The 144179-nt window shown below is 38.9% G+C and overlaps 1 protein-coding gene and 1 long non-coding RNA gene across 5 annotated transcripts; one reads left to right on the top strand and one right to left on the bottom strand.

Moving 5' to 3' along the window:
* The first annotated feature begins 53248 nt into the window (after positions 1-53248).
* TANK (TRAF family member associated NFKB activator) lies at positions 53249-143425 on the top strand. Of its 4 annotated transcripts, none has more exons than XM_070070763.2 (8): positions 53249-53402; positions 90276-90423; positions 104506-104614; positions 105763-105881; positions 129352-129428; positions 130350-130465; positions 138578-139158; positions 142565-143425. In XM_070070763.2, exons 2-8 carry the CDS (start codon positions 90325-90327, stop codon positions 142739-142741), a joined length of 1278 nt encoding a protein of 425 aa, XP_069926864.1. In that variant the 5' UTR covers positions 53249-53402; positions 90276-90324; the 3' UTR covers positions 142742-143425. The 4 variants fall into 4 exon arrangements, with proteins under 4 accessions (XP_069926864.1, XP_008256883.1, XP_008256884.1 ...); XM_008258661.5 differs by having other exon boundaries at positions 53263-53402; positions 104503-104614; XM_008258662.5 differs by lacking the exon at positions 53249-53402 and adding an exon at positions 64962-65149.
* LOC149127402 (uncharacterized) lies at positions 76412-82118 on the bottom strand. Its single transcript, XR_016231538.1, has 2 exons — positions 79942-82118; positions 76412-79576 (listed from the first exon to the last, which is right to left on the bottom strand). It is a non-coding gene; the product is annotated as an uncharacterized LOC149127402 (long non-coding RNA).
* Positions 143426-144179: the final 754 nt, after the last annotated feature.

Below are 144179 nucleotides of genomic sequence, written 5' to 3'. Positions count from 1 at the left end.
TTGTTCTCAGATTACAGCCAAGTTTTAACGGCAAGGAGGCAACTGCTTCAAATGTAGAAAGACTATCCCCTCTTGTCACTGAAACAGACACTGAGGCGTTGCAGGGGTCTTACATTATGTTAAGTCAAGATGCACAGTGATATCCAATCTCAAATATCTTTATTTATTCAATGTACTAAAAATCAAGTCCTCTCTATTTTCTAACAAAATAATTAGAGATAAAACAACTAAAATTTCTTTTTTTTCCCAAAATTTCTTAATAATGAGGGAGTTTTTTATGATCCTTGTGCAAGTATTCCATGATCTCTTCTCTTGCTTCACACACATAATTTATCTTTTGGGAACAAATTCACAGATCATCCCTAATACTTCACAATTGTGATCATACTTTAAGTCCAAAATATGTCCAAGGAGCATTTAAAATGCACATGTACTATGAACTAGTAATTCTACTTCTAGAATTTTATCCAAAATACAAAATTAGGAAATGAACTAGATAAAGAAAATGTGGTATATATATACACTATGGAATACTACTCAGCCATAAAAAGAATGAAATTCTGTCTTTTGTAACAAAATGGATGCAACTGGAAACCATTACACTTAATGAACTAGGTCAGTCCCAAAAAGACAAATATAATATGTTTTCCATATAGTAATTAATTAGGATATAGGAACAAAACAGACATCTTGTGATTTGATTGTTTTTTTTAGCCTTTGTTTATACTCCTGTGGAACTGTGATCTTTATTTGTTAAATATTATGGCTTGTGGCACATTAAGCCTGTAATTACAGTAGAATAAAATTATGTTTCTGTAATAATTAAAGAAAAAAAGGAAGAAGGGGATTAAAAGAGGAAATGAGGGAGGCAGAGAATTATGGTTATTTTCTTAGAATTATACCTATGAAATACATGACAGGGCCAGCACTGTGGCTTAGTGAGTAAAGTTGCAGCCTGTAGTGCTGACACCTCATATGGACACTGGTTCAAGACCCAGTTGCCCTGCTTCCGATCCAGCTCTCTGCTATGGCCTGGGAAAGCAGTGGAAGATGGCCCAAGTCCTTTGTCCCTTGCACTCACATGAGAGACCCGGAAGAAGCTCCTGGCTCCTGGCTTCGGATCAGCGCAGCTCCAGCCATTGCCGCCATCTAGGAAGTAAACTAGCAGATGGAAGACCTCTCTCTCACTGCTTCTGCCCCTCTGTAACTCTTCCTTTCAAAAAAATTAAATACATCTTTAAAACAAAAAAAGAAATACATGAAATCTCTTCTCTTTATATTAATTAAAACTTTTAAAATTTCTAGAAATGTATATATATCAAGAAATCCTTATAATAAAAATTGAAAACAAAATATCCAATAATGATTTATCTGAATAATTATATATCATGTTTTCAAAGAATAGTGAATAATAAAAAGATATGTCATAACTAATGGAGTGTATTTATAAAAATGATTAAAGTATTTATAAATTTATAGTATTCATAATTAATATATAAATTCAAATTTTCCCGACATCCCATCAACTTGTTTGTTTTAAAGATTTATTTATTTTTTTGAAAGGCAGAGTTACAGAGGGGCAGAGGCAGTGAGAGGTCTTCCATCTGCTAGTTTACTCCCTAGATGGCTGCAATGCCCATCAACTTGTTTGTAAGGAAGGCCACTAAGTCCAAGAGATGGTTCTTTTGTTAAAAAAATTTATTCATTTATTTGAGAGGCAGAGAGAACAAGAGGTTCTACCTACTAGTTCACTCTCCAAATGCTTATAATGGCTGGGGCTTGGTCAGGCCAAAGCTCACAGCCAGAAACTTATTTGAGGTTTCCCATGTGGGTGGCAGAGACCCAATTACTTGAGCCACCACCCACTGCCTCTCACGGAGCACATTAGTAGAGAACTGAAATGGAGGACACAGCACTTGAACCCAAGCATCCTAACCAATGTTTTGGCTGGGCCAAATGCCTGCCCTGGTGGTTAACACCAAAGTTACCAATGCTTAGGCTTCCTTTTGTTAAGTATCCATATGTAAACCCCCAAAGGCATATGAGTTCTCCAAGTTGAAAAATGGAAGTGGAACCTGGACTGGAGTTGATGTAGGTGCTATTTCCTGATCACCCTGGAACTCTTAAAACCTCTTAACAAATGGGCTCTTTTAGTGGGAAGGAAACAGAGGAACAGGTTCATGATAATCATAATCACTGTACAGAAAATAAACATAAATTACACACACGACTTCTGCTAATGTCTGGTGAAAACTTTGTGACACAGCCACCTTTAGCTTCAAAGGGATCTGGGAAATATAGTTTTTAGTTGGATCACCATGTGTCCAAGAAGAAAATCAGAATGAATTTCAGGGACAACCAGTGTCTAGTACATCACATTTATACTGATCTCATGAATAATTTAAAATTTTTCCATTTTATTGTATTGGCTTTTTTTGAATGAAGGAAGAAAATATACTCAAAAGTTCACAATGGCTATCTCTAGTTATCACTATGAAGCAGATTTTGGGAATTTTTTTCTCTTAATACTTTATGAATTACATGAACTTTCTGCAATAGCTATTTACTTCATGAGAAGATCATTGAAATATTATTAATTTAAAAGAAAGATTTCAAATGAATATTCTAAAATATTATTAGCACTTGTCTTTGGAAGATTATATCTAACACTTTTTATTTTCCTATGTTGTCTGTGGTTTTTTTTTTTTTAGAATTTATTTGAAATTTTTGAAAGTAGTACGCCAAATGTCTCAGGTCCTGCTGGGGCAGGTAGAAATACTGTTATTGCCTATATTTGAGTTTCTCACAAATGATCAGAATTATAGCATACTTCCATTAGAACCCTTTGTTTTGTTTTAAAAGAGAAGTAAGCCTGTTTATATATTATATATGATTCTTGGTAAAATAATAAACAACGTAATATTCTTCTACCTGGCCCCAAAGCAACCATTTTTTTCCTTTTTTTTTTAACTTTTATTTAATGAATATAAAATTCCAAAGTACAGCTTATGGATTACAATGGCTCCCCCCCCCATAACGTCCCTCCAACCCGCAACCCTCCCCTTTCCTACTCCCTCTCCCATTCCATTCACATCAAGATTCATTTTCGATTCTCTTTATATACAGAAAATCAATTTAGTATATATTAAGTAAAGATTTCAACAGTTTGCACCCACATAGAAACACGAAGTGAAAAATACTGTTTGAATACTAGTTATAGCATTAAATCACAATGTATAGCACATTAAGGACAGAGATCCTGCATGAGGAGTAAGTGCACAGTGACTCCTGTTGTTGACTTAACAAATTGCCACTCTTGTTTATGGCATCAGTAATCACCCTAGGCTCTTGTCATGAGCTGCCAAGGCTATGGAAGCCCCCTGAGTTCACTGACTCTGATCATATTTAGACAAGGCCATGGTCAAAGTGGAAGTTCTCTCCTTCCTTCAGAGAAAGGTACCTCCTTCTCTGATGACCTGTTCTTTCCACTGGGATCTCACTCGCGGAGATCTTTCATTTAGGTGTTTTTTTTGTTTGTTTGTTTTGTTTTGTTTTTTTGCCAGAGTGTCTTGGCTTTCCATGCCTGAAATCCTCTCATGGGCTTTTCAGCCGGATCTGAATGCCTTAAGGGCTGATTCTGAGGCCAGAGTCAAACCAACCATTTTAAGTAACTAATCTGTTGAATTCTAGAATGGAAGCTATGTTCAACTGCTGATTAGTTCCCTTCATAGCAAGTTACTACTCTGTGTAATGGTTTCTAACTTCTTTGCCCAGTAATCTTTTTTTTTTTGACAGGCAGAGTTAGACAGTGAGAGAGAGAGAGAGAGAGAAAGGTCTTCCTTCTGTTGGTTCACCCCCAAAAATGGCCACTAGAGCCAGGGCGCTGCACCAATCTGAAGCAAGGAGCAAGGTGCTTCCTCCTGGTCTCCCATGCGGGTGCAGGGGCCCAAGCACTTGGGCCATCCTCCACTGCCTTCCTGGGCCACAGCAGAGAACTGGACTGGAAGAGGAGCAACCAGGACAGAATCCGGCACCCCAACCAGGACTAGAACCCAGGGTGCCGGCGCCACAGGTGGAGGATTAGTCTAGTGAGCCGGGGCACTGGTCCCCAGTAATCTTTCTGACACATGGCTGTCTCCTCTCTCATCCTCACACTTGGCCTACTGTACTTCACTCAAGCAGGGTTTACCTCACTGATATAAGCCTACCACTCATCATCCACCCTGGTTTCAACCGATAGTAATATATTCCCTGGTGTATTTACATTTGAATGGGTCATTTTAAAGACCTAAAGAAATCAGTCCTGAATGGGTAAACCACAGAGATTGAAAAAAAACTAAAATATCTTGTAAGAAATAGGACTCTTAATAAAATGTAAATTCTACCATAAAGGTAACACTTCATTCATAAGGCTCTGTTTAGAAGCATGTATAACACAGACAAATCAATTAAAATAAACATTTTTTAAAAATAGTTACCAATACCCTGAAAATGTTACAAAATTGTAAAATGCTTTTCTATCTTTCTTCCTTCTTGCCTGCAATTTCATCTATTTTTCAACTCTTAGTAAACTTAGTACTTTAACATCATACAATACAGAAATGTCATTATAAAAAAACAAGTAATTGAAACACTTTTATTTACTCATTTGTTCATTTAGTTGCAAGGCAGAGAGACAAAAAAAAAGCTCCCATATGCTGGTTCACTTCCTAAATGCCCACAAAAGCCCAGGTTGGGCCAAGGCTGAAGTCATGAACCAGAAACTCAGTTCAAGTCTCCCATGTGCTGCCTCCCAGGGTGTACAATAGCAGGAAGCTGGAATCAGAAGTAGAGCCGGAACTCAACCCCAAGAACTCTACTAGGCCAAGTGCCCACCCCAAAATGCTTTTCACTTTTCAGTAATTACAGGTACAAAATTTCTACCTTCATTTTTCAGAGAATTAACGTAGCTTAATTTATATTGTAGCATATTACTCTGTGATACCCAGCAAATGATTTAGTTAAAACAGGAGTGGTAATTTAAGCATATATCTCAAAATCACCCTAAATAAAGGAGTCTCACATTCTGAATGACTTTGGGCATCTTCATGATAAACAACCCATAGTCACTCTTTTCACAGGCCTTCCACATGATTTGGTGGGAAGGAAGCCAATGAGAACAGAGAATGACAAAGGAATGCAGGTGTATTTCATATCTTACCTTACACTGATGATACAGGATAAGGCAGGTTGCTGGATTAGGGTGGGAGGCCATACCTCCTGGGCCCCATGTAATCCTATCTGCCCACCTGTCAATCAAATGATGTGCCTCCCCTGACCTGGGGGCAGTATCATGTAACCACTCCCCTTTCAAAGTTCATAAGAAGCCTGGCAATAGGGAATGGCTCTTTCTCTCTCCCTCCTGTCTCTCTCTCTCTCTCTCTCTCTCTCTCTCTCTCTGTTTCTCCCTCCCCTCCCCCCTCCCCTCTCTCCCTTCCTATCCCCTCCACTCCCCTCTCCTTCTCTCTCTCTCTCTCTCTCTCTTTTATGTGGACCCAGAGGAAGCAGGGTACTGAAATCAATCTCTTTCTCTTTCTCACTCTTTCCTTCTATGGACTCAGAGGAGGCAGGGTACCCTCTTCCTCCCCTCCATTCCTTTCCCTTTCTGGCCCACTCTTCCTGAAAAATGCCTCTGTGTGTGTGTGTGTGTGTTTTCCTCACCTTTTAAGCAAACTCTATCGCTTTGTACATTGTATTTGTGCTTGTAGTTAGAGCACTTCTCTAGGTAGGACGCAAGAGGCTGGAATAGGGATTTAGACCCCAACCTAGCCCACAACTGAGATTCCAGAATGTCCTCCTCCTTTCTCATACACTTGCAATCCTTACCAAAACCTACTTACTGTCTTACAGTAATTTTCTTATTCAATTGTTCTCCTAATGGTACAGTTATTTTAGACTTCACAATGTTCTAATTGCTTAATCACCCATCCTGGCCTTATCCTTATTTCCTTCAGTTTCCTTCTTTCCCTCTGAGAGACATGATACCTGACAGCTGTTCTGCATCTCTCAATGTGAAGACTGAAACAAAGAATTAGCTAAGTCTGATATATTTGTCAGATTTATCTTGTGATTCTGTACTTAAAACAACTATTTCATTTATAATGTAAAAGGAGACAGCTTTTATTTCCCTATTTCCAGCTTCCATTTCTCTGATGTAGGCTATCATTGATGAAGTACAACAGACAGCCAACACAGAGGTATATAATTTTCTTAAGAAAAAGAAAGAAGAGGAAGGGACAGTTTCCTGTAACATCCAGTAATTCAGGGCTTTGTAGAATAATATAAAGATTATCAGTGTCTTTGTAAACATACTTTCAAATGATCCCAAACCTTTATAATGCCTAGATTCTAGACCTTTTATAAACTATGAATCAGTAGTTATCACATGCTTGAATCCATACCAGTGAACTCATTTTAAAATGTTGGACTATGTAACTGTGCTAGTTAGTCATCATGGTCTAGAAAATATCTACAGATGAGCTTTTGTTGCAGTCTATTTTTAGCTTAAACTGACATATTAGGTCACTGCCAATTTTTTAATACTAGCACACATTTCTTTCTATAAATGGGTGTTCCAGAAGAGAATGTCACATCCAGAATTAAGTATTTGATGGTTGAGAAATATATTTCTTTGTTTTAATAAATCCCACTTTCACTGTCTACAGGAGAACAATTCCTACAGGTTCCAACACAGCAAAATGGCAGAAAATTAAGCCATGGAACAAGAGTAGATCAGTTAAGCAGTGGGCCCCTTTCTAAAACAGAAAATAACATTGCTGTTTGTCACTTTGTAATGGGGAGAAAGGAAATCCTTAATGTAACTTTTGTAAATCTGTTAAAAATTGTTAATCAGGGCTGAGAGTTTTTTTTAAATGAGCTCTATGAACTCATGAATACAGAATATGTAGAGAGAACTTAGTTGCTATTGCCATCTGGAAGGCAAACTAGGGAGGTCAAAGACATGTTGGACCAGGAGAAGTATAGATGAGCTAATAGGATAAAGAGTTGCTCCTTTTTCAAAAGCTGTTAATTTTCTTACCAGTGCAATTCTAAACTTTTTATTTGAGGCTTTATTGATTATTGTTTAATAGCAACATACTTTGAAAGCATGTAAATGTGCAGACGGGTTGTGAACAGTGAATTGCAGGGGGGAATGTCAAACTTTTAAAATAAGTCTAAATAGGGAATATAAATAAGATAATTCATTCTGACATCTAAAACCAATTTCACATTATGAAATAACATTAAATTCACATGTAACAAATACTGCCCAGATTTTCATGGCCCTAATATAATAAGATTAGGAATATTCTATCATTGTTTATCCTTTGTGATCAGCTGTTTATCCCGTGTTAAACAAATATTGTGGAAAGAATAGATTGGAACAGGCTTCAAAACTATTCCTTGGAAGCTCATCAACAGAAACACAGATAGACAGCAGAGCTCAGAACTTGGACAGATAAAATCCAGCAGGAAAACCAAAAGGAAACTGACTAGAATTTTAAATCTTCAACAATGAATAGACTCGTGGAATTACTGGTATAAAAGCAAACCTGATGCTGCAGAAAATAACTTAGGATTTTTGTTTCCAAAAAATAAATATATCAACTTGTCTTTCCAAGGAGATCCTTAATGATACATGTGCCAGGGTAATGTATGCATGTATATATATATAATGTGTGTGTTTTATATATAGTCTTTTTTGAAAAAAGCAGGAGGGAAAAAAAAGCATGAAGAACATATAACATATGGCATTCCCTATCGCCTCAGCTGGTGTTTGCCATTTCCTGCTTGTAACTTTCTTAATTTTACATCTTCTCCTCAATTTCAATATACTAGACATTTTAATCAGATTTGCAAGTTGGCCTTCCCATTTCTTTATTTGCTGTCCCTGTTTCTATTAATCTTTTCAGTTATATGACAAGGCCTATTTGATTTAAAGAAGAGCTAATAATTGCAATGCTTAGGGTGTCTTCATGAATAATCAATAAGGTGCTCACTGATGTGACTGTCTGGGTAAGCCGTGCTCAGCTCAGTTGCAATAGAAAATAAAATAAAGATGGACTCTAATATTTTAATCAAATTTATAGGATTGATATGTGTGAAGTTGATGAAAACAAAAATCACCAAATGGCATGAAGGCAGTCAATGGAACAAGAAAACAAAATTTACTGTGAGTCACTCAAGCATTGCCCCTTAAAGGTGGACCCAAGTTTTCCTAACTTCTAAACCTGGCCAAAGCCCAGCTACCTAGTGAAGCACATCTCCTTAAGAAGTCACCGAAATGATCACTGGCCCCTAGGATGAACATCTTTCCCAAATTCACTAACTAGGTTTCCAGAGAATTAGGATCTTGTTCTTGGCTGAAAAATTCTTCATCAATTTCAAAGCCAAAAATGAAAGCAGGCCAAATACCAGTGCCCCACATCAGAGTTCCCGAGTTCTATATCCAGCTCTCGTTCCTGACTCCAGCTTCCTATCAATGTATATTCTGGGAGGCAGCAATGATGGCTCAAGTAATTGGGTTCCTGCTCCAACATGGGAGACCTGATGTAGTCAGAGAAAGAATCAGTAGATGTAGTGTGCTCAGTAGCTCTCTCTCATTCCCTCTCCATGATTGTGTGTGCGTGTTCATGAGAGAGAAAGAGAGTGAGAATGTGTGTTTGTCTATCTGTCTATCTCTCTGACCCTCAGATAAACAAACATTTTTCGAAGTGAAATCAGAAAAGAAAATAAAGAAAAGGAAAATGAACTAGAAATTAACTAGAAATCAGTTATTGGGAAATGCTCACAATTAAGAGCAATCCCCCATTTTAAGTTTCTCAGTGCAGTCCTAAGAGTTTTTTTAGTTTGCTTAAGCAATTAACTCTGCACCTCAAGACTCCCTAAGAAATATTCCTGGTATCCCACCAAAAACACATTCTTTCACAGTCCAGCAGCAATGGCTAAGTTAAGGCAGTATCAGTTAAGAACTAATGTGACCAGCCAGGGTTCAATGTTGACATCTCAGCTGTTTAAGTATGTGTGAGGGATCCTGAGCTAACTTCCTAATAGTACACACACATGCAGAAATTCCATCACTTTTTCTATGCTTCACTAATTAAAGTGATTATTAGAGAGCTATGAACTTACAACTTTCCTGGTATACCGCTTCACAAGTTTGTCTAAAGTATTACTGATTACCTCTTCAAAGGTCCTCCTCTCAATGACAATGATTAAATTTCAGTGAGACTCTTCTTACAGTTATTTTTATTGATTATTTGAGAGAGAGAGAGAGAAATCTTCCATCTACTGGCACACTGCCTAAATCTCAACAAAAGCTGAGGTCCAGCCAGACTAAAGCCAGAAGCCAAGAATTTCATCCAAGTCTCCCATGTGGGTACCAAGAATTCAACTACTTGAACCACCACCACTGTCTCTAGGGCCTATATTAGCAAGAAGCTGGAGTCAGGCACCAGAACCAGGAATCAAACCCAGGCACTCTGATATGGGATGTGGGCAGCCTAACAAGTGTTTTAACCAGTAGGTATAATGCCCAATCCAAGTTTGAATGAAACTCTTAAGGATACTGCCAGAGGAATCTGTAAAATCTGAGATGAGGGGCATAAGAGAGAAAAAAGATGCACACATATTCTAGGCATTCACTGTGTCGTTTACTATTAATCATCTAGCTCTTGCTATAAAAGTTCACAAGCTAAAAGCATGAGTTCATACATACAGAACCAAGCCTCCAATAAACAAATAAAAATCACAGAGAATTAGGCACCTATAGTCAGGAAGGAGGAAAAAAGTACTATCATCAGAAACAGAATTACAATCTAGTCTACTCCTTACCTTTGAATAATTAACTAAAGTGCAAAATCTTGAAAAAATCTTCATTTCATAACCATGAAAATGGTACCTTTTACTAATCTATATTTCCCATGTGTCAGACAGTATAGATGAACTTCACCAGTTATAGAAATAAAAACTTTTTGATGATCATAAATATCCAGTTCAGAATTTTTAAAATTTACTCCCAAAAAAGAACAGCCAGTACCTTATGTTAATGTAAATTTAATTTCTCTATAAAAACAAAAAAAATCAAAATTAAACATCTCAGAATTTCACATGGATCACAATTCCAAAATTGGTAGCTGTAGTTAAGACTAGAGGTGTTAGAATGGAATTTTAAGTCAAGTGGAATCTTCAGATCTGTAAGAAATCATGTCTAAATAAATGCTAAATATAAGAATTTACATTAACAAATTAAATGGGCACAAGGATAAAAATTACGCAGTTAAGGAAGGCCAAAACTTAGCCTGTCTTCACACAAAATTTAACATTTCCATTTCTTGCCTTCATTCCTTACTCTAGCCTACAGAATTAATAGGAAACCAAGGCCTAAGGCAATTAGGTACCACCATCTGTAAATCACCCAGAAAATGATTGAAAATGTAGTATCAAAATACTGACAAGAATTAAACTCTTATGATGAGAATTTACAGCATTCAAGAAAAAAAAAAAAAACAGTGAAGCCAGATGTCAAAATATGTATTTAGTGACTCATAAAATTTCATTGCCCCCAAGTTAAAAAAAAAATAGGCAACATTTTCAGCAGATGCCCTTAAAATACTTCTAACTCTAAAATAGTTCTTCACATCTTCTTGAAGTATTTCTTATTTCTTTATATTTCTTATTTTATTGATATTTTCTTACCCACTGACCTACAAAACTAGAAGCATGTCCAAGGGGCCAGCACTGTGGCACAGCAGGTTAAAGCCCCAGCTGTTCCACTTCCAATCCAGCTCCTTGCTGATGCACCTGGGAAGGCAGCAAAGGCTGGTCCAAGTCCTTGGGCCCCTGCACCCTGTAGGAGAAGCTCCTGGCTCCTGGCTTGGGATTGGCCCAGCTCCAGCTATTGTGGCCATTTGGTGAGTGAACCAGCAGATGGAAGACCTCTCTCTCTCTCTCTCTCTCTAACTCTTTCAAATAAATAAAATAAATCTTAGGGGAAAAAAAAGTATATCCAAGAGTAGAATAAATGAGTATCAAATTCACTATATCCTCATTATCTTCATCTAACTCAAATCTGTTCCAGACATGTAGTCAGATGGGATATGCTGGTAGATAAGATGAGAGAAAAAAATGGAACCATTTTAATCATATTCCTCTCCTCTATCTTTCTGAAAGGTCATCCACAAAAGATATACTTACATGGAATGTTTTTTAAACCTCAGAAAGAAAAAGCACTGCGTATTTCACACTGCAGAAGCTGAGGAAAACTCCATGCCTGAGGAGAGTGTCCCTCCCCACTCCCAACAAACCTAGAAGACTATATTCAGGTGAAAGGGCCATAGGCCAAATTTCCACAAAGACGTTTTGTTGCCTGGTGTGACTTCACTAGAACTTCATTTTCCAATTCTCCACAACACCCACCACTACCTATTTCACACATCTGTCTTAACTACTAGTCTCCATATGCATTTCAGATTTTGACCCCTGCATGTGAAATGTTGTCTCATCCCAATATATAAACTCAGAAGACTTAAAGTCTGTCTTCTAAGACAATTGTCCATTAGATAATCAGACTCTTTAATACATTTCTGCCTAGCTTTTCCCACATCATGAAACAAATAAAAGTCTTTTTTAAAAATGATGCCCAAGTCCCATCCCTGACTTGCTGAATTAAAAGATCCAAGGACAGGGGAGGAGGATAATGAGCATTTATCCAGGTGAATCTGATGAGCAGCTAGGGTTACAAGCTATTTCCTTATTATATGTAATAGTGAAGCACTCACAGTTTTTGAATAACAATGTAAGAAAGTTCTTTCCTCAGGCAAATTCTAGTGCTTGGGCTGAGATAAAGAAGAGTTGCCTGCTTCTCAGCCCTGGGCTGGTTTGACAGTGCGACAGAGAGCCTTGTCAAAACTCGGAGGGATTTATTGCACAAACTAGTCTCCACTTCTTCCACATCTGCCATATGTTCCATTCCCTGCTGGCTTGATTCTGAGGAAATTTTCCATCTCTATGTCCATATAAAACCTAAAGCTACTTATTCAGGTGTTGCAGCTGTCACCAATAATATCTGGTGATGGGATGAAATAGATTTTGCTTCAGAAACTATGAAAAGAAAGCCAGTGTGCAGAAATGACACATTATGAAATGATGAAATACAACATCTGGCTCAGAGTGAGTCATACAGGTGCCATGAAGGAGACAAACAGGAAGCTTCTTTATTAAATAACAAAGTTACATTCCTGAGCTGTTTTGGACTTTCTCTTTATAGTCCTGTTAATCAATTCAGTCAAAATACCATTACAATGGATTTGAGCAGTGAGTTGGCTGAATTAACAGAAATGACTGGTCATTTCAATACAGCAAAGCTTCCTCCACATAATTGCCTATAGAAATTTAATAGCTGTAAGTCAAAAAATACATCATTACTATACTAAAACTCTTCAATACTTTATACCTTTCAAAGCAGATGTTCATAAATAATCTCAACGAAACTATAAAGAAACCCTTCTGTCAGGTGATAATAAACCCATATGAGAGATGAAGAAACAGAGACTCCTGCAACATTACTTGCTGAAATGTACTCCATTAGGATCTGAACCTGCACAGATCCCATCTTTTCCAAATCTAAGGCCAGTGCTCAAATTCTGAGGATCTTCAGGCTTTTCAATGACAAGAGCAAGCTTAAAAAAAGAAACTTAACCAAGATAAACCTAACCATGACTCTGAAAAACAAGTGACTGAACAGGAAGAAATGCAGTAAAGAGAGCAAATATTAGAATCATCTAGCTCTGGCTGCCAAAGCTAGAAACATGACAGTTTTCAAACAGTCTTAAGGTACTGCCGGTACATAAACATCGACAAATGATTCCCAGGCCCATCAGAAACTAGCTGTCAAAGTCACAGATGTAGGGCAAGAACAGAAGAATGAGCCTACCTTATGGTTGTGCAGCACTTTGTACAGATATACAGACAAGAAGAGATGTGTTTTCCTGCTAGGTAAATATCACCAGAGGAAGACTAAGGCACAGAAACATTTTGGGAAAAAACATACAAAGAAGAGCTGAAAGAGTTTCCAAAACTTCAGTAATAGTGATGTTTCCAGAAGGTCAATCATGACGGAAGGTGGAACTGAGATCCAACACAGCCACTTCACTCAGAAAGACACAACTTTGAAGGCATGAAATATAAAGCATAATTTGATTCTGCCATATTAAATTCTTTATGCAAAATTAAGTTCTTGGTAAAATGAGGGGAGAATGTCTCTTAATTGTTAAGAAGATCTTCAAACCCTAAATGATCCTAGATCATTAACTGGAGACAAGAAGAAACTGTGAAAGCATCAGTGCCCTCTCTATTAAAATGTATGGGAATGAAATTAGATGTGGAATGATTCCCTTTTCCTACATAATTCCTTGCTATTTAGGAACTAGATTTAATTAAAACTCTGCTATGGAATTATTAGCAGACTGTAAATCCCTTTTAAGTATGAATCACATTATTTCACTTCATTTTAGCCTCTAAATTTTATTAGTTTTCAGTGTTGATTTTATGGATGAAAGAATTTGCTCAAAATGTTATGCATCCCTATACTACTTGTAATATATCTTAGTAGGAAATAGATGATAGGAAGAAGACAAATTATATACATACATATTCAAGCTTAAGGAAAAATAATATAAAATTGAAAATAATAAGATGAATAGTTAGGAATGATTATTTTTCTTCATCAACTAGGTAGCTATTTATCAAATATTTACCTTATTTCAGAAACTATATGAGATGTAAGTATGCAAGATGAGAAATACAGGGCCCTTCCTTCAAGAGGTTACTATGGAAAGAGAAGGAATTCAGTGGTATGGTATTCAGGGTATAGTGGAGACAAATAAGTAAGCAAAACTCCGAGGATAAATAACATTATGTATTCTCTAAGGAATTTGGACATTTTATTGTGTACAAGGGAAACCATCAAAACATGGAAAAGTTTTAAATAGTAAATATCAAAGTTATATTTTGTAAATAGCAACACTTCAGCAATGGGAAACAATATAGCTTGAAAAGGGTCAGGATCAGAGATGGAGAAACAAAACAGAAGATTATTGCAAGAGTTCACATAAAAATTATCAGGAGAAACAGGTGTATAGCCTAGTTGTGAAGATTCCTGCATCCCACATTAGAGTTACTGGGCTCTAGCTCTTGACTCCAGCTTTCTGCCAATGCAGATGCTGGGAGATCACAGTAATGGTTCAAGTAATTGGGTTCCTGTCACATGCAGGGAGACCTGGATTGAATTCCTGGCCCAGCCTGGGTCATTATAGTCACTTAGGGAATGAACAAGCAGATGGATGCTTTCCAAAATCTCTCTCTCCCCCACCCACCGTTTCTCTTTCTCTCTCTTCTCAAACATTTTTTTTAAGTTTCATGATCTGGGCTTAAACTAGAACCACAGCAAGGAAGATGGTACCATTAAGGTATCCTATTGAGTGGATTCATATATTGCTTTGGGAAAATCTCTTTTACAATAAATTCTAAACTAGGAAATTCATTGCTTAAGTCAATAGGAAGAAAATAGTCTAAACTAGTTATTTGATTTTCTTTAATTGTTTTTTTAATTTTTGTTTATTTGACAGATAGAATTAGACAGTGAGAGAGAGAGAGAAAAATGTCTTCCTTCCGTTGGTTCACCCCCCAAATGGCCGCTATGGCCCGAACTACGCCGACCCGAAGCCAGAAGCCAGGAGCCTCCTCCTGGTCTCCCATGCTGGTGCAGGGGCCCAAGCACTTGGGCCATCCTCCACTGCCTTCCCAGGCCACAGCAGAGAGCTGGACTGGAAGAGGAGCAACCAGGACTAGAACCCGGCGCCCATATGGGATGCCAGCGCCACAGGCGGAGGATTAACCAAGTGAGCCACGGCACCGGCCCCAAGTTATTTGATTTTCAAAACCCAGGCTTCTCTTGTGAAGTTGCACTTCTCAAGAGTCAAGTGGATTGAACTGGAACATAGAATTTCATGAGGAATCATAGAGAGCACAGCAAAGATAAGACTGCTAACTATGGGAAAGGCCTTATCCTATAAAGAACAACTTCTCCTGCAAGGTGGATTTCAGCAGAAGAAAAAAACAAAAAACAAAAAACAGGCAAAGGATTTGAAGACATTTCTCCAAAGAGTATATATAAATGGCCAACTAGCATCTAAAAAAGATGCTCAACATCCCTAAATCTTCAGAGAAATGCAAATCAAAGCCACAATAAGATATCACTTCACACTCACTAGGATGGCCATTACCCGAAAAACAAAAACAAAAATAGAAAATAACATATGTTGGCAAGATGTGAGAAATTGGAATCCTTGTGCACTATTGGTGGGATTGTAAAATGGTGCAACTGTTGTGGAAAACAGGACATAGGTCTCTTAAAATTAAAAATAAAACTACCATATGACCCAGCAATCCCACTTCTGTGTATGTATCAAAAATAATTGAAAGCAAGATATTTGTATACTCATATTCCACTTACATTCAAGAAATGAAAGCAAACCAAGTGTCCATCAATGGATGAATGGATAAATAAAATGTGGTATACACATACAATGGAATAATATTAATCTTAAAAAGGAAGGAAATTCTGCCATGTGTACAATATGAATTAACATAAAGGGAATTGTGTTAGTGAAATAAATCAAAAAAAGAAAAATAACTCCATGATTCTACTTATATGAGACATCTAAAGCAGTAAATTTCATTGAAAGAACAGTGGTGGTTATGTGAGTCTGGGGAAGGGGTGAAGGAATTTTTTAAGGAACATATAGAGTTTAGATTTTTAAGGTGAGAAAGTTCTGGAGATCTATTTCACAAAAATATGGATGTAGTTATGCTACTGAACACCATACTAAAAAATTGTTTAAGATGGTTAAAAAAAGAAGAGAGAGAAGGGTAAGACAGCAGATTCAGTTTCAATGCACTCACTTCTGCATTTACTCCTCAGGGTTAAACTTCAAACGGCTGTGTGGTAGGAATACCTAGACTGATTGAGAAAGCAGGATCTCAAAGCTGGAGCCTTTCTATTGTCTGATTGTAAGGCTTTCAGAGAAACCCAGGTCAATAAAGGCCCTTGACCAACAATACACTTGAGCAGTAGAGGAGAAACAACTAAATGAGGAGCCTGACCAGATGGTCCTAAGACAGAACTCTATTTTTCCAGGGTCAGCATGTAACTAGGGTGGTTGCAGAAGATAGTTCAGGGTGTGGTCTATCAAGGACATGAAAGGTTAACCAAGAACCTGGGTAAGATGCCTTCTTCAGCAGAGGACTACTAAACAAATGCTAAGCTGGGATCCCAGCCAGACTCCAGAAGATGTGTCTCACAGTAACTACTAAGGTGAAGGCCAGTCAGCAGAAAACAATGTTCCACCATAGTTCCTGGTCAAGGGCATTTCAAGAGCTCATTCAGCAAGAATGCAGAAGGGCAGACACCCCTCTCCCACTGCCAAAAGGATAATTAGCATCTCATTTCACCTAGATGCCATCTGGAGAAGGAAGAGGAAGAGAGATATAAGAAGGGAAAAGGAGAGACAAATCCAGATTTTGCCATGCCTGAAACTTATATAATCTAAGGATCCCTCTTTAGGAAAAACAATCCTAAGGTATAAATAGAAAACAATTGCTAGCACCACTCCCTGGCTTGCAAAGAGTCAGGGGCAACTGAAGGACCCAGAAGTATATGCTTCCCATAAATTCACCTATGGGAAGAGACCCAGAAAAACAGTAATTTTTTGAGAAGAAACTGTTTGGAACCTGCAGAGACGAAGATTTATGTTATTGACATAGCCAGTGCAATCTGCCATCAGTGGGAACAAGGTCTCCAGAGTATAATAAAATCAGTTGTAGAAAACAAAGGAAAAATATGACTCTTAGTATATAAACTTCTACCACTTGCAGCCTTTTCTATGTTCAGAGATTTAAAAGTCACTTTGAAAACTGCATAACAGATTTGAGTTTTATGGCTTGTTGAATTTACCCTGATGCATGCCCATAACAATGAGAGAAGAAAACCACTTGCTAATATATATGGCGATGATAAAGATCACCAGCTATCTAATTTACTGGGAATATTTTTCACTTTTCCTGGAATTTCAATAGATAGATACTGAGCTAAAAACTACTCTACGACAGTGGGATCTCAGAGGGACACAAGGTCCCCCCTTTTCCAACTACATAGCTGTGAGGCTAGATTTTTTAAAAATATACACTTCAACCAAAACAACATTTCATGACAGATTGAAAGCAGGAGCAGACATGTGAATCCAGCTGTCTTCTATTAAGCCAGACATTAAAAGATTTGCAAAACTGTAAAACAATGCTGCTCTCTCATTATTTCTTATTTAAAAAATTATATTTACATATGAATGTATCATCTATAAATTTAGAATTATATTGATTGTTAATAATAAACTCATTACATGCTATTTTTCAACAAATAAGTGTTTATATTTCTCTAATTTCCCATACAGTAAAAATCAAAGTTCTTTGAGTGGCCTCACCAATTGTTAAAACTGTAAAGGTGTCTTAAGACCAGAAAGCTTAAGAACCATTGCTTTATGAGAAACAAAGAGTGTGTTGTATAATAAGCTTTATTGCAGAGCAATCAATAATAAATACTGTTCTGCTTTTACTGCATATAGGACCCAGTAGAGACTAAGAATATGTAAATACTACATATAGCATATTAATGATGGCTTTAGGTCTCAGCTTCAACGCCACCCTCTCAAAAAAGTCCTCCCTGTCTGCCTTGTTCAAGTGCCTTTCCTCAGTCTCTCTCTCTCTCTCTCTCTCTCTCTCCCCCTCTTCCTCTCACTTTCTTTCACTCTCTCCCCCTTACTTTCCTCTTCCCTCCTCACTCCCTCCCCCCGTCCCCTACTTCCTTCAGAATACTATAAAAAAGTCTATATTACCATATGTCTTTGTTTGGCTCTCTATGTGTTTCTTTTCTACAGTTGCCACCATTTTTTGCTTATTATCAGTCTCCCTTTGAACACTGGTTTCATGCAAAGACCTAGGTTGTCTTCTTAAGTGCTCTTTCCCCAGTGCCTAGGCATATAGTAGGAGCTTAATTAATATTTAATGACTGAAGGAGCTGATGAAATCTACTAAACACTTGCTTTCAGAGCTATACAAGTGAGCAAACTGAGAAATCTAGAGGATATTTTTAAAAATGTGATATTTGCCCTTCTTTACTAACACACCAAGGAGCCAATGATGCCTCCATATTTTTCTTGTGCAGCACCCTCATCTTGCCAACCTTACTTGGATTTCTAACTAGGAATATTTTCAGTTAGTAAAAAATGACACCAAAGGAAAAAGATGCAGGCCCCACGGAAATCTGGGAGTGCATCTGAGACTGACAGACCTTGGTTATATATTTGTCTCTGACCAGAGTTCCTGCTGTTTTTGTCTAAATTTATTGCAATAACAGTAGTTCAGTCTCAGATTTGAACACATGTCCAAAGGTTTTATACCTATACAGGTGCATGCACACACACACACACACACAGGACTGTACCTGACTATGAAAAACATGTATTTCCATCAAAAAAACAGATGTGTACTAGATAAGACTTCTTGGTGTTTTAACTCAGGCAAAGGATATTTATGCACTTACAAAGAATATACATTACTGTATATGCTACCAGCACTCCCTTTAGCAAACGATCCGATCTCTGTCCATAAGTAGCTATGGACAAAGGTGTTTAGATCATTAAATTACATCTGAGATTGCATAGATGTGAACAGTGTAACCACTACAAAGGTGTACCATAGATAGCACTACACCTGCCCTGGCTAACAGTATGACCTTGCTGAAATCACTAAATTCTGTATTTTGGCATTTCTATTTGTAAAATGTAGACAACAATACCTATCCCAAGCACTCACCCTAAAAGGATATTGTAAAGACAGATAAGATTAGTAATGGCAAAGCTCTTTGTTTGAAAGGTACTATTTAAATCTCAACTACTATTATTAGGGCTCCCTGCAATTCTCAGCTAATGGATTATGCAACAGATGGGGCCTAGAAGATGTTTGATATTATTGATGTTTCCCTTGGATTTTTTTTCCTTCTTCCCACCTATCTTATTTATTATTTATTAAAACTTTAATTCTCATCTACATAACAAGAAAAAAAGAAACAGCTTCTGTGTTTGGGCTGAATTTGCCAAGATCGCCTTATCCAGACAGTTTAAAATGTATGATTTCTTTTCCTTTGTAAATGCTTTGAGGTTTTAACAGCAGGAACAACTGACACCAATGAATTAAGCAGTTATCGATGTGATGGGATTTAATGCAAGCAAGGTAGATGGACTGTGAGGTACTTTCTTTTAAAAATGTTCTCTTTTAGTGTCAGTGAAGATGTGAAGAAAAGGGAACCCTTACGCACAGTTGGTGGGAATTTAAATTAGTACAGCTATTATGGAAAACAGTATGGAGGTTCCTGAAAATATTAAAAATAGAACTACCATATGATCCAGCAATCCCATTTCTGGGTATTTATGCAAAGGAAATGAAATCAGTACGTTGAAGAAATACCTGCACTCCCATGTTCATTGCAGCACCATTCTCAATAGCCAAAAAATGGAAACAACCTAAGTATGTGTTGATTGATGAATGGATAAAGAAAATGTGGTTTATATACACAATGGAATACTATTCAGCTATTAAAAAAATAATGAAATCCTGTCATTTATGACAACACAGAACTGGAGAACATTATGTTAAATGAAATAAACCAAGCACAAAAAGACAAATACTGCACTCATGTGTAATGATTTCATAGAAATAGAGAGTGGCATGGTATTTATCAGAGGCTGGGGTGGTCAGGAGAGAGGGAAAACGAGAACCTTTGGGTAAAGGATATAAAATTTCAGTCAGACAAGACGAATAAGTAGAAGAATCTATTATACAGTGTGGTGACTATAGTTAAGGACAATATATTGCATTCTTGAAAATGCAAAGATAGTACATGGTAAGTGTTCTTATTGTAAGAATGTTAATTATATGAGGTAATGCATTAATTAGCTAGATTTAACTATTCTATAATATATACATACTTCAAAACAGTGTAGTAGTGTATGTGATAAATGCACATACTTTATTCAAAAAATCAAAATTTTTTAAATGTTGTTTTATGTATGATGTTTGTGAAATAAAATTGGGTATAAATACAAAATGGCTTATCTGAGAGGTCTAACATGAACATAATAGTCTAAACTAGTACAGCAGTATTACCTACTGACCAGACATACACTGGTTATTTACAGTTCGACGAAGGAGGGAGATCAGGAAGGTTTAGTAAAGGGGACACTGGCAACCAGGAGACAGAAAGGGGAGGAGGTTTAGATCTGGCACTGGAGATGGTACCAAAGGGGCAGAATGAAGATTTTCAAAAAGCCTGAGTCATAGACCTAACAATCGCAGTCTCTTACCCAGCAGCCTCCACCACCAGCTCGCTTTCTTCCTAGAATCACCTCTGGCCAAATCAATCCTATTTTGAGTGTTATTTAGATTTTCTTTGAACAGAACTTGTTTTAACAGTTAATTCACAGCCATGATGCAGCTTGATACTGAAAAATACACCTAAGATTTGAGAGGGAAGTGCCTTGCAAGACACTATCTGCCCCAATTTAGATTAAACCAGTCACCTAAAAGAGGCTGCTGCTTGGGAAACAAATAACCAATGAGCAGGCTGCTGCTGGGCAGAATAAGAGAGAAAGGAACAGGTTGTGCCTGTTTATTGCTGCTTGGTGTTGTTCCCAAATAAATGGATGCTAATTGAGAGGGAGTGTGGCTTCATATTTTATGACACCCTGGGTACATGTTAGGAAGTCTCAGGAGAGCTGCTTTAAATTAAATCTAATGTTAAACTCTGCTTAATTAGCATTGCTATAGTGGATTTCAGTTTTCCCTGTTAGGGGAAAGAATGTGCTATGTTACAGTTTTCCTGTTGCAAAATACTAAACTATATCATGGAGGTGAAAAAGTGATTTGGGAACTGAATGACTTGTTGGCAAGAGAGAATTAGACAGGAGGGTGTTATACTAATTAAAAAGAGTGGTGCATTAACCAGACGGAACGAATACAGAGCAGAACAATGGAAAGACATTCTCAGAATGATACCATTATTTTGGAAGCCATTATAAATCAGCTGGGGTTAGAGACCTATCAGCAACTCTCAATAAAAAATGAGTCATTTACTACTGAATATTCTAGGGTAAAAGCACTCAGGACACTGTGAGCTAAAACCCATATAATTTACTTGTGGTTTCATTGAAGTCCGACAGCTCTTCGAAAAGTTCATAGAGGAGCAAGCAGTTAGCCTAGATATTAAATGCCTGTATCCCATATTCTGAGTGACTTTGTTCAATTCCTGTCTCCGGCACCTGCTCTGGCTCTTGGTTCCAGCTTCTCACCAATGCAGAATTCAGAAGGTCATGGTGATGGCTCAAGTAATTAGGTTTCTGTCACACATGTGGGTGACCTGGATTGAGTTTCCAACTCCCAGTTTCGGCCTGGCCCAGTGCTGGCCATTGCAAGACATCTGGGGAGTGAACTGGCAGATGGAAAAACTCTCTCCCTCTCTGCTCTCTATTTCTGTATATCTCTGTCTTTCTGCCTCTCAAATAATTTTTTTTAGTCCATGGAAAATAGAATTTAAAAATAAGGCTAGTTTGGTGTAAAAAATTTTGAAACTCATGCAAAATTTTTTCGTAATACATATTTTCTATAAACTTATAGAAGGTCTTTCACATACATATTTCTGAAAATGTCTTACACCTAAGTAAACTTATCTGTCAATGTTATTTCCACAAACTTTCTGAAGTACCCTCATAGAATATAACAGCAGATGGAAATAGTCCCTACGTTTGCCAAATGTCATTACCAATTGCTCTACTGTTAGCCTCTCTTAATCTCACACTCTGACACTTGCTTTTGATTTGTGCCCATTTACACATACACTGTGCAGCCTTTATGCACTAGATAAAATTCCTTGTTTGAGTGCCAGGACAATAGGTGTAATGCTGGCTGCCAGGTACCAAACTGTTGACTTCATCTGTAGTGAACTTGGATGCACAAAATTAGTTGTCTCTGGATTGGCCAGGGAACATTAATCTCATCTTATTGTGTCTAGTATAAACAGGCCAGAAGAACTTTCACAGATTGATAGAGCAAAAAGTTGACTAGAGAAAGAAGTTCAAGCTTTTAGTTAACCTACAAAACATTTGCATCTTAATTTCTAGCTAAATACTTTCTTCTGGTCTCAGGAGAAAATTTCTGAGATTGACCAGCACTCAGCTGCCTACCTCTGACAAGAGACTATTGTCATCTCAGAATAAAGACATGATTATTCAGCTCTCTGACGCAAGTCAAAACACACTCACATCTCCTGCTCACAAGAAGCCAGCATAAAATGGGTACTGAGCTGGAAGAACAGGTGTGTTTGTGCTTAGAGAAAGCAGCTAGGGATATGAAAATGACTTAGCAGCTGGTGAAAAAGAAGATTGAAGTTGTGCCAGGCAAAGGGTGCTTTTTCCCTAATTATGCAAAAGGCTTAATTTCATTGATCATGTTGTTCTCTTCTTTATCCATCTAAATAATATGAGATCTTTTTAACAACTCTTTTGGGAAGTCAAAACGTTGCCAGGAATACTTATTAAGGGAATGAGGGTCAAGAAACACTCTTGAGTGGGTAACCTTACTATTTTCTCAGGATTCCTGAACCATGGTAAGCTTAATTAGAAAACAAAAAAGATGTAGAAAGATTAGATTAGTCATTCGAGCTGAAAAAAAAAAAAAAAGTCAATAGAAAGAATAACCTCTGAAGGCAAGAGCCAGGAAACCTGAAAAGCTCTTTTTAAAGTTGCACTGTCATTCAATCGCTGGCATTCATTCATTTCCTCATTTGTTAAAAATTCATCAAGCATGTATTTGTGTCAGGCACTGAGCTATGCTTTTAAAACACAAAGGATGAAAAATGCAGTTTCTGTTTTCTGCGATGGTTCTCAGTTTAAAATTGAGAAGTTCTTCATGCTAATTCAGTTGGGATGTGGTTGGGTCAACTGCTTAGATAGAACTTTATTCTGAGAAGTTCAGCCTGTTTCTTCATTTCAGGTGCAAGTCTGATTTTTAAGTAGACTTTTAGTTGAATAATCCCAATGACTTTTGAGAAAATTGGTAAATGATATGAATGAAGACAAGGATATTGGTCACCCATGTGACCGCACATCTCTCCACACTGTCAGAAACTATATCAGCATTCCTAGGAGCTGAAACAGCATTCCTAGGAGCTAGAAACAGCAGTTACAGAATGAGGTTCTATGTCTCTCTGTTTGACTTATAAAATGTCAATCATAGTGTGGTCTCGGATACATTGACTTGCGCACTGTTTGGTAACATTGCAATGACAATGTGTTTTAAATATATGCTGGAAGGACAATTTAAACACTTGACAGCAGTGAGAGTCAAGACAGACCATATTTTCTCTTCTGAATCTAGTATGCAAGAGAATCTGCACACACTGCCAGTGTTTTATTGTCATTTACATAGTCTTCAAATGTAAGTGTTGGTTAAGCAGGCATTTTGCTGGTGGGTTTTACCTTGACAGTCTGATATAAAGAGGAAGGGTTCCCAGTTGAATAGAACAAAGAAGGTTAGAGCAGGAGGGGTCAATTTGGCTTACTCCTGTATGTGCCACTTCATTCCTTAAACTTCACTCCTACCACCAGGCCCCTGTCATGGAATTTGCACCCTAAAAATGGGCCATGCAACACTCTAGAAATGGTCATCCATTTTTATTAGGGGTAAGGATCCAAAGAGGATATAGAGAAGGAAAAGACATAAAACACAGTGTGGTGGGATAATCTATTAAGATATTAAATTGTGCTTTATCCTCAAGTTATGTTTCCCTATGTAGTCCCTTTCCAGAAGATATTTGGACCCTGTGGCTGCAGGATATGTTTCCTTCCTGACTTTATTTTTCAAAAAGTATATGCTCCTCAAAGGTATTATGCTATGGGAATGATGAGAAAGAAGTTGGCATGGCAGAGAGAGAAAGTCTCCCCTCATCTGGAAAGAGACTGAGAAGTCAGGGACCTACACCTCCCTCCTTGAGAAGGGGCTCAGTTCTCAGCAGAGATGTCCATGGCCATTAGCATCACAGAAAGAGCAGGGTCAGCTGCTTCAAGGAAACTGAACTGACTTAGACAAAGAACAGATCAGAAGTGATTATGGGGGATAGGTGTTTGACAGTGATTAAAATGCCATGTGTGATGTTCACATCCCATATCGGAACACCTGTGTTCAAGTCCTGCCCCCCCACTTCTAAATGCAGCTTCCTGAGATAATTGCCCAAGTGTTTGGGTTCCTACCACTCACATGGGAGAGCTAGACTGAGTTCCTGACTCTAGCTCGTAGCTTTGGCCTGGTCCAGACCCAGCTGTTGTGGACATCTAGAGACTGAAACAGCAGATATAACATCTGTTTTGTGTGATAGTGTGTGCATCTCTCTCTGCTTGTCAAATGAAAAATATATAATTTTTTTAAAAAGAAGTGACCAGGCCGGCACCGTGGCTCAATTGGCTAATCCTCCGCCTGAGGCGCTAGCACCCCCAGATTCTAGTCCCGGTTGGGGTGCCGGGTACTAGTCCTGGTTGCTCCTCTTCCAGACCAGCTCTCTGCTGTGGCCCGGGAGGGCAGCAGAGGATGGCCCAAGTGCTTTGGTCCCTGCACCTGCATGGGAGGCCAGGAGGAAGCACCCAGCTCCTGGTTTCAGATCAGCACAGCGCTGGCCATAGCGGCCATTAGGGGACTGAACCAACAGAAGGAAGACCTTTCTCTCTGTCTCTCTCTGATTGTCTATAACTCTCTCTCTCTGTCTCTCTCTCACTGTCTAACTCTGCCTGTCAAAAAAAAAAAGTGACCATGAGGGGCCACAGTGGCTCTGTCCCCATCTTCTGCTGGAAGCAGGAAAAAGCACAGTAAGAATAAAGATTTCCTACTAGTTCAGTGACCTATAGAAAATAATGTGACATTTCTTATTCTTAAACTTTGTGATTACAAATTCAACAATTTCAAATACAAATATCTCCAAAAGTTATTCTTCACAAAAAAAGTATTTTTTTTTTCTCCAAGAAAATGTGTGACTGCTCTTACTTCTTCTTTGGTTTAACTTTGTAGATTAGTGTTGACTTTTCCAAGTGCCTTGAATTTACAGTCAGAAGGCCCTAAGTCTACTGGGCACTATGTGATCTTGATTCTATTCCCCAGTATTTAACTGAACACCATCTTGTTGCCAGGCACTGTGACAGCAAAGAAATTTTAAATTATTGATTAGTTAACAAGTTAGTCTGCCACAGTTTCACAGATGCTAGTTGATGACGTGAGACACTTGGGTCAAAGACAAGGAACTTTATTATGAACAGCACTGCAAGCAACATTAGTAGCATCTTTCTAGTTAATTCCTTCCTCAAGCCCCACAAAGGCAACACAGATGGGCCCAGATGGATGCCTGAACATTCAGCGAGTTGCATTTTAGGGAAGATAATCAACTTAGAGAAACTGAAGCACGTCCGTCCTTTGCTTCAGAGACACTGTCTCTGTCTTCCAAGGTTATTTGATATACTTTTTCTGATCCAGCTTCCATCTAACGTTCCTGAGAAGGCAGTGGATGATGGCCCAAGTTCTTGGTCCCCTGCCACCCATGTGGGAGACCCAGATGGAGTTCCTGGTCCAACACTAGCTGTTGTGGTTGTTTGGAGAGTTAATCAGTGGATGGATAATCATCTATCCCCCACCCCCCAACCTGGCAGTGTTCTCCCTTACAAAAAAAAAAAATAAAATAAACAAATTAAAAAAAAAAGATAAGACAAGTCATTGCAGCACAAAGGGCACCTAAGTCTCTATTTCTAAGACAGGCAGAAATATAAGGGATCCTGCTTATATTTATTATATCACTTATAAAGCTACAGAAGTATGACTTTAAGCCTTCGAGAGTTCAAGCAGGGGCTGGCGCTGTGGCATAGTGCATAAAGCCACTGCCTGCTCTGCTGGCATCCCATATGGGTGCTGGTTCAAGACCCAGCTACTCCACTTCTGATCCAGCTCTCTGCTACAGCCTAAGAAATCAGCAGAAGATGGCCCAATTCCTTGGGCCCCTGCACCCACGTGGAAGACCCAGAGGAAGCTCCTGGCTCCTGGCTTCGGATCGACCCAACTCTGACCACTGCAGCCATTTGCGGAATGAACCAGCAGTTGGAAGACCTCTCTCTCTCCCTGCCTCTGCCTCTCTGTAACTCTGCCTTTCAAATAAATAAATAAATCTTATTTAAAAAAAAATGAGTTCAGCAGAAGAGATTAGCTGATGTGAAACCACAAGCAAAGAATCCTACTTTTTCAGTTGTTTTCTTTCTGTGATTATAAATTAGGAATGATATCTGCCCACTCATTGCTTATTTTGAGAAATAAAGGAAAAAGAACAGTCTGACAAATGCTGCGAGTTTCATGATGGACACTCTAAAATAGGAGAACATCATATAAAAACATACTGGATTCTAATCACACTTTTATTCTCTGATGTGTTTGGAGGAAGTGTGATAAACATACAGATATTTTGTTCTGATAAGATGGATTAACTAATTTTTTTGTAAACACTGAATGAGTTTAAACCTTTAGTTTCACAAAACTATAAACCTAAATAGACAACTTAAAACACTCTGTTCTTATTGAAACCACTGTTTAGTTTCTCTAAAAAATCCAAGAGGTTTACTGTCTCATCACATCACTATGTAGCCAGAAACTATGGATCTGAGATCCCTGAGTTTTCCTTACCACACGTCCCTCACAACCCTCGTCACCTTCCACACAAGGTTCACAGGTCTCCCATACTTTCTGCCTCCCAGTTCAAGGGCAGGTGCTGTCCTCTTCATTCTCCGATTCCTGACTTTGTCTCTGCTGCCTCGTGAGTTTTGGCATGAAGTGAAAGTAGACTTTATGCTTACAGATACAAGAATCATTAGACACTATTAGGATACTTCTGAAGTTTATGGAAAATGTATATTTTTAAAGACTATGCATAAATTTTAATTTTTTTACCAAAAAAAATTTACCTGTTAATTCCATTTTTGCCATGTACTTTTTGACATACTCTTGTAAAAGCTATCTTAAAAAGTTTACCTTGGAGCCTTCTACAACACCAGCACATGAGTGCTAGTATAAGTCTCAGCTGCTCCACTTCTGATGCAAGTCTTTGATAATGCACCTGGAAAAGCAGCAGACACCTACCACCCAAGTGGGAGACCTGGATGGAGTTCTGGGGTCCTTGCTTCTGCTTGATGCAGCCCTTGAGGTTGCAGTCACTTGGGGGAATGAAGCAGCAGATGGAAGATGGATCTCTCTCTCTCTCTCTCTCTTTCTCTCTCTCTCTCTTTCTCTCTCTCTCTCTTCCCCCCCCCTCTCCCTCTCTGTAACTTTCATATCAATAAATCTTAAAAACAAAACAAAAAGTTTACTTTAACTCAAGAAACTCCAGCATTTTATTAAACCTACTAGCAATTATGCTAAAAGGTATCCTAAATTTCCCCGAAGATAGTATATACCTACCTGTGTGTCATAACCTACTACATAAGAGTGCTAAGACCCACAACTCAAGTCTACTGATTTAGAACATCTAAGGTTAGAGGCGAGAAACAGGCACTTTAACAAGTCAGGTGATTCTGACAGCCACTGAAGTTTAAATAACCATCAACTGAACTTCAATAATTATGTTTAAGTTATAAACTGCAGAATACAGGACAAAAGTGTAAGTCATTCACTGAAGGACAAAAAATGAGCATGAGACAAAAAACTAATCAAATATTTCTAAAGACCAATTCTATCTTAATGATACAAAATAGCCCAATTTCCTTTATTAAAAGACAAAGATCTAACAGAAATATTCAACAGGAACAGTTAAATGAAGTATAGTACATCCACTCAATGACATACTTGTTGCTTTTATAAATGTTCATTATGAAAACTACTAATCAATATTAAAAATATAAATGAGAAAAAAGACAATATCACATGTTTTCTCTTATTTATGGTAGTTAATATAGAGTATGAAAACTGCATGGATATCATATCATTTGGTATATACTTACAAATATTGCTTCACTGAATCATCCCATGTAAATGACAATATACTCTTCTTTCCCATGCAAAAAAAAAAAAATAACTGGGGAGGGGGAATAGTGAGGACTCTTAGGGTAGTAGCAATGTTTTTTCTTAATTTGGGTGTTGGTTATGAGTGTGATTAGAAGACAAAAAATTCATTTGCTTGTACACTTATGTACATTTCTTGGTATCTACAATGAATTTCAATAAAATGCTTATTGTGAATATTTGGCATTTTATTGTAGTTTTTTTCTTTATTTTTTCTTTTTTTACAGGCAGAGTGGACAGTGAGAGAGACAGAGAGAAAGGTCTTCCTTTGCTGTTGGTTCACCCTCCAATGGCCGCCGCAGCCGGCGCGCTGCGGCCGGTGCACCGTGCTGATCCGATGGCAGGAGCTAGGTGCTTCTCCTGGTCTCCCATGGGGTGCAGAGCCCAAGCACTTGGGCCATCCTCCACTGCACTCCTGGGCCACAGCAGAGAGCTGGCCTGGAAGAGGGGCAACTGGGACAGAATCCGGTGCCCTGACCGGGACTAGAACCCGGTGTGCCGGCGCCGCTAGGCGGAGGATTAGCCTATTGAGCCACGGCGCCGGCTGTAGTTGTTTTTCTTGATGAAGAGAATTGTTTCCTTCCTCTTACAGCTGCAAACATACTATATAGAGAATCTCAAGATTAAATACCTCCAGGGCCAGCACTGTGACACACCAGGTTAAGCTGCCGCCTGCAACACTGGCATCCCACATGAGCACCAGTTTGAGTTCCAGCTGCTCCACTTCCGATCCTGCTCTTGGCTGATGTGCCTGGCAAAGCAGCAGAAGATGGCCCCAGTACCTTGGCCCCTGCCACTCACACATGAAACCTGGATGGGGTTCCAGGCTCCTGGCTTTGGCCTAGCCCAGCCCTGGCCATTGTGGCCATTTGGGGAGTGAACCAGTGGATGAACAGATGAAAGATATCTTTCTCTCTTTGTCTCTTGTTCTCTTTCTAACTCTGCCTTTCAAATAAATAAATATAAACCTTTTTAAAAATGAAATGCTTTGATTCTTTATTTTATAGGCAGTCCTGTACCCTGGATCAGGGATATCATCTAATATTCAGAAGGTGCACTATTCAAAAGCTCAAGTGAGAGGCTGAGTGCCATCAACATCCAGCTGAAACTGCTCACCAGATCTGCTCCTTTGTTCGGAACACCTGGAAGGGAAGGTGCATTCCATCACTGGGTGAAGAAATCTGCTCTGTGCTTGTCTATTTTGAAAGCTGCTCGATTGCATAATGTTCACCTCATCCAAAGTGCCTGCCCAGAGAATGTTTTAAATGTAACAGATGACCTGTGAACACCAAACTGCTCCCCCTTTTCATTGTTTTTTTTTTTTTTTTAAACTACTGTGGGAAAGCCCTGCCAAGACCACTGTTGAGCCGTGGCGCCGGCTACCAAGACCACTTCTTTTGCTCCATTTCTTCAGTGCATACAAATTACTAAACGGAATATGACTTGTATTTCCCTGACTTAAAAGGAAAAATTTTCAAACCTGGTGTCTGTCCAACCCAAGCACAATTCCAGGGAAGCTCAATAATGATGCCAATGTGCCTGAAATGGCATGGCTTTTTCTGGTTATGAAGTAATATACATTGGCACTATGTAGCTACAAGTCCGTTTTATTTATGGCTATTAACTTCAGAGCTTATATATATGTGTGTAGCTAACACAATACCAAGCACAGCTAGGTATATCTAACACGTCTAATAGTATTGTCATCATTAGTGTTTCTCTCGTGTAAACTCAGAGTAAAGAGGAAGTCAGCCAAACATTAAACTGGAGGTGGGGAGATCCCAAAGTAATACACTGAGTAAGTTTCAGACTAGTTACAAAACTGTATTTTCCACTTGGCCAACCTTCACCCATATTAATGAATGTTCACACTATGCTTAGTATTGAAACCATAACTTGTGACAGTCATATGCTCATACAGCTGCCCCAAATCACCCTAAGACTTCTAACACTGAACTCAAAACTGTTATCAATTCCTTACTTATTGGTTTTTTTATAAACAAGCATTTTATTTAGTTCAGACCCAGAAAAACTATAGTTTTAATTTTAGCTATTCAAAACTAAATGGTAATTTTGTTGAGCTTCTGTCAAAAGAATTTTCCCAAGCTCAGCCTTAGTGATGCAAAGTCTTGAATACACAAAATTATAAGGAAGTGTAACCCCAGAATAAACTATGGGTGTAGTTTTGTTCAGTCTCACCAATAATTCAGAAATACACAAGATCTCAGAAATCCATGACTTTAACTCTTGACTGGTAAACCTGAACTAAACTGTAAATTAGGGTATATGAGCTATAGGGGTAGAAAAATTCCTCCTCTCATGGACTGCAAGATTTTAGGCTGACGCCCCTATAACAAAAGACAGAGAGAAAAGCATACACATTTTTTTAATGAGAGTTTTATGTAACATGGGAGCCTGCAGAAATGAAGACCTAGAGATCCAGGGAAAACTGGTTTTCATGGACAGTCGTGCAGGAACACTGCAGGACAAAAGAGCAGTAAACTGTGCTGAGGTGGGGGTGGGACTCAGTAAGACCTGTTCAGATTCTTCTCGGCCTCTCTGTACAACATTCCTTGCCTTCAGGTACGGGGAGGACACCTGTCACACAAGGGTCTTCTGACCTACTTTCAGGGTAGGAAATTCAGGTCAGAAAATTCTTTTATTGTGAGCTCTCAGGGAAGAAAGATGAAAAGGTCAGAGAGTAATTACATTCATCTGTTTTTGGTTACCATAAGGCAATACTTGATGTAGGCTACTTTATAAAGAAAGGAGGCTTATTTTGGCTCATCTGGTGATGACCTTCTTGCTAGCATGGTCCTGAGGTCGCACAAGGCCTCACACGTCAGAAAAACAGAGAGTGCACATGTGTGCATCAGTGTGTCTGGTTTCCTTCCCTCTTATTATAAATGCACAAGGATTCAATCATTGGGAATACCCTACTAAATTTATCTTATCCTAATCACTTCATAAAGACTACTTTAGGGAGGAGAGAACTTCCACTTTGACTATGACCTTGTCTAAATAAGATTGGAGTCAGCGAACTCAAAAGGCTTCCATAGCCTTGGCAACTCATGACAAGAGCCTAGGGTGATTACTGATGCCATAAACAAGAGTGTCAATTGTTAAGTCAACAACAGGAGTCACTGTGCACTTGCTCCCCATGTAGGATCTCTGTCCTTAATGTGCTGTACAATGTGAATTAATGCTATAATTTATACTCAAACAGTACTTTACAATTTGTGTTTCTGTGTGGGTGCAAACTGTTGAAAGCTTTACTTGATATATACTAAATTTATCTTTTGTATATAAAGATAATTGAAAATGAATCTTGATGTGAGTGGAAGGGGAGAGGGAGCAGGAGATGGGAGGGTTGCGGGTGGGAGTGAAGTTATGGGGGAGAAAAAGCCACTGTAATCCAAAATCTGTACTTTGGAAATTTATATTTATTAAATAAAAGTTTAAAAAATAATAAAAAGACTACTACTAAATGCCATAGTTTGATTAATTTCCACCCTCTTAAAACCTCACAATAAGGGCTAAATTTCAATGCATGAAGAAAGACTTGGGGGATCCTCAAACCATGTTGAAATGATAGCAGTATCCTGCTTCTGCTGTTAACTCAGTTTCTAAGGTACCATATTTTAGGGTATTGTGTTCTGAATTCCAGCAAAGCCTTCAGTTCTATTCCAGTTACACCTGGGTTTCTAACTTAAATAATTCAAGACTATAACTCCATGCAACTCATTGTGTTCTCCTGGGTATCTCCTGACCTGGGCCAATCTGCCCTCCACCTAAACTTTCAATGTCTGCCAGACCAGAATCAGCAACTACAGGTTCATAATGGGTGTGAGAATTGGACTGCTATTTGGCTCCTCAGTTCCACAAGAATAAAAAAAAAAAAAAGGAACATGTCATAGGATGGGAATGGTTGAAGAATGAGCAAAAAGAGAATGATGGGAGATGAGAAATGAGGAAAGATAGAGATCATGGCTCACTGCCATGATGTTAAGATACAGTTGTACACATCTACTTAATATGCATTTCATATGCAACTCATTTGTTCATTCTTAAGTATTTTTCAGCCATTTATTGAATGTAAGATATATCTTTATGGATATAAAGAAACATGCTATAGCAGGTCCATTTGCTCTTTGAGGAACACAGTATATATACCACACAAAGACACGGGTCCTGGAGACAGACATACCTGGATGAAAACCCAGATCTGCCATTTACTACCTACGTCCAAGTTACTTACTTAGTGTCTGAGCCTACTTTTCCCTCTGAAAAATATGTAATTCACAGGGAAATTGAGAAGATGAAATAAGAAAACCTACATAAGCCCAAAATAGACCCCCAATAGAGTTAGTATGTTAGGGCCAGTGCTGTGGCATAGTGGGTAAAGTCGTTGCCTGTGACAATGGCATCACAAATTGATGCCGGTTCGAGTCCTGGCTGCTCCACTACTGATACATCTCTCTGCTAATGAGCCTAGGAAAGCAGCAGAAGATGGTCCAAGTCCTTGGGCCCCAGGACCTACACAGGAGTCCCAGATGAAGCTCCTGGTTCCTGGCTTCTGGCTTTTGGCTTCAGACTGGACCAGCCCTGGCCATTGCGGCCATTTGGGGAGTAAACCAGCAGATGGAAGATCTTTTTCTTTCTTTCTCTGTCTCTTTGTCTCTTTGTCTGTGTCTGTCTGTCTGTCTGTCTCTCTCTCTCTCTCTCCCTACCTCTGCCTCTCCTTCTTTGCCTCTGACTTTCAAACAAATAATTAAATCTTTTTTTAAAATAAAAAATTTAGCTTCTTGTTCCTTTCCTTCATAGGAATTTGCAAACTAGGTGTTAAGGTAATAAAAAGAACCTCCAGGTTTACAAGATTAGTCTTTTGTGGAGCTGCTCCACTTCAAGACAGTCTAATTAACACCCATTCTTCACCTTCACCCACACATTCATCAGTTTCAACAACAGTTAATCACTAGCAGGAGGTCACAGCAGATCCAGGCCTCCTGAGTCTTAATCTCAATTTATACTTCTGAATATCTGTTTGCCATAGGAAATCTAAATTAAATGAAAACATAATACTTGATTTGTATTTTTTAAAAATAGACTTTTGAATTAGTGCTCTCTCTCATCTAAGTTTTAACACAATAAAAAATCTCTAATTAAATGTTTACTCTAGTTTTCTTATTAATTTTATGAGTATAGCATATGTTTATACTATAGAACTGCTTTTTTTGTGAGTTGTAAATACTTGTTTGGTTTTTTTTTCCTTTCAGGGTTTTAAAGAAAAAAAGATTGCAGAGTTCACAATGCTAACTACATAAAGCAATCAACTGTGGAAAAATTTTAAATACCATACTTTGCAACAAACTTCAGAACAATTAAATCAGAATCTCTAGGGGTGACATCCAGGCATTGCTGGTTTTCTACAGCTCCATAAGTAATGTTAATGGGCAGCGAGGGAAGCAGGATGGAGGACACCAGACTACTTTTTCCCCTCTTGTTTATCACATCTTGGAGTTCTGATCTCCACTGATAAATCTCTGACTTCCAATTCCAGCCAAGATACTGGTTGGGACTACAGCTAAACCACATCATCCCTTCTGAGGACAGAGCCCTATGAGTTTACAGGGATTTTGCAGGCATATCCTGATAGTATTTCCTGTTAAGCAGCTGTTCCTTTCAGCCCTCCTGATGACATCCTGACCCTGCGTCCTGGCTGCGCTGAATTGGTCTGCTAATCTTGCCCTAACGTTACTCCTGTCTTGAGGTCTTATAGACTTTGTTCTGTCTGCTAGTCCTCCAGGCGCAACTTTTCCTCCACAAAGCTAAAAAATACATGGGAATCCCCTGGGAATCCTGTTAAAATGCAAATTCTAATTCAGAAATAAATGCAGGGACAGGGCACTGAAATTCTGCATTTCTAACAACTGCCCAGGTGATGCTGATGCTGATGCTACCGACCTGCTAACCACACTTAGGTAGCAAGGACACAGATGGTCTTTTTAACCTCAAATGCTAGGGCAGAACATAACTCAACTGTATATTGTTTAATGCCACTTTGTCCAACTCTGTTTGCCACCATAAAAGAACATGGTCTCTTCCAGATTAGATTTCCTGTTTGTTTTCCAACTTGCATATCACTGAATAGTGTGTGGTTTAAATCACAACTTCCAAAATGTTTGGATTTTGTGAGCTAGTAATATTTTCAAAAAAACATTTGGAAGACAGATCTAAGGTATTAATCCTTAATTTGTTAAGCAAATGTATAAAAAATAACTGGCAGCCATTAACACTACTATTTTACTTTTAAAAAGCATATATTTGTACCAAAAAAAGAAAAAGTAGGATGGAACTAAGCATTTCTTTAAAATCAAATAACTGTTCTTTAAAAGCAAATAAATGGCCAGCGCCACAGCTCAATAGGCTAATCTTCCGCCTTGTGGCGCTGGCACACCGGGTTCTAGTCCCAGTCCAGGCGCCGGATTCTGTCCCGGTTGCCCCTCTTCCTGTCCAGCTCTCTGCTGTGGCCCGGGAGTGCAGTGGAGGATGGCCCAAGTGCTTGGGCTCTGCACTCGCATGGGAGACCAGGAGAAGCACCTGGCTCCTGGCTTCGGATCAGCGCGGTGCGCCAGCCACAGCAGCCAATGGAGGGTGAACCAACGGTAAAGGAAGACCTTTCTCTCTGTCTCTCTCTCTCTCACTGTCCACTCTGCCTGTCAAAAAAAAAAATTCTAATTTAAAAAAAATAAAAAATTAAATAAAAGCAAATAAATTTAGTTTTAGAAGAAAAGTCACTTCTAATCCTTATCCTTCTCATGTCATGTGGTCTGATAAAAACTTCAATACAGACAGCAAGCCATAAATTGTCCTTTGAGTACTTGGTTAAGTAACAAGAAGAACTTTTATAGCAAGTAATACAAGTATTTTCTTTAGCAACAAGAAAGACCAAGGTTTCTGCCCAGAAAATAAATTGGCTGTTTTTGAACCAAGTATGAAAATCAGTGTCTACCTAAACCACACCTATACATACCATCTAGTTTGTGCTCCACATATAGTAGATACCCAGCTACCCCAAAAGGCTATTTTCTAAATCTGTTTGCTCATCCCACCTTCCTTCTCTTACCCAGAGGTCCATAATAACAGGTTCTATCATGTCCAAGTTGTGGCAGTCCTCTCTCCTATCTTTTGAAGAACTTCTAGTTTCTGGACAAAAACAGTTTGTCCATAATGTGAATCATTCATCTCCATCAAGCTGCCACAGACTTCTTTTTCAAGATTTATTATTTACTTGAAAGAGAGAGAGAGAGAGAGAGAGAGAGAGAGAGAGAGAACTTTCCATGTACTAGTTCATTCCCCAGGTGGCTATAATGGCCAGGGCTGAGCCACATCAAAAGCCAGGAACCAGGAGCTTCATCTGGGTCTTCTACAGGCAGGGCAGAGGCCCAAACACTTGGACCTTCCTCCACTGCTTTTCCCAGGCCATGAGCAGGGAGCTGGACTGCCAGTGAACAGCCTGGACAAACCAGCACCCACATGTGATGCCAGGTGGGGTTTTACCCCCTATGTCACAACACCAGCCTCCACAGATTTATTTACAGCAAGTGGGTTACATCTATGAGCAGCCCTCAGGTCTAAGTACCTAGAAAAGGGACAGGATTAAGTCTCTATCGGGATTTAATTCCGCCACCACTTTTAAGAAGTTGGGTTGACTTTGTAGAGAAAATAAAACTACATTTTTACCCTGCTTTAAAAACAGCGTCAATGACTAAACAAAGATAAAGCCAAAGAAGAGGCTTTTGGAATTAGAACTATATTTACTACTGGAATTTTTACTAGTAGGCAAGCTGTGAAAGCAGTGGCAGGGTCCTTCTTGCTCAGTCATGACAAAGGGATGAATCACACATAAGCAAATTCAATGCCAGACAACAGTACTCAAGCAAGGGAGAAGCAGGAATCAGAACTGCCCAGACTATAAATTCAGGAAAGAAAACATGATCATGGAAATCAGAAGACATAGCAGAGGAACACCATCATCATACAGAGCACATACAGGCTGTTTCAGTCTCATAATCACACCAAAATTAAGAACACTGTAGATGAGAATTCAGTCATTATTTGTGTATTACAAACACAAAAGACCTGAGATAGATGGATATGAAGTGAAGCTTCTTGATTGAGTCTTTCTGGAAAACAAAATCTAAGAGACCTTAAATAAATCTTTTGGAAATCTCCTCTGTTAGTTATTGCCTACAAAAGCACTCCCATTTTCCCAGTCTATCCATTTTGCTGTTTATGGAAGTCACCCTGAAAGAATGATGAGTGTCTGAGACTGATTCTACACACCAAACAGGTCCACCCATATTGACTGAAATAGTACTTTCAGAAAACAAGTCCATAAATTAAACTGTCTTGTTCTGTTTATAGATATAGCAGGAATCTATATCTTGTATATATAGTATCTTGACAGTAAATTATTAATGCATAAAACAGTATAAGCAGACTTTTTCTGTTGCTTCTGAGTTTCACCTGAAGCCCCAGAGCAGAAAGCAGTGCTAAGAATCCACATGAGCTATGAATTTTCCAAAGGGTCATTCAAAGAGCTGATCCAGAAATTCAACCTAAAAAATAAAAAGTTGCAAGACAATAAATCTTAAAATTATTGCAGAGGGTAGAGGGGCTGTTCAGAGAGAGCAATTAGGACATAGCGCGTTTTGATCTCATGAAATAAAATTCAAAAGAGTACTTACAAGCCACCCATCTAACCCAGTGGAAGGAAGAGTTTCTTGGGAGAAAACTCCAACAGCCGGCCAGCACTGCAGCTCACTAGGCTAATCCTCAGTGTTCACTTGTCAGCTAAGTTGGTGGGGTGTAGAAATTCTTTTTTTTTTAAAACTTTTATTTAATGAATATAAATTTCCAAAGTACAGCTTATGGATTACAATGGCGTCCCCCCCATAATGTCCGCCCACCCGCAACCCTCCCCTTTCCCACTCCCTCTCCCCTTCCATTCACATCAAGATTCATTTTCAATTCTCTTTATATACAGAAGATCAGTTTAGCATACATTAAGTAAAGATTTCAACAGTTTGCTCCCACACAGAAACATAAAGTGAAAAATACTGTTTGAGTACTAGTTATAGCATTAAGCCTCAATGTACAGCACACTAAGGACAAAGATCCTACATGAGGAGTAAGTGCACAATGACTCCTGTTGTTGACTTAACAAATTGCCACTCTTGTTTATGGCATCAGTAATCACCCTAGGCTCTTGTCATGAGCTGCCAAGGCTATGGAAGCCCCCTGAGTTCACCGACTCTGATCATATTTAGACAAGGCCATGGTCAAAGTGGAAGTTCTCTCCTCCCTCAGAGAAAGGTACCTCCTTCTTTGATGACCCATTCTTTCCACTGGGATCTCACTTGCGGAGATCTTTCATTTAGGTTTTTTTTTGTTCCCCCAGAGTGTCTTGGCTTTCCATGCCTGAAATACTCTCATGGGCTTTTCAGCTGGATCCGGATGCCTTAAGGTCTGATTCTGAGGCCAGAGTGCTGTTTAGGACATCTGCCATTCTATGGGTTTGCTGTGTATCTCACTTCCCATGTTGGATCATTCTCTTCCTTTTTTATTCTATCAGCTAGTATTTGCAGACACTAGTCTTGTTTATGTGATCCCTTTGGTTCTTAGTCCTATCATTATGATCAATTGTGAACAGAAATTGATCACTGGGACTAGTGAGATGGCATTGGTACATGCCACCTTGATGGGATTGAATTGGAATCCCCTGGTATGTTTCTAACTCTACCGTTTGAGGTAAGTCAGCTTGAGCATGTCCCAAATTGCACATCTCTTCCCTCTCTTATTCCCACTCTTACATTTAACAGCGATCACTTTTCAGTTAAGTTAAGAAGAATTGTGTATTGATTACAGTATTCAACCAAAAGTATTAAGTAGAACAAACAAAAAAAATACTAAGAGGGATAACATATCAAGTTGCTCATCAACAGTCAGGGTGAGGGCTGATCAAGTCACCGTTTCTCATAGTGTTCATTTCACTTTAACAGGTTTCCTTTTTGGTGCTCAGTTAGTTGTCACCTATCAAGGAGAACAAGTGGTATTTGTCCCTTTGGGATTGGCTTATTTCACTCAGCATAATGTTTTCCAAATTCCTAACAGGGATCACTTTTCAGTTAAAATTGAAATACCTAAGAATAATTGTGTATTAATTACAGAGTTCAACCAATGGAACTAGAACAAAAAAAAAATACTAAAATGGATAAAGTATTACATTGTACATCAACTGTCAGGGGTGTAGAAATTCTTACTTGAGAAAGCTTAAAGACAAGAGACTGGCCTGGAACAAAGCTTAAAAACAGCAAAAAGAGACAGCTGTTGTGCAAGTAGCCCACATTTCTTTTTTTTCTTTTTTTTAGAGATTTATTTTAATTATTGAAAGTCAGAGTTATGGAGAAAAAGGGAGATACACAGAGAGAGAAAGATTTTCTATCTGGTGGTTCACTCCATCAAATGGCCTCAATGGCTGGGCTGGGCCAGGGCAAAGCCAGGAGCTTCTTCCAGGTCTCCCACATGGGTACAGAGGCCCAAGCACCAGGGCATCCTCCACTGCTTTCCCAGGCACATTAGCAGGGAGCTGGACTGGAAGTGGAGCAGCCGGGACTTGAACCAGTACCCAAACGGGATGCCAGCATCACATTTGGCAGCTTTATCTCTTACACCACAGTACCGGCCCCAGCCCACATTTCTTGAGTCCAGTAGAAAAGTAACAGGTTATTTCTGGAGTTCAAGTGGACAGTAGTAAGGTTCACTTAGAGCATTTTAGATCCTATAACAAAATACTTTTCACTAGATAATTTGTAAATGATATATATTTATTTCTTATAGTCTGGGAGCTAGAAAATATAAAATCAAGGCACCAGCAGATTTGGTGTCTGGAGATGGCCTATTTCTTATAGATGACTTCTTCTGGCTACATCTCACATGGCAAAGTAGAAAGGGCAAAAGGAGCAAACCATCTCCCTGAAATCCTTTTACAGGGCACAAATCCCATTTACAAGAGTGAGGCCCTCATGACTAATCACCTCCCAAAAGTCCCACCTCTTGATGCCACCACCTTGGAGGTTAGATATCAACATACAATTTCTGGAGAAACACAAACATTCAGACAATAGCATCAGGTCTAACTCAGGTTCTTAAATAAAAGAGCCTGTGTAAAATAACATACTGTTGAAGCAGGAGCTGATAAGCAATAGTAAGAAGTCAGACAGATGGCATTACTCCTGTCAGGGATAGGACATCTGGCCTGTATGGAGGTCTCCAAGGTCAGATTACCAGTAAAGACTACCAGTAATACACATCCTGCCCCATATATCTCCTTCCTCTTTACAACCTTCCCCTGGCAAGCTTGGAAGATCCAGAAGTAACACAGAACAGGGAGGGAAAGGGAATGGCAGGAAACAAATGAAGATGCCCACCATATTTCCTTTCTACCCCTTTCCCCACAGCAGTTTCTGAGCCCAAGTAAGGCCCAAGGTCGGAGAAAGATTTAAGTTTTGATTTTGATTGGATAGGACTTTCTAAAACTTGAAAGAAGTCTGCACATTAAAAATGACAAAGAGAGAAAGATGTTGGAATTTACCTAGACTTCATACAGGGTTAGAGAAATGTCAGTAACACAGATGAAAGGCAGTGGTGGGAAAAGAAATTGCTTTCTATTTATCCCATTCCAAGTTCAGTTCATGTAATGTTATGGGCTGAAATGTGTCCCAGGAAATTCATGTGTCATATTTGGAGATACAGTGTTTAAAGAGATTAGCAAGTTAAAATGAAACTATTAGGATGGGCTTTCTCCCAAACTTATGTCTTTATAAGAGAAAATTTAGATACACAGAGACACTAAGGGTGTATCTGTCCAGAGGGACCACAATATGAAGAAGCAACCAGAGTTGCCATTCAAAAGTCAAGGCCTAGAACAGGTTGTTCCCTATGGCTCCTAGAGGAAACCAACCCCTGCCATCATCTTGATCTTAGATATCTAGACTCCAGAACTGTGAGAACATAAATTTCTATTGTTTAATCAACCCAGACTGTGTAGTAGTTTGTAAGCTAGCCCTACCAAACGAACACATCCAATAAATTAGTTAACTGAGGGGGGCAGGGGTGAGCAAGAATCTGCTTATTAGTTTAAATGCTATATATCATAACTCACAAATTTCCTAAACAATATCTCTGTTAAATTTTAAATGAACCTAAAAAGTCAATTTAGAATTTTCTGTATCCTTTTGAAAATGTTACCGTGTAAGAAGGAATGACATTTTCTATCTGCAAATATTCTTTATCATGTAAATTCTGAAGTTTAGTATTCTTTATTGTATCTTATTGTGTCAGAAATACAATTTTTCTCTCTACATAAAGGTAAGTAAAATTTTCTCATTAACATATGTTCAGATAGGAATACTACATTCAAGGTTTTCCCTAAGTCCCTGTAGCTAGAAGAGAGAAGACTCTGAGAGCTCATCAAAATGGTTTGACAATATTTGCCAAAAGTTTCAAAAGCAAATGCTGAGTAAGAAACACAGTGTCCATTCAACTCCTGTCTTCAATCAATTTAAGGTTTAATGGACAATAACAGTACAGTTCTCCTTCACACAGTGGTCACTTCAACAGAAGTCACGGTCTTTTTTTTTTTTTTTTTTTTTTAGATTTATTTGCCGGCGCCGTGGCTCAATAGGCTAATCCTCCACCTTGCGGCGCCAGCACACTGGGTTCTAGTCCCGGTCAGGGCGCTGGATTCTGTCCTGGTTGCCCCCCTTCCAGGCCAGCTCTCTGCTATGGCCCGGGAGTGCAGTGGAGGGTGGCCCAAGTCCTTGGGCCCTGCACCCCATGGGAGACCAGGATAAGTACCTGGCTCCTGCCTTCGGATCAGCACGGTGCACCGGCCGCAGCGCGCCGGCCGCAGCAGCCATTGGAGGGTGAACCAACGGCAAAAGGAAGACCTTTCTCTCTGTCTCTCTCTCTCACTGTCCACTCTGCCTGTCAAAAAAAAAAAAAAGATTTATTTATTTATTTGAAAGTGTGGGGAGCAACTCGGACTAGACTAAGTTACTGGAATTAAGACTTATTCTATGCATCTGCTCTCCCACAATATGGCGCTGGGAGAGGAGAAAACAGCTTCTACACAGCTGCCTCCAGTTCAACCAATAGACAGCAGGACCTGCTCCTGATTGGAGGAGAGCAGCGTACTCAGCGTGTGGGTAGCCGAGTTGGGATTGGCGGAAGAGGACTATAAGGGAGGAGAGAGACGGCATGCACCTGGAACATCTAAGGAGAACACCTGTGCAGCCCCCGAGAGAGCCGGCCGGCGGTGTGCCGCTCCCCCGCGGAAGTGGGGAATGTGGCAGGGGGAACCGCCCTTCCACGGAGGTGGAAGGGACGGTAGCCAACCCGGGAAGGACCAGCAGCCGACCCGGGAAGGACCAGCAGCCAACCCGGGAAGAACCAGCAGCAAACCTGGGGAGGGCCGAGCAGACGAAAGAACAACGCAGGGTCCTGTGTCGTTCCTCCACGAAGAGGGGGAGCGACATAATGGTGCCGTGACTCGGATATGAAGCCTAGGCAGGGTTTGGTGTCGTTCCTCCATGAAGAAGGGGAGCGACAGAAAGGAAGAGTTACAGAGAGGTAGAGGAAGTGAGAGAGGTCTTCCATCCACTGGTTCACAACCCCAGATGGCTGCAATGGCCAGAGCTGGGCCCATCCAGAGCCAGGATCCAGGAGCTTCTTCAGGGTCTCCCACACAGATGCAGCGGCCCAAGCACTTGGGCCATCTTCTACTGCTTTCTCAGGCTATAGCAGAGAGCTGGAACAGAAATTGAGCAGCCAGGTCTTGAGCGAGTGCCCATATGTGATGCTGGCACTCCAGGCAGCAGCTTCATGGAATGCCAGCATTGCAGGCGGCAGCTTTACCCACTACACCACAGCAGGCCCCAAGGTCTTTTATGTTACAAATAAAAGTAACACCTATTCCAGAAATCAATCCAGGAGGATTTGGGAAACCCAAGACTTTGGTGAAAGCTACACCCAAAAAGACATTTTATAGTTAACACCAGCTTCACAGACCTTCAAATAGCATGTGTATAGCTACCATCCTTAAGTAGAAGAGGTTACTGAATGTTGACATAACAGGACATAATGAAAACTAATTTCCTGCATTCAAACGTGTGCCAGATAAACATGAATCTCCTCCAAGCTCCAAAGCCACCCTTTATTGTCTGCTCTGTAAAAAAAAAATGTTGAAATGATTCTCCTTTGCAATAAACACAATGTTGTGTTTTGTCAGTCTAGGGAGCTGGAAAGATAAGAGGAACAGGGCTTTTCTCCCAAGTTCTTTTGTTTTCCATGTGCCTCTTGTTTCTATCTCATGGCTTCCAGATGCATATTTGGGGTTTATATGGTGACATTCACTCCCACCAAGTTGCATTGGCATACATATGGGAAGCTTCTTATCGAGTCTCAGTGGCAACAATATTGACAGAATACCAGAGAATCTCACAGATGTCCCAAAAGTCAGCTGCCCAGCCTCAGTGCTCCACCTGTACTTTGGAGGAGCATTTATTGCTTACCCAGCCTGAGTGGACCAGTTGTGGCCTAGGCAACCAAGCAAATTTTCCACAAACTAGCAATCTACAACCACCTCTTTTTCAAAGGGCTCTTAACCACATTTTTTACTTCTTTGAATATCCTCCCTGAAACTTATGGTATTTTTTTAAAAAATTATCTTTACCCTTTTTATAGAACACCACCTGGTATGGTTACTCTTCTTTATATTGAACTTTCCCTGTTCAAATTTCTATATGGTTTCTCTCTTCAGACTGGACCTTTACTGTTAAAAGGGAGTGTTCAAAAAGAAAGAGAGAGACAGATCTTCCATCTACTGGTTCATTCCCAAAAGGCCTGCAACAACTGGGGCTGGGCTAGGCTGAAGCCAGGAACCAGGAACTCATCTAGTTCTCCCTCATGGGTGGCAGAAAACCAAGTACTTGACCCATCATCTGCTCCCTCCCAGACACATTAGCAGGAAGCTGGATCAGAAGTGGAGTTGCTGGGACTTGAATAAGTACTCTAAAATGGGATTACAGGTGTCCAAATCAGTGACTGAACCTATTGTCTTCCCTACTGAACCACAATGCCTTCCCCCATAAAAGGGTCTTTTTTTAAAAAACTTTTATTTAATGAATATAAATTTCCAAAGTACAGCTATGGATTACAATGGCTTGCCCCCCATAACTTCCCTCCCACCTGCAACCCTCCCCTTTCTCGCTCCTTCTCCCCTTCCATTAACATCGAGATTCATTTTCATTTCTCTTATATACAGAAGATCAGTTCAGTATATATTAAGTAAAGAATTCAACAGTTTGCACCCACATAGAAACACAAAGTGAAAAATACTGTTTGGGTACTAGTTATAACATTAAATCACAATGTATGGCACATTAAGAACTGAGATCCTACATGGGGAGTAAGTGCACAGTGACTCCTGTTGTTGACTTAACAATTTGATACTCTTGTTTATGGCATCAGTGATCTCCCTAGGTTCTAGTCATGAGTTGTCAAGGCAATGGAAGCCTTTTGAGTTCACCGACTCTTATCATATTTAGACAAGGTCAAAGTGGAAGTTCTCTCCACCCTTCAGAGAAAGGTACCTCCTTCTTTGATGGCCCGCTTTTTCCGCTGGGATCTCACTCGTGGAGATCTTTCATTTAGGTCATTTTTTTTCATAAAAGGGTCTTAACTATCAAGTTTCAATATATTTTGCCCAAATGAATATATTCTGTTTTTAGTGTTCAGGTTATTTGGAGGGAGTAGAGAACAGGAACCTGTCTACTAGCTTTATATACTTGTTTTCTGAGAAAATATTAGTGCAAAATAGGCCACAAACAAGCCAACTTGAAAGTAGAAGATCTGTCATCATAATACTTTGTACATGGTGTTTTTTTTAATTTGAGAGGCAAACAGAGCTCCTATTCTCTGGTTCACTCCTCAAATGCCCACAATGGCCAGTACCAAAACTGAGAACTGGGAATGCAATCCAGGTCTCCCAAGTGTGTAGCAGGAACCCAACTATCTGAACCATAACTTCTGCCTCCCACGGCCTGTATTAGTAGGAAGCTGGAGTCAAGAGCCAGAACCAGGTGTTGAATCCAGATACCCCATATTTCAATGTTAAATGTTGGCATCTAGTCAGTAGGCCAAACACTCACTCCTACATATAATATTCAGAGTCCACATTTAGAGTGGTAAGGAATGAGAATCATAATACCTATCTCTCAGAATTATTGTAAATATCAATACTTAAGGGCAGTGCTTATCATGTAACAATTTCTCCAAAAGCTATTGGTTGCAGTTACTACTATATTCATAACTTCTTTTGGTATATTGAATATTATAGCAAGAATATTCCAAGTGCTAGTAACAGAAAATCTAACTCAATCTATTTTAAACAATAAAGAGTAATCTTGGGATTATATAATGGGAAAGTCAAAAGGCAGAGCAGAGCTTCAAAATTGGCTAATCCAGTGGCCTGGCAATGTCATTAAAGATATATTCTTTTGGCCGGCGCCGCGGCTCACTAGGCTAATCCTCCGCCTTGCGGCGCCGGCACACCAGGTTCTAGTCCTGGTCAGGGCGCCGAATTCTGTCCCGGTTGCCCCTCTTCCAGGCCAGCTCTCTGTGGTGGCCTGGGAGTGCAGTGGAGGGTGGCCCAGGTGCTTGGGCCCTGCACCCCATGGGAGACAAGGATAAGTACCTGGCTCCTGCCTTCAGATCAGCGCGGTGCGCCGGCTGCAGCGCGCCAGCCGCAGTGGCCATTGGAGGGTGAACCAACGGCAAAGGAAGACCTTTCTCTCTGTCTCTCTCTCTCACTGTCCACTCTGCCTGTCAAAAAATTTTAAAAAAAAAGATATATTCTTTTTCCATCTCTCTTTTTGGCCATCCTATGGCATAGTTTATCCTAGGACTGAAGCCTTTATAGCTTTAGGCTGGCTGCCAACCATAACAAGGATGGTGTTTCACTGTTTACTCTCAGTGGGAAAATATGTGTGATATTCCAAGCAAGAGTCCTGGGATTCCCCAAATTAAACTAGCTTTGGTCATGTGCTCCCCAATGAGCCCATAGCAAAGGCTAGGGAAATGGAATTACTGACTGGTTTAAGCCAGTCTTAGCCTATCCATGGACAGCAGGTAGAGTTACCTTCCCAAAAAATACATAAGCTATAAGGAAAAAGAGGAAAAGGCAAAATAGATGTTGCATAGGCAAAAAAAAAATCTTGATTAAGTTCCCTCATCTAGCTTTTCTGAAATTCTTGCATAAATTTGCATGTTACAGAGATAGGGAAGAAAAAAGTAATAAGTAATATAAACAACAAAAGCCCTCATATATAGTCTCACAAGTTGCTCAGTTTCAAATGCTTTATATATACTAATCCATTTGATTTTCATAAGATTTACTATAAGATTTAGGCATGCGATTAGTTTAAGAGTAGTGCCAGGTTTTGGAACCTAGGCAATATGGCCTCAGCACCTGTGTGCCTAATTCTTCTAGACTCGCTTTCAACAAAGATGTGTTTTTTAATTCCTGTGACATGCTACAGAAAAGTGCTGTAGAGTTTGGTTCTATAGCTCCCTCTCCCCAGAGGGGGTCTTTGATAGCAATTGATGAAGGAATGATTGATGAATAAATAAAAGACGGGGAAAGAAGTAGTCCTAGAAGTTTTTTTTTTTTTTTTACTTAAGCAATATTTTTAAAATTTTAAGCCCAATGACAAGGGGAGAGACAAAACACATAGATCTTTCACCAATAAAGTAACTGGAAAAAGTTCTCCAATCACATCCCACTCAGTTCCAAACCTTAAGAGCATCTTCAAAGAAAGCAAGAGATGATCAAGTACTTCACAGCTAGCATCTCCAAAGCCAGTGAAAAACTGTCAATACCATCAGTCAGCTGTTCAACATTGAGAAAACCCATTAATCTCTTCCTGTCTCAATTTCCTCCTCTTTGAAGTGATTCAACCAGATTATCTAAAGAATAGCATGTCCACACATAAAAATACTCCTACACTTTTAGCACTGCCTCAATATTGACCTCACAAACAATAGCTTGTGCTTTTACTTGGAACCCATATTTGGTGAATCTTTCATTAGGGCTCTGGCATCATACCAAATATGATCAAATTAAGAGAACTTAACTGGTGAACCAAGGAGTAAATAACATACAAGGAACTTCGAAATCTCTCTGCAAACTTCAGTTAGTTAATCCTCCCAAACTATACTGATTTCAAAGATTTATCAAAGTTGTAGAAAAACCAGAGTTCATGATCATTGCATTTCTTCCTCTTTTCTCTAATTTCTATATCACTGTCATTGTACCTTAGAGGTTACAGAAGGGTTAACATATTTGCTATCTCCTCATTTATAAAGAATTCAAAATATGAACTATTAACCTTGCTAATATTAAAAAATGGTATCAGTACTAAGATATTGTGCTGTGTGTGTTCACAAAGAAAATTATTGATGATCTCAGGCCTAGTACAGCAATTTCAATTTCATGAATTTATAAACCCATAAGAAATGCATTTCAGGTAATGTAAATTTGTTTTCTACAATTAATAATTTCTGAACCTCTGTGAGGGAAGTCCAGTAATTTTTATTTCATCCTAATGTCTAAGTCACTTTTCTTGGCTTCTCAGATTAGAATGAAAATGCCTGTGAGATTCACTCTTTCAGTTGGTGATTCTTATTAACCTCAGAAAAGAGGAATTCCAGAAGATAGATCAAAATAAAAGTTATTTGACGAAAATTAAGTCTATTGCTACCATGGTTACTAAAAGAAAAAGGAAAATGTGTAACACTTGAGACAGACCTTTGGTTGGTGAGATCTTTGATTCCCTGATGATATTCTGTCAACCTAGAGAGAAATTCTGTTTGAAGAAACTTAGAGAGTTCACCTTGTACCTTGTAGAAAATATCAGAGCTTTTTTTTCAAATAATACTTACAAAGCTATACATAACAGATTAGAAAGATTAGTTAAGGGGCTGGTGCTGTGGTGCAGTGGGTTAATGCCCTGGCCTGAATCGCCGACATCCCGTATGGGCTGTGGTTCGAGACCCAGATGCTCCACTTCCAATCCAGCTCTCTGCTATGGCCTGCGAAAGCAGTAGAAGATGGCCCAAGTCCTTGGACCCCTGCACCCACATGAGAGACCCAGAAGAAGCTCCTGGCTCCTGGCTTCTGATTGGCGCAGTTTCAGCCATTGCGGCCAATGGGGAGTGAACCAGCAGATGGAAGACCTCTCTCTCTCTCTCTTTCTCTCTCTCTCTCTTTCTCTGCCTCTCCTCTCTCTGTGTAACTCTGACTTTCAAGTAAAATAAAACAATCTTAAAAAAAAAAAGAAAAGAAAGAGTAGAGTTAAAGGATGATAAATCTGTAGGAACAAAGCGTGCACTGTCATCTTCCTTAACAAAGTACTAAATTTACTCAAAGGCTGCCCTGTTTTCCTAAATTGCCATTTATAAGGAGGCAGAAAGTCTAATTTGCTATTGTACTCAACAAGAGCTACACTTTGGCATCACCTTCCTTTCCCCCTCCTAGCCTCTTGCAGTCTTCAACTATTCTGTTTTCACAGTTACATCTAAGACCAAACTGATAGATGTGGAGAAGAGATTGAAGACCATATATTCTCAGTTCATTAACTTCTTATCAGGCTAGAAATTTCGAAAATGGGCACAAGAGGGAATCAAAACTAGTAAAGAAAATATATGCATTTCTTTGATCCCTCCTAAAATTCTGTAATATTAATGGATGACATAAAGTGCACTATAAAAAAAAGCTCAATTGTGCAAAAGTTTGTAAGAATGTGGACTTTGGAGACAGACACCTGAGTTTCTACTTACTAACCATTTGTATTTGATCAAGTTAGTTAACTTCATTAGGCCTCAGTTTTTATATTTACAAAAGAGCACTGCCTTTATAAAGGACTTCAAAGGATTAAGTGAAATTATACATGTTAAGTACCCAGAATTATACCAGGACCATAGTAATGTTACACAGAGATAAGTCATAACTACTTCATATGAGATTTCAATCCCTTTTTGACATTCCTGGGGCTGGTTTTGTGGCATAGTGGGTAAAGCTGCCACCTGCAATGCCAGCATCCCATACAGGCACCAGTTCGAGTCCCAGCTGCTCCACTTGTAATCCCGCTTCCTGCTAATGGTCTGGAAAAAGCAGCAGAAGATGGCCCAAGTGCTTGGGTCCCTGAAACCCATGGGGGAGACTCAGATGAAGTTCCTGCCTTCTGGCTTTGGCCTGGCCCACCCTGGCCATTGTGGCCCCTTGGGGAGTGAACCAGTACATGGAAGATCTCTCAGTCCCACTCTCTCTGTAACTCTTTCAAATAAATAAATATTAAAAAAGAATTCCCAAATGATACTCATTCACCATATATTTTGGTAGTTCCTAGAAAGAAGGAACTCATCACCTTCCAAGGTGACTCATCCTGTGACTATTGGAATGTTGATTTTTCTATAATAAACCAAGATTTGTCTTCCTTGTAGGTCCTCCACAGTGTCCTACTTTTATTACTATTTTCAAAAATAATAGACCTGGGGCTAGCGCCGTGGCACAGTAGGTTTATCCTCTGCCTGTGGTGCTGGCATCCCATATGGGCACTGGTTCTAGTCCCGGCTGCCCCTCTTCCAATCCAGCTCTCTGCTATGGCCTGCAAAAACAGTGGAAGATGGCCCAAGTGCTTGAGCCCCTGCACCCACAAGGGAGACCCGGAAGAAACTCCTGGCTCCTGGCTTAGGATCGGCACAGCTCCAGCCGTTGCAGTCAACTGGGGAGTGAACCAGCGGATGGAAGACCTTTCTCTCTGTTTCTCCCTCTCACTGACTGTAACACTGCCTCTCAAATAAATAAATAAAATCTTTAAAAAATATAGGCCTAAGGTACTTCTAAAATGCTCACTCTATCTGTATACCTCACAGATTTATTTTTTTTAAAGATAGATGCCAAGAACACTAAGATGGTGTGTATCATCAAAACTATAAATAATCCTCTATAACATTAAAAGGCAAATTAATATTTTTAGAAAACTCTTGGTGACAAAGCTATGGAAATAAGCAAAAAGCCACAAGTTTAGCCTACAAGACATCAGAGCAAACTTATTGAGAATACAAATTCTTAACCCTTGATCTTTTCACTTGTTCAGACTCTGTGTACTAAGCACCTCTTAATGAATGTCCCTAGCTCTAAAAACTGCCTCTGCCCACACAGCACCTTGTACCAAGTCCTGCTCTTGTCTTTACTAATGGGCTGAATAAAATGTTATTTGCGTGTCTGTCTCTTCCTTAAGATCATGAGCTGTTCAAGGACAAGAAACACATTTTAATAGTCCCTGAACCTGGCATAGATCCTAACATATAATAGGTAGTAAAAGTTTATGGAATAAATAATTGAACAAGCATGCTAACTATATTTCCCTACTGATATAAGGCCAATTACTAATTTGCAGCTTAAGTAAAAGAATTGTAAAGAGTAAAAATATTTCCCCTATCTGACCTCATCCCTCCTTCCACCAAATCCCCTTCATCCATGCACTGTACCTAGAAATTCCATTAAGTGAGGACACATTTAATTCTGTAAGTAAGAGATAAAATGTACATATTACTACTGGAGAAACAGTATTTTGGCATAAATTCATATTAAGTTGCAGATTAATAATATTAGCTACTCTCTCTGGTCCAGAGATGTTGGGTGGTGGTGGAAAAGAGTATCATCCCTATTGGGCCCAACCTTTCATTTACAGTGAGATATTACTTGTCATGGTCAGTCCTGCTGTGGCCATGGGCCAATAAAACCCTGGAGCCTCAGCCCATCAGCAAGTAGAGCCTGGAAAATTCTGTTGCTCCCACAAACACTATGCATGCCTGGAACACAGATTCACCCTGCAGTTGTCTGTGTTATCTGAATCGAGTTTCCCAAACACCCACCCCGTGCAGCCTAATTTCTGGGCCAGGGTTGAAGGTATCTGGATCTCTCTATCCCTGAATTCTAGTTGTCAATTAAGAAACTCAGCTTTCCTGCTCTCCACTTCCTCCAGGAAAGACTTTGTCTTCTTAAGTAGACCCCTCACACAGGCCTGCCCTGAGAACCCTGCTGTACCTTGGTAGTGATGTCTTCATTCTAAGCTTAGGAACTGCCTTGTCCAGTTAAAACTACGTGAATGAACCCGACTTTTGCCTCCCACCCTCTAACTTGGACTTGAAGCCCTTTCTTTATTCCTTTCCGGGCCTGGTCATTGCACTTTAATCCTTGACAATCCTGGCTTGGTGCAGGAGTTTCTGCATTTCTCTCTGCCATGGTCTCATAATTTATGACTCTGAGAGGGGAGGAGGGTAGGTAGGGAAAAGGGAAAGGAGGCAGGAGAGGGGTGAGGGGAAGAGGAAATAGGAAAAGAAACCACTAAAGACAACAAAGATGAAAACTTGCATCTGCCATACCTATTTGCCTAGAGACAGAACTGGTTGGTGGCTTGGGTTTCAAATGTCTCAGAATTTCTCAGAAATTCTCTCACAGAATTTCTTCAAAAAGCATATCTAACTAGAGCCTCTCTGTCTTGGTATCAGGTTGGCCCAGTAGCAAGGCCCAACCAGGTTGAGGTCAGCATACCCAGGACTATCCACTTCTTCAGGGGCTTATGTGGCCATCAAGTTCAATCATAGAAGTAAATAGAAGGGGGAAGGGGGATAAGGATGAACAGACCAAAGAAAGGGGCATTTCCCAGCTAAGAGAAGAGCCCTGCTACTTTTTAAAATTCTATTCATTCAGAAATGTAAATTCTTTTTTTCTTTTCAACTTTTATTTAATAAATATTAATTTCCAAAGTACAACTTTTGAATTATAGCACCTTTCCCCCATAACCTCCCACCCACCTGCAACCCTCCCATCTCCCGCTCCCTCTCTCATCCCATTCTTCATCATGATTCATTTTCAATTATCTTTATATACAGAAGATCAATTTAGCATATACTAAGTAAAGATTTCAACAGACTACACCCACACAGACACACAAAGTATAGAGTTCTGTTTGAGTAGTAGTTTTACCATTAATTCTCATAGTACAACACATTAAGGGCAGAGATCCTACATGGGGAGCAGGTGCACAGTGACTCCCATTGCTGATTTAAGAATTTTATTTATGACATCAGTAATCACCCGAGGCTCTTGTCATGAGCTGCCAAGGCTATGGAAGCCTCTTGAGTTCGCCAACTCCAATCTTATTTAGACAAGGCCACAGTCAAAGTGGAAGTTCTCTCCTCCCTTCAGAGAAAGGTACTGCCTTCTTTGATGGCCCATTCTTTCTGCAGGGATCTCACTCACAGAGATCTTTCATTTAGGTGTTTGTTTTTTTTTGTTTTTTTTTGTTTTTTTTTGCCACAGTGTCTTGGCTTTCCATGCCTGTGAAACTCTTATGGGCTTTTTAGCCAGATCCAAATGCCTTAAGGGCTGATTCTGAGGCCAGAGTGTTGTTTTGGGCTTTTGCCATTCTATGAGTCTGCTGTGTATCCTGCCAGAAATGTAAATTCTTGAGAAGTTCTCTTTTCACCAGTGACTATCTCACTTTTTTATTGTTTTCTTTTTGCTATTTTTATTCTATTAAATAGGTTTTATTTTGCCATAGCACCAAAGGACATGCTGTGCTTGATATTTTATCAGTACAACAGTTATAAAGCACATATTGTTAAAGGAAATGTAATGTTTTACTTTATGTTAGATGAATATATGGAATGTTTTACTCATAAGCTTACTCAGTGTTTAGGACACTTTCAAAATTATTTTATCATAAGAAGCAAAATATCAGTCTTATTTAACATGTAAGTTTAAGAGAAGGCAGTGCTTTAAAAGTAGAGGAGTAGAAAAGAAACTTCTGACCAAGAGTCAGAAGTTCTATATTATAGTCCTTTTACTAATTGTGGAACTTTGAGTATGGCCTCAACCTCATCTACAAAAATGCAGGAGCTAAACAAGGAGACAGCTCATTTTGCTAGTCTATTTTCAGTTCAGTAATTTGATACACCAAGAGTATAGTACAGTTAAGAAAGAAAGAGAAAGAAAAAAAGAAAGCACTTGGATTCAAAAGACTCAGAATTTAATCTGAGTGCTACTTCTAACTTCCTTTTTGACATTGAGCATTTACCCTCTGTTTCCTCATCTGTAATAAAAAGGAAATGGAACAGATGGCGTCAAAGGACATTTCCAGCCCTAAAATTTTATAACAAAGAAAAATGTCTGTGGTGCATATGCTGCCTTCCATTTGCACATAAAACTTGATGTTTTGCTCCAAGTAGCCTCAGAGAAATGCACGCATTTGTGAAGCATTTCTCCAGTGTGCTGTAATACACACTCGTCCACACAAAGAGCAGGCCCTAGTTCTCAAAGCAGAGAAGCTGTTTCAAGAGGCTTTGTTTTACTCCTGTTCTGAGTACCTGGGATCAGTCTTGGAAATGCAGCAAAAATCATTATTAAACTAGTCTTCGTCTTCATCTATAGCCCTAAAGCAGACATCTATACTCAAATTTGATCTTTCCCTGCTATTTATAAATAGACTGCTTAGGTGAAAAAGTGACTTCTTAAAGTCTATTAATTCATTTATCAAATAAACTTCCTTTCAAATGTTCTTACATGAAAATATGCTAATACACTATTTTGAGTTTATAATTTCTGACTTTTTGTTAAAACACCTTAACTATTCAACTAAAGTATCTCTGCTTCAAAAGGAAGTCAGAGCTACAGTCACGGGTGGTTTACAGAATATTTTCTGGTAGTCTTTTCTTCATTTCAATATCTTGCTATGATTGGCTGCTGGTAGCTACAAATAAGGAAGTCTTCTAGTCAGGGGATTTCTCAGTGGAAGTTCCCAGTTCAACACAAGGGAGAGCTCAGGACAGTTTGGGCAGCATTGGTAGAGCTTGTGGAAAAAAACTTCCAGTCTTGCCTTCATCTTTAAAGAGGAATAGTCTGTGAAGGAAGATTGTGACCTGGAGAAGAGGTAATCGAATTTTAGCAGTTCTTAGATTCTCAGCCTACCAAAGTGGCCTGAATGTCTATAACTGTAGTGTTGCATATTTGTTCCACTGTTGCTTTTTCTAAGTGAATACTTTATTATATGATTCAGTAATGTCCTTGTATTCATTGTCATAGTTAGAAATTGCCCTTTAAAAGTTGGGTCCCTAGCGAAGATCCAAGGAAATTTGATTCTTTTCTAACTATTAAGATATAATTTATGCCTCTACTTCAAATAATTGTTTAAATTTATATCTGGAATATAAGTCTTCTACACTGAGCGATTTTTTATTGCATAATATAAGACTGAGAGATACTTGGCCTAAATTAAATTGTATATGGTTTAGTAGGTTGTAAATTAATATTATATGTATTCATACTTTTTGTTATATTTTAAAAATCAATTCCAATCAGATCCAGTATATGTATTCAAAATTAAGTTACATTTAATATTTTTCCATTTCATTAGAAACCCATTTCATCACACTAAAGTATTAAGCTTACAGACAACCCTGTATTTCCTATCTTAGAACATTTAAGCTAACACAATTATAGTAATCTAGTCTTATTTTCTTACCAACTGGCCTTTTTATTTTCCTGATCAAACATGAATATTAGAGGTGATGTACTATTTTCTTAAGAATAATCCTAGGAAAAATTGACAGATCAAAAAAATTAAATATCAAGAACCATTGTCACTGTTGCTACATTAACAGCTGCCACATGGCATGCCTACTGGACGAAAATGATCACAGGGTCGTCTAGAGCAAGAGCTCAAATATAAATTCGTACCACTTCTTTTTCCATGGCTTTTTATTCATTACCCTGCCCTTCCTTTTTACAACATTAAAACAATATTTGAAGGTTATCTTGCAGCAGGATGGAGAAAAAAGGCAAATGACTTCACTGAGTTCACAGAGCAACCACATCATTCCTAGCAGCGAGGTCTCCCTTGTCACTTGGCCAGCACATCTCCACACTCTCTCCAGGGTACACTTTACACCGCATGACAGACACACTGGAATGCCTCCATGCAATAAGCTTCAGAATCAGGGCAGGACTTGGGGCTGTATACCTAGTCCAACCTGCCTGAGGTACTTGTCTAGCTGCCTACTGGGGCCTAGAATAAAGTCCAGTTATTTCTCTTAAACATTTATGACCATGAAAGAGATGGCTAACTGGATAATTCAAAATAAGTCTGTTAAGTACCCTTGAAAAAGTTCTGGTGAGAATTTCATAAAATTTCTATCCTAATTTGAGGGAAATACTCAACCCACTAATATAGAACCTTCCTGCTGGTGAACTTCCAGGTCTCTGAATGTATTAAGGCCTCAGTGAACATAAGGTTCTTTGTTGTAAAATGTATTCCAATCGATTTTGTTTTAGCTTCTTCCTTGTATATCAATAGTATAGGCACTATCTTGATATTCTTTGCACCGTATTTTCAAATAACTGCTGTCATATTGATTTCAAAATTTTATCTTTCAGTCATTTTGACCCCCTATCTGTTGTAAACTATTTTATGTAATTCATAAATATGATATCTAGTTAGAAAAATATGTCTCCTTTCTTTTTTCTTGTCACCACATTGGCCAGAACTTCTAGAACAGTGTTTAATAACAGAAGAAAGAACAGTCAGTCAACCTTGTCTTGTTCCTGATCTCAGTGGGAATTTCCCTTGCAGTTAACACTAAGAATGATGTTGGCTATTGGTCTGGGACAAATACATTTATCATAAATACCAAAAAACTACCAAATGTCATAGTTCACTACAGGCATATTAAAGAAAAAAATCAACACTTCATGTTAATCTATGTCTAATATGGTTTTGGTTTCATTAAAGAGAACTGCATGATTTTTCTACTGCATATAGTATTGTGCTGTTACACACAGTATAGCAATTACATTTTTTTTAAAAAATCTTGTGATCAAAAATCATGTTATAATGCTTCAGTAATAAAGATAGGATTATAGTTATACACTATATTATGTTACTCTGATTAAAATAATTAGTTGATCAAAAGAAACCAAACTAAACCTACAGATTTCCACTTTTTTCTCTTTAATCCACATGCTTAGACACCTCTCCTCTATAATTTTGGCTTCACAATTCAACTTAGAACTCAAACTAGCAGAAAAGAGCAAAAACGATGTAGCATAAGCCAAGAACCCTATCCAGGCAGAGCAACCAAATAATTCAAAGCAGATGTTTCGATGCTTTATGCAAAAATCTTTCCTTTTATGACAGTGCTAGCTGCAGACAACAATTCAGTTATAACAAGTAATTGTAAGCAAAATGCACATTCAAACTAGTTAATCTTATATCCAATTCATATGAAGAAAATACATTCCAAAAAATAAAGATTGGTTATTTACTGAGAACTTCTACATTCCCATTTATAAGTGATATTAATGTGTATTTTTATTATTCTGGAAATTATAATTAATAGATTTTTAGTATTAAAGATTTAGGCCAGCTTTATAAGGTAAAATAACACAATGCTTCATATTCTGAAAAAGTTTAATATGTTATCTGTTCCCTGAAATACTTAAAGAACAAATTGATAACACCATTGGCCTTGGCATCATTTTGGAAGCAATTTTTAAAAAGTTTTTCTAATATTTTCTACTATTATTGATTTATTCTGGCTTAAGTAATATTTTTTACTTAAAGTTATTCTTTTAATCAAATTTTTCAAATTGTTGTCATACCTGGTATTCTCACACATTTGAATCACCTCTATAACTTTTTGGATAATCTTTTTTCATTACTCCTTTGTCCATTTATGCTTTATTTTTTTCCCCTAATTGGACTTGTCACAGAGCTCACCTTTGGGATGTACCGATTTTATAGTAGGCTTTGTTTTTTAAATCATTTATCTTTGTTTAATCATTATTAATATTTTCTTAAAGCTGTTTTTGGACTATTTTACTTTTCACAGTTTTTCAACTCAATGTCTGGTTCATTTATTTTTATTTTTATTTTTATTTTTTGTTTTGTAATGAAAATATTTAAGGTTAGTATCATTTTAACTATATCTTACAACATACGATATGCTATATTTATGTTAGCATTATTTTACAGCTTTACTTCTTCTTTGACCAGGAGTCATTTAAGGTAAAGGGTTTTTGAAATTAATTTTTTAGAACAACTTCAAATTGAGAGAAAAACTGAATGCACACTACAGAGAGTTCCCATATATCACTCAACCTACTTCTCCTCACCATGGAAGAGAGTCCCCAATTTTGAACATCTTTTATTAGTATGTTCCTTGTTATAACTAAGGAACTTATACTGACAAATTATTGCATTCTAATCAACCCAAAAGGAAACACTGCACCATTAAGCAGTTGCTCTTTTCATTTCCACTCCCATCAAACCTTGTCAGTCATTGATATGTATTCTCTTTCTATGGATATATCTATTCTGAATATTCTGCTTAAATGAAGTCTACAGGGTATGGATTTTGCTGTCTAACTTCCTTCACTTAGCATGTTTTTGAAGTTTATCTATGTTGTAGCATGCATCACTGAATAATATGCTACTGTATGTGTATACTACATAATATGTTTATCTACTCATCTTTGATGAAGAGGGTATTTGGGGTAAATTTTTACATTTTGACAATTGGATATAGTGTTACTGTGCACAGGCATTTATTCCTATTTGTTTGAGTACCTATTTTCATTACTTTGGGGTATATACCTAACAGTGGCATTGTGAGATTACACAGTAATTATATGTTTAACATTTTAAGGGATCACAAATTGATTTCCACAGTGGCTGAACCATTTTGCATTGCCACCAGTAATGAATGAAATTTCCAGTTGCCCTACATTCTTGTCAACACTTGCCATTTTCCATCTGCATTTTTATTATAGCCATCCTAGTGAAGGGGAAGTGGTACCTCACTGTCGTTTTAATTCGTATTTTCCTAAAGGTTACTGATGTCAGGCATCTTTTCATGTGCTTGTTAATCATTTATATATCCTCTTTAGAGAAATCTGTATTCAAGTCCCTTACCCATGTTTTCATTGAGTTACCTATTTGTTGTTGCATTGTCAGAATTCTTTATATATTCTGGATTCTAGATACTTATCATATACATGGTTTAAAAATATTTTCTCCCATTGTGGGGGTTGTATTGTCAGTATGTTGGTAATGTTTTTAATTGCACAAGTTTTATTTTTTATTAAGTTCATTTATTTTTCTCTTATTTGTTGTTTTGATATTATATCTAAAAATCCATTGCCAAATCCAAGATCATGATGACATGTTTTTGTGTAGCCAGTGCTATAGTACTGCTCTTTTATTTAAGCAATTGGTTAATTTTTAGTTAGATGAGGTCCAGTTTAATTTTTTTGCATGTGATTATCAGTTTTCCACCATCATGCATTTAAAAGAGTACTTCATCAAATGGTTTTGGCACCATGTAAAGGTTTATTTCTAGACTCTCAATTCTGTTTCTTTGGTCTATATTTTGATTATTGTAGCTTCACAAAAGTATTGACATTGGAAAATGTAAGTCTTCAAAGCTTGTTTTTCCTGTTCACTATCTACAATTCCATATAAATTTGAGGATACTTGAAATTTCATCTGAATTGGGAAATCAGCTTGTCCATTTTTGCAAAAAACAAAAAGGTCACTGGAATTTTTATAAGAATTGCATTGAATCTGAAGATCAGTTTGGGGAATATCACTATCTTAATGAGTTTAAGTCTTCCAATTGATGGACATGGAATGTCTTTCCACTTAGGTTTTTCTGACCATATTTTCAGCAATTTTTTACAGTTTTCAATGTACAAGTCTTCTTACCTCTCTAACTATTTATTCTGAGGCATTTTATTCCTTTAAATGTTATTGTAAATGAAATTTTTTTTATTTTATCTCATTTTAGGAGAGTACATCACTGGCCGACTTTTTGAATGTTTATTTTGTACCCTGAAAGTTTGCTAAATTTTTTTTATCATCTCTATTAGCTTTCTTGTGTATCTTTGGGATTTACTATGTGTAGGATAAGATCATTTGAGAACAGAAATAATTTTCCTTCTTGTTTCCCAAGTCGGATGCCTTTTATTTCTTTTTCTTATCTAGTTGCTCTGGCTAGAACTTATTGAACAATGTCGAATAGCTGTTGTGGAAAAAAGTGTCCTTGTCTTGTTCCTGATCTTGGGGTGCTAGAATTTGGATGTGGTTTGCCCCTAAGGGTCCATGTGTTGTAGGCTTGATCTTCAGTGTGCAGGTGATGTGAAACTTAAAGAGGTGAGGTCTAGTGGGAGGTCCTTAGGTTACTGAGGATATTGACCTCAAAAGAGATACGAGTCTTCTGGACTAAGTGCTCATTCGAATGAGTTGTATAAAATCCAGAGCATGATTTCTGAGTTGTTCTCTGACTTTTTTTTTTTTTTAAGATTTATGTTTTTATTTGAAAGGCAGAATTGCAGAGACAGACAGAGAGAGAGAGAGAGAGAGGTCTTCCATCCGCTGGTTCACTCCCCAAATGGCCACAATGGCTTGAGCTGAGCCTATCTGAAGCCAGGAGCCAGGAGCTTCTTTTAGGTCACCCATGTGGGTGCTGGAACCCAAGCATTTGGACCATCTTCCACTGCTTTTCTCAGGCCATTCACAGGGAGCTAGATTGGAAGTGGAGCAGCCTGGACTTGAACCAGTGCCCACATGAGATGCTGGCACTTCAGACAAAGGTTTAACTTACTAAGCACAGCTCCGGCTCTGGTGTTAATTCTTAAGTACTGGGTAAAATTATGACTGACAGGGCTGGCATTGTGGCATAGTTGGTAAAGTTGTCACCTGCGATGCCAGAATCCTTTATGGGTACTTGTTCAAGCCCAGGCTGCTCCACTTCTGATCCACTTCCCTCCAAATGTACCCTTGGGGCCCTACATCCATGTTGGAGACCAGAAGAAACTCCTGGCTCTGGCTCTGGCTCCTGGTCATTGTGGCCATTTGGGGAATGAACTAGCAGATGAAAGATAGCGCTCTCTCTCTCTCTCTCTCTCTCTCACGCTCTCTTTCTCTCTAACTCTACTTTTAAATAAATAAATCTTCAAATAAATTTACCAGCAAAGTCATCTGGTCTTGGATTTTTCTTTCTTGAGAGGTTTTTGACTATTGACTCAATCATTTGTTACAAATCTGTTCGAATTTTCTATTTGTTCTTGATTCAGATTTGGTAGTTTGATTTCTAGGAATTTATATATTCATTTTACCTAAATTTTATAATCTGTTGACATACAACTGTTCCATAATTTTATAATTTTTTTAAATTTCTATTTGGTTAGTGGTTATATTCCCACTTTCATTTCTGATTTGGTTATTTTCTGTCTTCTTTTTTTTTTTGTACAACTTTATGTGGTTTGTCAATTTTATTGATCTTTTCCAAGCCTGAATAGTTTTTCATTGATTCTCTCTTCTGTTTTTCTAACCTCTTTTGTATTTATCTCTGCTCTACTCTTTATTCCTTCTTTCTGCTAGTTTTAGATAAAGTTTGCTAGTTCATTCAGGTGTAAAGTTAAGTTACTGATTTCAGGTCTTTCTGCTTTTTGTGTGTGGAAATTTATTGCTATTAATTTCCCCATAATATTGCTTTCATTGCATTTCACACGTCTTGGTATGTTGAAATTTCGTTTTCATTCATCTGTAAGCAAATCTTAACTTTGTGATTTCTTCTTTGACTCACTGGTTAAGAATGTGTGGCATAATTTGCACATTTTAATGAATTTTCCAGTTTTCTTGTGCTATTTATTGATTTCTAGTTTCATTTCATTTTGGCTGGAGAAGATATTTGTATGATTTCTATCTTTTTATTTTTTTAAAGATTCATTTATTTATTTGAAAGGCAGAGAGAAAAAGAGAGACAGAGAGAGGTCTTCCATCCGCTGGTTCACTCCCTAAATGGCTGCAGTGGCCGGGGCTGGACCAGGCTGAAGCCAGGAACCAGAAGCTTCTTCTGGGTCTCCCATGTGGATGTAGGGGTCCAAGCACTTGGGGCATCTTCTGCAGTTTTCCAGGCACAGTAGCAGGAAGCTGGATTGGAAATAGAGCAGCTGGGAATTGAACCAGCTCCCATATGGGATGCAGGCACTACAGGCAGAGACTTATCCTTCTATGTCACAGTGCCGGCTCTGATATCAGTCTTTTTAAATATATTGAGCTTTTGTTGTTGTTGTTGATCTTGTAATTGGGTCTATCCTGGAGAATATTCCACATGCATTTAAGAAAATATACTTTGGTTTCCTTGGGTGGAATGCTCTATATATGTTTGTTGGGTATAGTCAATTAAAGATGTTTGTTGGGTATAGTCACTTACAATATTATTCAAGTTATCTATTTCCTTTTTGATCTTCTGTTTTTCTATCCATTATTAAAAGTGGCATAATGAAGTCTCCAATGATTATTGTAGCAATGTCTATTCTTCCCTTTAATTGAGCCAATGTTTATATATTTTTAGGGCCCAAGAGTTTGGTGGGTATATGTATATAACCGTTACATTTTTCTAATGAATAACTATTTTGATATACAGTGACCTTCTTTGTATCTTGTAGCAGTTTTTTCTTTTTTTTCTGACAGGCAGATTTAGACAGTGAGAGAGAGAGACAGAGAGAAAGGTCTTCCTATCCTTTGTTTCACTCCCCCAGATGGCTGTTATGGTCGGCAGGCTGCGCCAATCCGAAGCCAGGAGCCAGGTGCTTCCTCCTGGTCTCCCATGCAGGTGCAGGGCTCAAGGACTTGGGCCATCCTCCACTGCCTTCCTGGACCACAGCAGAGAGCTGGACTGGAAGAGGAGTAACTGGGACAGAATCCGGTGCCCCAACTGGGACTAGAACCCAGGGTGCAGGTGCCACAGGTGGAGGATCAGCCAAGTGAGCTGTGACGCCAGCCATTGTAGCAGTTTTTTGTCTGGAAGTCTTATTTGTCTATATTAGTGTAGCCATCAATCTCTCTTTTAGTTACTATTTTCCTGGAAAAAGTTTTTTCCTACTGTAAATTTCATTGATTTGTGTCTTTCTATCTAAGGTGAGTCTCTTATAGACAGCATGTAAGTCAATTATCTGATCATGTATGATTCATTCTGTCAAGCTTTGCCTTTTGATTGAAGAAGTTGAGCTATCTACATTTAAGGTGACTACCAACAATAAAGTACTAATACTTCAACCACCTTATTTACTTCCTCTATGTCTTACTACATTTTCCTATCCTCAGTTCCTCCATTACTGCCTTCCTTTGTATTTAACTGATTCTTTCCAGTTTAATACTTTATTCCCTACTCATTTTATGTACTTATTTTTAGATATTTTATTATAAGTTATCATGAAGATTACAATTAACAAATTAAATTTATAATAACCTCATATGAACTGATAGTTTCAGTAATAAAAACTCTATATTCCTATACAGTTTTGTATATGTGCCATTACAAATTATCTTTATAATGCTGTGTGCTCATTAATATAGGTTTATGAGTTTAATTGGTTTTAAGCACGAATAGTAAGGAGCCAAGCACTTGAGGCATCATCTATTGCCTCCCAGAATATGCATTAGGAAGAAGCTAGTTTGGAAACAGAGATGGGACTCAACTTCAAACACTCCATGATATGGACTGCAGATGTCTTAGGCAGCAGTTTAACTTGCTGCCCCCCAATGCCTGCCTGATGGACTGATTTTATCCTTGATTTTGGACAAATAATATGTCAGTCTTGCCATTGCATGTTTTGTGTCTTTACAGATTTATCCAACTTTTTTGTATTACTTCTTGCCTCCATGCTCCTCTTACACTAGCATCTTATATTTCAAGCAGATTCTTTCCATTAACTTCGGATAAATGATTTTTCAAAGTGTTTGTCTTCTTTGTATTTTGAGGATTCTCCCTTATGAAGCACAATATTTTCAAATGGATGCTTTGTCTTACATTTCCTTCTTCTCCTTGTGTAGCCCTTACTAATTAGATATGCGACTTTTCCTTGGTTCTCATTATCTGATTGCTTTTAGTTCCTCAGCACAGATTTTGAGCTGGAAGGACAAACAGACATGCACAGTTCATAGTTAACTTTTCATGTGAAACTGGCATTTATCAATTTTGTTACTGTGGGTGTTTGGCTAAGGTAAGATTCCTTACCCTTACTGCCTAGTCATTTTACTATAAAGAGGAGAACTGCTGGTGAACCAGAAACAATTATTGGTCTTTTCCTTGATAAATAGGAACAATATATGAAAAATGAAGCCTCCAAAAAGTCAAACAGCCAGATCTGTCTGCTTAGCCCCTTTCCTTATTGGCTACACATGCTTGGATAGAAATCATCACATTTATCCACTCCCGTTGGGTATTATTGGTATTTTCCAAACCATAGTTCCAAATTGGATAATAGAGAGTTCCCCTTTGGGGTACAAAATATTAATTAGAGATCACACATTGTAGTAAAGCAACTGTCCAATTCACTAGTAGGCACCATGAGGTAGCTTCCTTACCAACACATTTGCTTGCCTTCAAACCACAAAATACATGTTCATTTCAACATCAGAGATCTTGCAGTTGGTGTAAATCTTATCAAATTATGGTTTTAACTGCCTGCCAGCAGGCTACAACTACTCTTATGGTACTTTTGTCCAATTATTACGGTACTTTTTGTGCAATTATGGTACTTATTGTACTTTTGTGTACTATTTAGGGAAAGTACTTCTCTGAGAAGCCTTAGACTGAAGGGGCAAGGCTTGGCAAATGAGTACAGCCTGCTCAACATACAGAATAGCCCTAAACAGCAGTCTTGACTTCCAACGTTATTATGAATGCTCATATATTTCAATTTTCACAGGCATTTTAACTGGAGAATCTGAGACACAGACAGCCAACTCACATGTCATTTTAAATAAGTCAACCAGATTCCATTTATAATAGTATTTTAAAGATTTGGCTGAGATCGTACCTGACACTGCAAGTTGTAGTAACTGATTATACTGGTAGGTTTCCTTGTTCTTAGATTTATATTCAGAACTCCCCATAAAATATTAAGCAACTGTAAAAATAGCTCCCAAAATATTTTTAATATGCCTGTAGTTCCTCATTTTCATCCCATCATACCCCACCACCAATGACACATCACTGCATACTAACTTGAGGTATTTAATAACATAAATGAAGGAATACTAGAGCACAATTATAGCACTCTATTAAAAAGATTATTTCTCAAATGAATGTCTCAAGTCAATTCCCCAAACTTCATTAAAGATATCATATGTCAATTGTAAAAAAAAAAAAAACACAACTGATCATCATTATAGGAAAAATGCAAATTTAAACAACCATGAGGTACTACTGTTCATCTATTAGAATGGCCATAATCCAAAACATTGACAACACCAGATGCTGGTGAGAATATGGAGCAACAGGAACTCTCATTCATTGCTGGTTATAATTCAACCATACAGCCATTTGAAAGAGAGTGTGACAGTTTCTTACTCAACATACTCTTACCATACAATCCAGCAATCACATTCTTTGGTATTTGTTAAAGGAGTTGAAAAACATGTCCACACAAAAACTTACACAGGGATGTTTATAGCAGTTTTTTCATCACCACTCTGATGAGGAATGTTGATAACAGGGGAGGCTATGCAATGTTGGGGCAGAGGGATTGCTAAAAACCTGTGGGCTGTACTCTCATTGTGTTCAGTAAACCTAAAATTGCTTCAAGGAGTGATGCATTGTCATGTTTAACTGCTTGTTAAAAGCAAACTGTTCAACTGCTCAAAATAATATAAGTTTCTGTTTAAAAAAAAAGTTGTAACTATGTTTTGGCTTTGATTTCTAAAAGTAAGCCCAATATTGGAGGTAATTGGGCAGAATGCACTGCAACTTAGCAGGTTTTTAAATCCTCAGACTTTCTGGCCTAAAGAAAGAAGGATAAATGTCCACGGTTCAGAAATACAGGGAGAACCTGAGGCAGCCTGAATCTGATCCCTTGGCTTTTAACAGGGAAAAGATAGATACTGAAAGAAAACTAAAATTTCTATCTTGGAGAGTATGCAAGCATTGCTAGGAAATGGAATAATGGGGAAGTTTTAATTCCTGGGAAATTTTCTGGTAAAGCTCAACTTGCATGTCCCAACCACTCCACTTCAGCAAGTACATTTAGTGTAAAGTATTACTAGTTGGGAAAAAACACAAACGCACATGTGTGCATGGGTGTGTGCGTGCATGGGTGTGTGCGCGAGGGCACGCGCTCCTGGTGTTTCTCAGGGTGTTGGACTTTAATCACCTTAATCACATACACAAGAGGATCTATTGACCATGCAGGTTCCTGGGCTTACCTCAGTTGCCTGACCTGGAGTCTCTAGGGTTTGGTTGGTGAAACTACATCGTAAGCATCCCAGGGGATTCTTGGGTCCTCTCAACTCTTAGACACGGTGATGTGTTCCACCTGTTTATTTACTGTTTGAAAAAAAAATTCCTCAAGTGACCTTTCCAAAACTTGTCAGCGGATTCACTTCCGCAGCTCAGGTTTTCCCGGCGTGGCGGGGCGGGGCTGAGCCGAGCCGAGCCGGGCTGGGCTGGGCGGGGTCGGGCAAAAGGGGCCCGGCCGGGTGGAGGGTGAAGAGTTAATGGCTCCGCCAGCAGCCGCTGCCCTCTGAACTGGAACGGAAAGCAACTTCCGGTTGGAGTCCCTCAAACGGGGGCCGGCGACCGGAGGCGTGAGAAAAAGTGGCGGAATCCTTGAAGTGTGAGTAAGAAACTGCGTGAGCGAATTGGCGTGTCCGAGTCCGTCGAGCGAGGAAGGGGGACTTGTGTGTGAGAGAGCGACAGGGACGCTGTGGCCGCGTGGGCGCCGCAGGGAGAGAAGCCGAGGAGCTCCCGGGGACCGCGCGCTCGTAGCGCGGGGAGGGACTGGTGCGGGGGCAGGCGCGCGGACTGGTGTCCTGTAGCTGACGCGGGAAGGGCTTTCTGCTCCGGGGACGTCGGCTCACCAGCTACAGCCCCCGCCCCGACCCAGCCCAGGATCGGCCCTGGCAGCTCTCGGTGACCTCCTGTTTCGCTGTTTTGCCGGGGAGCTGCGGCTGGCGGGGCCTGCGGTGGACCCCGTCGGTAGCGCCCCTGACTTCCCCTAGGGAGGACCGCCTCCCAGGAGCAAGTACTGTCCTCGTTGCTGTTTCGAAAACTTCTGAGAAGGTTCTTTCCGTTGTTTTCCCCCAAGGGGGTTGCACAATTCTGCTCTTATGCTTTGCTGTGAGGTGTCATCATAGCCGTTGTCAGTGAGACGTTGGGCAACTTCCCAGAGGGTCGCAGAGGGGCTCGGTGGCCCGGGCAGAGGGGGCGGAAGTGAGCGCTGCCGGCGGTGGGAGCCTCCAGGTGGAGCCCCCTACGCGGGTGGAAACTGACCAGCAAACGAGTTGCGGGCGCAAAAAGCTTGTGCTTGTCAAGAAGTGGAAACGCCGGGTTAGAAGGATCCCCGAGGCGTGTGCCTGTAGCCAGCCGCAGTCAGCCAGCCTTGCTGTGTCAGTCACCTCCCAGGAGGTGCTTTGGACAAGTGAGAAGTGGTGGTGAAGGAAGTGAGGCGACATGAAATTGAGAGAACCCGATGTGCCTTCCTGCCCTGCTTGGAGTACACGTTGAAAGAGGTTGCAGAGAAGCAAGCGCTGTTTTCTGTTGAAAAAATTATTTTGTTCCCCTCTTGGTCGGGGCAGGACACCCTCAAATGATAGTACCGTGTATAAAGCCGAAAGTGAAACCCTTTTAAGTCCTGTGTTCAGCCATGTAGCCCTAGGCATTTTGCCTCTTTTGTAGGTGCATGATCGTGTTATTTCATTTCCTTATGAAAGCTAGATGGTCAATGCTTCCTGGTCTGTGATCTGCTTCCACCGATTTTTAAAAACTATGATGGAAATCTTGCCATATGTACTTCTAGTTATTGTAATATGAGTGTGGTGTTCCCTAGTTTAGATGTACCACTTAATGTGCCTTATCTGTGTATTGTCCAATATTAAGTAATTTTTCCATTTTTCATTAGGAAGCAGATATGTTTGTGAAATGTATGGCAGATATTTTCAAGAACTGTCAGCCTTTTGGTTTAAAATGTCCAGGTTTTAGGGCCGGCGCTGTGGCATAGCGGGTTAAGCCAACGTCTACCATGCCGGAATCCCATTTGGGCATTGGTTCAAGTCCCAGCTGCTCTACTTCTGATCCGGCTCCCTGCTAATGTGTCAGGGAAAGCACGGGAAGATGGCCCAAGTGCTTAGGTCCCTGCCTCCCATGTGAGAGACCTGTAAGTAGCTCCTGGCTCTTGACTTTGGTCTGGCCCAGCCCTGGCCATTTTCAGCCATTTGGGGAGTGAACCAGAGTATGGAAGATCTCTCTCTCTCTCTCTGTAATTTTGACAAAGTCAAAATTTTCAAATAAACAAATCAAGATTTTAAAAAAGTGCCCAGGTTTTGTAGTTCATAAGGGAAGGTAGTCCCCAGTCAAAACTTAGCTAAAATTTTCTCCTGTATTCATTGCTTCCACCCATTTTTATGCTTTACTCATTAACACATCTGAAAATTGTTTTTGAACATTGCATATGATCGCTATTCATTTTCCTTCTTTGTTTTTGAGAATGGATAGCCATTTTCCCTGAAATCAGTTATTTCACAATTGACTAGAAATACCTCTTCATAGTAAATTCCCTTGTGTATATGTGCTTTTTTAAATTTTAGATTCATCTGTTGCTTTATATGTCTCCTCTTTTACAAATACCAATCTGCTTTGACTATGGCACTTTTTAGTAATTCATAGGGCAAGTCCCTTTTCACTCTTCTTTTTTGAAACTTTCTTGAATATTAGTGCATTATCTTGCAGATAAAATATAAAATAAACTTCATATACCATTAAAAAATTCTTTGGGGAATTTTAACTACTATATTCTCTGATATTTTGTCACTGATATGTAGGTGAGTGTGTTTATCCAACTTTCTGAATTTATTACCTTTAATGAGGAGTTTCTCTGGGCTAGCATTGTGGCACACAATGGATTAGGCTGATGTCTGTGGCACCAGCGTCCCATATTGGAGTGCCAGATCCAATCCCAGTTGCTCTTTTTTTTTTTTTTTTTTAAGATTTATTTATTTGAAAGTCAGAGTTCTACACAGGAGAGGAGAGGCAGAGAGAGAGAGAGGTCTTCTATCCGCTGGTTCACTCCCCAGTTGGCCACAACAGCTGGAGCTGTGCTGATCTGAAGCCAGCAGCCAGGAACCTCCATCGGGTCTCCCACGTGGGTGCAGGGGCCCAAGAACTTGGGCCATCTTCCACTGCTTTCCCAGTGCCATAGCAGAGAGCTGGATCCGAAGTGGAGCAGCCAGGACTCGAACCAGCACCCATATGGGATGCCGGCACTGCAGGCAGCAGCTTTACCCGCTATGCCACAGCGCCGGTACCAGTTGCTCTGCTTCTAATCCAGCTCCCTGCTAAAATACTTGGGAAGGCAGCAGAGGCTGGCCTAAGTGCTTGGACACCTTCCTCCCATGTAGGAGATCCAGATGGAGCTTCTGACTCCTGACTTTAGCGTTGACCAGCCTCAGCCATTGCAACCACTTGAGGAGAGGATTAGCAGATGGAAGACCTTTCTGTGTGTGTGAGTCTGTCTGTCTGTATGTCTCTCTCTCTCTCTATCACTTTGCCTTTCAAATAAACAAATCTTTAGGGGCCGGCACTATGGTGCAGTAGGTTAATCCTGTGCCTGTAGTGCCTGCATCTCCTGTGGGTGCCTGTTCTAGTCCCAGTTGCCCCTCTTCCAATCCAGCTCTCTGCTGTAGCCTGGGAAAGCAGTAGAAGATGGCCCATTTACTTGGGCCCCTGTACCCACGTGGGAGACCGGGAAGAAGCTCTTGGCTTCAGATGGGCCCAGCTCTGGCTGTTGTGGCCATTTGGGGAGTGAAGCAGCATAGGGAAGACCTTTCTCTCTGTCTCTCCCTCTCATTCTCTGTAACTCTACCTGTCAAATAAATAAATAAACTCTTAAAAATAAGCAAATAAATAAAAATAATCTTTTTAAAAGATTATTTAAAAATTTCTCTTGAATTTCCTGGGAAAACAATCACTTAAATATAAAAATCATATCTCTTCCTTTATACATCATTCTGCCTTTAATTAATTGCAAACTTCTCCAAAATAGTGATATATATAATAGCATTGATTCTGGCCATCTTTATCATCTTTATTAATTTGGGGATGTTTTTACTATGTCATTAAATATGAGGTTTACTATTAATCTCTAACAAATTCTATTTATAAAAGAAATTTTCTTTAATATTTCCATCTTTTTAGAATTTTTGTAGAAAATGGATGTTTGGTTTGTATCCAAAACCATATTTTGGCAGGGATGGGGGAGGGTGGTCTGTTTTCATTGGCTAGCACTTTGAGAACAATTTCAAGTGATAGATATTGGGTGTTCATTTGGTGTGTATTTACATATGTGTGTGTGTGTATATTTCTTGTCATATTATGACAGGTTTTTTTTTTTTTGTATCAACCTAACTAAACATTTGTAGCAGAAATAGAAATTGAATTCTGTGAAATGATTTTTTTTTCTTCTTTGTCCTATTAGGATGATGAATTATTTTAGTATCTTTCCAGTTTGTGAACCAGCCTTACCCTTGGTCATGGTGTAATATTTAAGCAATATATGGGTTCCTTTTTGTTAACAATTTTACTTAAAATCAATAATTGAGTTTCATCTATAGATACATTATTTGCATTATCTTAGCTAAGTTTTGATACCACGTTTATGCTGTTTTCCTAAAAAGAACTATGAAGAGTTACTTCTTCCTCTGCTTAGAAGTAGTTTTAAAAATTTTTATGTATTTATGTATTTATTGGAAAGGCAGAGGACTCACCAGTTCACTGCCCAAATGGTCACAACAGCTTGGAGTGTGCCAGTCTCCAGGTCTCCCATGTGTATGGTAAGGACATAAGTACTTGGACCATCATCCACATCTTCTCAGGTGTATTAACAGGGAGCTAGATCAGAAGCAGAGCAGCCAGGACTCAAACAGGTACACCCATACGGGATGCCAGTGTTACAGATGGTGACTTAACCTGCTGTGCTACAATGCTGGCCCCTTAGAAGTAATTTAAATAGCCTAAGAACAGTGTTCTTTGAAGATCTGAAAGAATTCACTCTTGAAACTGTCTGAGAGTACATTGCTCTTAAGAAAGAGATATTAGCAAAACGGTACAGAACTTGAAAAGAAAAAAAAAAAAAAACTGGGGCCAACACTGTGTCTTAGCTGGTAAAGCTGCCACCTACAGTGCTGACATCCCATATGGGCTCCAGTTCAAGTCCTGGCTGTTCCACTTCTGATCCAGCTCTCTGCTATGGCCTGGGAAAACAACAGGTGGCCCAAGTCTTTGGGCTCCTACATCCACATGGGAGACCTGGAAGAAGATCCAGGCTCCTGGCATTGGATCATCCCAGCTCCGGCCATTGCGGGCATTTGGGGAGTGACCCAGTGGATGGAGGACCTTTCTCTCTCTGCCTCTACCTCACTGTAACTCTGCCTTTCAAAGAAATAAATAAATCTTAAAAAGGAAAAAAAAAAAACTTGAAATAGATGAAAGGACCTGACACACCAATAATATTGAGACAACAAACTGCATTACTAACCCCTGATCATCCCTCCCCAGTCCTGCTATATTTTAGTTCTTCCATGCTCATGAATAAACGCATCTTAGATAGGGTCAGTTTCCTTTGTTATCATTAGCTTTCCAATTTTGTTTGGATATTTCTTACATTCAAGATAATAGCCAAGCTGACATTGTACTGTAGCCATATCCCACAAGGGGTTCTAAATAAGCAAGGGAGAGCATAAAAAAGCACAATGTGTGCTTAATATGAAGGGAAAAACTTTAGAAGAATTTAGGTATGTGTGGTGGGTACAAATGCATGGAGCAGGGCTAGCTTCCAGGGAATGCAAACTAAGCATCTAACAGAAGCCCACAGATTTACTCGTCTAATAGTTTACCTAGATAGTAGTTTTAAGTCATCTTTGGTAGAATTATTAACTCTTTAAGTGATTGATTGTTTTAAGCAAGTTTTGTGTACTTTCAAGAATATGACCCTAAGCAGGTAATGTAATTTAGCAATATATATCTGTGAGCTGTGGAGGATACCTCAAGATACTCATAAATTAAAAGCAAAAATAAATATTGACATGATTGGAAATTGCCATATATTAAAGAAAGACTGTGTTTTTAAAAACATAACCATTAGGGCCGGCATATGCCAGCATACCTTGTGAGCACCACTTTGAGTCCTGGTGGCTACACTTCTGATTCAGATCCTTGCTAATGCACTGGAAAAGCAATGGAAGATGGCCTAAGTACTTGGGCCCTAAGTGCTTGGGAGATCCAGATGGAGTTCTAGGCTTCTGGCTTCAGCTTGGTCCAGACCTGGCTGTTGCACCATTTGGGGAGTGAACCAATGGATGGAAGATCCTCTGTTTCTTGTGCACGTATACCAGTTACTTTATGTACAATAAAGGAATGGGGAAGAGGAAATGAAAGAATGGAGAAAACTGTGCTGCAGTAGTCAGGACATGATGGAACCCAGTTGCAGTTTTCTAGTTGAGAGTGTGTTCTTGGTTTGTAAGGACAGAGTTCTGGAGTAAAGCAATGGATTCCTTTTTTTTCTCTCTCTCTCTTTCTATTCTTTCTTTATTTATTTGAGAGGTAAAGTTACAGACAGAGAGAGGGAGAGACAAAGGTCTCCCATCTGCTGGTTCACTTCCCAAATGGCCGCAACAGCCGGAGCTGGGCTAGTCTGAAGCCAAGAGCTAAGAGCTTCTTTTGGGTCTCCCACACCAGTGCAGAGGCCCAAGGACTTGGGCCATCTTCTACTGCTTTCCCAGGCCATAGCAGAGAGCTGGATCGGAAGAGGAGCAGCTGGGACTAGAATTGGTGCCCATATGGGAGGCTTAGCCCACTATGGCACAGCGCCGGCCCCGTGGGTTCCTTTTTCAGTAGACACTGCCTGTCTGCTGCTGGAGCACATCAGTTGTATCTTCACGAGCCATTTTCAACATGGCAGGTGTGTCTGATTCATTGATTGGCTGCCCGTCAATCAGACTCTGATCTACCTCATTGACAAACCCTATTTTTCACAATAAGCTTTCGTTAGTTTACTTAGTGGTGTATAATCTTAAACTGCACTGTAACCATCCTGCCCTACCACCTGCAAATTAATATGGTACATGTTCTCAGTCTTGACTCCTCCCTTGGGCTTTTAGTCTACCATGGTAAGCGCCAGAGCCTCCTCAGCTGCCGCTTCACAAAACAGGTACCAGGTCCACACCGAACAAGCATACAAGCGGAAGAAGGAGGAATGACAGAAGAAGGAGGCAGCAGCAATGGACCCATAAATATTTCTTTTTAAGAAAAAAAAAGTTTATGTGTTTATTTGAAAGGCAGAATTAGGGAGACAGAGCGGGGAAGACAGAGAGAGATCTTCCATCTTCTCTTTCAGTTGCAAAATAGCCACAATCCCCCAGGCTGGGCCAAACCAAAGCCAGGAGCCTGGAACTCCATCTGGGTCTCCCACATGAGTGGCAGGAGCACAAGTACTTGGGCCAACTTTCATTGCTTTCTCATTGCATTAGCAGGGATCTGGATTGGAAGTGAATAGCTGGATTTCAAACCAGTGCTCATATAGCATGCCGGTATCACCAGGTGGTTTAACCTGCTGGCCTCATCACCAGCTCCATCCAAAATATTCCTGCAGAGCCTTACTTTAAGTGATTTATGAAAATGAATTTTAAATATTAGCCATTTTTAAATTTTTTCATTTATCTTTATTTTATATGAAAGGCAGAGAGACAGACACAGAGAGCTCTTCCATCTGTTGATTCACTCCAAACACCAACCGCTAGGGCCGGGCCAGGTCAGAACCAGAAGGTTGAAACTTAATCAGGGTCTCCTACATGAGTGACAGGGAACGAAGTACTGAGCCATGATCTGCCTTCCCAAGGTATGTATTAGGAGGAAGCTGAATCCAATATTAAAGTGGAATTCAAACCAGGCACTCTGATATGGAATGTGGTCATCCCAGCCAGCATCTTACCACTGCATGAAATGTCTGCCCCTAGCCATTTTTAACTTGCACAGCCCCACTCCAGATTCTGATACAGCCCCTACTCAGAGGAAAGGATGTCCCTAAAAGATCAGTCATGTATCTAAGCCCAGCTAAGTGAGCAGTGCCATGTCTGTGTTTACCTCAGGGTGTAGAATGTCACATGTCCTGTTTCCCTTCTGGTGTCATACTGTTTAGTTACACACTTGAACCTGTAGCATTTGATAAACAGTGTGAAGGAAAACAGTAAGCCTGAACCACATACCAAAGTTACAGACAGTGCTGTACTGCATATAACATAGTGGCTATACTATATAGCCTGGGTGTGTAGAAGTCTATACTATCCAGGTTTGTGTAAGTACACTCTGATGTTTGCACAGTGACAGAATTATCTAATGATGCATTTCTCAGAACATGTTTCAGTTGTTAAGTGACACATGAGTGTACTCTGTAAGTACTAGAGGAAAAAAGGAAGTGAAAGCAAAACTGAAACTCTTATGGGTGTGGTCTTTTATAATGAAGTCTTCAAACTTTTCTTCAAAGATATCATAGAGAGTTTTACTACTTTCTGAGATTCTCTTGACTGGAGAGGTTTGGGATTACTTAGCAGAGTTATCTTTCCTTGTTTATCCTGATACAAACGGCTAAGAAGCTTACCGAAGAAATATAAAATTTGGCCGGCGCTTCGGCTCACTAGGCTAATCCTCCGCCTGCGGTGCCAGCACCCCAGGTTCTAGCCCCGGTTGCTCCTCTTCCAGTCCAGCTCTCTGCTGTGGCCTGGGAAGGCAGTGGAGGATGGCCCAAGTACTTGGGCCCTGCACCCGCAAGGGAGACCAGGAAGAAGCACCCGGTTCCTGGCTTCGGGTCGTTGTACCATGCCGGCTGTAGTGGCCATCTAGGGGGTGAACAAATGGAAAAAGGAAGACCTTTCTCTGTATCTCTTTCTCTCACTGTCTAACTCTGCCTGTAAAATACATATATATATATATATATATACATAAAATTCAAGTTCTAATTGGAACATAGAAACAGATGTAGTGTGATGTGCTATAGGTATGTCCATAACCAAAGTTTACAACCTGGGAATGAGACTAGAAATGCAAGCTGCTGTCTGGAGAATTGGCTGCTTGTGTTACATAACTGTGATTAAAAAATAGAAAAGGATCATAAGTAAATGTTAAGAGTATAACAGTTCTCTTCCATTTCTTTTTTCAAGTAAGAAAAACACATATTTTTTAGTGCCTTTAAAGGTATGCCTTAACCATCAAAGACAAAGGACATCTTATTTATCTGTTAGTGCTATGTTATTGACTGGTTTTCTGCCTTTTGCTCCTGATGCTTTTTGTGGATGGGGAAGCGAACATGTAAGTAAGATATAGAAAAAAAAAAAAAAAGCTGTATCTTTTACTCAGTTATTCACCTCTTTGTCTGCTAAGGTAGCAACTTTTCTGAAACAAAATGTGAACTCCAGTTATTCAGACCCAAGGGGTAGGAGAAGACTGGTGGCTTTCTTTTCTAGGGTACAGTGGAAGGGGTAACAGTTACTCAAGGAGATTTCCTTTCTCCATCCTGAAACTGCTTTAGATTTGCATTGGTATATCACCTGGCAGAACATTTACCCAGAAGTAGAATATACTCAGCAGTGAGGGAAACCTGACAGAGAGGATTTTCGTCCCTCCCACATTTGTCTCTGCCGCTCTGCCAAAACACTTTCTAAAAGAACAAATCATCCTGGGATGGATACTACCTTTATACCTATTATTTCTTCAAACTTAGAATTCCAGTATACTCATATGTAGCTGAACAAAGTTCATCTATTCTAATTGAGCTGTTTTTGGAAGTAGAATGTTTGGTTCCTTCACCTTCAGCCTCAGTGGACTTCCTGAAACACCATTACTTACCCTCGATTATTACTTTCTTTATCCAGGCTATCATTTGGTAGCATAACATACTTAAAATACTGCAACAGTGAAATGAGAAAAGTTCGTCTTTAAAGAATAGGGAGCGTGGGGAGGATTGTAGTACCTGTTCAGAATGATTCAATATCCAGATAGTAGTAGTCCCAGAAAGGGATAAAAACAAAGAAAACTGCCAAAGAAAAATTCTAAGAACTGAAGGGTGGAATTTCCTGCTTAAAAGGGCCCACCAGGCACCTACTGTGATGGAGGTGAGTAGTCCACGACAAGATATGGTCCTGAAATTTCAGGCTGAAGACAAAGAAGAAAAAAAATCCTGATAGATTCCAAAGAGGAAAAACAAGATTAGGAGACAGAATGAAAGTCAGCTCTGACAAAAACAAATAGAAGCTAAAAGGCACCGTAGCAAAGCTTTCAAAGTTCTGAGGGAAAGCTACTTCTAACCAAGAACTCTTGAACTGGCCAAATCATCAATTCAGTGTGAAGGTAAAGATATTTTCACTTATGCAGGGTCTCAAAACTTTACTTGCCAGTCTCAAGAAGTCGCTGGAGTATTTCCACCATTAAATGGAAGTATAAAACAAGAAGGAAAAAATATTGCAAATACTGAAAATGAAGGATACAATTAGAGAAAGACCTGGACGAAAGGAGTCCTCAAATTCAAGATGAGGAAAGATCCCAAGATGAAAGCTTATATCAGGCAGAGAGAGCAACCAAGCTAAATTAGAGCAAGTGAAAAAGTTCAAGAAAAATCCTTTTAAGAAGATGTAATTGATAGAATATAAAGTACCTGAATATGTTGATTTATGTTAGTGATAATAGCAAACAAAAAGTTTTTTAGGAAGAATTTTTCAGAAAAGGAAAATAAGCCATAGTATATAATATGGTTCACTGGTTAATAGCTTTATATAATAATAAGAAAGGAGACTAAAAGCTGAATGTTAATCTAACCAAGAAATAGGATGTACTGTATTTGGAAAAATGGGAATAGGAAGGAGGAGATGTTTAAAGAGTGCAGAGTCCTTATTTTGCATAATAGGAAGGTATGTAAAACTGAAAATTGAATAGTGACAATATTACATGTTATTTAGCTACACAATGATAAATCAAAGAAGACTCAGCCAAAAAAGTTGATGCCAAAGTGAAACAGAAAATGGGTAGAGCGCAGCAGAGAAAAACTGTTTTTTCTTAAGTCTATAGGACTGCATAACATTCAGATAGAGGTATGTATAGCTTTAATTAAAATAAAAACCATATTAAGAGAGAAAAGCAAAAGAGTGTGCTTTAACATCGGAGAGACCTGGATTCATCTGGTTGTTCCAAACAAATATTTTCTAATTCTGAGACCTTTGGCAACTTCTTCAGCATTTTGTAGCTCAGTTTGCTCATCTGTAAAGGAAAGGCAACATGTGTTCCTGCAGAGGGAAGATTTAAAATAAAGTGGTTTACTAAAAACGCCTGTCAAGTAGGTGTCAGCCGTACCTTGTTCCGGTGTTTCCCATGAGGAACTAGGAAACACCTCCTTGATTGTTGGGATACTTGGCCATTCAAACTGAAGACAGTCTGTGGTCACGCTCAAATTTCTCAACAAGAATTCCAGTAGCAAAGAAAACATTTGTCACAAGTACTGATGAACTGTGGAAATTTCACAGAACCAAGATCAATAAACTTGTTCTTGGGGCACCTACCAAAGTATCAAAATATCTTTTTCTTTCTTTCTCTTTTTAGAGAAACAGTCATTTTTGTTTCTGAATTTTATACAATTCTTCTGCAACAATTCAGAAGGTAGCTCAGTGTGGGGAAAAATGCTGCTTCATGAAAGTTGCCTTCCTGCCTTGGTGCAAATTTGTAGTGTTTTACAGTGCTTTCCCAGCAATAATCTGACCTTCTATGCCAGTGGTTTTTGAAACTGTCTTCCTGCAACACAAAATTATGATCCAGGAAGTCTTAAAAGGGTTTCCTCGTTTTTTTCTTTCTTTCTTTTTTTTTTTTTTTTTTACAGGCAGAATTGGATAGAGAGAGAGACAGAGAGAAAAGTCTTCCTTTTGCAGTTGGTTCACCCTCCAATGGCCGCCGCACCGTGCTGATCCGATGGCAGGAGCCAGGTGCTTCTCCTGGTCTCCCATGGGGTGCAGGGCCCAAGCACTTGGGCCATCCTCCACTGCACTCCCGGGCCACAGCAGAGAGCTGGCCTGGAAGAGGGGCAACCGGGAAAGAATCCGGCGCCCCGACCGGGACTAGAACCCGGTGTGCCGCTGCCGCTAGGTGGAGGATTAGCCTATTGAGCCGTGGTGCCGGCCATATTTTTTAAAAGCATCCTGGATTATTCTAATGTACTGACAGATTGAGAGCTGCTATCATAGCCTGAGTTTACCCTAAACACTCAACTGGGGCAGGTGAGGAAACTGAGAGCCATGGAAAGGTTAGCTGACTTAGTCGATCTCACCCATCACCTAGAATGTCTACTGGCATAGGTATTCTGCACCCCAACTCTGATTATTATTTTTGGTTGACTATTTTTTTTTAAATTTAGAATGTCTGGGGCTAACATTGTGGCATAGAGGGTAAAACTGCTGCCTACAATGCCAGCATTCTGACTGTTGCACTTCCCATCCAACTCCCTGTTAATGACTTGGGAAAAGCCATGGAAGATAGCCCAAGTGCTTGGGCCTCTGCCACCAATGTGGGAGACCCAGATGAAGCTCTTGGTTTTTGGAGTGAACCAGCAGAAGGAAAATCTGTCTCTCTGTCTTTCCCCCTTTCTCTGTAATTCTGACTCTCAAATAAATAAATGTTTTAAAAATGCAAATAAATAAATTGAGAATTTCTAGTCTACAAGCTATTTTTAATGGAAAAATTAATGAATGTTTTACAAAATGTGGTATAGTTAATATTGTTGTTGTGGCACAGGCTACTGCTTGTAATGCGAGCATATCAGAGTGCAAGTTCAGTCCTTGTTGTTCACTTCCAATCCAGCCCCCTGTCATTGCACCCGGGAAAACAACAGAAGATGGCCTAAGTGCTTCCGCCCCTGTCACGCATGTGGGAGACACAAATAGAATTCTGGGCTCTTAGGTTCATTCAGCCTGGACCAGCCCTATCCATTGTGGCCATTTGAGGAGTGAACCAGCTGATGGAACATTCTCTCTTTTGCTCCCTCTGTTTCTCTCAAATATATAAATCTTTATATATATATATAATATTGTTTTGAATCTTTATTTTATAGCATCTTTTTGTTGTTATTCCACAAACAGCAAATCAAAGCTTATAATCAACTTTTGCTTTCCTATGGTAGGATGGTACAGCAAGTGTTAGACTTTCCTAGATATGAATATTTATGTTTAAGAAAAACTGGTGTGGCTCCTAAAAAGATTGGAGAATTGGATAATTTTGGCACTGATGGGGGTTTGGAAGGTTGGTTTATCTGGCTTCCTATGGATTGTTGAGTTCTATCCTCAGGAATATTCAACAGTCGGAATAAGAGAGAGTACGTTGCATAATATAAAAATATTGGATCTAGCTTTAAAGTTATACATTTAAAATCACACTCTAAACATCTTGAGAATGACTGGAAATGGAGATCTGTAAATCTCTGAAACCTTATTTATTTTCTCATTGGATTTCTCACAATTACTTCTAATAAAACAAGTTGTGACATGGAAGCATTTGCCCAGCAGCCCCTAGGTGTCCTCAGGGAAATTAAAAGAAGGGATATGAAGAGCTGTGGAGTCCTGTGTAGTGGTTAGGAGCACAGAGTACAGCTTTTGTAATTATGTAGGCTTTTGCCTATTGCTGTTTATCTTGGTGACATTTTCAAGGCTAAATGGCTCTCAGCAATTTTAAACTGTGATTTAAAGAGGAAAATAGGATGTTTCTGAAAAGGTCCTCTATCACCTGAAGTTTCACTCTCCTCACATAGAAAAACTCACTCCCTTTGTATTGTCTCAGGGATGCTGGAGGGGCAGCTAATCTGTACGTGAGATTTAACTACTGTCTTAAAAACAAATTTGTCCTTTATGAATCTTGTAAAGCTTGTGTATTTGGGAGGACTTTTTAAGATAACTGAAAATATTTTTTCAAGCCTTTCTGATTGAGACTAGAATATATAAACTCTCCTACTCTTTGAAACATCATTGGTAATACTGCTTTGTCATAAATTTGGTAGAGGAAGACTTTAGAAAAAAACTATTCAAACATTCTGCCAAAGGCTTATTTTTTCTTTTATTTAAACACAGTTTTTAAAGGTTAATAGACCAAAGCATTAGTAATATTTCTATTTAGTTAGTAGTCTCTCTATGTAAGATAACAGGCTTACTCTTAAATCCCATAGTAATTTATGCATTTCCTAGTTTTCCTTTTGACATCTGTGTAAACAACAGTGGGCGTATTCCCTTTGTGGTTTATGTTTAGAAAAAAAAAAGTTACAATCTTGTTATACAAGGTGGTACAATAATAAGTGTTTTCTCTCTCTTTTCACTATTTCTTTTCAGTATTTCATTTGAAAAGTACGCACGCCTTTTTCTCTGCTCTTTTTGGTAAAAATATTGTGGTACGGTTGACTGTTCAAGGCGTCAGAGGACATTCAAAAAAGGAATTTAAGAATACAGTGAAGAAGTCACATCTAGCTTTCATTTCTTACTGCTTATTGCTTCATTGATTCTTTCTTCCTCCTTATTATGAATTATATCTCTCCAAGCATTTTCGTCCAAAATTCAATTTAGTACCTTCACCTTACTCAAAAAATATTTTCTTCCTATTTTCCTGTGTCTGAACACCATCACTTTGTTTTTAAGATTTTTATTTATTTATTTGACAGGTAGAGTTACAGACAGTGAGAGAGAGAGAGAGAGACAGAAAGGTCTTCCTTCCGTTGGTTCACTCCCCATATGGCTGCAACGGCTGGAGCTACGCCAATTCGAAGCCAGGAGCCAGGTGTTTCTTCCTGGTCCCCCACGCGGGTACAGGCGCGCAAGCACTTGGGCCATCCTCCACTAACTTCCCAGGCCACAGCAGAGAGCTGGACTGGAAGAGGAGCATCCAGGACTAGAATCCGGTGCCCATATGGAATGCTGGCACTGCAGGTGGAGGATTAACCTAGTGTGCCACAGCACCAGCCCTGAACACCATCACTTTTTACCTAATATTTTTTTTTTTTTATTTTTATTTTTTGACAGGCAGAGTGGACAGTGAGAGAGAGAGAGAGACAGAGAGAAAGGTCTTCCTTTGCCGTTGGTTCACCCTCCAATGGCCGCCGCTGCGGCCGGCGCACTGCGCTGATCCGATGGCAGGAGCCAGGAGCCAGGTGCTTTTCCTGGTCTCCCATGGGGTGCAGGGCCCAAGCACCCGGGCCATCCTCCACTGCACTCCCTGGCCACAGCAGAGGGCTGGCCTGGAAGAGGGGCAACCGGGACAGAATCCGGAGCCCCTACCGGGACTAGAACCCGGTGTGCCGGCGCCGCTAGGCGGAGGATTAGCCTAGTGAGCCGCGGCGCCGGCCTTTACCTAATATTTTGAAAAAATGTAGCTGGCCAGTCATCTGCAATAAAATCACCTTGGGCACTTTGTTAATTAAAATGCAGATTCCAAGACCCTTTTCCCAGCTAAGGTACCCGAATGCTACCTTTTTGTCTCTTGTGCAAATACAGCTGACCACTAAATCGTATTATTTCTGTCTTTGAAATATCTCCTGAAACCACTCTTATTCCATTTCTCTTATAGCTCAGACTCAGCTTTCACCCAGAATACAGCAATAATTTCCTATGAAATACCCCCACTGTGTCTTCCTTACTAGTTGGTGAGGCATCCAGTCTACTTTTGTAAAACCACGTCCATATCCTGCTTGAAAGCCCTCCATCATGCCTTTATGTCAACAAGTTAAAGTATAAATTTCTTTTTTTAAAAAGGCTTATTTATTCCTTGAAAGGCAGAGTTATGAAGGCAGAGAGAGAGAGTCTTTGTTCTGCTGGTTCACTTCCCAAATGACTTCAATTGCTGGAGCTGCACCCATTCAAAGCCAAGAGCCTGACACTTCTTTGAGGTCTCCCACGTACGGGTATAGGGGCCCAAGCACTTGGGCCATCTTCCACTGCTTTCCCAGGCCACAGCATGGAGCTGTGGAGTGAGATCAGAAGTAGAGCAGCCAGGACTCGAACAGGTGCCCATATGAGATGCCAGCACTGCAGGCGGCAGCTTTTACCCACTATGCCATGTCGCTGGCCCCAGTATAAATTTCTTACAGTGAAATTTACAATCTGACTGTAACTTAGTTCTATGTAGTTTATACAGTTAGTATACTGTACAGTGCCCAGAGTTGCCATTCCAATCATAGTCTTTAAGAATGGTGTCCCCAAGGGTTTTTGCAGTACAGCAGTTACACATGTTGACCCTTACTATAGCCTGTTTTGCCACCTTCATCTATCCATCCTCACCGCACACACACACTACACTTGAATAAATAGAATACTCCTTCTATTGAGCCTGTGTCTTGCTCATACCTTTTATTTAACAGTTCTTTTTTTCTTCTTTTACTTTTGAGGTACAGCTTGCAATGAAATGCACAAATCTTGAGTGAACCATTGGAGGGATTCCAACAAATTCCTGTACTTGTGTTCTTAGGAAGATAATGTTCCTACCCTGTGTTTTTTTATACATTTATGATTGACCGCCTATATCGGTTGATTATTTTCAGTTGTGTCCATCCCACTAAATAACAAGCTTTAATTGGAGAAAAGGTCAAAGACTACAACAATCTCTTTTCCTGGGAGAAAAGAGCACCTACTGTGTGTTCAGCATTGAACGAGTCTTGAATATTGTACCATTCAGGATATAATTCAGCTACTTTTTTAGAGGCCACGAAGCAGTGATTAAACAAGATAGAAATTGGATTTCTTTTACAGGTAACAATTGTAAGTATATGATGTCCAAAGCCCATCTGGTAGCTCCACAGTGTCAAGGACCTAGGCTTCACTCTTGTTCTGTGATATCTAAAGCATTGCTCTTACCACAGTGTTACAGGTGGGTTACCACTGCAACATTCAGTCCAGCTGGGAAATGACAAAAGGTGAAATGGGAGCTTGTTTTGGACGTTACACCAGTTTCCCAATGATTAGAACATGGTCACAGGACCCAATGAAATTTGGTAGTACTAGTACTGTAAGAGAAGAATGAAAATTGAGGAACAAATAACATATATTTCACATATGGTCTCACTTAATCTTCTCAATAACTCCACAAACTAGGATATGAAAACTGATGCTTAGAGAAGCTAAGTAAGTGGCTAGAGAATTGCACATCTGGGATCTGAATTTGAAGCCTCTATTTTTTTTCCACTCTGCCTAGTAGTGGTTAGAAAGGAAGATACAAGGGGCCAGCACCATGGCGCAGGTTAATCCTCCGGCTGTGGCGCCGGCATCCCATATGGGCACCGGGTTCTAGTCACAGCCGCTCCACTTCCAGTCCAGCTCTCTGATATGGCCTGGGAAAGCAGTAGAAGATGGCCCAAGTCCTTGGGCTCCTGCACCCACATGGGAGACTGGGAAGAAGCACCTGGCTCCTGGCTTCAGATTGGTGCAGCTCCAGCCATTGCAGCCATTTGGGGAATGAACCAATGGAAGAAAGACCTTTCTCTCTGTCTCTCTCCCTCTCACTGTCTGTAACTCTACCTAACAAATAAAATAAAATCTTTTTTTTTTTTTAAAAAAAGAAAGGAATATACAGATATTATTGAATGAATTATCACACTAATCTTCACAGTATGATAATCACATATTTTAATATCATATTACAGTATAATATTGTCAGTGTACTTCTAGGACATTCCCTGTAACTTCTTCCTTCTTACCATTGTAAAATGAAATGCTATAACTGTTGAAATCTTTACTTAATGTATACTAAACTGATCTTCTGTATATAAAGAAAATTGAAAATGAATCTTGATATGAATGGAAGGGGAGAGAGAGCGGGAAAGGGGAGGGTTGCGGGTGGGAGGGAAGTCATTGGGCGGGGGCCAATGTAATCCATAAGCTGTACTTTGGAAATCTATATTCATTAAATAAAAGTTAAAAAAAATGCTATGTCAACTGGTTTGCAACCAAGGCCTAATTTGTTATATAAATTAAAACAAAATGATGACTTCCTTTAAATATATTATTTATGAGGAAAAATAAGTCACCATATTTGCTAAGCAAAAACATCTATGCTCTCTGTTTGCTTACTAATGCTAATATAGTCATAAAGTTAAGGAGATTGGATCACCTGGCCCTTTCATTCTAAAAGTATAGAAGCTTGTTTTCAGGCATCCTACTCATTTCTATAGTAATCATTTCAAGGGTTGTCCTGATCAGCAAAATCAAGTCCATAACAAATGCATGCTTTAGAGAAGGATGGCTATTATCTAACACTAAAAACATCTTTATAACAGTGGGGAACCTGTTTCAGAAAGAATGGTTGCTATTTGATAACAAAATAAAAGAAAAAAGTAAAGTCATTCTACCCATACTTCTAAACCCTATTCAGATACCACATAGCTCTCAAAGTTTTTCATGAACTTTTTAAATAAGTATGAACATTTCTTCCACCCTCCTGACACTGTACCTTTTGTATGTCTTGGGACACTCCTATATATACTTCATGTTACATTAACTTACCTTCATGAAATGAGTTTCATATCTACTTTGTTCTCATTGCATCTGTAGTGCCCAGAAAACCTTTGCACAAAATTGGCATTCAGTAAATGTTTGATTGAATGAATAATACACCATGGCACCCTTGAGAATATTTTACAAACAGTCCTTGAACTAAAAATTTTGAAGATTTAGTCCAGTTTGTAGCACAGCTTTGTAGCCATAGGTAGGTCATTTAAGCCTTCTGAACCTTGTTGGTTCAGCATTGTAGTACTGCTGGTTAAGCTTCCACCTGTGATGCTGGCATCCCCTGTTGGAGTACTGATTTGTGTCCCAGCTGCTCTGCTTCCAATCCAGCTCCCTGATGATGGCATCTGGGAAGGCAGCATATGATGGCCCAAGTGCTTATACACCTGCCACCGATGTGGGAGATCCAGATGGAGTTCTGGCTCCTGCCTTTGATTTGCCACAGCCCTGGAGGTTATGGCCAGTTGGGGAGTGAACCAACAGACAGAAGATCTCTCTCTCTCTTCTCTCTTCTCTCTCTCTCTCTAGCTTTTCAAACAAATAAGTAAATTAAAAAAAAAAAAGACTGTCAATAAAAGAAAATGAAAATACTTTCTTAAATAAACATAACTCTAAGGTCTCTAAGGTCTCTGAATTCCTTACTGCTTCCCATAGTGCCTCGCATATAGTAAGCAAGCAAATTTGTTTCTAATTGAATTGAATAGTAATGAAATTTTTTTTTAAATCAAACTTGACCCCAGCAGTTGACCTTTCTTGGGGCTGGGAAACTTTACCAAGGGAAGGTCAAATTATCTCCGTAGCTCAGGTTGCTGCTCCTATGCCAGGACAGTCTCATTATTGAACCTAAGGACCAGTGGAAAAGGAAACAACCTGCTGCTGAGGGATTTTCTTGGTGGTTCCTCCTATACAGGCATTCACAGGGCCAGAAGATAGGACAAGAACCTTCTGTCCCCTATTTTGCCTTCTTACTAAAAGGGTAGAAAAACCAGAAGAACCTAAATGGGTGCATAGAGAAGTACTCAGGATTCAGGAGGATTGCAGCTGGGGGGATGGTGGGTGTGGATTTGCATTTAGCCTGCTACCTTCTGGGGCATCAGAGTGGCTTATGCTTTCTTTGTGTAGCAGAAAGAAACCAACAAACCAAACCAGGAATTAAAGTGAAATGCTAACTGAAGTGTTTCCAAAGCACAATTAGGTTGCTCTAATTTCAACCTCATGGGTTTGGAGAATAAGATTGGCCATGAGAGTTGAGTTTAAGCATGTTTACTATAAATAAAAAGCATTCCCCTGGAGCCTAGCAAATTTTGCAGAAGGTATACCAAAATGTAATTGAAATGTGACTGCCTCTTAAATTGTGAAATTAATTTTACACTTAACAAATGCTGAAAAAAAAAGATGAACAAGTGGCTTTAAAGTTCATGGTGTTAATATGTGAAATCTGTCCAATTTAATTAGCTGGGTCCTACAGACTTTCCTTTTTCTCTGATCAGTGTCACTAATAAAACACCCAATTCTCTCATTGGTTGAGAGACAGTAATGAAATCTATCATTTGTTTATTTGTATGAATGTGAAACTTGTTTTCTCATCATACATTTCTTTATCAGGAGATAGTTTGCATCCATGTGGAATTTACTTGGTAGCTCTTCTTAGTGACATTTGTGTGATCTAATTCAAGGACCTGAAGTAAAGGCTCCACATGATTTACTTGCATATGATGCAGCTAAATTTAGCAGTGCATTTACATTTTTAAAAGCAAGAATACACCTTCTTGATGGCACAGACATGAATTTTTAACGTACAAACTCAAGAACTGTAGAACAAGGAAGTTCTATAGAAATTAAGTCCAATCATCTTTAAAGAAGCTTGGGTCACGAAAGATTTAGTGAGGCCGGCACCGCGGCTCAATAGGCTAATCCTCCGCCTGCGGTACCAGCACACCGGGTCCTAGTCCCAGTCCCAGTCGGGGCGCTGGATTCTGTCCCGGTCGTTCCTCTTCCAGTCCAGCTCTCTGCTATGGCCCGGGAGTGCAGTGGAGTATGGCCCAAGTCCTTGGGCCCTGCACCTGCATGGGAACCCAGGAGAAGCACCTGGCTCCTGGCTTCGGATCAGCGCGGTGCGCCGGCCGCAGCGGCACTGGGGGGAGAACCAACGGATAAAGGAACACCTTTCCCTCTGTCTTTCTCTCTCGCTGTCCACTTTGCCTGTCAAAAAAAAAAAAAAAAAAAAAAAAAAAACAACATTGAGTGACATTAGGGTCAGTCGGTGATACGACACAGCAAGAAACTAGATGAATTCCAAGTTCAGGGCACTTATTTGTCCAAGATATAAAAATACAGATGAGATTTACAGTGACAATTTATCATGATATGTATATATTTTTAAGACAGTGATATATAACTTAGCCACTTTTAATTTCTGCACTAGCATATTACAGTATATTCTACACCCTGTGACTGCCTACACTTAACTTGCATACTTATTTTTAAACTCATATATTTTTTCACTGGTCTTAAATACTTGTTTGGATGAGATAAATCTAAAGGAATAAAATATTCAAAGTGACACTTAGTATTAATGCCTGTGTTTCTGTAGTGTCTAAGTCACTGTTAATTATACTAACAGAATTTCAGATTTTTTCATCTATCAGAGGTCACAGTGGAAACTAAGTTCCTAAGTGAAACACCTAAATAATTATCATTCTGTCAGTTCTTCAGAAGTAATGACACTGTGATCCCTGTAATAAAAACTTAGAAAATTTTTTTTTTCAATCCAGCCTGGTAAATGATTTAGGAGTGTATTCAGTATCTTAAAATGAAAGATACTAGAAGAGTAGGATTGAAATATTACTTGTACCTGGATATTTAAGGATGATTGTGAAACTCAAAAGGAAAACTAGTTGGTGGGCCAGTGCTAAGGCACAGTAGGTTTAGTCACCACTTGTAGCACCAGCTTCCCTTGTGGACGCCAGTTCAAGTTCCAGCTGCTCCACATCCAGTACCACTCGCTGCTAATGTGCCTGGGAAAGCAGCAAAAGATAGCCCAAGTGCTTGGGCCCCTGCACTTGTGTAGGAGACCCAAAAGAAACTCTTGGCGCCTTACTTCACCCTGGCCCAGCACCGGCCATTGTAGCCATGTGGGTAGTGAACCAGCAGATGGAAGATCTTTCTGTGTCTCTCCCTCTCTCTCTATAACTCTGCCTTTCAAATAAACTCTTTTTTTTATTTTTTGACAGGCAGAGTGGACAGTGAGAGAGAGAGACTGAGAGAAAGGTCTTCTTTTTTCCATTGGTTCACCCCCCAATGGCCTCTGCAGCCGGCGTGCTGCGGCCAGCGCACCGTGCTGATCCGAAGGCAGGAGCCAGGTGTTTCTCCTGGTCTCCCATGAGATGCAGGGCCCAAGCACTTGGGCCATCCTTCACTGCACTCCTGGGCCACAGCAGAGAGCTGGACCGGAAGAGGAGCAACCGGGACAAAATCCAGTGCCCCAACTGGGACTAGAACCCAGTGTGCCGGTGCCGCAAGCTGAGGATTAGCCTATTGAGCCGCGGCACTGGCCTAAAATAAATCTTAAAAAATAAAAAAGTAAACTGGTAAAAGTCTTGCTGACCTTAGATTAGGAAACAGTTTTTTAGATATGGCACCGAAACCACAAGCAACCGAAGAAAAAAATTGGTCAATTAGACTTCATCAAAATTTAAAATGTATCAAAAAACACTATCTGAAAAGTGAGGGGTGAGCGTTTGGCCTAGCAGTTAAGATAACACTTGAGACACCCACATCACTTTTCAGAGCACCTAGGTTTGGATCTTGGCTCTATTCCTGATTCTAGCCTCTTGGTAATATGCACCCTGGAAGGCAGCAGGCGATAGCTCAGGTAGTTGGGTCCTTAGCAGCCACATGGGAGACCTGGACAGAATTCCTGGCTCATGGTTTCAGCCTGGTTCAGACCTGACTGTTGGAGGTATTTGGGGGAGAGAACCATCAAATGGGATCTCTCTCTGTCTCTCTCTGTCTCTCTCTCTCTCTCCCTCTCCCCTTGTAAAATAAATAAAAATAATAAAATTTTTAAAAGAAAGTGAAAAGATATCTAAAAATGGGAGAAATACAATGTAACCATCTTGATTTTGGAATAAAGAACTCTTAACAATTTAACAACAAAAAGGCAACCCAATTTAAAAAGTGGGCCAAAAAAAAAAAAAAAAAGAATTTGAATAGACATCTCTCCAAAGATATTTAAGTGACTAATAGGAACAAGGACAGATGCTTGACATCAGGAAGGAAATGCAAATCAAAACCACTGAGGAATGGATAAATAAAATATTGCATATTTGTACAATGAACTGTTATTCAGCCATAAAAATAAGCTGATTATTAATGTTGCAACATGGATAACCTCAGAATTATTATGCTTTGTGAAATAAGCTAAACATAAAGGCCATGTATTTTATGATAATGTTACATGAAATGTCAAAAATGGGCAAATCCATAGAAATAGAAAAGGGGTTAATGGTTGCTAGGAAAAAGACAGAGGAGAGGAATTGGGAGTAACTTTTAATAGGCACAGTTTCTTTTGGAGAAGATCATAATGTTCTGGAATTAGACAATGGTGATGTGATGGTTGCATAGCATAGTGAGTATATTAATAAGTACTGTTGGGGCTGGCACTGTGGCATAGTGGGTGGAGCTACCACCTGCAGTGCCAGCATCTCCTATGGATGCCAGTTCAAGTCCTGTCTGCTCCACTTCCAATCCAGCTCTGTACTAAGGCCTGGGAAAGCAGTAGAAGATGGCCCAAGTCCTTGAGCCCCTGCACACACAAGGGAGATCTGGAAGAAGCTCCTGGGTCCTGGGTTTGGATCGGCACAGCTCCAGATGTTACAGCCATCTGGGGAGTAAACCAGTGGATGGAAGACCTCTCTCTGTCTTCTCTCTCTCTACCTCTGCCTCTCTTTAACTCTGCCTTTCAAGTAAATAAATAAGTCTTATTAAAAAAAAAAAAAGTACTGTAGTAATGTGCCTTTTAAATGGTAGATGTTATTTTGTTTTATGAATTATATCTGAATTGAAAATGCTAAAATTTTTCTACAAAGCATTGTGGGCCCAAAGATAAAATTTTTAAATGACAGTTTGGAAACCAATTATAAAAGATATCCAGGAAGGGAAATTGTGGGAGGGAGGGAAATATGGTTATCTTCTTTGAATTCTACCTATGAAATACATGAGATCTGTTCTCTTTAGATTAATAATTTAAAAATTCATAGACAACAGAATTAAAAGATAAGTGTTTTGGTGCAAAAATATTGAAATTAGTGCATACAAGAAGTTTTCAAAAGTCTCATGAAAAATACATATTATGAAATGACTGTGTGACTCTCAGTAAACTTGTTTTTTACAATAAATAAAGATGTCCCCAAAGTGAAATAATTTGTACTTCTGCCTATTCTGTGGCTATTAGAGGATTAAGAGAAAGGTCCTGTGTTGTGGTTTATACAACTGGACAGAAAGAATGTCATTAGCTCTCTGCTTAGAGACAAGGAATGCAGTTAGAGATGTTATACAAACTGTACCAATAAAACCCAATTACCTCCACTGAGCAAATCACCTGTAGTTCAGAAACAGCAGGGAAGTAGGGAAACTAATATGTAGTGGGGGTAGAACTAAAGGGATGTGATTTTTCTTTTTTTATATGCAATCCAACAGCAGCTCTCCCTAGATTTTGTGCTAAAATAAGAGCATTTTCACACATTTTAATTGCTCTCCAATAACAACAGTGTGAACTCCAACTACAAACATTTATTATCTATTTAATTTTGCTCTAATTTCAGTGTAGTGAGAATTTACAGTTTAAGTGGGAGTAACTACCCATTTAGTAAAAGAAATCCCTTCTCACTTTGCTAGTCCTGTAATATATGTCTACAATAAAGTATTAATAAAATGGCCTTTTATATTTCTCCATTTTTAGATTGCATTTATAGGTTATTTTTCAAACTCGAATTTTTTTGAACTGGAATATTAGTAAAGATACTTAAAAATTAAAGAAGTTAAGGTTTCATAATATTTCTGGATTTAAGAGGAGACTTTTATGCCTTTAAAGTGCCTAATGCTATAGTGTTTGCAGTAAACCTTACATGCAGGACCATCTTTAAGGTGCATTTTTAAAGGAGTGAATGTTCCAACATGGGAAGCAGTCCATACACTCATAGAACGACATTTGCTTTAAGTAGCACTCTGACCTCAGAATCAGCCCTTAAGGCATTCTGGTCTGGCTGGAAAGCTCATGAGAGCATTTCAGGCATGGAAAGCCAAGACACTGTAGCAAAAAATGTCCTACATAAAGGATCTCAGTGGGTGAGACCCTAGTGGAAAGAAGTGATCATCAAAGAAGGATGTACTTTTCTCTGAAGGGAGGACAGAACTTCCACTTAGCTTATGGCCATGTCCAAACACTGAAGGAATTTGTAGACTCAAAAAGCTTCCATAGCCTAGGCAGCTCATGTCAAGGGACTCGGGTGATCACTGACATCATATTTGATTGTTAATTGCTAAATTGTTAAATTAACATCAGGAGTCACTGTGCACTAACTTCCCATGCAGGACCTATGGCCTCAAAGAGTTGTATTATGAGTTAATAGTAAAACTCCTTCTCAAAGACTTACTTCGTTTTAGTGTATTAAGTGGAGGATATTCTTATTTCTCTTAAACTATAATTATGTTTAAATGCTCCCAAAAAATGTATCATTCTTGGGTTTATCTTTAAAGTTAATTAAGTTTCTCAAAAAAATAAATAAACAAAACAATGCTTAAAACAAAAAAGTGAAATCAACTTCGAGGTGCAGTGACTCTGAACGGCCTTGGTCTTGACTGTTGAACAGCTTTTTTCGTACAATTTGTTGAACTCTTTACTTAGTATAGAGTTAATCTTCTGTGTATAAAGGTCATTGAAAATAGATCTTAATAAAATATAAGACTGAGAATAGGAGAGGGAAGAGGAAGAGGGATGGGAGTGTGGGTGGGAGGGTGGGTACAGTGGGAAGAATCACTATGTTCCTAAAGTTGTATTTATGAAATACATGAAGTTTGTATTCCTTAAATAAAAGGTTTCTTTGGGGAAAAAATCCTTAAATAAAAAAATATGCATTTTAAAGTGCATTAATATAACTTAACTAAATTGTTCTGATTACTTTACAGACCAGTCATTTACTCCATCCTTTATAGTGATGCTACAGGACACAGAGGAATGGATAAAAACATTGGTGAGCAACTCAATAAGGCATATGAAGCCTTCCGACAGGCATGCATGGATAGAGATAATGCAGTAAGAGAACTACAGCAAAAGGTGTGTAATTCTGGTTTTGAATGTTTTTCTGTGGAATTTGAGTGCCTTTTACAGCTAAAAAATGTCGCATTAGTAGAAACTGTTATATGTAACAATTATATATAAATATATACATAATATATAACATATATAACTTATAATTATTAATTGTAACTACTAGAATTCAATAATATATTTATTAGTGGATGAAGTTTGATGTTTTTATTGTCTTTTGAAAAAATATCATGACTCTGGGTAGGATTGATTTGATGGCTTCATGTTAAGGTGATTATGTTTAGGCAAGATGAAGAATGTTGTCTTCTCTAAATAATTTTTGATATCAGTGTTTACTTTGCATATAAAGAGGGAATCATTAAGAACAATCAGTTTGATAACTGAAAGAAGTATTATTGTCTCAACTAGATTAGATTTTTAAATTTTTTTTTACTTGGTATTTGGCTAGTAGAAAGTGTGTGGAAATATTAAAATAATCTAGAACTCAATTTGTTATTAACATATAGTAACTCTTCCATTCTTTATGACAGTTAGACTATTTCAGTGAAATCTTTGACTTAATAAAAAAAGTTCAGCTTCTAAAAAATTTCTCTGTACTCCTAAAATTTCCATTTAGTACTTTGTTTTTTAAAAAAACTTTATTTTATTTATTTGAAATGCAGAGTTACAGAGAGAGATCTTCCATCCACTGGTTTACTCCTCAAATCACCTCAACAGCCAGTGCTGGTCCAGGCCAAAGCCGGGAACCAGGAGCTTCATCCAGGTCTCCCACATGGGTACCCAAGGACTTGGGCCATCTTCTACCATTTTCTCAGGTGCATTAGCAGGTAGTTGGATCAGAAGTGGAACAACTGGGACTCAAACTGGTGCCTTTTTGATATGCAAGCACAGTAGGTGGCAGCTTAACAGTTACATTATGATGCTGGCCCCTTATTTAGTACTTTCAATTTCAAAGGAAAATAAACTAGAAGAAAGGTATATGCAGGCAAAAATTATTTAACATGGTAATTCCTAAGCACATATCAGTTATTTATCAATGATAGGGTTTTCATTGATCTGCAGCAAAAAGAAAAGTAGGACTGGCATCGTAATGTAGTGGGTTAAGCTGCTGCCTGTGATGCCGGCATCCCATACGGGCACTGATTTGAGACCTGGCTGCTCCACTTCTGATCCAGATCCCTGCTAATGTGCCTGGAAAAGCAGCAGAGGATGGCCCAAGTGTTTGGGCTCCTGCAGCCATGTGAGAGACCCAAAAGAAGCTCCTGACTCTTAGCTTTAGATCGCCCCAGCTCCAACTGTTGCAGCCATTTGGGGAGTGAACCAGTAGATGGAAGTTTCTCTCTCTCTCTGCTTCTCAAATAAGTAAGTAAATCTTAAAATAAATAATTAAACCTTTTTTAAAAAATGAGAGAAATAATATAATGAACTTGTTGTAATGCCAGATTTATTCCATTTAAAATTTTTCCCTCTATTCTGACATTATGTTCCATGTTTCCAAGTTGTCAGAATTTTTTCAACATACACTTTCATGAAATGATGATAATAGGGTTATTTATTTCCTTATGTAATGTCATTTCTTAATATTATTTCAGAAGTCCCAATTCCATCTACACAATCTGTAATTCTGTACGACTCATAGGGCTCATCATATAGTCATAGTCATAGCTAAGATTTATTATAGCAAATGGTAAAGATGAATAACCAGATTATTTATATAAAAAAGCATCAGAAGGAGTCTAAAGGAATACATGTTCAGTCTTCCTATGTTCTTTCCCTCCAACTTCAAAAATTATCACATGTGTGCCATGCATAGGAAACTGTATTTGAAATGCAGAGTTCAGCAGGTTTTAGGTTTTTTTATTGAGGCACTCTGTGTTCTAGGAAAGTAGCAAGTAGAATTAGGGAGGAGGAGTATTCAGATTTTCTTAGGTTAAATCAGAAACAGAAATTTGTCTTAACTCCTGTTGTTGTACTGATCTATGGTAAACAACTAAAGGCTCTGCTGATTTAGCCCTTTATTTGCCATGGAAGAAGCCTTTGCTCACATTCATACACACCCCAAAGAAGGAAAAGGGAATTTTTTTTTAATGTACTTATCTTTCAAAGTTGATGCTTTCAAGTGCTCAATAGTAAAGAAAAATGCATACTATATTTCCTTATTTGTTAAAATCAAAATGTCCTGATAGTTTTTTTTAAGGAATAATTTAGTGAGTACCTACCATATACTGGGCCCTTGATGAGATTTTGAGAATATTGAAGTAAATAAAACATAATTTACACCCTAAAGGAACTTTCAGAAGTTCAGATAAATAATATACCAATAAAATAGTTACTCTGTAATTAAAAAGAAGAAAATAGTTATCGTCCTAAAGTTATAATAGAGGTCATTTCAGAGTAGTACAAAAGCACAGAGAAGAGGTACCTAATTCAGTCTGAGAATCAAGTCATAAGTGTCGCTCCCCCTCTTCATGGAGGAACGACACTAAACCCTGCCTAGGCTTCACATCCGCGTCACGGCACCATTATGTCGCTCCCCCTCTTCATGGAGGAACGACACTAAGCCCTGCCTAGGCTTCCTATCCGAGTCACGGCACCATTATGTCGCTCCCCGTCTTTGTGGAGGAACGACACAGGACCCTGCGCTGTTCTTTTGTCTGCTCGGCCCTTCCCGGGTTTGCTGCTGGTTCTTCCCGGGTTGGCTACCGTCCCTTCCACCTCCGTGGAAGGGCGGTTCCCCCTGCCACATTCCCCACTTCCGCGGGGGAGCGGCACACCGCCGGCCGGCTCTCTCGGGGGCTGCTCAGGTGTTCCCCTTAGATGTTCCTGGTGCATGCCGTCTCTCTCCTCCTTTGTAGTCCTCTTCCACCAATCCCAACTCTGCTACCCACACGCCGAGTACGCTGCTCTCCTCCAATCAGGAGCAGGTCCAACAGTTTATTGGTTGAACTGGAGGCAGCTGTGTAGAAGCTGTTTCCCTTCTCAGCGCCATATTGTGGGAAAGCAGATGCATAGAATAAGTCTTAATTCCAGTAACTTAGTCTAGTCCGAGTTGCTCCCAGTTGCTCCCCACAATAAGCTTAATATGAGTCAAGAGCTGTGTTAAGATTAGGAAGAGTTTGGTAACCTGGGGAAGAAGGATCCTGGAAGCAAAGGAAATAGCATATAAAAAACTCACTTAGCCCCTGCACCTGCATGGTAGGCCAGGAGAAGCACCTGGCTCCTGGCTTCAGATTGGCACGGTGCGCCGGCCGCAACGGCCATTGTGGGGTGAACCAATGGAAAAGGAAGGCCTTTCTATCTCTCTCTCTCTCGCTGTCCACTCTGCCTGTCAAAAAAAAAAAAAAAAAAAAAAAAAAAAAAAAAAACTCACAAGTGAGCAAATGGTACATTCCACATATCACAACATGATCCTGTGGCTCCAAAAAGAGTGACAGGACATTTCAGGAAAATAAACTGTAGAGGTAGATTATGCTAAGTATGTCTAAGTAATTTGTAATGTATTCAATCAGAAGTTATTGAAGAGGTAGGTGTTTGCCTAGTAGCTTAGATGTCCATGTCCCATATCAGACTCTCTGAGTTCAATTCCCAGCTCTGGTATCTGACTCCATCTTCTTGCTAATGCATACCGTGGGAGGCAGTGGGGATGGCTCAGATAATTGGGTTCTTGTCACACATGTGGGGCACACGGTTTGAATTCCCAGTTTCCAGCTTTGACCTGTCCTTATTCCTGGCCAATGCAAACATTTGGGCAAAGATTGGCAAATGGGAGCTCTTTGTCCCTCATATAAAGAAAGAAAATTTTAATTAAAAAATCTTTAAGTTACTGAAGGATTAATATGTGCTTTAGAAAAGTCTTCCTGACAATGGAATAGAGCTAGATAGGATGTGGAACAATATGCAATTCAACACACATATTTAATGCCAACCAATGTTCTAAGAGTAAGGCATATCAAAATAAATGACAATTATCCAGTTCATCTTATATACTTTATTATATACTGATATAAAATTATACATAAAGTGAACTTTTATTGTAAGATATGTTAATATACATATATACTAAATGTGTTTATATTATCCTTCAGATATTAAAGAATTACAGTTATTTTGAAGATCAAAATGAGGGCCTAAATTAAGCATTAGGGATGAGTTGAGGAAGAGATCTAAGATATATTTAGGAAATAAGTAAGAAAACAGGTGGTACCTGAATACAAGCTCTTCTGAGGTGGTGGCATAGACTCTATGATGATACCAGTGATCTAGAATAGATGACTGAATTGATGATGACTGAAACCAAGAATGGAAAAGAAAATGCGGAATTAGAGATGGGGAAATAAGCTACATAATTAGATTTTAGTTAACAGGTATAGTTACCTGAGGAAATACAGATGAAAACATTCCATGGATAGTTGTAAATATGAAAACAGTTCTGAACTGGAGATTATAGGTATGGGAATGATGGATTTTGTTGTAGCTTTAAATGTGGGCAACATTTCCCAGGTAGTGTAAGTTGAAGGAAAATTTGAAGGACAGAAGGGAAAGAGGATAAGAGAAAGAGAAGAAGCCCAACTGATTGGTTCGTGGAGATTCAAAACATAAGTTAACCAGTTGAGAAGCATAGGAAGAGAAACCTGGAGAATACCAATATTAGAGACTAGGCATAAGGGCCGGCTTTATGGCATAGCAGTTTAAGCTGTCTGCAATGACAGCACATCCTAATACGGGTGCTGGTTGGTGTCCCAGCTGCTCCACTTCCAATCCAGCTCCCTGCTAATGTACCTGGAAAAGTGACAGAGGACAGCCCATGTGTGTGGGCCCCTGCACCCATGTGAAATGGGAGACCTGGAGGAATCTCCTGACTTTGGCTGACCCAGCCCCAGCCACTATAGCTATTTGGGTAATGAACCAGCAGATAAAAGATCTCTTTCTCTCTGTCCCTCTTTCTCTCTGCAACTCTGCCTTTCAAATAATGACTAAATTAAAAAAAAAAAAAAAAAAGACTAGGCATAAAGGGGGGAACCATTAAGGAGACAAATGAAAACCACTCTTAAATGTAGGAAACAAATTAGAGAATGATAGCATAAGAATCCATTAAAAGTTTCAAGAAAGATGCAGTGGGGCCGTCACTGTGGCACAGTGGGTTAAAGACTTGACCTGCAGTGCCAGCATCCCACATGGGTGCCAGTTCGAGACCCAGATGTTCCACTTCCCATCCAGCTTCCTACTAATGTGCCTGGGAAAGCAGTGATAGATAGATATATGCAATACTTTTTCTTTGTCCATTTATGTTGTTATAACAAAATATTTTTGACCAGATAATTTATAAATAATGGAAATTTCTTTCTCACGGTTCTGGAGATTGGGGAGTCCAAGGTTAAGGCACCAAAAGGTTTGCTATCTGGGGTGGGCTGCTTCCGAGATGAGTCCTGTTGTGCATCCTGTGGTAGAGATGAACGTTGTGTCTTCATATGGCAGGAGAGATGCAAAAAAGGTCAAACGCTGTGTGTGAAGTCTTATAAAGGCCAGAATTCTATGCACAGAGGAGGAATCATTGTGACTGTCACCTCTTAAACGACTCTACCTCTTAATACTTAAAACAGTGAGGATTAAAATTTCAACATGAATTTTGGAGGGTATATATATTCAAACCATAGCATTCTGCCCCTGCTCTCCCAAAATCCTTGTCCTCTTTACATGTAAAATAGATGAGATATATGTATGTTACATATATTCATTCTATACCAGAAGTCTTAATTCATTGCAGTCTCAACTTTAAAATGTGATTCCAGAGTCTCATCTAAATATCATCTGAATCATATATGAATGAGACTTAAGGTACATTTCTTCCCACAGAAAATTCCTCTCCAGTTGTGAACCTCTCAATAAGTCAAGTGTTTTTAAAATACATTGGTGAGAGGTGGGCATTCCTAAAAGGCAATCTGTAGAAGTGAAATTGACACTTTGAGAAGCAATGACTTGAGCAGCCCTTGTCTTGACTGTTGAGGAACTTTTTTTTTTTTTAATATTACTTGTTGAACTCTTTACTTAGCATAGAGTTAAACATACGTATATAAAGTCAAATGAAAATAGATCTCGATAAAAAATAAAAACGGGTATAAGAGAGGGAAGAGGAAGAGGAATGGGAGTATGGGTGGGAGAGTGGGCACAGTGAGAAAAATTACTATATTGCTAAGGTTTGTAATTGTAAAGCTGTATAGTTCTGCATACATTACTATGGATTTACTTCTAAAGGTACAGTTTAAAAACTTGGCATGGTACCCAAATCCCCTTAAGCTGGGTGGTAAAAATGCCATCTTAAGTGTTAAAGTGATCATATGAATAGGATTGAGTGTTTGGTAATAATAATAGATAGAATTTAAAAGGAGTGAATGGTCCAACATGGAAAGCAATCCACACAGCAGACTCATAGAATGACAATCATCAAGTGGCACTCTGACCTCAGAATCAGCCCTTAAGGCATTCTGGTTGGCTCAAAAGCCCAAGAGAACATTTCAGGCATGGAAAGCCACGACACTGGCAAAAAAAAAAAATGTCCTACATGAAGAACTTTGGTGGGTGAGATCCCAATGGAAAGAACTGGTCCTCAGGGAAGGATGTACTTTTCTCTGAAGGGAAGAGAATTTCCACTTTGCTTATGGCCTTGTCTAAATACTGAAGGAATTTCAAAAGGCTTCCATAGCCCAGGCAGCTCATGTCAAGAGCCTCGGGTGATCACTGATATCATACATTAGAGTATTAATTGCTAAGTTAACAACAGGGGTCACTGTACACTAACTTCCCATGCAAGACCTCTGTCCCCAGAGAGTTGTATTATAATTATGTCTAAGTGCTTGCAAAAGATGTATCATTCTTGGGTGCTTCTTTAAAGTTAATTAAGTTTCTTTAAAGAAAAGGGGTGGGGTGTGAAATCAACTTTGAGATGCAATGACTTTGAACAGCCCTTGTCTTGACTGTTGAGGAACAGTTGTGTTGTTCATGGTTTTTTCATGTGTGCAAATTGTTGAACTCTTTACTTAGCATAGAGTTGGTCTTCTGTGTATAAAGTTAATTAAAAATGGATCTTAGTGGAGAATGGGACTGGGGATGGAGAGGGAGGAAGAGGAGGGCTGGGAGAGTGGATGGAAGGTGGGTATGGGTACAACTCTAGGAATAGAGTTCCACACAGCATTGTGAAATGCATGAAGTTTGTGTTCCTTAAATAAAAGGTTTCTTTGGGAGAGGGGTCAGGAGAAGATGCTGTTTGGGACACCCACATCACATATTGAAGTACCTAGGTTCATTGAAGTGCCCCACTCTGCTTCCCATTCCAGCTTTCTGCTAATGTGCACCCTGAAGATTGTGCCCTCAAATCTCTGGGTGACTCCACACCCACAGCTTTGCTAGCTGCATTTGTTCTATGGTAGAGTTGAATGCCTTTGGCTCTTGAGGCTGTAGTTGTGCACTGGTGACTCTCCCATTCTGGGGTCCCAGTGGTCCTGCTACCACTCCACTAGGCATTGCCCTTGTAAGAGCTCTGTGGGGGCCAGTGTTGTGGCACAGCAGATTAAGCCGCCACCCCCAAAACTAGTATCCCATATGGGTGCCAGTTCATATCCTGACTTCTCCACTTCTGATCCAGGTTCCTGCTCTTGTGCCTGGGAAGTCAGCAGATGGTCCAGGTTCTTGGACCCCTGCCACTCAAGTGAGAGACCTGGATGGAGTTCCAGGCTCCTGGCTTCAGTCTGAACCCATCCTGGCTATTGTGGCCATTTAGAGAGTGAATCAATGGATGGAAATGCACTCTTGCTGTCTCTCCTCCTTCCTTCTCCTTCTCTTTCTTTAATTCTGCCTTTCAAATAAAAGTAAATCTTATAAAAATAAAAGTGCTTTCTGTGGTACTCCTAACTCCACACCTCTGCTGAGAATTTCTTAGTGGGGATGCCCCAGTGGTGTTCAACTCCATAGCTCCACCAGGCATTGCCCTTATGGGGTATCTCTGTGGTAACTCAGCTTCCATGGCTGTACATACTGTTATACCTGTCTTGCTTATTATTAAAGGAAAGGAGCTGACATTTGCAAAGAGCTTATTGTGTGACAGTTATTTTATAAATGCTATCTACTTTGATCCTTCAGGTAGATATTTTTTTATGTCAAAGAAAAAGCTCAGAGGTATTTAAGACTAAAACACACGATTATGAAAGAAAGTTTGTCATAGCTTACTATTTTGTATGTTGATAAATTAGTGGCAGCACTGTCACCTAATAGTAGGTAATCAGATTATCTGATCTATCAAATTACAGATCTTCTGTATAAGTCTTGGCATCTGAAGGATAGTGGTGCGTGGGATTTATAACCCAGTAGACAAAAGGGTTAAAGAAAGCACTGTGTAAATGAAGGTCTATGATCTACATTTTTTTTAAAACTTACAATTGAAGTTGATGCTTAGCTTACTAAATTTTCAAGATGGACTTTTAATTAGATTGTGTCTAAATTAATTAGTTTGTGTCCAAAGTGCTATGTATTTGGATAATTCATATTTAATTATCTTTCTTCATGAACTGTGGAACTCCCTATTGAGAGCATTTGTGGTAGCCAAGCAAATCCTTTGATAAAGTTTTTATTCTCTTTGCTAATCTTGGAACAGTTTGAAAGGTTTTTAAATTGAGACTTTTTAAAATATATTCATTATACATTAAATTCCTTAATAAATCATTAGAGGAAAGCAATGATATTTTTTCAGCATATCAGAATATTGAGTTTAGTTCTGGAGGTTGAGAAGAAATAATATTTGACATATTTGGAGTATTATAAATGACTTCAAGACACTTTAACTTTTTCCCCTATATCAAAAATTTGTACCTTGGCAAATATGAAAAATGAAAATATTCTATGTCAGCAATAGGAAAAAATTCAATTTGTAGAAGTCTATTTTAATATTTATGAAACTCATGAAAATTTGAACAGCTGTATGTCCAAAATTGCAAGGAACATGCTGTTGTAGACTTGAAGTGGAAGGATTGAAATTTTGTCTTATTAAAAGGGAAATTCTTAAGATAAGCTTCTTGCTTTATTTATGATAAGTGAGCAGTCACTTCTAATAAATGAAAGTGTGTACTGTATTTGATCACCATTGTTTAAGGTTTGCTTTTGAACAGTAAGAATATAAAGTGCCTTATGGCACAAGTACCTTACTACCTGTTTACCTCTTTACATGCTGGTAGACCACTTGTTTTGCTAGTCTTTGGAATTGGAAGGAGTGTCAAATACACAGAAGCCAGAGTCATCTTAGCCAGATGGTGTTTGATGCAGATGGATGGTTAGTTGTCATGCAGATCTCCTAGTTGGTAACTTGTTGCTGCCATCTGACTCAAAGAATCATTCACACACACTGGCTGTCAAAAGCATCTTCTCTTCTGTCTGTTTTAGCTGTCATGTCTGTGCTCTGTACAGAAGTGTTGACAAGACATTGCTGTTGTACATTTTCAATGTGGTTGTTAGTGATTTTTCTGTTTTGTGGGGTCTTTGATAGTGCTGGAATGCACTTGCTTTATGATTGTATTTTTTTTTACAACACAAAATGCTGTGCCTGCAACAATTATCTTTTAAAAGGCCTTTTTAGGTTATATGATTATTCAGATCTGTTCAGTGAGCAAAACGCATTTATAAAAAGAAAGAAAAAAATTTTTCAATGAGTTCCCAAACATAGCAAATAGACTGATTTCAATTGGTTATTTCTCAATCTGATATAATATCTTCTGGACTTTCCTTTTCATAGCCTGTGGTCAAAATCTTTGCACTATTTTCTGAATATGTTTTTCCTCTTTTCAAACTGCTACTTTTTTTTTTCTAACATTATAAGTTAATTCCTTTTTGTTTTCAGAAAAATCTTCAAATGTGTTTCTTTTGTATCCATTTTCTCTAACTTAATTTTGCTTTGTCTCACATACTTACTTTGTTTCCTTTTTTTTTTCCTATCAAAATATAAGCAAAACCATTTCTCTTTCCCTCAGCTCACTTCTGAAGGCATATCTATTTCTGTTTTTTTTTTTTAACAACTTAATTAGCTTATTTACCCAACTAATAATTAATGAGCATCTCAAAATGTGCCAGGCACTCTGATACTCTGGAGCTTTCTGGAGGAAATAGTCTCTGCCCTTGAGGAGTTCATAGTCTGGAGGGAAATTGAGTACAATTAGACTAGAATACTGCAACTGCTATAATGTAAGCTATGTGAAAAGTGCAGTAGGGGGGCTGGCGCCGTGGCTCACTTGGCTAATCCTCCGCCTGCGGCGCTGGCATCCCATATAGGCACTGGGTTCTAGTCCTGGCTGCTCCTCTTCCAGTCCAGCTCTCTGCTGTGGCCCGGGAAGGCAGTGGAGGATGGCCCAAGTGCTTGGGCGCCTGCACCTGCGTGGGAGACCAGGCGGAAGCACCTGGCTTCTGGCTTCAGATCAGCGCAGCGCCAGCCGTGGCGGCCATTTGGGGGGTGAACCAATGGAAGGAAGACCTTTCTCTCTGTCTCTCTCTCTCACTGTCTAACTCTGTCAAATAAATAAATAAAAGTGCAGTAGGAAAACATGGACCATGGTTATTTTTTTCCATTGCTAGGCATCTAGAGTATCAGGGTTTTTTTGTTTGTTTGTTTGTTTGTTTGTTTTTTCCATTATTACAGAATTTGCCTGAGCTTTGTAATGTTAAGTGCTTTAAGAAATAGTACAAATGTTTGGGGCTGGCATTATGGCATAGTGGGTAAAGCCACCCTCGTATTCCGTAGGGGTGCCAATTTGAGTCCTGGCTGTTCACTTCCAATCCAGCTCCCTGCTAATACTCCTGGGAAAGCAGCTGAAGACCCAAATACTTGGGCCCTGTCCCGACATGGGAGACCTGGAAATAGCTCCTCGCTACTGGCTTCAGACTGACCCAGCCATACATTTGCAGCCATTTGGGAGTGAGCCAGCAGATCTCTCTCTCTCTGTCTCTCTAACTCTGCCTTTCAAATAAATAAATAAATCTTTAAAAAAAAAATACCGATTGATTTATTCCCAGCTATTATATAATTTTTTACATTATTCATTTAGCATAATAGATTATGTGTAAATGTGCTAACGTAAGTTTTTAAGCCAGAGAGAAGATGAAAATTAACTGGCAGAAGCTTTCTGAATTTGTTCCAAGAGAAAATGAGTGACCATTTTGTTTTTTCATTAAAATGGAAGGGGAAAAAACCCAGAGTAAATGAACAATGAACTGCAGCTTAAATACTTATGCATTTATTCTAGGCTTGTCTCTAACTTGTGAAGTTTTTATGCTAGTTATATAATCTCTAGAGAGTGGAATATATGTGACTGCCTATATATTGAAAAGAATAGGCAATTAGTGGTTGATGTTTGTGAAGAACTCTTAAATTCTTTCAAGAAATTTCTAAATAAAGTACAGAACTAGATTGACAAGGCTAACATGCTTACTGATTTTTCAACCCTGGTGGCTCTGTGTAACCCAAGTAAATCTAAGCTATTAAGAATTTACTTTTGAGGCTGCCTCTGTGGCATAATAGTAGGTTAAGCATCTGTCTGCAGTGCAGGCATCCCATGTGGGTGCTGGTTCAAGTCCTAGCTGCTCCACTTCCAATCAAGCTCCCTGCTGATGGTCTGGAAAAGCAGTAGAAGATGATGCAAGTACATGGGCCCCTGCACCCACATGGGAGACCTGGGAGAAGCTCTTGGCTTCAGATCAGCCCAGCCTAGGTGGTTGCACCATTTGGGGATGAACCATCAGATAGAAGACCTCTCTCTGTCTGTAACTATGCCTCTCAAGCAAATAAATAAATCTTTGGAAAAATAAATTTTGCTATAGGTCTTTGGATCCTTCCTTCAGTCGATTTAGATCCTTCCTTCAGTCAATTTACCTGTTCTTTCTAGGGGCTTGCATGTGAATTTATGTAGGAATACAATGTCTTTAGTCCAGACTTGAGTTATCCAATAATCAGTTCTGAGACTCATAATCATTAGACAAATGGTCCAGACAGATTCAAAAGATTCATTATTCACAATTAATAGATTTTACTTGGATTCTTTACTTCCTTTTTTTTCCAGTAAGCATTTACTGAACATCTGTAGATAAGCTGCTTTGCAGGATTATATGGGGGATATCAAGTTATGTAAGACTGACCTTAGGCAACATGTAAAAACCACACGCCACCTGAGTTATTTACCAGCTTTTGTCATTTGCATTTTGAAGTATACGACTCATAAAAGCTCACCTTTTAGGCCGGCGCCGTGGCTCACTAGGCTAATCCTCCGCCTTGCAGTGCCGGCACACCGGGTTCTAGTCCCGGTCGGGGCGCCGGATTCTGTCCCGGTTGCCCCTCTTCCAGGCCAGCTCTCTGCTGTGGCCCGGGAGTGCAGTGGAGGATGGCCCAAGTACTTGGGTCCTGCACCCCATGGGAGACCAGGAGAAGCACCTGTCTCCTGGCTTCGGATCAGTGCGATGTGCTGGCCGCGGCGGCCATTGTAGTTAGTTTGCTGTAATTTCTTAGGAATAGCTGAAATTTTAAAGAATTTTTAAAAGATTTAAAGAGTTGGCCGGCGCCATGGCTCACTAGGCTAATCCTCTGCCTGTGACGCTGGCACTCTGGGTTCTAGTCTCGGTTGGGGCGCTGATTCTGTCCCAGTTGCTCCTCTTCCAGTCCAGCTCTCTGCTGTGGCCTTGAAAGGCAGTGGAGGATGGCCCAAGAGGTTGGGCCCTGCACCCACATGGGAGACCAGGAAGAAGCACAAGATTTAAATATTTAAAAAAATCTTTAAGTTTATTAGTCTCTGAAAATAATATAGCTTCTTACTTTTGAACTTTTATTAAAAGTCATTTAAATCAGATAACCTAGTTTCTACTGAAGCACAATCTGAGGTCATTAGAACTTCTTTCACACTTCAAGAAATTTACGCTTTAGTCATTTATTTGTTTGCTCCTCCAGGTATAGAAATTAGTAGACAGTTCTCTTTTTGGTGATATATTTTTAAGACTTTACCAATTTGCTAATTGTGATACAAATTTTTCATATTTTCTTGAAGATTTGCAACATGTATATGCATTAATACAAATTCATGTGTCTTCTACTTCTCAATTCTCACAGCCAGTGCAATAAAATAGCAAAATGAGTGGTCAAAAATAAAAGTAAAATTAAGATATTTAATATGTACTCTAAAGATTTTTTTAAAGATTTTATTTATTTATTTGAGAGGTAGAGTTACAGACAGTGAGAGGGAGAGACAGAGAGAAAGGTCTTCATCCACTGGTTCACTCCCCGAATGGCTGCATCAGCCGGAGCTGCGCCAATCCAAAGCCAGGAGCTGGGTGCTTCTTCCTGGTCTTCCATACAGGTATAGGGTCCCAAGCACTTGGGCCATTTTCTGCTGCTTTCCCAGGCCACAGCAGAGAGCTGGATTGGATGAGGAGCATCCGGGACTAGAACCGGTGCCCACATGGGATGCTGGCGCTGCAGGCAGAGGATTAACCTACTGCACCACGGTGCCGGCCCCATCTAAAGATTAACTATTGTGTTCTCTTCTGAAAACTTCAAAGTTTCTGGTCAATATAATTTTATAGCTTGTCTCTTGCATTTTCATAGTGTCTTTATTTATAGCTACTTGCTGTGTGGTTTTATATCTAAAGGGAAATTCAGAAATATATTTATCTGAAAGACATGAAAACTTAGTTTTTAAAGTTAGTATGTGTTTTTATAGGATAATTCTAATATAATACCTATTTTATTAATTAAGGATATTATTTTATTGAGGATTAAATTCCAAACTACAGTTTTCGTTCTAATTGAAGGACCAAGAAATCAATGTCAAAACTCAGAAATTTCTTTAAATAATGTAATTTTCTTAAAATTTTACAGTGCTTTAAGTACTTTTGACCCCTGATATCTGTAATGATTACAAATAGATTTTTAGAGTCAGTTTATAGCTTGTGAATAAATAATACCTGGGAAATGACAATATAGGCAGCTCCTGTCTATGATTAGTAATGAACAGTAAATGTATGTTCATGTATGTCAGTAAAAATCAGGCTAACTGGTTTTTATATCAGCAGACTGAGAACTATGAGCAGAGAATACGTGAGCAACAAGAACAGCTGTCAGTTCAGCAAGCTATTATTGACAAGCTAAAATCACAGTTACTTCTCGTGAATTCCAATCGAGGTATGTTCATGTTAATTTTTTATATATTTCTTAAATCCATTGGAAAAAAAGAAAGGTGGAAGTTGAGCTTTTCTGTTTTATTCTTTAATCATTTTTCAGTAGTTCTGATATTATAATAACTGTAGTGCAGTTATATGTTTATTCAAATTCACACTTGCAGAATATGGGAAAATGACTCTCACATACAAGTAACTTGATAAAACTTCCTAGAAGGCAACTTGCCAATGAACAGCAAAGGCTTTTAAAAACGTTTGTGCCTTTTGAATAAAAAAAATCAGGTCCTATGAATATATCGAAAAGTACTCCAAAATATATATGCAAGGATGTGCGTCAGTATAATTTACAATAATTAAAGGCTAGAAACAAATAACAGCTGAGTAATAGTGATCCATATGAACAACTATGTAGCCAAGAAAAGTGATGGTAATAGATGTTTACTTACTAACAAGAAATATGTTCATGATATGTAGCAAACAAAGCAAGATACAAAAATAAACAATGTTACTTCATCTGTGCAGAAAATATTCTTGTGTGAATTTATATGCTTAGGAAAGGAAAAAGTCCAGGAATAATTTATAGGTAGAAAAATCATGGGTAGTTTTATTTTTTATTTTTATTTTTTGGCATATCTACATTTCAAATTTTCTTACAGTGAGCAGGGAGTAGTTATATAAATAAATATCTTAAAAATGCATAACTGAAAATGAAACTTATATAAAACTTTAATTGTTGCTGATGATAACAAGTCTATGTGAGTACTTCATAAAGATTGTCAAGAAATAGAATGAAAAGATAAGTTAATTATGCTGCAAAAAGTTTTGAAATCCATGCATTATTTGTTATAGTACACATTTTCTATGAACTTTTTGAAATGTCTTGTGTATTTCTTGTTTTGTAAATCCTAGGTATTTTACTTGCCTCTTACTTTGGCAAGATTAGGAGTTTATGTGTTTAGTGGAAAGGAAAAAACCTAAACAGACAAGTTGTCAAAGTAACTATATCTAAAACAGTTTTTTTTTTTTTAATTCACAGCTTGAAGTCTATTCTTTTAAAATTGTGGTTTTGAGTTTGTATAATTTTTACTTTTCCAGGTGTTACCAAAAATATGAGTTTCCTATTGATGTCCAAGAGGTTTTTTTGTCTTGCAGATGACAGTTATGGCTACCTTCCCCTACTTGAACACAGTGAAACAAAGAAGAATAATTTGACTTTTGATCAGACACATGATAAAGTGAAATCAGGAGTACTGAGAGAAAAACAATCAAAGGTAGACTGCACTGCCAAGTTTATTTCCTAAAAGTAATAAGAAATGACAGAGAGGCTGGTGCTGTGGCACAGCGGGTTAAAGACCCAGCCTGCAGTACCAGCATCCCATATTGGCACCGGTTCAAGTCCTGGCTGCTCCATTTCCAATCTAGCTCTCTGCTAATGTACCTGGAAAAGCAGTAGAAGATGGCCCAAGTGTTTGGGCCCCTGCACCCATGTGGGAGACCCTGAAGAAGCTCCTGGCTCCAGATCGGCTCATCTCTGGCCATTGAGGCTATTTGAGGAATGAACCAGCAGATAGAAGACCTCTCTCTCTCTCTCTCTCTGTCTCTACTTCTCTCTGTAACTCTTTGAAATAAATAAAAATAAATATTAAAAAAAAAAAAAAGAAATGATACAAGTAGGATCCACAGACTTCCTGAGTTACTTAGTACTGTGTCACAATTTTGGTGAGTGTAGGCAAGATTCTTCTCAATCCTAACACGAATTCTGCAAAAAAGTAGAATTCAAATGCTGATGGGTGATACTTCTTTTTAAGATTTATTTTAATTATTTGAAAGAGTTATAGAGAGAGGTAGAGACAGAGAGAGAGGTCTTCTATGTGCTGGTTCACTCCTGAGGTGGCTGCAACGGCCGGAGCTGCACCAATCCGAAGCCAGGAGCCAGGAGCTTCTTCCAGGTCTCCCACGTGGGTACAGGGGCCCAAGGACCTGGACCGTCTTCTACTGCTTTCCCAGGCCGCAGCAGAGAGCTGGATTGGAAGCAGAGCAGCCAGGACTAGAATTGGCGCCTATATGGGATGTTGGCACTTCAGGCCAGGACTTTAATCTGCTGTGCCACAGCACCGGCACCTGATGGATGATACATTCTTCCTCATTTTATTTTCCTGGGTGATCTACTTAGTACTGAAATTCTAAACCTGAGTTTTTGTAGGCAAACAAATTACTTCCATGTTCCTAAATAGAATAACTATTTCCAAGTAAAACATCAATCTCATATTCTTTTTTCATATCATGAGCATTTAACAAAAAAATAAAAGATTGAGTTAAGGAAGACAATAGGACACAGATGATCCTAGGTTAGAAAATAGCTTTCAACTTTTTCTTTAAAAATTGTGCTTAATTTTTTAAAAAGGAGGAGAAAAAAAAAACTTCACAATCCTAAGTAAAATTTTTATTGAAGCAACATAGAAATTTTACATATAAGCAAGAACACATAATACAAAAATGTTCACACTTCTTTTGCTAGAAATAACCTAAAAATCCATCAATAGCACAGTAGGACATCTTTAGAATTAGAAAAATGAAATTTTTATATATTAAATAGGCCTAGATTTCAAAAGCAACATTGAGTAAAAAAGTGAAAATGATAAATTATAGTCTCATTTATGTGATTTATAATGCACAAAAATATTAGTATTTTTGAAAACAGATATTATTATAAAATAACAAAAAATATATGGGAAGCATGTATATATTTTTTTTTAAAAATTAAATAAAAAGTTTTTTTATTTGAATGGTAGAGTTAACAGACAGAAAGAGGGTCAGATAGACAAAGGTCTTCCATTTGCTGGTTCACTCCCCAAATAGCTGCAGTGGCCAGAGCTGAGCTGATCTGTAGCCAAGAAGCCAGGAGCTTCTTCCAGATCTTTCACCAGGGTGCAGTGGCCCAAGCACTTAGGCTGTCTTCCACTGCTTTCCCAGGCCATAAACAGAGCTGGATTGGAAGAGAGGCAGCTGGGACACCGGGCGCCACAGGTAGAGGCTTAGCCTACTATACCACAGCACTAGCCTCCAGAAGCATGCATATCTTTAGAAATTGATCACCTCCAAAGTTGGGGAGAGAGGAGACTATGATATCTTGAAAGAGAATGAAGAAGACCAATTTTCTATACAAACGTGTAAATAAAGATAATCTAAAACAAATATGGCAAAATGTTAAAACACTTGTTAAATTAGGAACCTGATTTCTGGATGTATAGATGTTCACTAGGTTGTTCTCCATGTTTTCCTAAGTCACTGAAATTTCCTAGATTTAAAAGTTTTTAAAAGAGATATGTTGAATTTTCGTGGGATTATACATCTTTTGAATAAAATAAGAAGAAATAAGAACTCATAATATCAACAAGACCAATTTAGTCGAGTACTCTATCTTTCCTTCTAAATGGGAGATTTTTTTTAGCTTTGCTTGTCACTTACTGAATTCCACAACTAAGACTGTCTTAACTTGTTACTATTTCACACAAATCTGAGAATCCCATTTTTCAGAGCTGTTTCTATATGTAAAAATTTTAGAATGAAAAGTTCTTGATAGTATTCCTCAATTTATATTTTTAAATTTGAACTCCTTATTCATTTTAATCATTCTGTTTTCTTCATTCCAGTTCTACTTTCCATTTATCTAAAATGCTGATAAGCAAATACAAGAAATCATAGCACTGGAATATGTTTAGGTTTATGTTGCAGAAAAGTAGATTCAGAAACAATGATTGTGATATTTGCAGTACAGTTTTGTTATTAGACATTATAGGACATTATAAAATCACTGAACTACTATGAATGCTGACTTACAAATTTAGTACATAAGTAGACAATATAACCAGTTTTCCTCTGTCAAGGACTTTATTTATATATTTATTAAAGATTTACTTATTTATACGAAAGGCAGAGTTACAGAGAAGGAGAGAGGCAGAAGTAGAGAGAGAAAAGTCTTCTATCCTTTGGTTCACCCCACAAATGACCACAATGGCCAGAGCTGGGCCAAACCAAAACCAGGAGCCAGGAGCTTTATCTGGATCTCCCATGTGAGTTCAGGGGACCAAGGAATTGGGCCATTTTCTACTACTTTCCCAGGCAGGTTAGCAGGGAGCTGGATAGGAAGTGGAGCAGCTGGGACTTGAACTGGCGCTGATATGGGATGCCATTGCAGCAGGCATCAGCTTAACCTGCTATGCCATAGCATTGGCCCCTGTCAAGGACTTTAAATGCTATTATTTACCATTAATTTTTTTTTTTTTGACAGGCAGAGTGGACAGTGAGAGAGAGAGACAGAGAGAAAGGTCTTCCTTTGCCGTTGGTTCACCCTCCAATGGCCGCCGCAGCCAGCGCGGTGCGGCCGGCGCACCATGCTGATCCTATGCCAGGAGCCAGGAGCCAGGTGCTTTTCCTGGTCTCCCATGGGGTACAGGGCCCAAGCACTTGGGCCATCCTCCACTGCACTCCCTGGCCACAGCAGAGGGCTGGCCTGGAAGAGGGGCAACCGGGACAGAATCCGGCGCCCCGACCGGGACTAGAACCCGGTGTGCTGGCGCCGCTAGGCGGAGGATTAGCCTAGTGAGCTGCGGCGCCAGCCACCATTAATTTTAATAATCAAAATTCATATAAAGTTCTTATATTACATTTATAGATTTTATTTAAAGATAATGGACTGTCTCCAGTACAAATTATATTGAAGGTATCTTTGAAAACAACCTTGGTTAAGATGAAAGAGATAATGTAAAAAGCTCTAAGATATATTAATATTTTATTTTAAATTTAAGTTAATAATTTGTAAATTTTAGAGTTTATTTTTCAAAATCCTTTTTTAAAATGTTTTAATTTTATGTGTATTTTATGTATAAAGTAGGTATGTGTATACCTGGGCTGAAATTAAGTAGCAGAAATAATGTTAAAATAGCTTATTTTTGAAGAATTGATAATGTTGCATCAATTATAACTGTATTTGTAGAAAGACAATACAAAGAAAAACCCCAAATAATGAATAAAGCTCTGACTAATAAATTTAAAAATTTAGTGAGTTTTCCTAATTATTTTTATGAATATAGGAAAAGTTTATGTGATGACCACATTTTTAATATTCTCAGTAGCTGATTAACTTAATATCCTAGACTGTAACTATTTAGTAAAAATAAAAATTAATTTTCTTATATTTGAGCTTTCTCTTTTTTATATATTTCTAGCAAAATTGCCAGTGAACACTAATGTATAGGTTAAAGAGAAGAGAAAATATATTCTAAAAGAATGGATAATTTAGATTCATTATGTTGAGAGCTAGTTGTATATTCAGCATAAAAAAAATGGGCCTAATTTGGATGATATACTGGCCAATCAAGCAGTGAATCTGGTTTTTGCAATGAAATTTACTGAATTATAATTAAATTCACTTTTAGCTAATGCAAATGAAATCCTTTTCTAAAGAATGTTATTAGTTTTTTTCCAAAATGAAAACAGCATATTCTATTGGTTGGAATTTTGTGAAAGTATACACCCACATGCATGAGAACTAGAAAGCACTGTAGAAAATGGTTAAGGTAATGAGTTTTTTCCCTACTTGTAATATACTTTAATATTATTAGTCCTCAGAAAAAATAATCTATTTCTAGAAATAACACTCCTGTTGACCTAGCTTCTGTGATGAATTAGTAAGTTAATAGAAATGCTGTAAACCAGTAACAGAAGGAAGCTACTACTAACCACCCACAGTCCTTTCCTCCTTCTGTTTGGTGAGTGGTTTGAGGATTTGTTTTCATTAGACTATTTGTTTTATTTAAGATCTTGCTAGGATATTAGAGAGAGGAAAGACTCATGGACATTTTGGCAAATAGCAGCTGTGCCTGCCTTGGAAAATGAAATATAGATTGGGGCCGGCGCCGCGGCTCAACAGGCTAATCCTCCGCCTCGCGGCGCCGGCACACTGGGTTCTAGTCGTGGTCAGGGCGCCGGATTCTGTCCCGGTTGCCCCTCTTCCAGGCCAGCTCTCTACTATGGCCCGGGAGTGCAGTGGAGGATGGCCCAGGTCCTTGGGCCCTGCACCCCATGGGAGACCAGGAGAAGCACCTGGCTCCTGCCTTCGGATCAGCGCGGTGCGCCGGCCGCAGCGCGCCGGCCGTGGTGGCCATTGGAAGGTGAACCAACAGCAAAGGAAGACCTTTCTCTCTGTCTCTCTCTCACTGTCCACTCTGTCTGTCAAAAAATAAAAAAATGAAATATAGATTGGAGGAAAGAGGGATATGTGAAGGGGAAAGAGCCCCTTTTGTTAACACAAAATTTATGGTTCATCCCATGTTTTATTCTACACAAAGAACATATAAGCATCCTTTGATTTCTCAAGAGAAATAAATGTTAGGACAGCACAACCTGAATCATTAGATGACCTTTAGTACTCTACATATAGTTTGGACACATTAGAGAAAGAATACTCAGTATAATGGACAACCTGAATCTCATTTTTGGTACACCACAGCAATTTGCATAATCATTGGTAAATACATATTTACTATATTTAGCAAGTTACTCCAGACTGACCCTAAAACTCAAGAGCTCAAATAACCAATATTTATTATCTCAGTTTCTGTGTGTCAGAAATTCCAGAGTGACTTGGTTGAGTAATTCTAGCTCAGGATCTCACATGTTTTTGAAGTCAGGACATGGGCAAGGACTGAAGTTATCTGAAGATTTAACTGTGTGGCTAGAAGTTCTGCTTCTGAGATGGCTCACTCGCGTGACTATTAGCAAGAGGCCAGTGATCACATTATTTTGCTCAAGAGAAGTGAGCCACTAACTTTCCAGGGGCAAAGAATGAAACACCACCTCATGAAGATTTTTGTAGATATATTCAAATTCTAACATGAATATAGACTTTCCAAAGAGTAATAGCTGAGCAGAGCCTAGACAACCAATAAACTGTTAGATTTTGTGGCTAATTATTTTTATAAACAATTTTAAAAATTAAAAGTAGTTTTAGATAAGAAATCAAAATACAAAAAAATACACACACTTTTTTTAATGTCTGTTATTTTCATCTACTTGGAAAGCAGAGCAATAAAGAGAGAAACAGAGGTCTTTTATCCACTGTTTCACTCCCCAAATGCCTGCAACAGCCTGAGCTGGGCCAGACTTGAAGCCAGGTGCTTGAAACTCCATCCGGGTGTCCTATGTGGGTGGCATGGGCCCAAGGACTTGAGCCAAAATCTGCTGCCTTCTGGGATGTATTACAAAAAGCTGGATTGGAAGTGGAATAGCCAGGACTCAAACCACCCCTTCAGTATGGGATGCAGATGTCCCAAGTGGCAGCTTAACCCACTGCACTACAGGTGCAACCCTGCACACACTTATTCATGAAAATACTAACCAGCTCATTTGCAGGGTATCGTTCCATGATAGCACTTACTGTTTAAGTAACAAATTTTGTATTTTAATGTAACTATAAATTGTGATTGTTTAATTCACTTTATTTTTTTAAGATTTATTTATTTATTTGAAAGGCAGAGTTACAGAGAGAAAGAGAGAGAGAGAGAGATCTCCTATCTGCTGGTTTACTCCCCAAATGGCCTCAATGGCCAAAGCTGAGTGGTTCAGAAACCAGGAGCCAGGAGCTTCTTCTGGGTCTCCCACATGGGTGCAAGAACTTGGGTCATCCTCCACTGCTTTCCCAGGCGCATTAGCAGGAAGCTGGATGGAAAGTAGAGCAGATGGGGCTTGAACCGGTGCCCATATGGGATGCCAGCACTGCAGGCCAGAGCTTTAACCTGATGCACCACAGTGCAGGCCCTAATTCTCATATTAAAAAACCAGGATTGTAATGTGCTGTATCGCTTTTATAATATAAGAACTTCTGAGAGATATTTCAGTTGTCAAATTATATTAGGTGTCTAGGGGTTGACCAAAATTGTTAGCCCTGTTTCTTTTTATTTTTTAAAGTTTTATTTTATTTATTTGAAAGAGTTACAGAGAGAGGTAGAGACAGAGAAAGAGAGGTCTTCCATCCTCTGGTTCACTCCACAGATGGCCGCAACGGCTGGATCTGTGCTGATCCGAAGCCAGGAGCCAGGTGCAAGGGGTCCAAGGACTTGGGCTGTCTTCTACTTTTATTCCAGGCCACAGCAGAGAGCTAGATCGGAAAATGAGCAGCAGAGACTAGAACAGGTGCCCATAGGGGATGCTGGCGCTTCAGGCCAGGGCTTGAACCCGCTGCACCACAGCGCCGGCCCCAGCCCTCTTCTTTCTAGTCTACTTTTTGTTTCTGTTGAAAGTTAAACTAAATCCTAAAGTGTTTGATGAAAGAAAATCTATGGAGAATAATAGTAGAGAACACATCAAAGAATTTGGTGATATTGGTACATGTTTTTTCTTCATTCACTCAGTAATTCTGAATTCCTCCAGCGTATCTGCCAACTACTGGAGAGGAAAGATACTGGCTCTGTCTTCTGGCATAAAATCTTAACATTAAAACTGCCACTATTGACTGTCATAAAGCTGTTTCATATTCTATGCTTGGAAAAGTGAGGTAAACATAGTATAAGGTTTTTTGAACTTTTTAGCCATATACAGTGAGGTCATGTGTTCTTGTGTTCACAGCTTATTTTATGCTTTATTTCTAATTTTCTATATATGTGTTTCTAATTCATTATACATCATTTTTTAAAATTTATTTATTTATTTGAAAGGCAGAGTTACAGAGACAGAGAAAGAGATAGTGAGAGAGTGCTTTCTTCCACTGTTTCACTCCTCAAATGGCCACAACAACCAGAGCTGAACCAATCCAAAGCCAGGAGCCAGGAGCTTCTTTCGTGTCTCCCACGTAGATGTAGGGACCCAAGCACTTGGGCCATATGCCACTGCTTTGCCAAGTGCATTAGCAGGAGCTGGATTGGAAGTGGAGCAGTCAGGACTCAAACCGGTGCCCAAATGGGATGCTGGCACCGCCAATGGCAGCTTTACTCTCTACACCACAGTTCCAGCCCCTGTGCTTCTTATTTTTTTCATTTGAGTTCATCAAAAGCTTAAAAATATAGGCCGGCGCCGTGGCTCATTAGGCTAATTCTCCGCCTGCAGCACTGGCACACTGGGTTCTAGTCCTGGTTGGCGCACTGGTTCTGTCCCGGTTGCTCCTCTTCCAGTCCAGCTCTCTGCTGTGGCCTTGGAAGGCAGTGGAGGATGGCCCAGGTGTTTGGGCCCTGTACCCACATGGGAGACCAGGAGAAAGCACCTGGCTCCTGGCTTTGGATTGGCGCGGTGCGCCGGCTGTGGCGGCCATTTGGGGGGTGAACCAACGGAAGGAAGACCTTTTTCTCTGTCTCTCTCTCACTGTCTAACTCTGCCTGTCAAAAAAAAAAAAAAAAAAAACTTAAAAATATGAATACAGTTGTTACTAAAAGATGCCAGCTCAACAGTTTGTCAATTTCTAATGTAGCTATCATTGCAGTCACGTTAGTATATATGGTAGCTTTGAGGATCAAGAAGGATTTTGTAGATTTGGAATAGTGACATAATAATGTAACTGTGGAACTGCCGTCAGTGCTAACATTAAGGAAATAAGATGTGCCATACCTGGCAATTTCAAATAAATATAGAAGCTCTGTCATGTATGAAGAAAGCTAATGTCTACAAATTCACTTGTCACTTAAACAAAAAGTATTTATTGAACATTGTCTATTTGCCTAGCAATGCTAGTCACTGACAGAAAAAGAAGAGTAAAACTTTAGTTCCTTTTAAGGAACTAAGGTCTGGTTGGGGAAATAAAAATTTGGAGACCCAAAGCAATTGGCAAGAATTATGAAACAATATGAAGTCCTAGTTATATGACAAAATGAAATCCTAATTGCAATATTATGGCACACATTAAACATATAGTACCTTATCTTAAAAATGAAAATTCCCAGTGAGCTAATAATAGGTTTAGGCAGAGGCCCAAAAGTTTAGTTCAAGTAAGGAAAAGAAGAAAGTTCTAATCTGCCCATGTAAACTTAAACTTGCCTGCAAGGTTTTTAATGGAAAAGGATAATTTTTAGAAACAAAAATTTTCAATTCATCCAGTTCAGAATTTTTCTCAAAATATCATAATGAAGCTATCACAGACTCTAAAACACATCACAAATTCTAAGAAAAAAGCAGATATCCCAAGCATTTTAATATTTACTTTGAAATTTCTGTTGGAGAATTTTTTAAGATTTTTTAAAAATAATTATTTATTTATTTGAAAGGCAAAGTTACAGAGAGGCAGAGGTAGAGAGAGGTCGGAGCTGCACCAATCTGAAGCCAGGAGCCAGGAGCTTCTTCTGGGTCTCCCATGTGGGTGCAGGAGCCAAAGGACCTAGGCCATCCTCCGCTGCTTTCCCAGGCTTATTAGCAGGGAACTAGATGGGAGCATCCATGACTCAAACCAGCACCCACATGGATGCTGGCACTACAGGCCAGGGATTTAACCTGCTGTGCCTTAGTACTGACCCCTCTTGGAGAATTTTTTCCAAATCAAAACTATTAATTCATCCTAATACTTTGCTGTTCTGAGCCCATATTTTTAAATGCAGTACATCATTTTAGAATATTTGCTTTGTTATAAATACTGGAAATAACTTTGAAAAAGAAGAAAATGAGAAATGCCATGTCTATTTTTTAAATTATTTTTCTGAGGAAGGAGGAAGAAGGTTGAAAGTGGGGATGGGAGGGTGAGTATGGTAAGGTTGAAAGTGGGGATGGGAGGGTGAGTATGGTGGGAAGAATCACTATCAACATGTTCCTAAAGTCCTATTTATGAAATGCATGAAGTTTGTATACCTTAAATAAAAGGTTTAAAAAAACTATTTTTCTTCTAAGCAGATTTGAAAATCTCTACTGGCCGGCGCCGTGGCTCAATAGGCTAATCCTCCGCCTAGCGGCGCCGGCACACCAGGTTCTAGTCCTGGTCGGGGTGCCAGATTCTGTCCCAGTTGTCCCTCTTCCAGGCCAGCTCTCTGCTATGGCCCGGGAGTGCAGTGGAGGATGGCCCAAGTGCTTGGGCCCTGCACCCTATGGGAGACCAGGAGAAGCACCTGGCTCCTGCCTTCAGATCAGCGCAGTGCGCCGGCCGCAGCGCGCTGGCTGCAGAGGCCATTGGAGGGTGAACCAATGGCAAAAAGGAAGACCTTTCTCTCTGTCTCTCTCACTGTCCACTCTGCCTGTCAAAAAAAAGAAAAAGAAAAAGAAAAACTCTACTGTGGCTTTTCTGTCTTTATTTATTTCTCCCCATTATCTCTTTTCTCACATTTCCCTTTACTTTTTATTTTTTACTCTTCAAAACTCACAAAATGGAGTTGGTATAGTTTGTTTAGCCCTAAGGTATATTGATCAAGCCATTAAAAGCTGTTCTCTCAACATCAGTAGGTAAGGGATAGCTTCCCACAGCAATCCAGTTTCTCTTATTTTGTGATATAATCTGTCATCCTTTTGTTCTCAAAATCTGTTTTGAAGGTCTTTTTTTTTTTTTCCAGTGTTACAAAATGCTTCTGTGTTCAGTCTGTTAGGGCTTTTATTTTGGTTTAGTTTTTTGATAAATTATTTGATGAAACTCTTGTCTTGTGTGGGTAATATAGTTGGAAAGGGGAAGAGTGCTTTAATAGCCTTTAACAATTATTGATACGCTTCTTTGATACTACACTAAAGCTTGGTAAGTGATAGTTTCTTAAATGTTAGTTGCAATATGGAATCTGAAATCATATCAAGAACTCTTTATGCTACATTAAAAACCACTGGGGACCTTATTTTATGAATGTGTATTTTACTTCTATATGGCTTTGTAGCATCATAAATTGGTCATTTGGAAAATATTTGATCATTAAGTTATACAGATCTTCTAAATATGTACTTATTTTGTTATATAATATTTTAAATCACATTTAACATCAATGATCTCATCAGAAAAATCTTTTAATTACTGGGCAGCTGTCAAGATTCCTATGACAGGTAGAAGTGTTCCAAAAGTTTAATTTTCACTTGAAAACTCAAATTTTATCATTGGCAACAAGTCTCATCAGTTGTTTTCCTTAAAGTGACAGGCTAACTTCATTTGCTTTTGAGAAATGTCTGCATCACCATAGCTTGCATGTCAGTCATTCTTTCAAAGGAAAATGGCATTCCATTAAAAACAGTGACTAGTTCATCTTGCAACTCAGTTGCCTAAATGCTTTTTCCTGAGACAGCCATTGTACTTCAGTATGTAGCAGCTGTCTTCTGTACATACCTCCCATTGTTTATTAAAAAGTTATTAGTGAGATCAAAATTCAGTAAAACTAATAAATTTTACTGCTTTATTAAAGGCATCCTTAGTTGAAACTGTTTTTTTTTTTTTTTTTTTTTTTTTTTTTTTTTGGAGTGTGTGGCATTGAAAAATACAATGACTACTCCAGTTTGGTACCACCATGGCGTTAGTCATGCTATAACGCAAGAAGTTTTACTCACCATTATTTTTGAACCATCAGTGTAAATGCTAACACAGTAAAGAATGGAAATAACATCTTCATAGTATCACGACAGTAGTGTTGTGCTGAATGTCAGGGTTTGAGATTTGATTTTATTCTGATTGCAAGTTAATATATTAGCCAGTGATTGTTTCATGGGTGCTAGAAGAAAACACAGACTGGACCAGGAAAAAGGACTTTATTATTCACAACATAATAAACAGCAGCAACATCATATTTGCACAGGTCCCACCTAGGAGGTAACACAGACCCAGGTGGATACCTGCACATACACACACAGTGACTTGCAGTAAAGGAGAGGAATATTAAGCTTGGGGAACCTACCATTTTATAGCAAGCAGTAAACAAGACTGAGACTGCTTTTATGTCCAGGGGAGACATTACTTTGTCTTTTCAAGTTTACTGTCTTCAAACACAAACCTGAGAGATGTCCCAGGTAAAGAAAGAATAGTCAAAATCTCATATTTTTTCTTAAAAAAAGATTTATGTATTTATTTGAATGGTAGAATTATGGAGAGAGAAGGAAGGACAGAGATCTTGGTTCACTCCCTCCCCATATGGCCACAGCAGCCCACACTGGGCCAGGCTTGGCTGAAGCCAGGAGCTTCATCTGGGTCTTCTACCTGGGCACAGTGGCCCAAATTCTTGGGCCATCTTTTGCTGCCCTCCCACACACATTAGCACAGAGCTGGATCAGAAGTGGAGCAGCATGACTTTGAACAGCCCTTGTCTCAACTGTTGAGGAACAGTTGTTTTGTTTGTTTTTTAATTGTTTTTTTCGTGCAAATTGTTGAACTCTTAGTATAGAGTTGGTCTTCTGTATATAAAGTTAATTGAAATGGATCTAAGTGGAGAATGCGACTGGGAATGGATGAGGGAGGAGGGGGAGGGGTGGGAGTGTGAGTGGGAGGGCGGATTTGGTAAGAAGAATCACTGTATTCCTAAACCTGTACTTATAAAATGCATGAAGTTTGTATTCCTTAAATAAAAGGTTTCTTTGGGAAAAAAATAAGAAAAAAAGAAAAAGAAGTGGAGCAGCTGGAACACAAACTGGCACCCACAAACTGGCTGGTGTTATAGACGGCAGCTTAACTTGCTATGCCACAGCACTGGCCCCATATTCCTGGCCTGTGCAGGGGAAGTCATAGCAGATCCCTGCTCCCAACACTGGGACTGCCCCAGGGACCTTAGACCTTGATTCTGTATTTTCAGAACCATTAGTTTGGGGGTCAGCATTGTGGCACAGCTGGTTAAGCTGCTGCTTGTGACACCAGCATCCCATACTGGAGTGCTCATTTGAGTTCCAGCTGCCCCACTTCCAATCCAGCTCCTTGAATGTGCCTGGAAAGGCAGCAGAAGATGGCCCAAATGCTTGGGCCCCTGCTTCCCTCATGGGGGACCTGGATGGAGTTCTTGGTTCCTGGCTTCAGCCTGGCCCAGCCCCAGTCATTGTGGCCGTTTGGAGAGTGAATCAGAGAATGGAAGATATGCTGCCTCCCTGTCTCTGCCTCTCTCTGTGTGTCACTCTGCTTTTAAGTAAAGAAATCTTACAAAAGAAAAGAACCACCAGTCTACCAGATTAGAATGTCCTTTTAGAAAAATCTTGTTGCCTTTTACTTTTCATCCTACTGAAAAAAATTTCACACTGTAAGAATTCTCTATTTTGCTCAGCAACCTTTACTTATGCATGAAAATCATAGTGCTTTGATCATCAGTCCTTTTCACATTTACTAAATAATTGTTTTATACCTTCATACTTTAAATCACAATATTTGTAAATTATTCTTGGCTACTTTTATCTATTTTATTAAATAAATAGCAAACTCTGAATTTTGACTCTAATCTGCTAAAGTTCAGCATGGCAGCAGAGATCTGCCTGATGAATTTCCTAGTATATTCTACATAACCCTAAACCTGTGAAATGCTGCATACTATGTGCTCTGTGTGGTAAGCTTTTAAAAGCACAGAATGTTTACAGGACCGGAAATCAACAGTGAAAAACCAACAGGATCTCTAGCTAAAACTTTCCCAATGTTGTATTTTTAACATCCTCTTGTTAGATTTGCAGCCCCACTCTAAGATACTGCTAGAATTTGAGGGGTGAGCAAAAGGAGACTCACCTAATTTATCATTTATATCTAATGTGTTAGATTCTCTGGACCTTTCTGTTGCTTCCTTAGACTGATTTAACTATGTTATGAATGCTTTTTCCCTGAAAGATATTTTTCATTGCCAGTTAGTCATCTTTCCATATATTTTTGCTGTAAAATATGTATCCTAGAATCTTAACGTTGTTCCCCGTGTATTCTGTGTCATTAACCTGTGATTTTTCTTCCCTGGAAGTCCCTTTGGAAACATAATAATTCTGAGATGGCTACCTTTTGTTTTCTGTCTGCCATTATGCCTACAAATAGTAATATAATATCTGCATTCTTAGTTTCATCTAAGTAATTTCATACCTGATGGGTGTACTACTATTATTTCTATCCTTAGTTGCTCTTCACTACTTAACATTAGAGCAGCATGTTTCCCTCTACATTTCATTGTGACCACTGACTTGTCTGTATTTTCTAGAATTAGCATTTGGGCTGTATTCCTGCTAGATGCGCAAATGATCACAATAAATCTTGCGTTCCTTGATGTTATGACTTAAACATTCTCTCTTTTCTTCTCTTTGCTTATGCCTGAGAATCCTCTTTCCTGTTTCATCTCTTTTTTATCCCTACATGAGGACAAAGTAGTAACTTTTTATAGGGTCAAATTTAAAACTCCTCTTCTAATTTCCTTATAAGCATCTATTCCTTTTTGATGTGGATGCTAGATCTTGAATGTTATTCTTAATAAATGTGTGCTCCTTTTTGGTAAGACACTAGATCTTGGAATTTGTTTTTACTAAGTTCTTCCTTGGAAAGAAAGAAAAGTTGATGAGACTGCCAGCTGTTATGTTTTGAATTTTCCTATTCCAAGAGAACCTAATCTCAGTTTCTTTAGGGTTTCTTCTGTCCTAAAATTAAAAAAAAAAAATGTATAATTTGTTTATTTGAGATGAAGAAAGAGAGGTATGTTCCATCCACTGGTGCACCTGCCAAATTCGTGTAACAACCAGAGTTGGACTGGGACTGAATCCAGGAGCTGGGAACTCAATCCAAGTCTCCCACATATAGGTGGTGGAAACCCAGTTTCCTAAACTGTCACTGCTGCTTCCCAATGTCTGCACTGGCAGGAAGCTGGACTTGGGAGTAGAGCTAGAGCCAGAGCTCAGTGTCGAACCCAGATACTCACATATGGGATGCAGGTACTTTAACCAGCACCTTAATTGCTCACACACACCCCTAAATTTTTTTAAGCTGAAAAGAATGGCCTTACATTAAGAAAGGAAAATGGAGATAAGAAGTGTGAACTAGATTTAAGGAGAAGGTTATATGTGTTTTAAAAACTTGATGGTGGCCGGCGCCGCGGCTCACTAGGCTAATCCTCCACCTTGCGGCACCAGCACACCAGGTTCTAGTCCCGGTCGGGGCGCCGGATTCTGTCCCAGTTGCCCCTCTTCCAGGCCAGCCCTCTGCTGTGGCCAGGGAGTGCAGTGGAGGATGGCCCAAGTGCTTGGGCCCTGCACCCCATGGGAGACCAGGAGAAGTACCTGGCTCCTGTCATCGGATCAGCGAGGTGCGCCAGTGGCGGCGGCCATTGGAGGGTGAACCAACGGCAAAGGAAGACCTTTCTCTCTGTCTCTCTCTCTCACTGTCCACTCTGCCTTTCAAAAAAAAAAAAAAAAAACCTTGAAAGGTATTGGTATACAGTAGACACCGAAACAAGAAAAAATGATGTATTTGACAGACTGAAGAATGGCTTTCAAGGGGCTGACGCTGTGACGTAGAAAATTAAGCCTCCGTGCACAGTGTCGGCATCCCATATGGGCACCAGTTTGAGTCCTGGCTGCTCCACTTCCAAATCGCTCCCTACTAATGCACCTGGAAAAGCAGTGCAAGATGTCGCAAGTGTTTGGGCCTCTACAACCATGTGGGAGACCTGAAAGAAGCTCCTGGCTTCAGCCTGGTTTAGCCCCAGCTGTTGTAGCCATTTGGGGAGTCGATCAGTAGATGCAAGATCTGTCTATCTATCTCCCATTCTCTCTGTATCTCTGCCTTTCAAATTAACAACAACAACAAAAAATGGCTATTAAGATTAGAGGCTAATCCTGAAGATAACAGACTTTAAGAATTGCATACTAGGAAGAGTTGACATTAGAATGAATAATAGAACTAAAGAAAAGTATGTAGTTAGGAAAGTTAGTATACTCAGTTCTGTCTTAAGAGAATGTCCACATCTAGGACCTAAGAAGAAGAACCAATGGAAATACTAAAACTTAGGAAAAAATGTCATATTCTGATAATAAAAAAAAAGATACAAGGAGGTCACTAGTAATGAAATACCACCAAATGAGTTGCCAAATTAAGCTTTAGAGAAAGCTACCAGATTGGTTAAGACATCTCTGGAAATTTTTGATAAAATCTCAGAACAGAGGATAAAAACAAAATGGAACAAAAATGACAGAATTCAGAAGCTAAACTTTTGTTGTAGAGGTGTGAGCATGAATTAAAAACTCTGGACAACATACACAAAACCGAGCTACCTGAGGACTTTGGACACCAAGCTTTGCATATGGTGGAGTGGAATAAACCATGTGGATCAAGTAATTGGCGCAGACTGCACTCCTGTTTTTCTGTGGCTTTGTCCTAGTGGTGGCCACAATTGTAGTCGAAGCACAGTAGTTGATGAAATTCCAGTACTATCATTCTGCCTAGAAGAGCTAGGAAGGAGAATGAGCCCATGGTAACCAAGAGAGTAAGGAAAGGAGCCCCAGGGAAGGAGAATTGTAAATTCTGTGTTAAAACTCAGCCCAGACCAGCGCCGCGGCTGACTAGGCTAATCCTCCACCTGTGGCACCAGCACCCCGGTTTCTAGACCCGGTTGGAGCCCCGGATTCTGTCCCGGTTGCTCCTCTTCCAGTCCAGCTCTCTGCTGTGGCCCAGGAAGGCAGTGGAGCGTGGCCCAAGTGCTTGGGCCCTGCACTCACATGGGAGACCAGGAGGAAGTGCCTGGTTCCTGGCATTAGATTGGCGCAGTGCGCTGGCCATAGCGGCCATTTGGGAGTGAACCAACGGAAAAAAGGAAGACCTTTCTCTGTCTCTCTCTGTCTCACTGTCTAACTCTGCCTGTCAAAAAAAAAAAAAAAAAAAAAAAAAAAACTCAGCCCAAATCTCTTGACTGTTCCTAGGTTAGTGGGACTAACTGAAAGCAGTTTGCAGCTAAGGACTGAACTGAGATCTGAGCTATTGCTCTTCATGGGAGTCTGAGCAAACCAAGTTAATTGGCAGTAAAAACAAAAACACCGACACTCTTTAGCACTATGTAGTATAATGTCTCCACAGCATAATATTCACAATATTCAAGATGCAGTCCAAAATTACTCAACATAAGAGCCCAGAAAATGTGATTCAGTTACAAGGGAGCAAATACCAACCCTGAGAAGATCCTGATACTGAAATTATCAAACAAGGAATTTTGCTGTTTCTATAATCATGTCCAGTCTCTGTTAAAAGATAGCTGGGGAGGTGGGAAGGGAGTTCAGTTTTGAGAGGGGGTAGATTTAACCGTAATGTACTCCATTGTCATGCTTTCTCAGATGCTTAACTTCTATACCATGTTTGAGAAATACTTAAAAGTCTGAAATTTTGGCTAAGAAATTGTCGCCAAATTGCTCATGTCAACAAGTGAGTGGTTTGGCAGAACTTGAATAAATCTATCTAAGCTATATTGGGATATAAATTTCTATTTGTACATCCTTGAACATATTTTTTAAAGGTCATACCAAAGATTCCCCCCCCCCACAGGCAATATTTGAACATCAAAACTTGGCCTGTAACTAATCCTCTGTGAGAAATACTTTGTTTTTCATTATATGGCAAGCAGGTTTTAGAATCTTAAAATTAGTTTGTTCTGGTGCAGTATGGAAATGTTAGCATTCTCCATTTCGTGCACCCGGCGGGATAATTGTTATTGCTTAGCTTCTCTGGCAGCCAAGCACTATGGTTGAGTAGTTAAAGACTGAGGCAGAAAAATTTGTGTTCCAATCCCAGCTACTCCACCTACTGGACCATAGACAAATTATTTGATTTCTCCAAAGCAAACCAAGTTCTTAAGCAGACTTTAAAGTCATAGTTAATGGGGCCGATGTTGAGGTGTAGCAGGTGATAGCTACCACCTGTTAAGCCGGCATCCCCCAGGCAGGAGACTGGGAAGAAGCTCCTGGCCCCTGGCTCCTGGCTCCAGGCTCCTGGCTCCAGTCTGGCCCAGCCATAGCCATCGTGGCCATTTGGGGAGTGAATCAGCAGATGGAAGATCTCTTTCTTTCTGGCTGTCCCTCTCTGTCACTCTGCCTTTCAAATCAATAAAATAAATCTTTAAAACAAAAGTCATAGTTAAGTATTTCACTCATAGGATTATGTGAATTAAGTAATACATGCAAATTGCTTAAATAATAGCTAATTTCCAGAAGATATATTCTGCTTGTTTTGGTAATGGTATAACATTAAAATAGTGAATAAAGAGAAGAAGGATTTTCACAAATCAGTTCATTTTATATTTTTTAGATCTTTACTTCTTCATTTTTATTTCCTTGAAAGGCAAAGTGACAGTTAAAGGGGTGGTGATCTTCCATCAACTGATGCACTCCCTAAATGCCCACAACAAGTGGGGTTGGGTCAAGCAAAGCAAGGAGCCAAGAGCTCCATCTGGGTCCCCACAAGGGTAACACAGACTCAGTACAGGAGCCAACAGCTGCTACCTCCCAGGTTTAGCAGGAGGGTAGATAGGAATCAAAGGCAGAGGTGGGTCTCAGTCCCAGGCACTCTGATAGGGTTTGTGGGTATCTCCAGAAGCAGCTTTAACCTCCTACACCACAACAGCTAACCCACCCCCTACCAAAATCAGTTCATTTTCAATGTAGTGTTTGAGGAATGGGTATGAGAAATTTTACTTAATTAAATTGGTAACTTGTTCAGCCTCCATTTTGCACAGAAAAGCATCCCCACAGTTAAATTTTATGAAAATTCAGAAAGATATATGCAAAAGGTACCTAATACAAAGTAAAAGACTTAAGAAAACAGAACGAAAGTATTAATCTCCCTCTTCCTGAAATTAACTTTGGTATAGTTGAAATTTTAGTAATTGTAGCAGTTGTGGTAGAGGATTTTACCTTTTTTTTTTTTTTCAAAGAACACGTTTTATTGTAGCCTTGAATTGATAGAGATTTTCTTGAGATTTACGTTGAACTGGAACCCTGTAAAGAACTTGGAAGTAAGGGGGTGTCTCATTTTATTTTTATATTGTTTATTTTTCTTGCCACTTCCTTCAGAACTCTGGGATGAATCCCATTTTGCCTGGAGTTGTTCCCACACTGGCAGTGTGTCTGCCTAGCACACTGTGTCATGCGGAACAGACAAGGCTCCTAGGATTTGTGTTCCTCTTACATTGCTAGATTTTCAGGAATGTTAATGATGGTGAGAGAAGCATAGGTTGCATATGGCCATTAAGTTCTTATAAATACAGTTTCCTTGCATCTTTTTCTAGCCTTTTGTCCTCAGACTCTTTATTTTACTGTGCTTTTGCATCAAATCATCTTTTGTAATTTTTTTTTCTGCTCCTGTTTTCTGCCTCATCTTTTTCCTTCTTTTAGCCCTTTCTTTCATTTTCTTCCTAATTCAACCATATCCAATGCTGACACCACCGTAACATCTTTTGTTTCAGCATATCTAAAACTGGTAAGGAAATATTCAATCTCAGTTCTTCCTTTAGAATTTTATTCTTAGATTTCAAAAATCTAAGTGATAAGTGGATCTTTATTTTTGGTTTCTTTTTCACTGCTCATTTTTCCTTTTTCTGTCATGAATTTTATCAAGCTAGTATTTATAACTATTCCATAATTTATATTCCTTTTACCAATCCATCCCATCTCACCCTAGCTTAGTTCTTGTTTTAAACAGATCCAAGTAAGAACACAGTTCTCATGTGTTTTAAAAGCATAATTCTGCTGGCCTCTTCCAGAAATTAAATAAAATATTGACTATACTCAGTTACCTGAGCTACTTAAAAAATATTATTTTGCATGTAAAGATGCCAACTAAAGTTTAGAGGGAGTCTTTGATAGGATCACTAGAATAAAGTGGTAGGCACTGCTGTGGTTCAAATATAAATCACTGAAAATTTACCTAATTTATCTAATGCTAGCCTCTAAACTTTTAGGTCCCTTACACATGAGAGAACATACACATACATTAATATTAATCTGTATACTCAGTATCATATTCAAACTTTCCATAACTGAAGCTTTTCTAAAAGTGTTAAAGAAAAACATGACTCCAAATGAGAATTTTTAATTGCTTTTTCTGTTATTTTTTATGCTTTTGAAGATTTATTTATTTATTTATCTATGTGAAAGGCAGAGTGACAAAGACGGGGAGAGAGAGAATCTTCCATACATGGTTCATTCCCAAATGGCCGCCACAGCCAGAGCTGGACTAGGCTGAAACCAGGAACTCCATCCAAGTCTCCCACGTGGGTGGCAGTCATCCAAGCACTGGGGCCATCAACTGCTGCCTTCCACAGCACATTAAGAAGCTGGATCTGAAGCAGAGAAGCTGGGACTGAACTGCACTCCAATATGGGATGCTGCCATTGCAAACAGCAGCTTAACCCTCTAAGCCACAACTCTGGCCTCCATATTTTAGAAAAGGAAAAAATACTTTGACTTTTAGTACTAGCTATTACTAAGGCAACTGTTAGGGGAAATGTACCCTTCTTTTCTTTAAGAAGTGTGTATCTAACAGATCCTAGAATGTACAAAGCCATTTTCCATTATTTGCTTTAAAAAACAAACTTGGGAGAGGGGGCATTTAACCTACTTGTTAAAGATGCCTGCCTCCCATATGGAGTACCTGAATTCGATTCCCAACTCTAGTTCCTGATCTGAGCTCTCTGCTAATGCAGACCTTCCTTGGAAGGCAGCAGTGATGGTTTAAATAATTTGGTTCCTGCCACCCCATGTGGGAGATCTGGATTGAGCTCCCAACTCTGAGCTTCAGCCCCTGCCCAGCCACAGCTATTGTGGGCATCTGGGGGGTAAACCAGCAGATAGGAGCTGTCTGTCTATAAGTACATCTTGCTGCCTCTGAAATAAATAGTTTTTAAGAGTAAACTTGGTTTTAGAATAATACTTCAGCCACTTTTTTCTTCTTAAATATGATTACATTTTAACTAGCCCTTAAACATATGGGTTTTTTATATATAATACCCTTCCATGAGAAACTTAAATTGATTTACACTAAGTCAAAAATCTCCCAATTCACATAAGAGGAAATTTAAGGAAACATTTCATAACATCTTCCAACTGTTGCAGATGGGTTTAACTTAATGGATTTAGTTGAATGACTTATCTGGCACAATACTGAAAGTGTATATGAAAGTGTGATGCACAAAACTCTTATTTCAGCATTCATTCCACAAGTTTGACATTTCCAAATTAATACTTGGGACAGTTTATGATAAGTATTTTAAGTTTTAGTACCTCAAAATAAACTCATTTGTTGAATGATGGAATGCTTAAGATCTCCTAAAATATAGTGTTGAAAATTCCCATATTTTCTTATTTGAAGTTACACTTAACTTCATCTTCCTGCAGTATAGGGTCCACTTGGATATTTTTTTGAGAATAAAAAAGAAAAAAATATGCTTTATCTCTTTCTAATGTTTATTTGTTCTCTGGAATGTTACCAAACTGAGTAATCTTCATTAAGTAGAATAACATAGCATTAAAAAGAAATTTTGTGTTTCCAGAAAAAGTGTTAAAGTTGACATTAACTATAGAAATCCTGAATCATTTGAAAATAATGATTATTTTCAGAAAGTAGTACCCCAATTGCTATAATTGAAAATAGTATTAGCATGCTATAACCATTCTAAACCCTATTTCAAAATGTCTTTCAGAAAACTGCTTGCCTTTTTTTCTTTTTTTAATATGTTAGGTCCTTTTTTGAAATTTTTTCTTGAATACTTGATACTGTAAATTTTCATTTGAAATATCATAATAGATGTATTATGTATTATAGATGGAAGATACAGTGTATTACTTAGTACTACCAGTACTAATTCAATAAGATTGGAAACAGTAGTAAGCAGAGCTGTGTTCCTAACGCCAATAAAGCTGAAGACCTTAGTATAGATATTTCATAGAAATTCCTTAATAAGGGACAGTCATTTGGCATAGCAGTTAAGACACTACTTGGGATGCCAGCATTTCATATCAGAGCCCTGGGCTGAAGTCCTGGCTCTGCTTCCAATCCAGCTTCCTGCTAATACACAGCCTAGAAGGCACAGATGATGGCCTAAGTAATTGGGTTCTTGCCACCATATGGGAGACCCAGAACTAGTTCATGCCTGCTGGCTTTGGCCTAACCAGCCCTGACTGTTACAGGCATTTGGAGAGTGGAATAGCTGATGGGAGACTTCCCTGTCTCTTTACCTTTGGATTCAGTAAAATAAATACATAAACAATTTTTTTAAAAATCCCTTAATAAGTTTGTATCTTCAAAATATTCCCTGCCAATACACCCAAGGAGTCTTTTCCTGATAGATTGATGCTCACTAGTTATCAAACCTAAGTATCACAGAAGTAAGGTGCCACCAGTTATTTATCCATCCAAACAAAAGGTTCTCATTCTTCACTACCCTTTCCTGAATGCTGGGTCAGGCTGAATCCAGGAGCCGTGAACTCAATCCAGAGACCCAGGTACCTGAGCTGTCACTTGTCGCTTCACAGAATGCTCATTAGCAAGAGGCTCAATCAGAAGTAGAGGCAGAACTTGAACAGGGACTCTGATACAGGATGCAGCATCCCTACACCCGCTCCTAAAAGGAATCTTTTGAAGAGCAAGATTAAGAGGACATACACTTAGGTGATTGGAAACAGTGAAGTGGGGTGCGCGGTAGCAGTTAAGTAGTGTCGTAGTTAAGTCACCATTTGTGATGCTTGCATCCCATATCAAAGTGCCTGGATCAAATCCTGGCTACTCTGGGCTTCTGCTCTATCTTCCTACTAATGCACCAGGGAAGCAAATGATGACCCAAGTACTTAGGTTACTGCTACTGCCTCCAGCATGGGAGACCATGCTGGCTCCTGGCTTCAACCTTGCCTAACACTGGCTGTTGTGGGCATTTGAGGTGTGAACGAAGGACGGAAAGTATCTCTTTGTCTTCTCTGTCACTCTACCTTTCAAATAAATCAGTATGAACAAAAATGAAACAGTGAAGCATAATCTTCCATTTTAATAATAGCTATAATAACCTTCATTGAATAAAATCTGAAAGTCACTAAAGATCAATGTACCCTGGTTTTGGATTTAAACTTAAATAAGAATTATACAATTCTGACTGAATTTATGATTATATATTATTAGAACTTCATATCTCTGAGTTTGTCAGTGGTACTTCAGAAAGTACACAAACCCCTCTAGATATGATTACAAAGGGTTTTTTATTAATTTGAACTATAGAATAAATTACTACTTTTTTTAATGTTTTTGTCAGAATAAATGTAATACCAGTATAAACCACAAGGTGGGAGTGAAAGGCAAGAACTTGTGTTGAAGCAGCCTCTGTAATTGCAGTGGCTTTACAAACCTTTATAATGCTTGTTAAATCCTAAGGTGCTGTAAAATCCTAAGGTTTTCTTTCTTCTTCTATAATGGCTACATTATTCAGCACGGAATTGTACCAAAAAGGCAAATATATTGATTTAAATATATATTCCATTATTAGTGCTAAAAGAAGTAAACACTCCGATTCGTTTTCCCCCAGAGTTTCTAGTCATGTGAGGTACTTGGTGATTAAAGTAAGATTTTGGTAAATAGTTGAATTTAAGAAATTCCTTGAGTTACCAACACTGCAATAGTAATTAAAGAAATTATTAAAAATACTTCATATTTTCTCACTTTGGATCTTCCTTTTCCTTTTTCTTGATTGTTCTCATTTAAAGAAAACATATATATGTATATAAATATATATATATATATATATGATCTGCCTCAATTTATTTTAGAGATAGATTTTCCATATGTTTTCTGCTTACCAGTCTTAGGAGTTTGCAAGTAATTTTAAATACTAATCATTTTGTGTCTTTAAGGAAAGAAGACAAGAGCTTTCTTCTCCTAGAAAAGAAACATCACCAAAGAGTCTTGGTGTTCCTTTATTTCATGAAAGGTAGTTGTACATTCTTTTTTTGCCAATTAATCATAAGTATTGAATACATTTTATGTTTATGTATTTTTTAAAGATCTATTCATTTGTTTGTAAGGCAGAGTTACAGAGAGGCAGCAGCAGAGGCAGAGACAGAGGTGTTCCATCCTTTGGTTCACTCCCCACATGGCCTTAGTGGCCCAGGTGTGCTGAGCTGGGTCTCCCACGTGGGTACAAGGGCCCAAGCACTTGGGTCATCCTCCACTGCTTTCCCAGGCCACAGCAGAGAGCTGGGTCATAAGTGGAGCTGCCAGGTCTCGAACAGGCACCCATATGGGATGCTGCCACTGCAGGCAGCAGCTTTACTCACTATGCCACTATGCCGGCCCCATGTTTATGTATTTTTAAATTTTAGCAGTTATAATAAAATAGCAGCCTTTTATACCTGAAAGAAATCAATGCAAGCCTCCTAAAATTACCTAAGTCATATAGTTAATAGCAGAGCTGGTTCTGAAGATTAGATTCTCCATTATTTCAATAGACCAAGTTTTGTGGTCATATGGCTTTACATGAATAGATCCTAATGTGAACCTTACTAAAATGAGTAATATTTAATATTCTATTCAACATGTTTATAGAAAACAAAAATCAATACATTGAAATTTCTAATGTGAGAATGAGGTAAGACAGCCAGTGTCAGTGTTCCATGAATAAGGAGGTAGGCTACTCTGCACTACATTTACATGTTAGAACTTTTTAGCCTCGTATTTTGTACCTGGCTCTCCAAACATTGTAGTTGTCTTTGGGAACATTTTTTAGGAATTTAAAATAATTGTTTCACACTTCAGTAATTATTTTGTAGTATATAAAGTTGTGCAATGTTTCAGTATGTTTAAAAAATCTAGGGTTTTAGCTTTATCTTTTAAAATATTTACCTGTTTTTAGGGATAATATAGAGAAGACTTTCTGGGATCTGAAAGAAGAATTTCATAGAATTTGCCTGCTAGCAAAAGCACAAAAGGATCACTTAAGCAAACTTAATATACCGGACACTGTAATTGGTAAGGTTAGACTGGTTGAAATTGAATGTGAAAGTATTTCTAAAAATTTACTAAGTGCTTTTTATATTTAAATGAGTATGCCCTGTTGAAGTTCTGTAATGTATTACATTATGTAAGTACTGGCTTTTTCTCTCTGTCTTCGTTGGATGTGGTACCATATAGATTGAACTGAATGATGTAATTACTAATTATTTAATGAGAAGTCTCACTTTGGAAAATACAAAATAAATACAGCATTTACCCCTAAAAGTTTCTATTTGCTATTTGTGAATCTTTTTAAGCATTAACTTATTGTTGGACTTTAAAGCTATACTACTATATAAGAGCTAAATAAAATTACAAAATTGGGCTTGTTTTTAACTCCTTCCTCAAAATTTATTCAACACTAACTTGGTTCAAGAATAAAAATGTAGGGATTGACTTTTAACTTAGCAGTTAAGTTGCCCATATCCACATTGGAGTCTCTCATTTCAATTTCTGACCCCTATACCTGATTGCGGCTTTTTGCCAAATGAAGAATCTGGTAGGCAACAGTGATGTTTCAAATAGTTGGGTTCCTGTAATTTACATGGGAGGCCTGGGTAGCATCCCCTTCCTACCTTCAGCCTAGCCCAGCCCTAGCCATTGCAGGAATTTGGAAGTAAACCAACAGTAGGAGTGCTGCCTCGCTCTCACTCTTTTCTTCCCCCTGTCCCTCCCTTTCACCATCCCTCCTTCTCTTTCCAACTTAAATAAATAAGTATATTAATTAATTAATGTTTTTAAATATGACACTCAAATTTTCTGAGGGCCAGTTATACTGAAGGCACAAAGTACAAATTTATTATAAAATACAACTTAGAAGGAACATCTGTTTTATACATATGTTGCAGTAATATTCTTAAAAGCACCACCTTTCCATAAAGCCCCAGACTGGCTTCCTGGTATTTGTTCAGTACTTTAATGTGAAAAGCAGAATACAAGGAATTGAGTGTGGTAACCAAACACTTCTGTAAACAAAAGGAAGGTTTACTGATCACTTCTGATTAATTCTTTTTTGCTCTTGTGATTTGAGATATTCTTCAGACAATTCCCAAGAGGTGTGATTTACATTTTCCCCCTGAGAGATGTTGCAGCAGTGCTGCCTAGCACTCCTTTAATTAAAGATCATTTTCTGTAATGGAAAATAACTTATTTTATATCATAATTTGCTTTTTGCTACTATAATTTTATTTTTAGAAATGTTATACAATGTGGTGTTGAAGAAACAAAATAATCTTTGTAGACCGACATAATTTGTTTCTTTTTCCTTCCCTCACCTCTCCAAAAGTAACTTATTTCTCCACTTTAATTTTTGTTATTTTCGTGAGAAATTGATATTTTGTACAGATGAAAGATACTGGGTATCTCTGAAGTAAGTGCATTATTTTTGTTTATAATATGCTAGCTATAGAGATACAGTACCTAGAAGTCATAAACATGCTTTTTTGAACATCAACATCTTATCAAAACATTGTAATGGTGATATGTTCTTTGTTACACAGAGAACTTACCCCATTATCAATGGCTTAATACTTTGACCATTTTTAAATTGCACAGGTCTAAATCTGAGTATGTATCTGTCAACCAGAACACTGAGTGTTTAACTTCAATTTTTTCCCCACTAAAACTGCTTCCTAATGTTATTCTTATGCTTTATATTAACTGTTGTCACAAATAACAAGTATAACATTATTCTTGAAATGTTTTATATCTGTTGTGCTACAGACTCCAGTGAAGTTTTGCTGGGTCCAAACAGGAACCAAAGTAAAAATATTGGGCTCTGACAGTAGTAGATCAAAAAGGGAAAGAAAGAAAAGGAAATATTTTGGGAAAAGATGCCTATTAAGTATTTCCAAGTATGTATGCCACATTGAATCAAAATATACAGGAACTGTTTCAAATATTATTTGCATGAGATGTAAGAGCTATTTAACATTATTTCCCATAAGTTATTTTTTGTTAAAATTTTATTTTTACTTTTTAAAAAAAAGTTTGTTTTCACCTACTTGAAAGGCAAAACAAGCAAAAGAGCGAGAGAGTGAGCCCTTCTATCTGCTAGTTCACTTCCTATATGCCTGCAACAACCTGTGCTGGGTGAGGCTGAAGGCAGGAGCCAGAACTCTGAATCCCTCATGTGGGTGGCATGGGTCCAGGCACTTGAACCACCATCTGCTGCCTCCCAGGATGCTTTCGCAGGAATCTAGAATCCGAAGTAGAGGTGCAGGGACCCAAACTGATTCCAGTAGGGGATGCAGGTGTTCCAAGCAGCAGCTTAACCAGCTGTGCCTCAAAACTCACTCTTATTTTACTTCTAAATAACTGTATATAATTCATGAAAAATGTTGAATTATTAGAATTGTACATTTCCTTTTTATTACTTTGGTTTTTCTACTCGCCTGCATGACAGTAACCTTGAAAAAAGATAACAAAATGTATGTTTAAGCAAATATGGCTTCTGAAAAAAGTACTATTTGGTTTATAAAGGAGGTTCTGATTTTAAAGGAAGGTACTATTTCAGTGGGATTAGGAGAGAAAAGTATAGGTTTATGAGTTAGAAACAGCCATCAGGTCTATTTCTTTTGCCAACAGAGGAGATAATTAGACTAATAGTCTGACATAGATAATATGGAAAATGTAGAAATCTAAAAATATTCTCATTTTATTTTTTTCCTTGCAAAGAAAAAATATTATTCTTGAATTAGGAAAGTTATTTGCTCATCTGATGGTGTTTCCCTGGTATGGGGTCAAGATGACAAATGTTTTCACATACTTCATTTGAGTTTTACATTTTCTAAGCATGAATTTCTAATAGCCTTGGGAATCTGAGGTTTAAGTATTTTTAATAGATATTAATTCTCAGTGCCTAAGTAGATTAACTCAGATTATTTTAATGTGGCTGAGGTTATACACCAGCTAGCTATGTTGAAAGAAAATACCTGTTTTGTTACAGCTGTTTGATTTCTCCATGTTTTCTTCACAAGGGAGATAGGTCAGTTGCTAGAAAAGGAATTCAGTTTGGGGACTGTCAGTTTGGGAACTCCTCTATCTACAGAAATGAGTGTGTTCAATTTTGCCTAATGGTTCAAAGCACAGACTCTGGATTTAGACTGCCTGGGTTCCAGTGCCAGATGTGCCATTCACTAGGTCTGTAGCTTTGGAATTAACCACTCCATGTCCCAGTTTCTTCACATGAAAATGGGAATAATAACAACAGTGAGTAACTCGGGGTGATTTTGAGAATTATGTGAATGGATCCACATGCAGTGATTTCACAGTCCATGGCACAGGAAGTGCTGTTAATGTTAATAGTCCTTAGGCCGGCGCCATGGCTCAATAGGCTAATCCTCCGCCTGCGGCGCCAGCACACCGGGTTCTAGTCCTGGTCGGGGCGCCGGATTCTTTCCCGGTTGCCCCTCTTCCGGGCCAGCCCTCTGCTATGGCCCGGGAGTGCAGTGGAGGATGGCCCAGGTCCTTGGACCCTGCACCCCATGGGAGACCAGGAGAAGCTCCTGGCTTCAGATCAGTGCGATGCGCCGGCCACAGAGCGCCGGCCATTGGAGGGTGAAGCAACGGCAAAAGGAAGACCTTTCTCTCTCACTGTCCACTCTGCCTGTCAAAAATAAATAAATAAATAAATAAATAATAAATAAATAAATAAATAAAAAATGTTAATAGTCCTTGCCACTGGCCAGCGTGCGGCTCACTAGGCTAATCCTCTGCCTGCAGCACCGGCACCCTGGGTTCTAGTCCCCGTTGGGGTGCCGGATTCTGTCCCGGTTGCTCCTCTTCCAGTCCAGCTCTCTGCTGTGGCCCGGGAGTGCAGTGGAGGATGGCCCAAATGCTTGGGCACCTGTACCCGTGTGGGAGACCAGGAGGAAGCCAGGAGGAAGCGCCTAGCTCCTGGCTTCGGATCGGTGCAGTGCGCCAGCCGTAGCAGCCATTTGTGGGGTGAACCAATGGAAGGAAGACCTTTCTCTCTGTCTCTCTCTCTCTCACTGTCTAACTCTGCCTGTCAAAAAAAAAATAGTCCTTGCCACTAGCAGTGGCAGCTGGTTCTTTAGCATTTGTCCTGCCCTCCTTTCCTTCCTGTCCTTTCCTGTCCTGTCTTTCCTTCTGAAGTGTTACAGGATTTTATTACCACATCAGTTCATTTTCTTGATATACTTATGATTAGCAAAAATTATCTGCAAAGGAAGTACTTTTTCCTAGAATTTCCTGCCACACTCAAGTCTCTTTTTCTTAAGGAAAAATGACTACTTGAAAGTTAATGGACTTGGGGCCAGCTCTGTGGTATAGTGGATAAAGCTGTCGTCTGCAGTGCTGGCATCCCATATGGGCACTGGTTCAAGTCCCAGCTACTTCATTTCCAATCCAGCTCCCTGCTAATGGCCTAGGAAAGCAGTGGAAGATGGCTCAAGTGCTTAGGCCCCTGCACCCACATGGGATACGCAGAAGAAGCTCCTGGTTTCAGATTGGCCCAGTTCTAGCCATTGTGGCCATGTGGGGAATGAACCAGTGGGTAGAAGCATCTCTCTCTCTCTCTCTCTCTCACTTTCTCTCTTTCCCTCTCCCCCTCTCTTCCTCCCCCTCAACCTCAGCCTTTCAAATAAGTAAATAATGTCTTTTTTTTAAAAAAAAAAAGATTTGTTTATTTATTTGAAGGAGTTACACAGAGAGAGGGGAGGCAGAGAGAGAGAGAGAGAGAGAGAGAGAGAAAGAGAAAGAGGTCTTCCATCTGATGGTTTACTTCCCAATTGGCCACAATGGCCGGAACTGTGACGATCCAAAGCCAGGAGCCAGGAGCTTCTTCTGGGTCCCCCACGTGGGTGCAGAGGCCCAAGGAATTGGGCCATCTTCTACTGCTATCTCAGGCCATAGCAGAGAGCTGGATCACAAGTGGAGCAGCCTGTCTTGAACCGGCGTCCATATGGGATGTTGGCGCTTTAGGCCAGGGCATTAACCCTCTGTGCCACAGTGCCAGCCCCAGTAAATACTGTCTTTAAAAAATTCAAAAAAAAAAAAAAAAAGGTAATGGACTTAAAGAACTTAAGAGGTCAAGGAAACCCAGCTAAATGGTTTGAACTTGGTCTCTATTACTTTATGACTCCTAGTCACAAACAGGTTATCTAGTAAATGTAGGTTATTATCCCAGATTCTATGGAAAATAGAATGTAGATACATTCAAAATTCATTTATTGAGGGCATAGAACATGTGCTAGACACTGGGTAGAGTATCAGGGTAAGTAGGAAACAAAACCTTAATTTAGAACCTCAAAAATCTTAATGTAGTAGGAGGAAGAGAGATATACTTGGTAATATAGCATAGAGCATTCAGTCCCAGGGAACCCAAGAGTTAAGGCCAGATGACGTGTTATCTGAGTCAAGATATGAAGGACTAGTAAGAGTTAGACAAAAAGTAGTGGGAGGCAACACCTGAAGCAGTCTGCACAGCATGTGCAAAGGTCCAGAGACCAGATACTGTGACTGTTTTGGAGAATTATATAAACATTACCATAGCTGAACTGTGGGGTGAAGCAGGTATGGTAAAAGATGAGCATGGAGAGGGGACCAGGAGCTACTTACAAGGAGTTTTTTTTTTAGACAGGCAGAGTTAGACAGTGAGAGAGACAGAGAGAAAGGTCTTCCTTCCATTGTTTCACTCCCCAAATGGCTGCTACAGCCGATGCCCTGCGCCAATCCAAAGGCAGGAGCCAGGCACTTCCTCCTGGTCTCCCATGTGAGTGCAGGGCCCAAGCACTTGGGCCATCCTCCACTGCACTCCTGGGCCACAGCAGAGAGCTGGACTGGAAGAGGAGCAGCCAGGACAGAATCCGGCGCCCCAACAGGGACTAGAACCCAGAGTGCCGGTGCCGCAGGTGGAGGATTAGCCTAGTGAGCCGTGGCGCCGGCCCAGATATTTAATTTAGAGTAACCCCTATGAGGAGGAGGGCTGAAGGGGAAGTCGCAAAATAGAGAACAGATTGAATATGAGATGAATTCAGAGGCAAGAAAGCAGTTCAAAGAGAGAATAATATGGACTTAAAAAAAAAAGGCAAGAGGTATTAGAGGATGAACCAAAGAAGTTGGTTGCATGTACTACACATATGCAAACAGAAAATATCTTATGTTGGAACATACTGTGGCAATGTGTCATGAGACTACAAAAACCAAAGGAATATAAAGGAAATGACATTTTTTAAGTACCTTTAACTCAGACAGACATTGTACAAAGTGATCTGAACACCCTGTCTACTTAAACCTGCATCATTAATAAAGTTTCTATTTGTGAGTATACAGCTTCACTGAAGATGATCTTTTTTATTTTTTTTTAATTTTTTATTTTTTGACAGGCAGAGTGGACAGTGAGAGAGAGAGAGAGAGAGAGAGAGAAAGGTCTTCCTTTTTGCCATTGGTTCACCCTCCAATGGCTGCCGCGGCCGGTGCACTGCACTGATCCGATGGCAGGAGCCAGGTGCTTCTCCTGGTGTCCCATGCGGGTGCAGGGCCCAAGCACTTGGGCCATCCTCCACTGCACTCCCTGGCCACAGCAGAGAGCTGGCCCGGAAGAGGGGCAACCGGGACAGAATCCGGTGCCCCGACTGGGACTAGAACCCGGTGTGCCGGCGCCACAAGGCGGAGGATTAGCCTAGTGAGCTGTGGCGCTGGCCAGATGATCTTTTTTAAATGCTAAATTTTAATTTTTTACCATTAATCCAAGGAATGAGTATATATATTTGTATGTATATATAAAATCAACTTCACTGCCTTCTTGAAATGACAGTGTAGAGAATAGTTTAGCTTTTGATACAGGTGTCTCAAAATCATCAGGAAAGTGTCCTTTGATCATTGCCTTTTGTTTTGGTCCTGCACTAGACAGAGTGGATTCTGAGTTCTCTCTGCTTTTGTTTTCTTGTCACTTCCCATGCATCTTGTTGGTATCTGTATCTGCCTTTAACAAATAATATCCCCATTAGTTTTTTGTTTCAAACCATCTATGAACTATGGAAACATCACCAAGCTTGTAAAAATAAACCTAAGATGAGTCTGGGAGCAGAATTTATAGGAAGATACTTCAGAAAGTTTGTGGAAATGTTATTACAAAATAAATATGCATGAGTTTCAACATTTTTGCACCAAAAAGGATTGCCTTTTAATTCCATTTCCCGTTAACTTTTTATGGTACCTGCATGTATTTATGGAGCCTGTAGTTCTACTTCCTCAGAGGCTCTTCTGAATTGCTTTCTAGCTCTTGGCTTTGGCAATGTCCTAGAAAGCTAAATTTGCTGGGTAAGTGGCTTCTAGGTAAATGAGCTACAGAGACCCCACTATCTACCTGATACCTACCTGTTGTCTTTGGAGGTCACAGATAGTCACATACAGTTGACTTAGCATGCATCCCTGAGTTCCATTGTTCTTCTGTCTCCACTGTTTTCCTTCTCCCCAACCTTCAACCTTCATGCACACACACCCCACCCCCGCTCCCTCACAGGGATTACTGAGAGTTGACAGCGGCTGAACTGTTAGAGATACATGAGTATATACGGATTTCAAAACAATGTCTTTGTGCTAAAATAAACTTAATGTCTAGTTCCAGTTTTCCATGAACTTTTTGAAGTACCTCATGCTTAGTTACATAGTGATATTGGGGGTGGGAGGAGGGATAAATTATCTAATTCCTGTGGTAAATAGCAAATGACCTAATTTATAAGACTTTTCCCTTTTAACATTTATTTATCTAACTAAGCTCACAGTTGCAGCTTCCATTACTGACAAAATGTTTTAATGTATACACTATAAGCAAATGTTTTTTAAGTGTGGAGCAGTGTAACTGTGAACAAGATGCAAAGCTTTACAGAAAAGACCAAAGAGACAACGTATTTAAACTACAGTTAATCAGCTACATCCCAGCTCATCCGCTGGAGACTGTTAATATTCCTGGGTAAGATGATAATGAATATAAAAATCGCTGTTGTCTTTGGTTGCTATAAAAACCAGTAGAAAAAATAATACTCATCTGTCCAAAGCTGATTGAACAGATTTTTAAGAATGATTTGAATACAACTTTCCCTTTTATGTTCATTTTCCCTGTAGAAACACAGTGTTCTGTGCCTATACAGTGTACGGATAAAACAGATAAACAAGAAGCGCTGTTTAAGCCTCGGGCTAAAGATGATATAAATAGAGGTACACCATGCGTCACATCCGTCACACCAAGAGGACTGGGCAGAGATGAGGAAGACACCTCTTTTGAATCACTTTCTAAATTCAATGTCAAGTTTCCTCCTATGGACAATGACTCTACTTTCTTGCATAGCACTCCAGAGCTACTCAACATCCTTGGTCCTGCCACATCTGAGGCAGTATGCCAGGACAAATTTAACATGGAGCTCAGAGACAACCCAGGAAACTTTGTTGAAAAAGAAGAAACTTCATTTGAAATTCAGGGAATTGACCCCATAGCTTCAGCTATACAAAACCTTAAAACAACTGACAAAACGAAAACCTCAGCTCTTGTAAACACTTGTATCAGGACAAGTCTGGATAGAGCTGCGTGTTTGCCACCTGGAGACCATAATGCTTTATATGTAAATACATTCCCACTTCAGGACTCGTCTGATGCACCTTTTCCCTCACTCGATTCCCCAGGAAAAGCTATCCGAGGACCACAGCAGGTAACTGTTTTACATTAACAAATACATTATTATGTGTGAACACACATTTTGCCATCCATGCACAGATATGCATCTCTTTTGGGTTACTGGACCTCCTTTTTAAACTAGTGACTAGCCAAAGTTAAGGCTTTTGATAAAACATGCAAATCCGATAATAAGAGACCTGAAATTATGAAAGACAAATATGATAAATCTCTGTTATAAAGCACCTTAAAATTTATGGCAGATTTTAAAATACATGTCAGTCTTATCTATATCTATCATGGTGTCACTTTCCTAGTCCCTTATTCAAAGCTCAGTATAATAGAATTGTTTATTAAATTTAATAATGTGAAACATGTTTTTTATGAAAATTTTATGTATATAATACTCTTTATAAGAATACGATCTAATGTAAGTAAAAAATTGTGTTTTCCTGCTTATCAAATAAGTGAGTTGTCTTTCAGCTAATACTTCTATTACATTCTCAGTTACATTGTCTTTATATCTGAAGGGTTTAGTTTTGGTTTTGCTTGCTAATCTGCTACTGAATAGGCAGTCTAATATATTTTTGAATAATACCAGCATATGTTTGATTTCAGTCAAATATTTAACATGTCTAAAGCTCCCAGACTGCTTACACTCCCCAGCCTACTTCTACCCTCCCGTTTAGATTGAGGTTCTATTGTAGAGTAAAAATTATTCTGTTTAGTGCTCAAAGGCAAGTGAAGAATATGAATTGTTAGAATAAACAGAAGTGTATGAAAGTACAGATTGTTGTAATTGTCTATATACGTTGCAAACATTTGTTTGATTTTTCTATGCTTTGAGATGCACAATTTACACAAAACCAAAAAAAATTGATTAATACCCTTTAGCTTTAAATATTCTTATAGGTTACAGACTTTTAAATCAATCAGCATGCAAAAGAGGCAGTAGCCAAGCTGTGGTATATTTTAATAATGAGAAAAAACTAGGCATTACTGACAATAATTATAAACTCAGTTATATTCTACATTGTCTTTATTTTATAGCATAGTCTTCGGTTATAGTTGCTACTAAATGAAACAAATTTAACAGTTCCATTTATTGCAAGTAGAATTCCTGTGGAGCTGTAAAGTCCATCCATTCTAATATTTGTTACTTTTTTCTCTTTTATACTTGCTTGTTCTTTACTAGTTAGTCTGTGCATTCATGTTTCAGTAGATGGCACCCTGCATTGTACATTTGCTTTCTGTACTACAGCAAGGGAAACAGCTGGTATGTGATTACAACTTGATGGAACAGTATTCAGCTTAAAAACTGCAGGAGAATTGGTGTTGAGCTGTCACAAGACATGGGGCATAAGGTTAGATAATTGATATTTTGGCAGAAAAAGCAAAGAAATTAGTTTTGAAGGCTATGTTACAGTTCAGGATTAAAAGGATATATCTTTAAAAAGGGCTTTTAAGAACATTTTGCTATGTAAAATGTATTAATAAAGCTGGTATGATAAATACAAAATTCCTGAGTTGTTCATAGTAACAAAGAAGTGAAATTTTGAATACATATTTCAAGTTTTTGCTTTATATCAATAATTACTACTAAATACTTCTTTTATACATTCTAGTATCAGAACAGAGATATCAACTTACTTTTGTTCTATATGATTTTTTTTTCTTAATTGCTGACTCAGTGATTGGGGTTCCAACTAAATTCTGTAAAGAGAGAAAATCTGAATTAATAGCTCCTAAGAGAGGATTGCAAGTGGAAGAATGGCTTATGAAATTTAAAAGCTAAACTGTTTCTGCCTTTGAGTTAATTTCTTATTAGTTAATGGATCTTAATAAGAATTATCTTTAATAATGTTTTATACATAACCATATCAAGTTCCCATTACAGTGGTTTCTACTTTTTTGTTTAAACTGCAAACAGTAAAATTTGAATCTAGTTAATTCTAACTAGGCTTTTGTTTATATACTCATACTTATTGCTTTTCTGTATCATGAAAGAAAAATTGTTCTAAACAAAATTATCTTACCCCAATTTTTTAACACTTAAGTGTTATTATTTTTATGATAAAATTGCTGCTTCAGACAGAGGAACTGAGCCAGTAACCAGTAAGTCCTGTGTACTGAAATTTGTATCTCAGTGCCTCTACAAACTTTATATATTTATACCAGCTGTACACAGATGTCCAGTAAAATGTTTTCAAGAAGACAATGATGTCACAAAGGCCAGATTCTTCAATTAGTAATATACCATTTATGTAAATGATAGGTTAACTAGAATGCAGCAAGTTAAGGGAATGAAAATTAACATTGTGTCAGGTGCAGAACTAGGCTGTTTTCTTTAAGTACACATTATTATAAAGTGAGCTCTTTAAGTTGACTTTATCAGGTGACTCTCTTCAAAGTATCAGAATTCAGCTATGTCAGGACAGTACACTTATGTCAAGGTAAGAAAGAAAAATGTTTAAATCATTGGATTTACACAATTGAAAAAATCAGGTATTTTCCAGTCAACAAACATTTATTGAGCACCTAATATTAAACTCCATGCTATTTCTTGTCTTTCTAGATTTTTTTTAAATAAGAAGATAAGTGTAGTTATTTAGATGGGTCTTTGTGCTCGTTATAATGGAAATGGTTCTATTAAATTATAATTTTCCTTAGTTCTTTAAGTAGGCAAAATTTGATGAGTTTCATTTTGTTCAGCCATATTAAAGAGTAATAAGGCCAAACTATTTTCTACAAAATGATTCAAACAATGCATGTGATATTAAATGTCATTGAACGATTAAATAGTTGAAACTTCAAAAGCAAAAAGAACTAATTAAATTTTAGAAGCGTAAAAGAAAAATTTTCTAAAACTTAAAATAATACTGATTCATATGTGATTATTCATTGTGTATTTGCTTTTAAATTGCAGTGAAGTTGAAATTACTTTTCATGGGTGGGGAAAAAAAGAAATCATTTTTCATTGTCTGCACACACACACAGACACACACCTACACACATCCTAATGTACCATATATTTAAAAAGGCCCTATTAGTTAAGATTTCTATTGTAAAGTAGAAATTAATTTAATTTAAAAGTCTAAAGAACTGACTGTTGTTCCAAAACTACTACTGTTGTGGTAAGTGGGCATTAAAAATTGCTGGTGCTAAAACTGCAGTATTCTTAAAATATGTAAAGATAAAATGCACAAGTGTGTGTGTCAAACGAATTTTTAATCAAAGTTCAGTTGTGCCCTTTATAGGGGAAAAAAAAAAGAATTGAGTCATGTCCTCAAGCTGGTTCTGTGGAAAAGTGTTTTGCTTTAATAATAGTGAACTTCATATATTGCTCATAAATAACTCGTTCAAAAAACTGAATTTGAAATTAAATGCAAGTTGATTTTAAACACAAATAACAGAAGATGTCTTTGTTTATCTGTTTCCTGCAGCCTATTTGGAAGCCCTTTCCTAATCAAGACAGTGACTTAGTGGTACTAAGTGGCACAGACTCAGAACTGCATATACCTCGCGTATGTGAATTCTGTCAAGCAGTTTTCCCACCATCCATTACATCCAGGGGGGATTTCCTCCGGCATCTTAATTCACACTTTAATGGGGAGACTTAAGACACATTTGAAAACAAACATATCAAGTTCTATGAGATGGTTTTGGGTTTTGTAATACTATAAATACTTGACTGTAAACTAAATTCGAGATCATTTATAGAAAAATTTAGTGTCACAGCTATTTGAATTTTTTTCTAGACTTATTTTGTAACTTTTATTATCTTATAAAAGATCGTTGCATATAAAACTGTAATTCATTGTATTCATGTTTACAGTTTTATTGTTATAATTCAAAATTACATGTGACTTAAAGAGCTATATAATTATAATTTAAATTTGTTTCAACTCTCTAAGCTTACTGCTTGGATTTCTATTGAAATCATTGAATTAAGTGATCTGAAATGTTTATAGGGTTTTGTTTTTTCATTATAAAGTTTAGATTATTTATGCTATAGGTGATGTTCTTTTTGAATAACCTATAATAGAGAATGAGAGACAATATAAATGTCTGAGTAATTGCCAAACCTAAGACAGTTGTTTACTCAGTGATAAAATCACTGGTAGAATTATTTAAACACTTTAGTTTTTTAAATAATATACATGGTTTTAATTTGTACTGTGTGTGTAGCTACATTCTGAAATGAATTAATTATTAAAAGAGTTACTTATATTGTGGTCATTAGTGTGTTCTTTGTCTGAGTAAAACAAAATTAAATAAATTATGTTTTGGACAAATTTATAAAATTCATGTTTTCTTTCCAGTAACCGATTTGCAGAGTGATGGCCAGATCAGGTGACATTTATTACAATTAGGGTGTCACTTAGAATTTTAAAATTATTTTTCAAACCAAACTTTCTAAAGACACATTTATTTTTAATGGGAGCAAATCTAAAACCCTGTAAGGACTATCCATATTTATTAATTTAGACTAGAACTGTTCACAACCTTGTTGGGAAATTTGTTATTCATTGTTAGCAGCCTGATTGATGGCCACTGGAAGACATTTCAGAAAACTGCAGAATTTATTTAAAATGAGACTTCCCTTTGGCGTTTTTTCCCCTTTGATTCTTGCCTTTTAGGTTTCTTAGCCCCTGATTTCTAAAAATGTTTGAGGCATGGCTCTCGTTTTATGAAGTAAACATTGATTTGCAACTCTCAAACAGAAATGTAAGCCTTCTTGGAGCGAGTCTCTGAAGCTGGAGGGTTGGGGATGGGAGAATATGAGCAGGCTCCTGTGTCACACAGTGGAAGACCCTAACTCGCGGAGGAACGAGAGTGGTGCCCGCACTTCTCCAGGGACCAGGCACATCACATTGACATGCTCCTGGACAGGGGGCCAGCAGTTACTAGGTGTTCTCTGAAGGGTTCTAAGGCATGTGCATCTTCTGTTGCCACTGGGGCTGAATGGAAATGCCCCTGGACAACCATCCAGGTCTCTTCCCTTCATCCCAGCCTCCTAGCTCACTCCTGCACACATCCGATATTATAAAAACACAA

The sequence above is a fragment of the Oryctolagus cuniculus genome, chromosome 3 (assembly GCF_051225735.1).
Source record: "Oryctolagus cuniculus isolate XC-2025 breed Fujian yellow rabbit chromosome 3, ASM5122573v1, whole genome shotgun sequence".
NCBI classification, from domain to species: Eukaryota; Metazoa; Chordata; class Mammalia; order Lagomorpha; family Leporidae; genus Oryctolagus; species Oryctolagus cuniculus.
The sequence above is the reverse complement of the archived record's forward strand: the minus strand, read 5'-3'. Positions and strand labels throughout refer to the sequence as shown.

What these genes read in the sequence shown, in the direction of transcription:
- TANK (XM_008258661.5), top strand. Translation starts at nt 90,325, where the DNA reads ATGGATAAAAACATTGGTGAGCAACTCAATAAGGCATATGAAGCCTTC. An exon ending in TCTCGTGAATTCCAATCGAG is followed by an intron (nt 104,615 to 105,762) that starts GTATGTTCATGT and finishes TTTGTCTTGCAG; the next exon opens with ATGACAGTTATGGCTACCTT. An exon ending in GTTCCTTTATTTCATGAAAG is followed by an intron (nt 129,429 to 130,349) that starts GTAGTTGTACAT and finishes ACCTGTTTTTAG; the next exon opens with GGATAATATAGAGAAGACTT.